The sequence below is a fragment of the Leptodactylus fuscus genome, chromosome 11 (genome assembly GCF_031893055.1).
Source record: "Leptodactylus fuscus isolate aLepFus1 chromosome 11, aLepFus1.hap2, whole genome shotgun sequence".
Lineage (NCBI taxonomy): Eukaryota > Metazoa > Chordata > Amphibia > Anura > Leptodactylidae > Leptodactylus > Leptodactylus fuscus.
The window spans coordinates 42,375,871-42,520,049 of NC_134275.1; the positions used below are offsets into that span (position 1 = coordinate 42,375,871).

Genomic DNA, 144,179 nt, shown 5'->3' on the forward strand with positions numbered 1-144,179 from the left:
TAGCAAGACAGAGCAAGATGGAATTTGCTCTACAATCCTCCTCCAACATCCCATTTCAGCGTTGTTTGACTTTTGAATCCTGCAACTCTTTTACCAGTAGGAGTTCATGATTCAAAGGGGGGAGTAGATGATGAGATATTTTTAAACTCCCTCTCAGAAGAGGCGGCTTCAGTCATGTTACTGATGCCCCATTGGAGAATCCTGACTATGAGATGTTTGTGGATGGTTCCAGGTACCTAACAGAAAAAGGCAAATTTGTTACAGGGTATGCTGTAGTCACTATACATGACACCATAGTACAAGAAGCCCTTCCACCACACATGTCAGCACAAGAGGCTGAATTATAGAAGCCTGCAAAGTAGCTAAGGATAGCACAGCAAACATTTACACTGACTCCAGGTATGCGTATGGCATTGCACATAGTTATGGTCCAATATGGAGGTCCAGGAACTTCCTGACGGCACAGGGTAAGCCAATTAAGAATGGAAGCTTAGTAAGTCAGTTGATGGAGGCCATATTGCTCCCTAAGCAGTTGGCAATTGTGAAAGTTAGAGCTCACACGAAGGGAAGAGACCCTGAAAGTATTGGAAATGAGAAGGCTGATCGAGCAGCCAGAGCAGCGGCACTACTGCCATGGAAGGGTCTCAACCAGGTGAGTAAAATAGACATTGACCTAGCAGATCCTAAGGGGCTGTACTCTAAGGTGACTGGTGCCAGAGAATGTGAAGGAATGTGGCAAATGGGGGATAGATTGTGTCTGCCCGCAGCAGTATACCCCCAAATGGCTGGTTTGGCCCACGATACGGTCCACGCCTCTCAAAATGCCATGGAGTCACTAGTGGGTAAACTAAGGTTTGCCCTAGGTTTTGGAAGGGTTGCAGGTAATCACGTAAATGCATGTCACATATGTGCTCTACACAATCCAGGACAGGTAGTTAAAACACCTACCACATGCACACTAAAACCCCTGTATCCATTTCAGAGAATACAAGTAGATTACATACAGTTGCCTAAGTCTGGAATGTACGAGTACGTATTGGTTTGTGTGGTTGGGCCGAGGCCTATCCTGTGAGCCGGACAACCGCACAGATAACTGCCAAGAAATTGATGTCTGTAGATTTGGGATACCTGAGGTGATAGAATCTGATAGAGGTACACAATTCACAGGGGAAATAATGAAGGAAATAATGTCTGTATTAGGGATTGAGCAAGCTTTCCACACACCCTACCATCCCAAAGTTCAGGCTAAGTGGAAAGGTTGAATGGCACACTCAAGTTAAAAATCCAGAAAGCCATGGCAGAGACAGGAAGGCCCTGGCCAGAGTGCCTGTCTCTAGCATTATATTCGGTGAGGACCAATCCTAATAGAAAGACGGGTCTGTCACCATTTGAGGTGCTTTTTGGAAGTGTGCCTAGACTAGCGTTGTATTTTCCCCAGACTTTACAACTCAATTATGATAGCACTGCGAGCTATGTCCAGAGCCTGTGTCAAAGATTGAAAGTAACATATAAACAGGTGTTTTCTTCTATTCCAGACTCTTTTGATTTTCCAGGAACACATAGCTTGCAGCCCAGTGATTGGGTGGTCGTGAAAAGACATACCAGGAAGTCTCTTGAACCCAGATATGACGGTCCCTCCAAGTGCTGCTGATAACTGTCACTTCAGTCAAATTGGAGGGAAAATCTACCTGGATACACGCTTCCCATTGTAAAAAGGTTCCTGAACCACGGCAGGAATGAAGAGATGGACATTACTTGCTTTATGCTTTCTCAAGTTAATTTTGATGTGTTTTAATCGATGTTCTGATAAAGCTAGACATAAATGGTAGAAATTATAGGAATATCAGATGGGGAATCCAATGGGCGTGGCATCTACATTATAGGTGAATGTACTCATCTGATAGGAGAATAATGTCAAAAAATGGGGGAATTGTAAGGGTTAAAATAAACTTGCTCTTTTATTAAGAGACAAAGTCAGTTGGACAGCAAAACCACAAGTCTCAGACTGCACGTTAGCAGTTAGACTCATTCTGCTGATCTATAGATAGCTGCATGCCAGTGGTTAGACATAGTCTGTTATCATTCTAAAAAACTGTAGATACGGGAAGTTGTGGTGTAAGTGACCGTTGATGCTCAGTGCTGTGGTATATGTAACATTTTGTGCTTATCTAGGATGTTCTGCTAACTGTCACATAAGTTGGCAGATGTTCAGTTGAAGATATATATATATATATATGTATGTGAAAATATATGCTACGTGCTACCGGATCCATGAGACCATATTTAGATGTTGGGTCATGTGACCTGTATGCATATGTGCTTCCTTTATAAACCTGTGCTGCTGAACAATAAAGTGTGGCACTTGAATAACTGACAGCTGTGTCTGTTGTGTGTGTCACCCGAGCGCTCGTAACTTCCTCTTTTTGCAATGAGAACTACGACAAACATAACCCAGGGGGTCTTGAGCCCCCCCAACACTAAGAAACCACATGGACCCCATAGACTGTAATGGGTTCCGTGTATCACCTACACGAATCATGCAGAGAGAATAGTGCTGTTTGAAGTACTTTTCTCTCTGCATGATTCGTGCAGACACCGCAATGAAAACACACAGACCCCATTATAGTCTATGGGGTCCATGTGGTTTCTTAGCTAGCCACTTTTTAATGCATTCGCATACCTCCCAACCGTCCCGATTTCCGCGGGACAGTCCCGATTTGGGTGACATGTCCCGCAGTCCCGGTTGGAGGGAGGTATGTCCCGATTTCAACTCAGATCTGCGTCCTCTGGTTAAACACATATGCGGCTGAAGGAAGGAGCTGACACAGGTCAGCTCCTCGCTTTGCCGCTGGCCGCCTCTCTCCCTGACACATGCGGCTGAAGCTGCTCGCGTGCTCGCTTCGCCGCTGCGTCTCTCTCTCGCTGACACATGCGGCTGAAGCGAGGAGCTGACCTGTGTCAGCTCCTCGCTTCACTGCTGCCGCCGGCTCCTGGCTTGTAGACGCGATGTACAAGCCAGGAGCCGGCGGCAGCGGCGAAGCGAGGAGCTGACACAGGTCAGCTCCTCGCTTCAGCCGCATGTGTCAGCGAGAGAGAGACGCAGCGGCGAAGCGAGCACGCGAGCAGCTTCAGCCGCATGTGTCAGGGAGAGAGGCGGGCAGCGGCGAAGCGAGGAGCTGACCTGTGTCAGCTCCTTCCTTCAGCCGCATGTGTCAGCGAGAGAGGCGGGCAGAGAGCGGCGAGGGAGCGGAGGAGAAGGTAAGTTTAATGTGGAGGTGGAACGTGAATCTGGGGGCAGATGAAGGAGAGGACAGCATGACACTGGGGGCAGAGATGGAGAGGACGGCATGACACTGGGGGCAGAGATGGAGGGGACATGAATCTGGGGGCAGAGATGGGGGACATGAATCTGGGGGCAGAGATGGAGGGACAGGAATCTGGGGGCAGAGATGTGGGGACATGAATCTGGGGGCAGATATGGAGGGACATGAATCTGGGGGCAGAGATGGAGTGGACATGAAACTGGGGGCAGAGATGTGGGGACATGAATCTGGGGGCAGAGATGGAGGGACATGAATCTGGGGGCAGAGATGGAGTGGACATGAAACTGGGGGCAGAGATGGGGGACATGAATCTGGGGGCAGAGATGGAGAGGACATGAATTTGGGGGCAGAGATGGAGGGACATGAATCTGGGGCAGAGATGTGGGACATGAATCTGGGGGCAGAGATGGAGGGACATGAATCTGGGGGCAGAGATTGGGGGACATGAATTTGGGGGCAGAGATGGAGGGACAGGAATCTGGGGGCAGAGATGTGGGGACATGAATCTGGGGACAGATATGGAGGGACATGAATCTGGGGGCAGAGATGTGGGGACATAAATCTGGGGACAGATATGGAGGGACATGAATCTGGGGGCAGAGATGGAGTGGACATGAAACTGGGGGCAGAGATGGAGGGACATGAATCTGGGGGCAGAGATGGCGGACATGAATCTGGGGACAGAGATGTGGGGACATGAATCTGGGGGCAGAGATGGAGAGGACATGAATCTGAGGGCAGAGATGGGGGACATGAATCTGGGGGCAGAGATGTGGGACATGAATCTGGGGCAGAGATGGAGGGACATGAATCTGGGGGCAGAGATGGAGAGGACATGAATCTGGGGGCAGAGATGGAGGGACATGAATCTGGGGGCAGAGATGGAAGAGGGACATGAAACTGGGGGCAGATGAAGGGTGTATATGAAACTGGGGGAGAGATAGAAGGGGGACATATAATTTACGGGTGACTGTAGGAGGATTATACTGTGTGCGGGCACATGAAAAATTAACGAGTGGGTGGAGTCAACACAAAAGTGGGCGGGGCTAAGTTTGCCGCTACGCGCGCCGCACATTTTGTCCCTCTTTCGGTTCTTCAAAAGTTGGGAGGTATGCATTCAGGGGGGCCCAGAGCCGACTCCCCAAACAGACTATCAATTGCAGATGTGAACCAGGCCTGAGCTAAAAACTAAACAAAGCAAGCCACATTGTCAATATACAAGGAACAACAAATGGCAGCCATTCACACTGGAGTCTTAACAATATTGGCAAGGAACTACTCAGGACTGAGCACTTGCCAACCTTTTATAGGCCTTTAATGGACTCCAGCTCCCACCTGTGCTTGAAGGCCCTTCCCTAGTAGGAGACAAACTTGTTAATAGAAAAAGTTTTCTCACAGCTGAGATTTTGTTACAGTTAGGCCCCATTCACATCTGCGTTTGGGGAGTTCGCTTGGGGTCCACCTCCAAATGGAAACCTATACACATTAAAAAGCAGTTACCTGGGAAACCCATAGCTTCCATAGACTATAATGGGGTCCGTGTGGTTTCCGCTCATTTGACATTTGCTTAAAAAAATGGCCTGGTCGCATGCGCAGTAGCCGTATTAGAAGCAGCATGCTACTACACATGCGCCCAGGCCATTTTTTTAAGCAAATGTCAGTTCTCGAGCACCGAAGGAAGACGGGACCTGAGGACATCGGAGGAAGAGGAGGAGTGGATGAAGAAGAAGGCGCACCCTGAATGCCCGCCCCCCGTGCACATTTGGTAAGTTTATCATATTCTGTTTTAGGGTTTTATTTTAAAACGGGGGGGTAGTTTAATATAACATTTACGGTGCCTGAATAGCCTTTTTAAAGGCTATTCACGCATATGTGGGGCTCTATCAGCATGATTTTGCTGACAGAGCCCCTTTAATGTGTATAGGTTTCCATTTGGGGAGGGGTCCTCAAGCGAACTCCCCAAACACAGATGTGAATGAGGCCTTATCTGAATTGTAACCTCAATTACTACACATAACTGAGGGAGACATAGCGACCGTCCAGAATCTTACCTGTCACCTTTTCATGGAGTATTACCCCCAGCAACAGACAAGTGATGTAATAACATGGAGGGTATGTTGAGGAACTGTTATATTTCAAGGAAAACTAAAGCCTAAACTTGCCTCGTCTACATCTACTATTACTCTCTATCATCCACGGTTGTTCCTTTTTGCATAGAACATGTTTTTTTGCCTTTCGTCGACTTTACGCAATTCTGATCTTCATCTCGGAGACTTTGTAGGAGTAGTTATACCCTCTGCCAGATTTCCAGTTGATGCCTAAGGCTGTGTTGTTGTGCGGCCCCAGATAGTAGTGTCCATTCAGGTTTGCAGTATGGCAGTCTTTGTACCACCACCCTCCGTTGCATATCTGGGCGCAGTTACCACCATGCTTGTCGTTGTCTTGATCTTTTGTGGTGAACAATCCGTTGTTTTGATAACTTAAGGAGTCGCCTGAAAAAGGAATATATTGTAAATGGAGTCTGATAGGTGAGGTCTGATATATCTACAGTTGGGACAACCTTGTGCGATTGGACGGATATTCAGCGCCATTCCCAATATTATAATGTGCTTACAAACTGACTCCAATTTGGCTGCCATAACAGCTTCCACAGCTTCCCAACTTACCCAGGCGCCTGAAAGGCACATATATTTTATTAACACATTCAGTATGTACACATTCCCATATCAGTAGATTTATATATAATTACATTAGACAATCAGGACCCAAGAAAAGCTGGGTAACCAGAAAGCTTATGGGATCGGTAATGGTGGGCATTCTGGTTGTCATCCAGCTTTACCTGAATCTGATATAATTAGCATACAATTGAACAATTCATTTTTAATGAGTCAACAGCTCACCTATATTTCCACCAGTATATTTCCCCAGTATCAGCTTATACTTTTCTGCTTCTTCGAGGATTTTGAAGGATGAATATGTGGCCGAATATTTTGTTATCTCAAAGTCGTGCAGATCTATTCGCAGCTCCCAAATACCTGTGGGGATAGTGAGTTATGTTCCATATCTTTCAAACTCTGATTAGGATTCTTGGAGCAGTGCAGAGTATTTCAGGAGGGACATGTGTTGCTGTGGGATGCAGTTAGCTGTTCACTCACATGAGTAGTTTATCAGGCGCTAGGCCAGGTAAAAAAAAAAACATGGTGTACTCACAGCAGGTTATTTGCTGCAATTTTGGTGACTAACCCGGTGTGATGTATATTGCAAAGTAGTTGATGGTATTTAAATAAACCTCATTAACAGACTGCAGAAAAAAAAGAAAAACACAGTGATGCGGCTGTTAAACCCACAGCATGTCACTTATGCTGCTGGATCATTCATGGTTTCATTGCATTGTTATGTCAGCTACTCAGAGATCGCAGCCACTTAGGGCTGTTTTTGTGCTGCGGTCCCAGTCACGTGTGTGAAGTGTTTGGCCCTACCTCTAAAATAAATACTTCACCTGTGGCTGTCAACTTGTGAAGATTGTCATTTCCCAGCCAAAATTCTGTCAGCCGGCTGCCGAATCCCTCCTTGTAGGACTTCCAGTCTTGGTTGAAATCCACTGAACCGTCCCAACGTCTCTGGAAAACCTACAGAAGGGTTTTTGTCATCTGTGGGGTACAGTTTAGTATACTTGCAAGCAACAGTGATACCTGGCTACCTACATGATCTTGCTTGTTGTAAAGCCCCATGGAATCGGCCAGATATAGTTCAGGACTCCTGTATATAGTACTGGACAGTAGAACTGTCATAGATTGTAAGCTCTTGCGAGCAGGGCCCTCAGTCCCATTGTGTGAAATGATGTTCTTTTTATGTATCTGTCTGTATTTGAACCCTACAAATTGTACAGTGCTGCGGAATATGTTGGCGCTATATAAATAAAATGTATTATTATTATTTATTGACTGTAAGGCGAAGTGGACTCCTAGAATTATAGATTCCTAGGTGCAAGGAGTCTGGTTTTCCTGACTGGGCTCAGGCCCATGTATGGACCAGATTTTCTATCCTGTATTTTCCCCGTGTGTATAATAACGCCTTAGATGGAAGCATCTGCATTGTTCTGAATTTGTCCTGCATATACAGCTGAAGATTTGTAACGATATATTCTCTGCAAGCAATCATCAAGTCTATCATTGGGGATTTCGTTTCTTAAGTAAGCATACATTGGATTAGTCTTTAGAAAGGCAATTCTAGTCCTGCCTCTCTTTCTCTCCTCCTTGCAGCCATTTTTGAAATATATCATTCCTTTACGCAGATTAGTTCATCATCTTCACTGCCTCTGTCTTCAGCGGTATCCAAATCCCACGCATGCGCAGTTCACTTCTTTAGGACTATAATAAGGATGGCCGGTGGAGCATGCGCTGTACGTCCGGCCCAAACCCGAAGTGGCTGTGCATACAGCACATGCACAAGATTTGGATCCCGCTAAAGACAGAGGCGGCTTTTAGGTAGTGAAGAGGATGAGCTAATCTGCATAATGGAACGGCCCAGGAGGTGGCTTCAATGGTGTGAGGCTGTGGAGCTCGGGCACAAGCTATGACGCTGTGGAGCTCGGGCACAAGCTATGACGCTGTGGAGCTCGGGCACAAGCTATGATGCTGTGGTGCTCCCTGAGCTTCATTTACATATTTGCCAAAAACTATATATTTCAAAAATGTCTGCAAGGAGGAGAGTAATAGAGGCAGGACTAGAATAGAGTAACAGAGGCAGGACTAGCATTGCCTTTCTAAAAGCTATTCCAACGTGTGCTTACTTAAAAAAACAAAATCCGCAATGATAGACTCCCTTTAAAGAGGACCTTTCACCACTTTTGGGCACAGGCAGTGTTATATACTGCTGGAAAGCTGACAGTGCGCTGATTTCAGCGCACTGTCGGCTTTCCCGATCTGTGCCCGGTGTAAAGAGCTTACGGTGCCGGTACCGTAGTGCTCTATGGTCAGAAGGGCGTTTCTGACCATTAGCCAGAGACGTCCTTCTGCCTCGCGGCGCCTATCGCGCTGTGCTGTGGAGCGGGGAGGAACGCCCCCTCCCCCTCCTGATAATGCTTGTCTATGGACGAGCTGTGTGAGCAGAGGGAGGGGGCGTTCCTCCCCGCTCCACAGCACAGCGCGATAGGCGCCGCGAGGCAGAAGGACGTCTCTGGCTAATGGTCAGAAACGCCCTTCTGACCATAGAAGAGCTATGGTACCGGACCGTAAGCTCTTTACACCGGGCACAGATCGGGAAAGCCGACAGTGCGCTGAATTCAGCGCACTGTCAGCTTTCCAGCAGTATATAACACTGCATGTGCCCAAAAGTGGTGAAAGGTCCTCTTTAAGGGTCATATTGGGGACGCCAAACATCATAATTTCCCCCGGGGTGCATGACGTCACTTAGAACACCGGAATGTGGCAGAATAGGAGAGTATTGGACGTCATTAGGAGGCCCAAAAGAGGTGAGGCAAGGTGAGTAGGACTCCGCCTATTACACTTTGGGGTCTAAACAGACCACAGAGTATAATAATCTCCCTTCCGATTCTATCCGAACAGGTTTGAACTAAAACAAACTGGAGGATCAACTTGTCCGAATTCATAAAAAAACAAATCTTCCGAGGTTTCTCCATCTCTAGTCAGGTACATTATGTACAGGAGCCCGGCGGTGCAGGAGCCCACTCTTCCTTTCGTAGGAACTCCCAGACATATCAGGAATGTTGGTAAATATTAAGTGCACCACGTTTGAGAGATTTGCAAACTGTTGTAAGTATGATATAAAGCAGTGGTGTAACTAGGAGTGGCGGGGCCCCGTGGCAGCTGCCTCTGCGTTAGTTACACCCTGGTATAAAGCCTTATGACCATAATGTCACGTTAGTAAAACTTTTTTTTGTTGCCAATAGCATCCAATCACCAAACAGCTTTCATTTAATTTTTGCTCTTGAAAAATGTAATCTGCGCTGAGATTGGTTGCTATGGGCAACCGAACGTACATCTACCCACTAGGGCCTCATTTATATACATCTAATAGTAAAGCTGTATCCCATAGCAACCAATCAGAGCTCAGCTTTAATTTTTTAAACTGCTCTGGCAAAATGAAAGCTGAGCTCTGAATGGTTGCCATGGGTAGACAATTTTGATTCATGAGACCTTAATATATAAAAAAAAGTTGCAAAATACAGTCACTTAACCCCTTACAATCCAGCCGCCTCCATCCGTGTGCATATCACACAGCACCTTCAGCGGGGTGCTGCCATCGGGGTAGATTGTGTACCGGTCACTCAGGACTTCCCCTTGGTCTCGTAGTTCCTTGCAGTTTCGGGCAGCTGCTGAAAGATAAATAGTTTCAGGCAGAGTCACCCTATAATGTTTGTCACAGAGTCATCCTGGCTTCATAGACCTGCAAAGCCCCTGTTTTCTCCTCCTTTCCCTCCATTATGCCTCCTTACTTATGACCCTGCAGATATTGGGGGAATGGCTGACTTTCTTATAAGTATGGGGCTTCCCCCTCCATCTCAGCACTCAATCCTTTTAATCTCAGGCGAGATAAATCACTAGAAGTATTTTGCAGCAGCTTACACCATTCCAACCACTGATAAGACATGCACTCTCAGCGAAACCGAGCATACATGTGTATGATGGAGTCAGGAGGAGGCATTCAGCCACCAGTTATTGAAGAGGTTCAGCCTACTTTACACTGAATACAATGGACAAAACCATAGAACAGAGTCTTACGATGCTTTATTTCTTCACTCACCATAAGGTATATTCTCCGTAGCCGATTCTCCTTTTTCACCTATATTTAATAAAATTCACAGATTATTAGCAGTTTTTTTTTTTTTACCTCTCATCTCTCCTTGTTTTAGTCAATACTTGTCTTCTATTTGAAATATTTCTTTGTTATAACTCAGCATTATTCCTCTGTTATTCCTCCTAGAAATTGACAGCTGGATGTTACCAGTTGCGGTAGTAGCTCTGTACAGTCTGGCACTGACAGCACTGATTGTACAGTGTAAGATTGTGTATAGAGACACCTCTAACTGGTAACAGCCAGGAGGAATAACAGAGGGACGGCACAACAGAAACCTTTTATTTTATGAGGAATTTCGTTATTTACTAAAACAGTCCGGAGAGGTGACAGGTCCTCTTATATGACACAATATACATGCTGCAGAACTGGAGAATGCAAGAGGAATTAACCCCACTAGATTAGACATTCATGGGTTAATAGGTTACCACCAATACACTATACTAGTAAAAATGAACCAAAATGTAAATAAATCAACAATAATAGACAATAGATTGACACATCCTGCCTGTAGAGCAAAGGGTGGTCATACAGTCCTATGAAAAAGTTTGGGCACCCCTATTAATCTTAATCATTTTTAATTCTAAATATTTTGGTATTTGCAACAGCCATTTCAGTTTGATATATCTAATAACTGATGGACACAGTAATATTTCAGGATTGAAATGAGGTTTATTGTACTAACAGAAAATGTGCAATATGCATTAAACCAAAATTTGACCGGTGCAAAAGTATGGGCACCTCAACAGAAAAGTGACATTAATATTTAGTAGATCCTCCTTTTGCAAAGATAACAGCCTCTAGTTGCTTCCTGTAGCTTTTAATCAGTTCCTGGATCCTGGATAAAGGTATTTTGGACAAACAATTCAAGTTCAGTTAAGTTAGATGGTCGCCGAGCATGGACAGCCCGCTTCAAATCATCCCACAGATGTTCAATGATATTCAGGTCTGGGGACTGGGATGGCCATTCCAGAACATTGTAATTGTTCCTCTGCATGAATGCCTGAGGATTTGGAGCGGTGTTTTGGATCATTGTCTTGCTGAAATATCCATCCCCGGCGTAACTTCAACTTCGTCACTGATTCTTGAACATTATTCTCAAGAATCTGCTGATACTGAGTGGAATCCATGCGACTCTCAACTTTAACAAGATTCCCGATGCCGGCATTGGCCACACAGCCCCAAAGCATGATGGAACCTCCACCAAATTTTACAGTGGGTAGCATGTGTTTTTCTTGGAATGCTGTTTCTTTTTGGACGCCATGCATAACGCCTTTTTTTATAACCAAACAACTCAATTTTTGTTTCCAAAATGAAGCTGCCTTGTCCAAATGTGCTTTTTCATACCTCAGGCAACTCTATTTGTGGCGTACGTGCAGAAATGGCTTCTTTCTCATCACTCTCCCATACAGCTTCTATTTGTGCAAAGTGCGCTGTATAGTTGACCGATGCACAGTGACACCATCTGCAGCAAGATGATGCTGCAGCTCTTTGGAGGTGGTCTGTGGATTGTCCTTGACTGTTCTCACCATTCTTCTTCTCTGCCTTTCTGATATTTTTCTTGGCCTGCCACTTCTGGGCTTAACAAGAACTGTCCCTGTGGTCTTCCATCTCCTTACTATGTTCCTCACAGTGGAAACTGACAGGTTAAATCTCTGAGACAGCTTTTTGTATCCTTCCCCTGAACAACTATGTTGAACAATCTTTGTTTTCAGATCATTTGAGAGCGGGCTGTCCATGTTTGGCGACCATCAAACTTAACTGAACTTGAATTGTTTTGTAGAAAGAAATGGTCCAAAATCCCTTCATCCAGGATCCAGGAACTGATTAACAGCTACAGGAAGCGACTAGAGGCTGTTATCTCTGCAAAAGGAGGATCTACTAAATATTAATGTCACTTTTCTGTTGAGGTGCCCATATTTTTGCACCGGTCAAATTTTGGTTTAATGCATATTGCACATTTTCTGTTAGTACAATAAACCTCATTTCAATCCTGAAATATTACTGTGTCCATCAGTTATTAGATATATCAAACTGAAATGGCTGCTGCAAACACCAAAATATTTAGAACTAAAAATGATTAAGATTAATAGGCGTGCCCAAACTTTTTCATAGGACTGTATGTGGTTTGATCCTGTTTCCTATAGCTACGCGTAAATGGTGTACATGGGTACAGTACGGAGAAACCTCTTCTAGGCTCTACAGTTCTTCATACCCTTTTGACCTGTTGGCCCCATCTTCCCAAAGGCTCCTGAAGGACCACATTCTCCTAAAAAAAAAAAAAAACACTAAAGATATTGTCTGGGATTTGCACCAAATTTACCAATGAACAGGGAATGAGGAAACAAAATATGTGATACCATACTCTCTCCTGTATCAATGACATGACATACATGCTGACATCACTGATGAGTGACTGGAGCGGTATATGCACAATACTTTAGGAATGTAGCAGTGACCAGCAGTAACCACCAGAGCGGCAGCAGTGGAACAACAGGGGACTAAAGTGGTCAATGTAGAATTTTATTCTTAATTTTACACCATTCTCTGTACTTTGGCACTTTTTTTGAAATCCTAGACAATCCCTTTAATATAAGACACTCTGGTATTACTTACAATCACTGAATCAATCTCAAAATCACCTTTTTCTCCAGAATCTCCTTTCTGTCCAGGAGATCCAGGGATTCCAGGACAACCTCTAAGGGTGAACCTAAGAGTCTTCATAGTAAGTGATGGATAGTCCGCCGTGTTCTTGTGTAGACTGATGGTTGGCTATAGTGCATATATGGAGCGTAGGTTTCGGTAAATGGCACAACCACTAGTTATATACTGATCCTCCCGCCCTGCTGTGTATTGTTCTTTATTGGTACTTTCTATTAAGTTCCAGATAACGTGTGAAACAATAAAGTCAGGAAGTTTTTATTACCATGAAGGCCAATATCTTGCAAAACACAAGTGGATTTAGTTACATTCCTTAAAGGCCCACTCCAAGCAAAACTCGTGCACAGCTTAAAGGGGCTCTATCGTTGGAAAAAGTAATTTTTAACTAATCACATCCTTGTATATCCTTTAGAAAGGCTATTTCACACCTACTGTTGTTATTCATATGCTAATTAGGCAGCGCCGCAACTCCCATGAGGCGACCTGAAGTGACCGCTGAAGTGAAGTGATGTCAGGGCCCCAGGGAGGGCGGCATTTTTGATTACCTAAGCCAGTCCAGGACAAGCTGTCCTGGACTGGCTTAGCACCGAGCGGTGGATTGGGGAGGCCGCTGAAGCAGCGCTGCTCCAGCAGCCTCCCCTCACGCTCAGGCAGAGAGCAGGTCCTCTCACTGCCTGCGAACGCTGCTAAGCCCCGCCCCCTTTGCTTCGCCCCGCTCCCTCATGCTCCGTCACTCCCCCTCCGCTCCGCCCCCTCCTCCGAGGGGGCTTTCTGTAGTTCGCCTTGGGCGGCGAAAGGGGCAGGTTCACCCCTGTAATTAGGTGCACAGGAAGTTGTCAGCCAGCTCTCATCTCTATGCTGTGTGCTGTGTATGAGAGCAGGGAGAAGGAGTCAGCAGCAGCCTGTACTGTATACACTGAAGACAGTGCACGAAGAGACTTCTGGGGTGCACTGAGAAGCTAATTAGCATATGAATAAAAACTGAATTATTCAAACACTACTGAGGTGATTTACCTACAAAAGGTAGGTGTGGAATAGGCTTTCTAAGGGCTATGCAAGGATGTGATTAGTTAAAAATGACTTTTTCCAATGATAGAGCCCGTTTAATATCAGAGTGGAGGAGCATGACAAATACAAACAGCATTGTTTGGCATCGCACCGAGCTGCTGAGATGCCGAAACAATTGCAGGCACAGTGCGAAGAACAACTTCAGTGCCAGGTCAATTTGAGAACTGCCGAAACGCCGGAACAGACGGATCATCAACGCCAACACGCTCATTATATGGCATCCCAGTAAGCTGCTGAGGTGCTGGAATAATCATGGGCACAGTGCGAGGAACAAGTTTTGCGGAAGGTCAGCTTGAGAGTTGCCGAAACACTGGAGCATGCGGATCATCAACGCCAACAACACACTCATTATATGGCTTCCCAGCGAGCTGCTGAGATACCAGAACAAACCCGGGCACAGTGCAAGGAACGTGTTCAGCGACAGGCCAGCTTGACAGCTGTCAAAATGCCAGAGCAGGTGGATCATCAACACCAACAACACACTCATTATGTGGTGTCCCAGCGAGTTGCGGAGATGCCGAAACAATCACAGGCACGGTGTGAGTAAAAAGTTCAGCAGCAGGAGAGGTTGACATCAGTGGCGTAACTACCACCATAGCAGCAGAGGCAGCTGCCACAGGGCCCGGGACATCAGGGGCCCGGTGACAGCTGCTACCGCTGCTATCATTATTCTCGGAGGTCTTTCCACCAACAGGGGGCCCCGAAGCTGCAGCAACGGCTGTATATATATATATACATCCACATCCACACATATACATACAGTATATTGATGCCATTAAAAAATTTTGAATAAAAAACTTCATGCTAAAAGCAAAATCTGAAGTACCAGGTCATTTCACTATTAATCATTACTGTTTTTGTTTTGTTCTGTTCGCCAATAAACATTAGGAATAATACACATTCATATTAAAAAAGACATATCAAACTGCAACATTAAGGCAAATGCCTAAAATAGTGCTTATAGGAATTAAATATATGTCTACCAATATGGGTCCTTTAGAAATCCAAAACACCTCAGGTGACCTAAAAACTGAATCCCACCTTGGTGAAACACATTCCCTTTCTTACCTTGGCTGGCAGCCTTCAGAGATTGATATCGATGCGTGTAGACGCTGCCGCGTGTCACGCCATGCTTTAAATAATAGTGGATCCTTCACGGGCAAAAATTGAAGCCTGTGCGCATGCGCACGCGAATGGATCCGGTGTTCAAAACAAGGTCCATTCGGACAACTTCGTAAAATCCTATTGCGCATGCGCGAAGGTACGATTTCATTGTACGATGGCTGCTGAGGCAAAACAGCCTAGGTAATCCTTACACGCATGCGCAATGGACCACAGAACGCCGCGCATGCATTAATAGGTGGAAAGATAAGGTAACAAGTCACTTTTGAGCACAGACCAGGGCACTAGAAAAGCAAATGTGCCTTAATACATTATAGATGATAAAACATGGGCAAATAAATAAACATAGAAACAAATTACTATATGAATACATAAAAAATAAATTAATGATTAAAATGCTCAATCCATATTTCAGTCCCATCAGATAGATATAATTCTCAATAAATAAATAGGGATACAAATAAAAAGAAAGAAAGAAATTTAAACTTAAATATTAATGCTTAGTTATATCCTCTAAAGTTTCATTGAGACCTATAGGGGTCAGGGTGTTCATTTTATAGATCCAAAAAATTTCTCGTCTAACCAGACTCCCAAAGCGATTGGGTGTCGCTTCAGGTATCTGATCAATAGGGGTCACCACAAAATCACTGAATCTACAGGAGTGTTGCTGTGCACCATGTCTAGACACACTATGTTTATAAAAACCATTGGCTACATTTGACCTATGTTTATTAATACGTTCCCTGAGTGACATTGTGGTGCGTGTGGTGCCCACCAATGAGAGGGCTGAGGAGAGCCCAGGAGGCGGGGCTTATCCCTGCCGAGCTCCTGCCGTCCTGCACTCAAGAGGAGAAGAAGGAAAATGAAACAAAAGAAAGAAAACAGGTAACAGGTACATACTGGGGTTACTATACTTATTAATGTCAGGTACACAGGACATACTGGGGTTACTATACTTATTAATGTCATGTACACAGGACATACTTGGGTTACTATACTTATTAATGTCATTTGGGGTGATTACTTTTGTTTTAGTAACTCCATGTGCCTCATATTAATAGCAGTTAACCCTATCATGTCCCTCACATTAACCCCTGTGTGCCTCACCATAAGAGCTACTGATATGTGAGACATATGGGGGTAAAAATAATGAAGATACTTTATTATTACCTCCATGTCTCTCACATATCAGTAACTCTTATGTGAGGTACACAAGGGTTAATGTGAGGGACATGATGAGGTTAACTGCTATTAATATGAGGCACATGGAGTTACTAAATTGTAATGCACATGACCAGATTTTTTATCCACAATTATCCTGGTATAGCGGTCAGCGGGTGACGTGACAGTATTTAGTCCTGCAGGGACCACTATGGGACATAATACTGTGTGCAGGGGCCTCTATGGGGCATAATACTGTGTGCAGGGTCCACTATTGGTCATAAAAGGAATGCGTAGGAGGGACTCGGTTGAGATCTTCGGTGTTGGGGGGGCCCCATGTCAAAAGTTCGCCACAGGGCCCGCCATTCCTAGTTACGCCACTGGTTGACATTATAATGTCCCCTTCCACCTGCCCCACAGTATTATGTCCCTTCCTGGTTCCCCAGTTTAAACTGGCAGAAATTAGGGGGGACATGAAACTGGAGCAGCTGGAGGGGGACATTAACAGTGGGGGTAGTTGGAGGGGGCAGTAAATGAATGGCAGCTGAAGTGGGACATTAAACTTGGGCAGCTAGAAGCAGACATTAAAGGGGTTGTCCCATGAAAAATATACTATCTATACTGCTTTGTGTGGATTTAAGACATTTCCTAAATACATTGCTTTATCAAAACTTATTTGTTTGGCCGCTATCTTAATTTATTCACTTCATTGTTGACACTGCGTTTCTATGGCCACTGGGCTTATCTGCTCATTTCCCAAGTGATGTAGCTGCCTTCTCTCAGGTGGGGGAGGGAGGGGCTGACAAGCTTCTCAGATAGGGGAGGTGGGAGGTGAGAGCTCCAAGATTACTGTGCTATTTTCAGCTTTTCCACTTATCAGTCGGTTTAATTGAATTTGGCTGATAAGAGCTGAGATAAGGAGTCTGTTACCTCTGTATGTAATGCAAGCTGACTCAAATCCAGCTCTGCTACATCAGTTTCCACATCAGCTTTAGACGGTGGTAATGCATTTACAACCAATCCCTCATTACTAATGCAGACATAGCAGATAGCAGAGCAAGTGAAACCCCACCCACCAATGTGCCGAGAAACCCAGGAAGTGAAGAGAGCACAGAGCCTGCAGGCTGCAGAACAAGAGTGATGGGAATACCCCTTTAAACCGTAGGGGTAGCTGGAGGGTGACATTAAACTGGAGGCAACTAGAGGCAAACAGGTCCCCTCCAGCTACCTTCACGGTTTAATGCTCTCTCCAGTTGTCCCCACTTTAATGTCCCTCTGTTTAAGTGCCCCCTTCATCTACCTCCAGTTTTATGTCCCCCCTCCATCTTTGCCCTCTGTTTTATGTCCCTCCTCCATCTGCCCCCAGTTTCATGCTCCCCTCGTCTCTGCCCCCATTTTCATGCCCTACCCTCCATCTCTGTACCCAGTATAATGTTCCCCCTCCATTTATGCCCACAGTTTCATGTACCCCATCCATCTACCCCCAGCTTCATGTACCCCTCAATCTGCCCCCAGTTTCATGCTCCCCCTCATCTCTGTCCCCAGTATAATGTCCCCCTTCCATCTTTGCCCATAGTTTCATGTCCCCCCTCCATCTGTCCCCAATTTCACCTCCATCTGCCCCCAGTTTCATGCCCCCCTCCATCTGCCCCCAGTTTCATATCCCCCATCCATCTGCCCCCAGTTTCATGCTCCCTTTCATCTCTGCCCCCAGTTTCATGTCCTCCCCTCCATCTGCCCCCAGTTTCATGCCCCCCTCCATCTGCCCCCATTTTCATGTCCCCCATCCATCTGGGGGCAGAGATGGAGGGGGAACATTATACAGGGCAGTATAATTACTGACATTGTTCTATATAGAGTAAATAACCAGGATCAGAGCCTAAAATAGCAGTGCTCCTATACCCCCCTATAGCCTTCTATATCCCTCTATATCCCTTGCACTGCCATCCTTCCATTCCCTTCTGCATTGACTTGTCATCTTCACAAAGACCAGCAGGTGGCAGACGTGTACAGGCAAGCACAGCAGCGCACGGGTCAAGAAAACTCAGCGGAAGACAGCTACTACGCATGCGTGTACCAGGAACCAAAAATCGCAGCTGTTGTTTCAGCCCGGAGCGGATTATGTGTTTGCTTCCGGAGTCTCCATGCTTCGTGTTTGCCTGGGAGACATGAAGTTGTAGACTGCATGGGGTCTGACATGTTGTAGGTGAGTAAGTGTGCTGCATGGAGTAAAGGGTCTCTTATCAGTGACTCTCTATGTGTCTTGTCTTAGGGGGTGTCACTCACATCTGCTCTTAATTTTTTGAGGGTTATATTATTTATAAATGGGGGGCTGAGGGGCTCTGTGTATGTGACTTGGGGGTGAGACATATCTTTGTATTTTCGCTTGTGCTAGACGTCTGTGTTGATTCTCCAGCTATAGCACCGCAGGGTGACAGATGTCACATGATGGGGGTCTGTGACTGAAGACCCCTGACTCACACAGTCACTAATACAATGTCGCTGTGGCTCTCCTGTTGGCGCTGTGCCCCTTATATTGATGGGACGGCACATATTTACCTATAAGAGCATCATTGTATACGTCTACAGCGGCTTCACAGCAAAAACCGCAGTGTGTGACTTAATACTTAGACTCTTGACTTGCATTTTAAAAGGGTTTGTCCCATGAACAAGTCTTATTCCCAATCCACAGCACAGGGTATGAGTGGCCGATCACTGGGAATGGGCGGGCTTGTGCAAGGAAGTCTTGGCCTGTCTCGGTGAAGTTGGCCTGCTTAGATCACTTTCCTGGGAGAATGGGTTTCTGTTCTTGCAGTGCTGAAATGAGTTGTAGGAAATTACAGAATGCTTCTGCTCCCCCTCCCCTCAGAACCAGCACCACTCTTGTTCATAGGCTGCATCTGGTATTGCAACTCCTATCAAGCCTAAGTGCAATACCAAACATAGCCCATGGACAATAGTAGCGTTGTTTCTGGGAGACTTTCTATATTGCATACAAAGCCTAGGCTTATAATGAAAGCAAACTTTTCAACTTGTCTTTCCAGACTCATTGATGACGAAACAGAAATGGCAAAGGCTGCAGTAGCAAAGGACAAAGCATCTCCATCTGTGAAGGACAAGAAAATTCTTAATCAGACCAAAAAGAAGAAGAAAAAGGAATTCTGGAAAAAGCATCCCAAGATCGCTGGAAAGAAAGCGAAGAATACAACGGTGACCCCTGTGGTGCTGCCTCCCAAGACCCCCCAGGAGTTTTCATCCAACTGGAAAGCTTTACAGGCAGTAGGTATCTGTGTCTGGGGATAAGGGACTGAAAAATGAGAAAAACCGAACGTGAACCAGGACGTGATTTTGTTTGTCACTTATTCTGGCTCAGATATTGCAATATTTACGAGTTTATACCTGTAGTCATTTGGACCAAACATGTCTGAACTGAAACTGCTATGATTATACTAAGGGTCAGTTCACACGTGAAAACCGCCTAGCTTATTTGTGCGAGGTAAAAAACCTCGAGGAGTTTTTTTGACGCTGTTTTTTGCATTCCACGCGGTTTTTGACGAGGTTTTTGACGCGGTTTTCGCTAGCGGTTTTCGCTAGGGTTTTTTTTCCTATATGTGCTATAGAAACTGCAGGCGAAAACCGCGCGGTTTTTTGCAAAAAACCGCGCGGTTTTGTGTGCAAAAAACCGCGCGGTTTTTTACCGCGCGGTTTTCGCCTCCCATTCACTTCTATGCAATTCTTCAGGCGTTTTCCGCCTGAAGAAAGGTCATGTCGCTTCTTCAGGCGGAAAACGCTAGGAGGAAAAAAAAAGCTAGTGGTCTACATAGACCACCATGTTAAAGGAGAGGTTTTTGAAGCGAATTCCGCTGTCAAAAACCTCCCCTTTGCCCACGTGTGAACTAGCCCTAAGGGTGGCAGACATAAAAAATAATGTTACTCACCTGTTCTGGGCTCTGTCGTGACTCGCTGCTGTCTTTGGAGCTTCTTTTTGACTTCAGGGACCCGAGTGGACTGTGATTGGGTCTCATGACGTAAAATCGCAAGTGTCACAATGCTGCATGACCCAAGTGGTAGCTGAGGCCCAATCGCATCACTCAGAAGCCCCCTCCAGTCATTATACTCTGGGGTCTCTTCGACTCCAGAATATAATAACAATCTCTGTTTGATCGTGTTCTCCAAACAAAACCACCAGGCAAACCTCACAAATCTTGTCCAATACATACTCATACTGTAAAAGGTGCACATCTCACTAATCGCCATTAATTGTAATGGAAATAAAATGCTGAGTAATAGTGATTTCCATTTAGGTCATAATCACCCAACCTTTTCCTAATATATATTGTATACAGACTGACTTGTTCCCCTATCCACTAGGAGCCCCCTATCGCATGGATGAGGGGTCCCAAGTTTGCTGTGTGAATGGAGCAGTAGTGCATGTGCATAGCCACTTAAGTCAGTGATATGGGACTGTTTAGAGTGCTGTACTCCATTATCTCCATCAGTAGAAGTAAATACAGCGGTGTTTTCGTATGCAGGGCCTCTGTCCATTTTAGTGCTGTGTCAATGTGAGTGGAGAAGTGGTCACTGACTATTGCTCAGCTCACACAGAGGACTCGGGACCCCTTATATCCTCAGGTGGCCGCAGTGGTCAGTCCCCAATCGATCAGACACGTATCCCATATCCAGTCACATAGCCTCCCTGTACAGTTTTAATCCTGTAAATGTTGTTTTGCACTTTCAGTTGCTGAAACCAGAGAACAGTAGTCCTGTCCCCACAGTGACCAAACCCCCCAAAAAACAGGACAAGGACTTGAAAAAGGCAGAGAAAGTAAATGGGAAGGAAAAACCTGAGCCCAAATCTAAAAAGTCTGCCCCCAAAATCAATGGTCATCTAAAAAACCCGACAGATAATAAGAAAGCGGTAAAAAAGCCAGAAACAACAGACAGGACAGAAAAAAAGAAGAGAAAACTGCCTGCAGAAAGTCATAAAGCTGTCATGGACCCTAAGAAAAAAAACAGTGAGGAAAACTCAGCAGAACCGCCAAAGTAAGTTCTGTATGTCTTATATGGGGTATACATATGGGGTTTATTACAGTGCTTAAAGGGATTGTCTGGGATAACTGGAAATCCCTACACTAATCAAAACACCCTCCTTACATGGGTAAATGTATATTTACCTATATCCCTGGGGTGGTCACATGACCGCTCCAGGGACATTTTCTGATTATCTGGTTTCGATCTGTTTCCCCATTTCCGGAAATGGATTGTCACTGATACTCCCTTCCATTCTTCTTCCCCATCCACCCCATTATACTTACCCTCCAAGTTTCTTCCGGCAAGATGGCTCTTCCTTCTGTACTGATTCTACAGGGTGCACACTCCAAGCACTGTAAGCAGTGCTGCCGATAATTCACCTTTACTGCACATCCACGCATGCACAGTAGAGGTAGATCAACGCTGGAGGAGAACAGCACGCACAGACAGAATCAGTACTGTAAGAGGTGCTGTCTCACAGGAAGAAGCGTGGAGGGTAAGTGTATATAACATGGGTCGGGGGTTCGGCTGAGTAGGTAGGGAAGGGTGGGATAGCTAGAGAGACAGGCTGGGGTGTATGGTAGGGGGAGTGAGGAAGGAATAAGATGAGGGGTTAGTGAGGAAGTTGCATAGAAGAAAGCAGAAGCAGGTAAACAAATGCAAGAGATGCCAGAAGCTCCTAAAGACACCCAGAAGTCACTCAAAACACGGCTAAAGGTATATGGGTGTTTTTATTAACCCATTAAGAGCACTAACCGACATGTTTTTTTTTTTGTTTTTTTTTAAAAAACAAACATTTTTTGCCTGGAAAAACCCCTTAAAGATTAAGATTTCTCCCTTAAAAGGGTTACCTCATTGCAGACACTTATCCCCTATCCATAGGATAGGACATAAGTGAAACAATGCTGGGGATCTGATTTCCTGGGACTAGAAGCCCCCATAAAACTTCCTAGTGAATAAAGGGCCAGAACACTTGCATGACTGGTACTGTATTCCCTGCTATGGGAGTTTGCAGTGCTGGTAGTACCATAGTAGTAAATGGAGAGGCGCTCTTGCAAATGTACTAGTGCTTCATTCACAAGGAGGCTTTATGGGGATTACCTAATGTACGCTTATTACCCATCCTGTCAAAAGGGATAAGTGTCTCTAATGGCACAACCCCTTTAAATGGAGTGTTGTTTAAGTGTCCAATTCCATGAATACATGGGCACCATTATAACAGTCTAAATGGCACAAATACCTACTTATGTAGTGATTTATTTCACCCCAGCCCCAGAAATACATGGCCTATAGGTTGGTAATAAACATTGATTTTCCAGGATAGACCTCTGGTTTGATGACGTGGATCCAGATGACATTGAGGCTGCTCTGGGTCCAGAGGCTGGAAGTATTGCCCGGCAGATGCAGGGATTGCCAGAAAAAAAGTTGGATGCGGTGGAGAAGGTTCTAGTGAAGGACAGGGCCTTTGAGGGGTAAGTAATAAACTCTATATAGCATATGTACATATAGAGGATTAAGCCTGCCCAGGTACCATAGACAGATGCCTGGCATGCTTGTGGATTTACAGGAAGTGTATTATATCTATATGGTTATGCAACAAATGTCTACTGGGAGAGTTGGTGTCCCTTGACATAGATTTTGTATTTCTGTTCCAGACTCACTAGGATTGTTGCCATGGATTGTGAGATGGTGGGGGTTGGCACTGATGGAGAAGAAAGCATCTTGGCGCGGGTATCCATTGTCAACCAGTTTGGCAAATGTATATACGATAAATTTGTGAAACCCACAGAACGAGTTACGGACTACAGAACGGCAGTGAGCGGGATCAGGCCGCAGGATATTAAGAATGGTGAGGACAGGCTTGTGAATACACTATTATTATGCTCATTAGGGGTGGGGATACTTCTAGGTAGAAAGATCTCCTTATGAGTATTGTCATTTCAGGGGAGGATTTCAAGGTTGTGCAGAAAGAAGTATCTGAGATCCTCAAAGGACGTGTCTTGGTCGGCCACGCTGTACATAATGATCTGAAGGTAGGTAATGAATGGCACATCTACATAATGGAGCTGTCTCAGGATGACGACCCTTGTCCATGTTTCCTGTTAGGGTGTATGGACATTGTAGTAGGGGTACAAACTGTTAGCCAGACTGCAGAGATGCAAAGAATGTCCTGATATTATGGGCTGCTTTTGTTTAAAAGGACAACACATATACCATCAGTACTAAAGATTCAGGAGTGCCAAAATATATCATGAATAATACATGAAGACCAGTGGTGCTCCTACAAGGGCCCCAGTGAGGCTCAGTTGAGATTCGGCTTGTCAGTTCAGCTGAAGCACATTTGGGCTGGTATGACCCATTCTTCTTGGCTTGAAATGGTGTTTAGTCCAGTCTGGCACCAGCTGATCAACAATTCTACACAGTGGATGGTGCTGGAAGTAGATGGCTGTGCAGATTGACTACAGTGTGTAGTGCTTCATTTTCTCTACAAGGGAGCTGCAGGGAAATTGAATGCTGATCACAGCTGGTCACTGGGGGTCCCAGCAGAGGGACATGTTGTGTCCAGCTCATTTGTTGCTTAGAATAGCTTTGTAATAATGAACGTTTCTTTTAGATCATGTTTTTAGATCATCCTAAGAAGGCGACGAGAGATACTCAGAAGTACAAACCATTCAGACAGCAGGTGAAGGTAAGATCACATGTATACAGGAGTCTACTACACTGATCATGTGGGAGGACAGGGCTAATAAAAGAGGAACAGGTAACATTGCCTTATACCTGCCATGTAGATCCAACCACCACAAGGTCACTCTGCCCATGATAATATTCCTTATACTCTTCTGTTTCCCTCTCCCTTCATGGCCTGTCTCAGGCGTCAAGGTTAGTAGGAAAGTAACCCATGTCAGGTTCAGACCAGATGTTATGCAGTCACCAAATAGGAAGTATGGCATATCCATATCGGGCACCTACACTTATCTCTGCAGTATGGATGCCCCCCACCCTGTTCTGCATAGGTATATTGGCCAGAATTATGGAAACAGTCAAGCTGACGACAATACATTACTTCTGTAAGTCCCATAGAAGTGCTCTGTAATATGTGTCTGTAATGAGACAACCCCTTTAAAGGCGTATTCCCATCTGACACTTATCTCCATCTTGTGGATAGGGAAAAAGTGTCACATTGCTGAGGGTCCAACGACTCCTACATCCTCATTGACTGAAGTAGCAGTGCACTTGTGTGACCAGAGCTCCATTCACATTTGTGAGGCTGGGGATAGTGTCTGCAATGGGACAATCTCTTTAAGCAGTAAAATGTTGCTGGAATCCATGACTGTAGAGTGGACTGCCTATCATGTCAAATATATTATTGCAAAAATGCAAAGAAACACACCTAATAATAATTTGTTTCCCTTCATTTCTCATGACTTCTGTACATACATGCCACATATACACTTATCTATGATGTTATGCCCACTCGTTCCTGTGTCATCTCCTTCTAGAGCGGACGTCCATCCCTGAAGCTGCTGTGTGAAAAAATCCTAAATGTGAAAGTACAGACCGGAGAACATAGCTCAGTAAGTGACTATCACAGGAGCCCCAATCCCTGTAACCATTGAAGAGAGCCATTACACTATCAGTCTGACCGTCATGTTATGGCCCATTATCCTTGCAGTGGCCGCCATTACTCTTTCCTGCTTATACCAGTGGTACTGGGAGTTTCAATACCAGAATCCAGGGCAATCTGTTGATCGTCACAGGATCTTCGTGGAACAGGACTGTCTAAATAGAGACATAACATGAACCATCTGCAGACGTTATGTACTGCTCTGTAATAGACATATGGACGTTAGCACCTTTTCTACTCTTTGCAATAGCTTGTGAACCTTCTTAGAAGAGATCCTCTGGGCATAGCTGGGCTGTGCATGTACATCACCGGGTTGCAGACTTTCATCCTAAGGTCTCGTAGGATCTAGTAGGATGCCTGGCTGACAGTCAGGGACCCAGAGAAATAAATCCACTGGTGGTTTATAACTATGTGACCAGTGTCATATACTGCAAGACCTGTTTGTCCATCAATGTTCATAAAAAAAAGTAATGGACACCAACAGACCCTATTTTAGTCTATAAGGTCCCTTGGAATCTGTTACTGTCCATAATTAGACTGTTTTTCCTTTCTTCTGGTCCTGGGATGGACTAGAACTGAGACAGTGCTGCAGATGTTCTTGTAGCCTTTATCTTCACCTGCACAGTACTATGTAGTGAATACAAGCAGTGACAATGCTGCTTCTTTTGGACATGGTGGTTGATGGTCATTAAGGACTAGAGCTGTCTGATCATTACATAAGTAGTGTAACCTTGGAGTGTTATGTTAGTTAACCCTTATGTACTCATGTTACTGCTTGTTACCATTGTAGATCCAGGATGCCCAGGCCGCCATGAGGTTATACACCATGGAGAAAAAGAACTGGGAAGCTGCCATCAAAGCAAAATATACCAGTCCTAAAGATGAACCCCAAAAACAAAAGCTGCCACCAGCGTCATCATGATCATCGCAAACCACTTCCTAATCTGCAGTGGACAGTTTATTATTGTGGTGACTTGTATAAACATACAGTGCCCTGTGCCTTACTGGTCCAGCCCTGCCTCATACTGCTCCTTGACTCAAATTGCTTCACCTGAATATCATAACACATCCTCCAGAGGGCGCTCATCTGCTGATACAACAGCAGAAAGCAGTATAATCTTCCTACTGCAGCATGTTACCTCACATCTGTGACAAGACTGGTGCTTGTATAAATCTGCATTGGAGCTGTGTATGCAAAACTGATATAGTCCTACAATTGGGATGATCAATGTTCCAATCTATGTCTCAGCCCCTCTGCTTTCTAAGAGAGCTTCCATGGCCACAGTATCGATTAGATCTTCCCGATGTGTATTTTGCCCTTGAGAACATACCCCATACCTGACCAGAGCTGTATTTGGAGATCACTATGCCCCCTAGTGGCAGCTGCTGTAAATACAATATATAATAGTAACTGCCATTGTTACCACTCTAGGTTTTGACCGCAATATGGCGATTTCTGTGAGCTTTTAAAACTACTAGAAAATAAACTTTGCTTATTTTTAAGCGACAAATGATATTTTTAATAGGAGACCATGTAAAAAAAATATTTATATCTACTCTAAATCTGCCAGTGAAATGTTTCTGAGCTCTGTTGTGTCCAGTTCGCACTTTCTTCCATACACTGCATTCAGCCCCTTTCATCCATGTGGTTGCTGATCTTGGAATATAAAGCACCATTTATAGGTTATAGTGAATGCTCTGTTCCTTTTAAGGGCCTTTTTCACACTAGTTACATATAAGAGGAATAGCTACCAAATGGAACAATACAGAGGTGGATACAGCGGATGATGCAAAGGTGAAGTCCACAGCAAATCTCCATCCAAATCCACATGTAATATGTTGATTTTGTGGACGATCGGTTGCAGTAAAATCTACTCTTACAACGCAAAATATGTATGTAGAGAGAAAGAGGGTCTACTTAGCAGAAATATACATGAAAATATACTTTTTCATAAATGCCAATTGTTTAAAGGGAATGTATTACCAGCGTTTTTTTGTTTTAAATTAAAATATAGGAAATATGACTTTTTTTTTCTTCTAATATGTTTATCTTTGATACTAGATTTTTTTTTTTATTCCATTTTCTATACAGTATTATAGGGGTGGCCATCTTGCCTGAGCTTCTTATCTGCAGCATTTAGTGGTATGCTTTACAGCAGGGATAGGGAACCTTCGGCTCTCCAGCTGCTGTGAAACTACAACTACCAACATGCTCCATTCACTTCCATGGGAGTTCCAAGAACAGCAGAGCAAGTATGCATGCTGGGAGTTGTAGTTTTGCAACAGCTGGAGAGCCGTACGTTCCCTATCCCTGCTTTACAGCATAGTTATGGTCATATGCAGCAATATACAGAAGCTGACTCATTAAGGTCTATGGGAGAGTTTTTATGGAGGAGTAAATAAGCAGTGACATCATCTATTGTCAGTAGTGGATGTAATAACGACTCAGTGGTGTCATCTTCTATTGTAATGATGTAGGTGGTGTAAATGAGGAGACTGCTGCTGCTGCAAAAAAAAAAAAAAACCTGCAAAAACTATAGAATTGGCAAATTTTTAGGCTCCATGGCCAGAGTGAAAATTGCAGGATTTATTACTTTTTGTACTAAATGTAGATGGTAACATGGGAAAAAAAATGTTTAAAATAAAAACTACATTGAAAACTAGGTAAAGTAACACATTCTCTTTAAATATCCCTATAGGAAAGGCTGTCCTTGTCCTCTCCTGGAATACACAGCCATGGTTACATTATAGAGGTATTCCAATCTTCTAACAATAACACTTTCTAATTGGTGGTGGTCCAGCTGATGAGACCACCAAAGATTCTGAGAGTGGAGGGGCCGCAGCAGTCATTCAGCCTCTTCAGTCTTTCTTTGCACAGCAGCATCCTGGCCTGTCCTGTGCAGGGGACCTACACTACAGCTCTATTTAAGTGAATGTGGTAGGTTTAGACCTCTGCACTTCTGGGTGTCCAGGGCACTGCTGCGAAGGGGCCAGTGGGCTGATCCAGTGCTAAAGGTGGAACCCAGGGCTTGTGTGTCTTTGTTGATGACATCACTGAAGTCCTAGTCCCGGGATACACATCACCTGTATTTTCTTACAGGTCTATTTACTAACAAGTGAAGTCTTTACTCAATGTAAAAAAAAAAAAGAAAACATCTCAGGTTTCCAAATAACACATGAGCCTTTACTTGTAAAAGTCACGCATCTTATCATATTAACCCTTCAGTCTTGATAGTGTAGTGTCTGCCAGTGTCGTGATCTCCTAAAGAAGGAAGCAGATTGTTAATATGTAGAAGGTACAGGACAGTTCTACTGACCTACCTTTACTGCCATGTGTTAATTCTGGCTGTCTGAGGGAGGCCGACCATAGAACCCACTCCATATTTTGCAGATTGTTTGTTGAATCATGCATATGGGGCCATAAAAGTGATGAGTCTGTATACTATCCTAATTACAGATCCATAATTGTGGTCAATATACCAAAAACAACTATAGTCAGGTACATAAGGCCTAAGATAAATGTACGGCCTCTTCATACCTCCAGGGAGTCGTATCGCTCTTTGATTTCACCCATCAGCTGATCCACGTGTTGCAATGACATTTCAGGACGTGCGCTGCCTGCAAAACATGAACCGATGATGGCACATTATATAACATCCATGATTACCTGTGCTTAGCCCTATGTATTTATAGTGGGACCACCCAGACTTCACAAGGTAGTGATCCCTATAAAGCTTAGTTCATGTGAATCGGATGTTAAAATGTGTCTGTAATACTGCATGTCTGAATAAGACCTTAACCTAAGACTGCATACTGCTACTCGAGGATTAGGACGGTCACCTTGAGTCAGAGGCTTCCCATGGGCACTGGGTACAGTTTCCTTAGACCATGTCTAGTTTACTGTGACAGAAATGGCCAGTGTGTAATGTGCAGATCCCTACATAGTGAGCATATCAAGTCATGGCTGATAAGAGAACAAAAGCCTACACTTAGCACAGTAAATAGAGTATTAATATACTGTCTTTCTTAAGGGACACGGGGAAGGTTGAGTAATGTGCACAACCATTGGATATAAAGTTTCAGGGTCGCACCGTATCAAGTGACCTGTTAATCCTGTTATACTTTATCTGCTCACTCCTCCTCACCATAATGAGCCATTTCACTGAGCAGCAGGCAGAGGTTCTCCACGATTTCGGGGTCATCTGCGTGTAATAGGTAAAGCTCTTTAATTACGGAGAGGCCGCTTGTCCCCGCCACAGGCACCAGCACACGATAAGCAGCCAGCTCTGGAAAAGTCAACATTTACTTGATTAATCAAAATGATCCTAGGGATCAGTTCTGGGTTTCAAGGGGGATGCATGAAATTACAGAAACATGGTGGTATTGCAGCTCAGACCCATTAACTGGAATGTAACAGAACTGCAATACCAGACAGAGTCTATAGACAAAGTGGCGCTGTTTCTTAAAATAAGCAGCCATGTTTTTCATATCTCATCCAAACTCTTAAACTGTCGCTGGAGATACCTGAATTTACCACCAAACCAGTCAATGCCAAACAGACATTCTTAGAAAGAACCGACCGATGTGAATGTGCTTGCAGGGCTTCCAGGAGGTGCAATGTTATTGATTCAGTCTGGTCCTCTCTTATGTGGCCTGCAAATTTAGAATACAAGTGTGACTGATGTGTAAAGGGTGTAATGACACTGTCTGTTAATGCATATTAGATGGGGAGAATATCCTCCCAAAAATCTACAATCACTGGCTGGAGTTTTTAACAATCAATAAATGTATTCAGCAGGACTGTAATACAGGTGGCCATATTGGCTGAGAAAGGAGGGGTTAAAAGTGGTTCTTCGCCTAAATAATTAAACGTACAAGTGCTAATGAATGTGACTGTTCTCTTAGTCTGCTCAGTCACATGTGACAGCAGCAACTAGTGCTCCAGAGCTGCTCTTCTCTAGATACTGGAAGCTGCAACCATAGTCAGCCATTTTGGAGTTTACATGAAACAAAAGGGAGCCAGAAAAAGGCCTAGGTCTGGCCCGAAACGCGTCGTGCCTATCTGTTTTTTAACTACACCAATAAAGACCTTGTTGCTGTCCATTTTGGAGTTTATGGATAACTCATTGGTCACTAAACAAGGTGTGACACCGAGCAACAAGCTGAACTGCTGACAGAGCAGGAAGCAGACAGCTCTGTTCTTTATGTAGTGGTCAGAACAGGTACTGCATATGAGTTCCATTCATCTGAATGGCACCTAAACTGCAGTGACTCAGTTCCACCACTACACAGAGAACAGAGCTGTCTGCTTCCTGTTTCATTTTCCGTGTGTCAGCTGCTGACAATAGCTAATGTATGGGGGTCCCCGTACATATTTAGGACATGTAATGGTACAATATATGACAGAGTGTAGCTGGCTCTTATCATCCATGTACCATGTGTTAGGTATTTTCAGGTGCATTGTAATGAATATTGTGATGTTTTTATTTCTGAATTACATCTAAAATGCACTTCCACCTTTCATCCCGAGTGCCCATAGGGAGGTGCAGGCCGATTCCACCAGAGATCCATCATTGTGGTATTTCCTGAGCAGAGAGCAGATTACTGGTACAGCGTTCTTCAGACTCTCCTCATCTGTCTGGTTCTCTGTGATAACGATAAGACAAAGCTTTTATGATGGGGATAGATTAGTAGGGACCACCGCTCAGATCCCAAACTACAACAACTGAGGATCTGCATAGGCAGGACAGTCTTGGAAGAAGAGGAGAGAACCAGGGACCACACATGTAATCCATGATACCCTATAGGAAACAGCTGTGTGGTAAGTATTTTATAGCATCGCCCTGGTCAAATGCAGTATACTGTGTGACATTTCATGTCGGACCTGACGGAGTGGGGGAGGTGCAGACAACAGGATTCTTCCTTAGGCTACATGTACACGACCTTGCACAGTCTATGGGTCAGTAAAACAGCACAAATAACACACAGATTGGTATTAATGTGTTATCCATAGTTATCACTGATCCATACACTGAAATGTATAATAATAATAATAATAATGTAACATATTTAATGTAATACGTAGCTAATCTGTGGCGATTTTCTCTGTGGTTTCCCTGATTCTTGTTCCTCCTGTACTACCTGTCATGTCAGCTTTGTAGTGACTAATGTGTATAATGCTAGTCATTACCTATAATCACACCAAATAGGATCCTGAGGGGTTCCTTGTCCTACGACTGCTCCAGTGTCAGTTTACAGGGTGCAGAGCGGAGATTGCCGACAAATGGTTTGTGCGCCTAACCTCATCATACTAACAAATGACATTATACTGATATTTTCCTTCTCTCTATATGGTTATTAAGCAGTAGTCCTAATCAGCATAGATAATGTTTATGTTACTACCATCTATACTTACCATTCATAGCCAAAGACCATATGAGAGCACAGCAGGACTGACATATATCTCTCTTCTCCAGTGATCTCTCCATGATTCTGACTAGATCTGAGAGGAAACCTGCTCTCTTCAACATCTCTGCTGCTGTATCTATGTAAATAGACCAAAAAACCTCAATAGATGATAGAGAGAGATAGATAATAGGTAGATAGATAACCAGCGGGACTTACCACTTACTGATATCATCATCATCACACTGAGGATTACAGATATTAGTTCGCTGTTCTGCAGATAGATCTTCGCTGCCTCCACCATAGTAATAACTAGATCATCACTGGACAGGATCTCTTCGTGATCTTCTCGCTCCAGTGCTGAAACCAGACAGAGATCAGTCACCTCCTGGGTCGGTAATTCTGCAGCTCCCCTAAGATCCTCAGCCATCTTATACTTCTGACATAATGGGTAGATTCCCCAACGCCCCCAGCAATTATTGTCTATGTCACCCTGCACTTACCATCTATCTTACCATCTAAGTATAAGTATACAGTGTTAATATACTGTATAATGATGCATAGCAATATCTTAGAGCACTAGTATGGTTCACCCTGTGTCAGTATTATGGACTCCCTCTATGGTACATTGCAGTGGTAATATTTAGGTACTATTGAGCAGTATTATTCTCTGTGTCCTCCTTTAATTTACAAGACATGGGACACAAAGACCTAGCCCAGGGAGCCAGATCTCCTTACCTTGTGATATAAGACTATGCAGCACTTGGCTACCCTCCCACTGTACTCTGAAGGAGTCTTTGTGTTTTCTCATAGCCACTGATACAAGTTGTATTATGTCTTCTCTGTCCAAGGGACCTGCAAAGATAAAACCCTATGAGTGCCTTATATTAGTCATTAGTTATATTAGTCATATTGTGGAAGATCTCAAGATAACAGCAAGATATAGAACCACTCAACAGACCAGTGCCCCAGGTGGTCATTGAAAATGGCGTAACTTCAATAGTTAAAGGGGTTATGCCACAAATTATATACTTTGACTATTTTCAGTGATTCCATTGAAGTGAATGGAAACTGGAGTGTATCTGCCGCCACCCTATTCTCAGAATCAACAATATATCTTCTATCCAGTGCATAAGTATTGTCTGTAGCAGAACCTCTTTAACTCTTTATTGTTCTTATTTCTACATAATAGCAAGGATATAGGACACCAAATAGTTCTAAAGTAATGTTTTATACAGAAATACCTCCTGTATGAATGAGGATTACTGTAGATCTATTTGGTGCCTTATATGTTAAACTATGTTGTATTCGAAACACTCTTAACTGCTCCATTTCGGTCCCCCACTAAGAGAGGTCCTAAAGCCTTACCGTCCCTGTTGGAATCATAGCTGTTCAGGAGCTTCAGTGCTGATAGCTGGGCATCCTCAAAGTCAGGGTACTTCTTCATGAGCCCTGTAAACAAAAACACAGACAACCTCCAATTCTGGTGCCAGAAGCCAGTATATATCCTGACTGGATATGTCTCCTGTATGGATGGACTGGTATCTGAACATGTGTGCTGCACTCGATTGTTTTCATCAGACTCTTCATGACCAGGTACAGTGCCATACATCCTATAGTGGCTGAAATTGGGACTACATGTAGCTTTGTTCTAGTCACCTGGATGGGACAGACAGGCAGTAGTACCTAGTACAGCCAAGATGGCATATATGACACAGTGTATGGTAAAAATTGAGGAGACTGTGGTGCTCACCTAATGCCAGCCATACACTTTAGATTTATGATCGCCTTGATCTTGCTGTATAACTGGTGATGGAATCGTTTGTAGAAATGATCGACCAAAAGCGTACAAGCATGCTAAGCACTGGTATTTTTGGCTGATAATTCACCGAAAATATCTAGTAAGACCAATCTGTTTTCAGACTAAGGTCAGCCAGCTGCGAAAGACCATTTGCAGCATCTGCATGTCAGATAGCCGGACATTCATCAGCTGAAATGGCCAAATTGGCCAAAATAAAACTAAATTTGTATGGCCATCTTTAGTGCTATGGCCTCTTCAAACAGCTGATCAGTGGGGTTACTAGGAATCCCCCATCACTGATCCTAAGGACAAGCTAACAATATTAAAGTCCCTGAAAACCCCTTTAACTATATATGACTATATCTATCCTTCTGACCTATTATTTTTTCAATGCTGCCATCTTTAAACTCATCCAGGACACCAGGGGGCAGAGTCTTCTTCAAGCCTGACAGAGGAGAACCAATCAAATCCAAGCACTTAATGACATAAGGAAGACGGAGTAGGTCACTGTGGGGGAGAAGAAATAGTGTATGATATATATATATACATCGTACCCACAGCCCGGCATTTCCGCACTATCTAGACTCACTCAGTAGAAGGCCTCTCATCCGGATGGATTTTTAGCATTTCTGGTAGAAGCTGGTGTAGCTCCTCCGAGTAACCAACCTGAATTTCCTCTAAATTTCTATGTAAACACAATGGGTCCATCTTCATCATCTCTAGAATCTCAATTATCTCAGCTTCCTATGCATAGAAACGTTGGATATCAAATTATTTAAAAAATATATATATATATATATATATATATATATATATATTGACCAAAAGAAATCTCTGACTAACATAACATACCGTCTTCATGGACGTGGTCATCAGATCCAGTAGAATACATCCCAAAGACCAGATATCTGACTTGTCACTATATCGGAATTCTACTAATTCTGGAGCCATGAATATTTTTCTCTCTGTAGGGTTAAATCATACATACATGACTTATGGAGCCCAATCCATATATACCCAAAATCCAGTTGTGCCTCTATTTTATATTCTGTATTCTCTGTGGCCCCGTTGTTCTGTTCACTTATGGAGGTCCCTATGTCCAACCCTTTACTGACCATACATTGATGACCTATCCTAAAACTATTACTGCCCTAAGGGTGAGGGAAGCCATGTTTTTGTAAAACTATTACCTGAATCTACTCTTATCTTCATTTTCATTTCATCTGTTGCCAATGTCTGAGGAATAAAGTCACTTAGCACAAAGAAATCCTCCCGCTTAATAAGGATGTTACTTGGTTTGAGGTTTCTATGAAGAAAGGTAAGGTAAGGTGAATCAACTAATAAGTGGTGTAGAGTTAGATTAGACAGTGTAAAAGTGCATCAGAGACTTTGGACATATTGGTGTGGTAGTGTGCACTGTCTAAGTTAGGCGGCATTATTTTAAGCCGTAGAACTCTTCATTACACAATGGCTATCCTTTATTCACATATAACCTGAAAATACTTTTAAAGGTGCATGAAATAGTTTTTCATCCCATAAAGAAATACCCTGAACAAGAAAATCAGGACATACCTATGGATGACACGTTTCCTGTGAATATATACTAAAGCATTGACCGTATAACCAAGAAATCTCTGAATGACCTGATAAGAGAGAAGATAAAACATGAAAAACCTGTAAACACTGTTCAATTACAGACAGGCTGACCACATAGCTATGCAAGAATATAAAAGCAAGATCCAGAACATAGATGACTGGTGTCTGCTCACTAAGAGTACGACTGTTGTCACTAAGAGAGGTCCCATGTCCCCTCCGCATGATTGGAGAAGTGGTTGAGTATGAACACTGTGGCTCCATTCTTGTCTATGTTACTGCCCATGAGAAGCCCATAGTTGCTGTCCTGAATTTCCAGGGACAGTTCCAAATTTTCAGAAAATGCAGAAAATTCATGCATATCCTGGATACATGGATACCCCAAAGTAGGCAGCTCCACTTGGTCTATGGGGGAACCCATTGTGTTTTTTTTGAGATTACACAGTCAATCAGGAGGCAGAATTAAAAGGGGTTATGCAGGGAAAGAAAAAATTAACCAGTGGCTTTCCTGCAATGTATAAGCTCTATTACTAATATATGTGCAGATCCCCTGATTCCTAGGTTCGCAGATTGCAGCAAAGGGCCAGAAATCTCATTACTCGGCCTCCCCTGCTGACACTGCAAGACTCAGTCATGTGACCCTGCTCTACCCTATGTACAAACAGGAGTAGAATGGAGTGGGTGACGTAATAGAGAGCTGGAGCACCTACAGAAGAGGCTAAGACTTCCAGCTCAGCCTCTCACTGCAAACTAAGAAGTGGGATGACTGCAGACCTGCAAATATATAAATATACAGTATATATGTGTGTATGTACACCACAGGAAATATACTGCTTTATATTTCCTGGTTTTATTCTATTTTTATAACTCCTTTAAACGTGACTGTTAGTGTGGTTATATATGGTCACTGAGTCCATTGTCTAGCCATCCTCAGTCATGTCTCTGATTAAAAACAACCAGGATCTTACTGTCTTATTTCACTTCTCCCTTTACCTTTTCATTTATTACTGTCCCCTTCCGTCTGTGATCTTGCGCCATCTCCTCCAGGTTCCCTCCATCACAGTAATCCATTACCAGGCAAAAAGACAGAGATGAGATCTAAAAGGAGAATCATCCTCATAATCCTCCTCTGTCACTTACATGCTATCAGTCATCATAAGATATAGCACCTAGGCAACAATGGATGTCTATAGACGTACCATGGATACCAACATTATTGAGTATATCATATTCATACCTTAGGATCCCAAACCATGAAAAACTCCTTATAAGCACATATATGGGGGTGCTGAAGCTCCAGCAAAGGCATAGACTGTAAGGATAAAGTCAAATATTAATATATTGTCTACAAGGTCGGATATTTATTGCAATCTTTCTTCTATCAATTCACAATAAGATTGTGTTGCAGCAATACAATCAGCCAAACCACAGGATATACCATAAATGCCAGATAGTTATGAGTCCCACCTCTGGGACTCCAATCTAGTTTGAGAACAAGTGTCACCTTTGCCCTGACTAAAGGTCACAGTGATGGGAGAGATGGCTCTTGTACAGAGGGGATGTGGTCTGTGAAAATATGCAAAAAACGGCAATGCGCTCTTTGTTCTCTTGCAAACCATCGATCCTAAAAGTTGTCAAGTAAGAATATGGGGTGCATAGCCCTCCGTTATAGATTGGAAATAGGGTATTTTATTATGAATTGGGTCCCAGTACAGTGTGATAAATCGACGGGAGGTGTTCACTGATCCCCATATATATTATAAATTAAGGTTAGATATTACAAAAAGCGAGCTATAGGGCCTCTCCAGTAAGATGGTTGTTACAGTACAGGCAGAGACGTAACATGAAGCTCCTGGGCCCCATCTATAATATATTGTTTTCAGTACTGGTCTTATATTGGGAATAGAAACGTCATGTCCCCCCCCCCCCCCTCCAAGGTTCTTAGGCCCAGGTGCAACTGCACCCTCTGCACTCCCTCAAGTCAAGCACCTAAATACAGGGATCAGAAACCTTTTGCACTCCAGCTGTTGGCAAACTACTATTCCCAGCACGCTCACTTGTTTGGCTGTTCTTGAAACTCCCATAGAAGTAGCTGGAGCATGCTGGGAGTTGTAGTTTCCCAACAGCAGGAGTGTCCAGTTTTCTGATCCCCGTATATTAAGTAATGGGTTGTAAATGATGGCGTCCTGTTTGTCCATGTCTGATAATTTTTATATATATATTATATAATTACCTCCTCCAGGGCGAGATTTCCCTCCCGCTCATCGATACACTCCACCTGGAAAATAGTAAAATACAGATCCCATTGACAACTTAGGTGAGACAAATGTAGTATGAAGTGATATTACGATCAATAGCTGTGGCAAAACTACAACTCCCAGCATTCCCTAAAATCCACAGTCTGTTATGACATGCTGGGAACTGTAGTTCTGATGTAGTTTCGAGGAGCCACTGGTAGGAGATCAATGGTATATTATTCCATATATGCTAGCAATATACTGCAGATCCAGATCTCATACCTTCTTCATAGCAAATTTCCTTCCTCCCTCTAACTCCTCCACAAGACAGGTCACCCCAAAAGCTCCAGCACCCCAATACTCCAAGACCTGCAGGCACAGACCACATAATATTATGACAGAACATGATCTATTCACATAGAAAACGTTATTGATCTTTGCCCCATGTAGCTAACGATACAAATAACCATGAAAACGTATTCTGTTACCTTGTATTTATTCATTTTACGTCTTCAATTTGAGCCCTATGAGCTTCCGTCCAAAGAAGCGTCCAAACGTTACCATGGAGAGCTACAAGGGCGCTAAAAGGAAGTAGAAAAACGTAATCCACGCCCTCTCTCAAACTGATTGGATGGCGCGGTATTACTTGAGGGAGAATATGTGTAGGATAGAGCACGCATGCGCGATATACACGAGGGTGGACGCATGCGCAGGAATGCAGTTTAACACAGAAAGGGAAGTGTGGTGTGATCCGGGTTTGTGTAATTTCTTGTGTTACTCCAGGCTGTGATCCATATAGTGTGGGCTAATGGTGCAAAGAGGAATGACATTACACATAAGTCACATGTAGTGATCTATTCTGGTGCAGGTTACATCATGAAGCAGATAGCTAAGAAAATGGTGTCAGGGGAGGGGTTTCACTGTTGGGTCACTATTAAAGGGGTTGTCCATCCATAACAATTTTTCCTAGTGGTCCCACACCAATCTTCCCCCCTAGGGATACATGGCGACTTTATCTGCGACTCCTTTTGTGGGACCAATGATCGCCATTTTGCCCTGCAACATCTGGATCAACACTGTAGGGTTATAGGTTGGACATGATGGACTAATGTCTTTATCCAACCTCATCTACTATGTAACTATGTATTGGTGAAGGAGTCACAAGGCAACAGAGCAATATTTGGTCGCAGCCAAAGCTGGGTGAGACTCGTGTTGGGGCTCTGAGTGGAGGTTGCAGTGGTGAACATCTAGTCCTAGTCACTGGTTTAATATTCTATAGTTACATGTTCTGACCAGTATTGTATTTGTGATCCAGTTATGACCTAATTGCTTTTGGTGGCCATTTATGTACTTGTAATAATGTTGGAATTAACCCCCATCCAAGGACTACTATGATCCTATGGTTATTTGACCCATATATACATTTCATTGGGGTGTCCCTAGACATATATATGATTTCTAACTTATTCTTTGTCCTATTTATGCCCTTTCTCTGATTCCTGGCGTAAAATATACATTGGTCTAATGGTACTTGTATCTGACTGTATATGGCTTTGGTGCTGCTCTGCGACCTCTTCTCTGTTGTATGTGTTTTTAAATGATTTTATAGAATCTTGTTTTCTCCCTTTTGCATATAATAAAATATTTTCTGATAATTTTGTGTGTGAATATTGTCTTAATTGCGTACCAATACCGGATAGGATTTTTGTAGGCTCTAATAGGGGTATTGAGTACGAATTCTGCTCTAATAGTGAGGTATTTGTAGGTTTAACAAAGTCATCGTATTGCCTGAGTCCTAGTCTATGGGACTGACAAAAAGAGCTGAGCACAGCGCTCATGACCTTCATCAGTCCCATAGTCTGGCATACACCACACCAGTGACACGGAGAACACGGACTCCAGTTTTCATGATCAGTGGGGGTCGCCAAGTAACTTGCGGATGTTACAAGTGACGTCCTGGTTCCTTTCCTTAGGCTGAGGATTTTTGTTTTCACCTTCCCAGCCTCCAGCAGCAATCCTAAAATATTCAAGATTGCAGTGTTTTAGTTCACAAGTAATGATAGTGGATGTGGTTGCATTGTGACACACAAATTAACACAATTGGATCAGCTGTTTGAAACTGTAGCTTCCGATTTACAGGCCATTTGATGTTACATTCAACAGTCACATGGCCTGTTTGCAGCTCAGTCCCATTGAAGGGAATGAGATGTTATACCAAGAACAGCCACATACAGCCATAATGTGGGGCCTTAGGGTCCGTGCACACTGAGTTTTTTGGCGCCTCCAAAAAAAGCCTTCCAATAGAGTTCTATTGGGAGGCTTTTATTGGAGTCTGATTATGGGTCAGATGGAAGCTGCAACCTTAAAACTGATGCCAGGGCTTATGGGCCCCATAAGGCTCCTGTGCCTGGGTGCAATTGCACCCTCTGAATCCCCTCAAATTACATCCCTGCATCCACAGCTATAACTCATTTAAGAATTGAATAAGCAAGTATACATTTGGCCACAGGCCACACAGGACATACATGCTGCTGAGTTTCAGGGGTTTATTATAGTGGTTCACCTACTGAAACCACTAAGGGCCATCCACAACTTGTAGTGTTTGGGTGGAGGCCACATGTTGAGCTTATGGCTGTTGTGGAAATACAGTGGAGGAAAAATGCACAACTTTAGCACCCCATCAAAGGGAATGAGATTTCATTTAGGACCCTTTTCACACTAACCATGTCCAAGTGCTGTGAAAGAGATCTATCACGGATTCAGATAGTAAATGGAACCATTCACATATCTGGTTTCTTTCATGGTCCGAGTAACCATGCCGTGAACAATATTTTCTCTACTTATCTTGGTCATGGAAGTGTATGGGTCTGTAAAAAAAAAAAAAAAAAAAAAGGACAACTTGCAGATAGTTGTTATCTTGTTCAAGCCATCTTCATCTTATCCACACATTGCAGGACAAAAATGTAAAAAAAATCCAAAATGTCAGTGTTTTTATGTCATGGAATTCCTTTGACGTATACGGAGTTATTCCACTGCTTTCAACCTTTGCACTGCAAAAGGTGAAATTTGGGATGAAAACCTGTTTCTTAAATTGGCAATGACGATCAGAACCCCCACACATTGGCTGTACATAGTAGCGAGTAACCTGCTGTAAATTGTCCCATGTAGGCCTAATACAGGGGAGGGGGCTGTGGCTACATAGCAAGTATGCCCCAGTGGTAAGCTCTGCTGGACTGGACTATGAAAGGACATAATGAGCACTTCATTGATACAGCAGGGGTCCCTGACCTCTAGTAACGCCCACCTCTCTGCCCAGCCATAGTGGTCTTTTCCCCCCACAATAGTAATGTCCCTTTTTCTCTAACCCTTTTCTGTAGAAATGTCCCATGTGCCAGTCTCTGTACCGCTCTTCTGTAGTACCACTTTGCTCTTGTAGCAATGCCCCCTTATTCACCTCTCTCTAGCATTAATACCCCCTCTGTCTGTTAGTGCCCCTAGTATCTGCTCCCCTCTTTTAGTACTTACAAGTAGTATTGCCCAGGGCTGTGGCCACTTTTGAGGGGAGTTGGAAAAACGTTAGTTCCAGTTCGCACGGGGCTGCTGATTTTATGTCGACTTCTGCCGCCCAAATTTGTGGCAGATACTGTTTCTCATTGTTTTCAATGGGAGGCCAAGATTACCCAGCTCGAGACTCTCAACTGACTAAGTCCATTCATCTGAATCCGCATCAGAAAGACGCGTCAGAATGCAGATACTGTACATTAGGATTCTGCCCTGGGGAGCTGGGGCATGAAGAGGAGTATTTTAGGATCTTTAATGCCTTTGACTGACCATGGTTGTCAGCCATTTATGAAGGTGTGGGAGTCGGGCTGTGGAAGAAGAGGAGTCAGAGTTAGTGCTTTGGTCCACTACCTCCACAGCCCTGGTATTGTTCCCTATATCTACCTCCTTTAGTACTTCTTCCTCTAAATACCTCTCTCATTGTATCACCCCCTGTATCTACCCATCTCCTGCAAATATTTCCCTCTCTATTTGCCCTCTCATGTAGTTTTACATCCTCTATCTGCCCCTTCCTGTAGCGCTGCCCCTCTCCAGCAGTGGTGGGCCATCCACTGTAGTATAGCCCCACTGCCGCCCCATCTCCCTATATCTACCCCCTCCCCTGTAGCATTAGCCCTTGTATCTGCCCCCTCCCCTGCAGCATTAGCTCCTGTATCTGCCCCCTCCCCTGTCGCATTAGCTCCTGTATCTGCCCCCTCCCCTGTCGCATTAGCTCCTGTATCTGCCCCCTCCCCTGTCGCATCAGCTCCTGTATCTGCCCCCTCCCCTGTCGCATCAGCTCCTGTATCTGCCCCCTCCCCTGTAGCATCAGCTCCTGTATCTGTCCCCTCCCCTGTAACATTAGCTTCTGTATCTGCTCCCTCATCTTTAGCATTAGCTCCTGTATCTGCCCCCTCCCCTGTCGCATTAGCTCCTGTATCTGCCCCCTCCCCTGTAGCATTAGCTCCTGTATCTGCCCCTCCCCTGTAGCATTAGCTCCTGTATCTGCCCCCTCCCCTGTAGCATTAGCTTCTGTATCTGCCCCCTCCCCTGTAGCATTAGCTTCTGTATCTGCCCCCTCCCCTGTAGCATTAGCTCCTGTATCTGCCCCCTCCCCTGTAGCATAGCCCCTGTATCTGCCCCCTCCCCTGTAGCATTAGCTCCTGTATCTGCCCCCTCCCCTGTAGCATTAGCTCCTGTATCTGCCCCCTCCCCTGTAGCATTAGCTCCTGTATCTGCCCCCCTCCCCTGTAGCATTAGCTCCTGTATCTGCCCCCCTCCCCTGTAGCATTAGCTCCTGTATCTGCCCCCTCCCCTGTAGCATTAGCCCCTGTATCTGCCCCCTCCCCTGTAGCATTAGCTCCTGTATCTGCTCCCTCCCCTGTAGCATTAGCTCCTGTATCTGCTCCCTCCCCTGTAGCATTAGCTCCTGTATCTGCTCCCTCCCCTGTAGCATTAGCTCCTGTATCTGCCCCCTCCCCTGTAGCATTAGCCCCACTGCCGCCCACTCCTCCTCCTTCTCTTCTCTCCGCCCCTTGTGTTCGGCCCTTTAAGGCTTGGCCTACGTGGCAGGCCGGGGAGTAGCAGCTGCTGTCCGGGGAGGAGGGGCCGAGACTCAGCCCGACACCGGCACTGATCATGGGCAACAACGACATGATGGGCACCGCCGAGGACTTCGCGGATCAGGTGAGACTCATCCGCCTCGTCCTGTCCCTCCCGGGGCCAAACCTTGCTCGTCCCGGAGTCACAACCAGCGCTGCCCGACTGCAGCACATGTAAAGGCCCGGCGATGGGCTGACACATGGAGCGGGGCCCTGGGAGCAGGGTTGGGGGTCCCGCTTAGGTGACACGTTGGCTTAGGGCACTGGCCCCGGGAGCGATCAAAGGGGGCTCACACTGCAGAGCTGAGAGGACACCAGCAACTGGGCCCCTGTGCCAAGGGTCATCCTGGGCATTGCTGCCACATAATAGGTGGTGGGCATTAGGAGGGTGTCCAGTAGAAGATCGGGTGGGTGACCAGGGGCATGTACCAGGGAGCCCAGTACAAGATAAGGTGGGCTACCGAAGGCCATGTACCAGGGTGCTCAGTACAACATGATGGATGGTGGGCATCAGGGAGCTACCATATACCAGTGTACCCAGTAAGAGATCAGGTGTGCTAACAGGGGCTGTGTACCAGGGTGCCCAGTACAAGATAAGGTGGGCTACTGGAGGCCATTTACTAGGGTGCTCAGTACAATATGATGGGTGGTGGACATCAGGTGGCAACCAGGGTCCATGTACCAGCGTGCCTAGTTAAAGATCAGGTGGGTGACCGGGGGCCGTGTACCAGGATTCCCAGTGCAAGATAAGGTGGGCTACCGGAGGCCATGTACCAGGGTGCTCAGTACAACATGATGGGTGGTGGGCATCATGGGGGTGACCAGGGGCCATGTACCACTTGTGGGGGCAGTGCTGCTTATTATGGCAACCAGCTGAATCTGACAGATTGGCACTTACCATACAGATGTGCTTATAGGCAGGCTGCCAGGTAGAAGGGTGATCGGGTAAGGGGCAAGAGACTGACATTACATAGCAATTAAGGTAGAGAGAGGCTGGCATGCAGTGTAGTGACTGGGGATGGCATAGCCAGAATGGCATCCACTCTAGTGACTGGGGAGGGTATAGTTCATTGATGGCGAACCTTTTGGAGATGGAGGGCCCAAGCTACAATTCAAAACCCGCAACACACAGCAATTTAACCGTAATACTGTGCAAATCCACAATTGTGGACAATAATGGACCCGTAAAATACGGTGGTGTGAATGGGGCTTTACAGAGCTTTCAATGATACAAAACAACATTTTGTACTGAAGGTAGACATTTACCTTTGGCATAACTTTGAACAATTAATGTTGACAATTTACTTTACACAGGATCTGTTTTATAGAGACCGTGCAATGGTATTACAGCCTGTACTAATATCACGTCTGGTATAGTACAAATACTGTGTGATATAAATAATGAGGGCCCCCACACAGTATAATCTGTTTCATAGATGGGTGCCCACAGAGAGGCCTCTGAGTGCCACCTCTGGCTCATGTGCCATAGGTTCGCCGCTACGGGTATAGACAGTCCAGCATATACTGTAGTAACTGGGGATGGTATAGAGAGGCTGGGATCTAGTGTAGTGACTGGGGATGGTATAGAGGGGCTGGCATCCAGTGTAGTGACTGGGGATGGTATAGAGAGGTTGGCATCTAGTGTGGAGACTGGATGAGGACATACGGAGTCTTGCATATACTGTAGTGACTGGGTATGATATAGAGAGGCTGGTGGTCTTCTTTCCTACCATTCTAGTGACTGGGCACCTAAGGCTTGGTATATATGGTAACTTTATGGCTGCCACCTTATCCAAAATCTCAATAGCATCTTTGCTGAGTTCCAGCGTTCAATGCTAAGGTTGGTAAAATCTTAGGCATGAATAATAGGCATTGCCAGGTTGGCATTAGATCGTGACAAGATGCTGTATACATGGCATGGGCACTTAGAGGTCACCAGTTCCTCTCAGACCACCGCCATGCTATACTCAGCAGGTGTCAGAGTATCTCCCTGTTCACACTATACAGTGACAGTTGGCAGTGCTTTTGAAGATAATTCCTATTATGACCAGTTTGTTCCTTAATGTATGCCCCCCATTCTGGCTGTGCGCTGGGCGATATTCTATCCAGGTAGTTCATATGTTCCTATTGAGCTATAGAGAAGAAAGCGCTAGCTTATGAGGTGAGTAGCCGGGCAGACTGGCGAGCTGTCGCCCATGGAGCAGATCTCTGTGCCGAGTTTGTGAATTGGTTTTCAGTCTGTATCAGTTTAGCTTGTCATTATGTATTATTGATGATTGATTTGCCTAGTATATTCTGGTTTGGCAGGGCACCAGTGGGGTTCACGTATGTCCCAGGGCACCAGTGGGTTTCACGTGTGTACCAGGGCATTAGTGGGGTTCACGTGTGTCCAAGGGCACCAGCATGGATATAGGGTAGCTACATGTTTATAGTGCAAAGGCCATGCTGGGTATTTATTGGACAGAAGAAAATATAGTATCCAGGGGGTGATGGGTATATGGTATAAGGGCATCATTGGGTATAGCAATAGGACATTGATGTGTTAGTAGGTGGCATATTATGTGAGCAGGACTGGTAGTATGGGGTATGTTGGGTACAGTCTCTGGGCACCAGGTGGGCAGTAGCAAAGGATCATTGGGCGTAATATCTGGTCATTACCAGGTATATCACATGATTCCATCCAGTGGCTCGCTCTATCTATCTATCTATCTATCTATCTATCTGGGTGTTGTGTATGTAGTATTATTGGATTGATTGGTGATAGCATCAGGGCAGCACTCAGTATATAGTATTAGGGCCTTGGTAATAGTATAGGGTCAGACATGAATATATATACATTTGGGTATAGTGTGCTTTATATAGTATTGGAGTATAACTGGTTACAGTATACATGTATAGACTTGTGCATATAGTATTATGATATGATTGGTAATATATGAGCACCAGTTAGGTATATGATCAGACATTTGTCTGTATTTAGCACCGATTGGTAATAGTATATGGCCCTACATGAGTATATTTATCTGGGTATAGTATCAGGACTGTGCTTTATGTAGTTTCGGAGCATAACTAGTTACAGTATATGGGCATGGATATGTATATAGTATGATAGTAGGACTGGCTGTAATATCTGGGCACTGTGTATATAGTATTAGGCCAGTGCTCTGTTTATCGTACCAGGGGCAGGTTAATAAGGTGAGTATATCACCCAGCACCATTCTTCAATCTTGTGTTGAGGTTGTCCTTGATCCCATTTCCCCTAATATTCCTTGTGTGGTCCCACTTATGGGGCTAGTGGTCATCTTCTCATATGGTCTCCTCCCAGTATAGTGATCTACGGGCACCTGAGCTCGCCCATCTCGCCCTATATGTATGCAGGTAGTCTGGATTGCACAATGTGACTCTTGCACCTTCTTCCATTGACATGCTTGGTTAGGGCACACTCTACACAGCTGGCATCCTGTGCCAGGTGATGGGCCGGGCCAGAGCCTGCCGCTTGTCTGTACGTGTCAGGTGTGATGTCTCCCTCGTATTTATCCAGTGTCTTCTTGTGGATTTACTTAATTAACCTTATATAAATGTTTTCAGTAATTGTACGTCTGGGCCCCATCCAGCTCATCATTATCCCTGGCTAACCTGGCAGAGGCACGGATTAGGACACTGGGCGCGAGACGAACCGCGTTTCCTGCAAACCATTGACGTTGCAATATATCTGCACTGTATTCCTCAATATTGGGCATTGCAGCATTAGTAGTGCACCCAATCCAACTAATAGTCAATGCCATCTGGGATTTATTTCATGTTGCCAGTTTGACCATCTTGATGTGTGCGGCCCAGATTGAACCCTGTCCATATGACTCATTAAGGCATATCGATGACCTAGAGTAGGGTCCTCACTCAAGACCCCTCAATATGAGTCACAACAAAAGCCGCCACCCCATGGAGCACCTTCTATTCTGGCGGCCAGGAGTTGTCCATGTATTATATAGCTGGCCACCATGTAATACTCCATTTCTCCACTAGTGGCTGCTGTACTAGAAATACCTGGCCGGCCACAGCTTCCCCTGGGAGATGTCAGCAGCAGGATCTGGGGCAATTAGCTGCCCCTTCTGTACCTCCAGGGGGCTTCAGTCTGAAAGGTGTTCTATCTGATAGGACCCCTCACTGGTAAGAGATGGGGGACCCAGATCTGTCTTGTGACTACATAGCAGACCCCTGCAGATGAATTGGACAGTCACAGAAATTTCTGCAACAAATCTCCATGTGAATACACGGGGAATCTCTCTGGTTATCTCTTCCTGCCAGAGGTGCAACTCCAGGGGTTCAATGCAAAATGTGCGCCTGGCCCCAAACTATAATGTTTTGTATGTGGTCCCCTAATATTGGGACCAGACGCCTTATGGGTCCACTAAGGTTCCGGGCCCAGTTTGAATGCTGGACATGCTGGTTTGTATGGTGCACTTTACAGACGGATCACTTTGAACAACCCCTTTCTTGTTGGATCTCCCTTCTCCCCACTGAGTATTTCTTGCTGCTTGGACCCCAACGGTCAACTGCAAACTGTAAAGGAATGTGGTAACAAGTGCTCAGTTTCCCTGCAGTGCCTCCACAGGGGAAAGGAAGCATTACACAGTGCCTAATGAAATTAACTGTAGATCCTCCAAAGGGAGACACTTACATGTGTACGGAGTCTGGAGGAATAGCTGTCAGCTGAACAAGCATTTGACCCACAGCTATTGCCATCTTGTCACGTGAGGGTCCTAAAAGGAGGACTCTAGAAGTTCAGTGTGTCGTATCTGAAGCCAATCTGTTGTGGGCTGGCAAGGGTTAACTAGTCTGTGACTAAATATTTATCTGTTATCTGCGCTGACGCTCGGCAGATGTTCATCATGGCGGTTTCCTGGAAACCCACTGATTCACTATGTCGTATGCTGCATTAATGAGACTTTCTAGCACTTGCTTGCTCTTTACTTTTTGTGGTGACCGTATGGAGCGGCGTGCGGCAGATTGTATTTACCCGGCTCCTGTCAATAGTAAATCGAGGGATCTGCCATGTAAGTGGGCACCATATGGTGTTATAGAGCCTGCATATGGGGTACTGCTTTCTATATGACCGTTAACTTGGCCATTCAGCTTGAGGCTATGGAGATAAGTGGCTAACTGATGACTGATGCCGCTGATCTCAGAAGAAATAGAATCTCATATCTATGACCATCTTAAGGCAACCCCTTTGGTCGTGACCATTATAGTGCCCATAGGGATCCATGTCCTGCAGTGGTGACTTGTGCATGAACCAGGAGGGCCAGGATGAGCATACCCATCCTTATGAAACAGGGATCTACTTGCATCATGTGTCTATCTGTATTTTGGGGCTGCCTTCTTACACTTTCCTTCTCCCTTCTCTTCCAGGCAGCAGCGGTTAGTGTTAGAAGCCACCACAGTGCTAAGTATTAGAGTGTGCTGCATGCCAAGTGTGACTTGTGTCCTAGACATATTCCGCACAACATGTTGCAGATGAAAATAGACCAAGCCGTGACCTGTCCCCGGCCTTGAAGCGGAGCTGATTGTGCTGCCGTGATAGTGACGTGTACTTTCCTCGCTGTCCGCTAGGGGGCATGGTCACCGGTGTTGTGAATCTTTTAGAATGTTGTTTTGTTTTTGGGTTCACTTGGGGGTAAAGGAATTGGCATTGCATAAACTGCGATTGACTAATATACCGTATACCCAGCCAATACTAGCTATAACTTCATTACAGCCCATTCATACCTCAGAGGCCAAATCCAAAAGTGGGTATTGCACTCACTACGCTGCCCTTTCTGTTTGGTGTAACTGCTTTCTTCTATGCCAGTGTTAGTAAATCTGCTGTAGTATATTTATGTGTCTTAGAAGAAACTGATCCGTACGACCTGGAATGTTCTGACTGCGTAGTGTGAATATCGGCTTTCATGGCATTGCCTGAGTACTGGGAAGCTGAAGCAATCTAACCCTTTGTATCACAGTTTATCTTATAGTGCAGGGGTAGGGAACCTTTGGCTCTCCAGCTGCTGTGAAACTACAACTCCCAGCATGCTCCATTCACATGCATGCTGGGAGTTGTAGTTTTGCAACAGCTGGAGAGCCGTACATTCCCTACCCCTGTTATAGTGGGAGTGAGAATTGTGCATGCCTGAGACATAATCCCTAAACTGCTGCAATTTTTAGTCCAGTGCCCCCCTGTCTGTAGGTGATGCCTGGTATTGCAGCTCGGCTCTATTTGAGTGTTGCTGTGATTTTATTTTTTTTATGTGGAGACTAACCCTTTCTGCCAATTGTAGCAGGGTCAGTTGACCATTTAATGTGTATGGTGCTGTCCTGAATGGCTCTGGTGGCAGATGTCGGGGAGTAAAGGATAGGGCTGTTGGATCCTGGCATTCCCAATCCTTTTGTAAATTGTGGCCATAAGCTGCAATTCTCCTCTTATCATTAAACAAAACCGGAATGCTAGTCCAAGCTGAGCATGCATGTCTGTGTAGGGGTTTGGAGGAATAGCTGTCAGTCAGGTACGTGATCTAATTCATATGGGCAGCCTTACCACCTCTCACAGCTCTGATCCAGACACAACACAGCTAGGTTGTAAAGTGTGAATACTATGATGCATGCCGGTGCTAGATTTGGGGGTTGCTGATATGTTGTGTATGTAAGTTAATAATATGGAAGTGCATTAACTGTATATGACCCTAAAGTGCTGGCCAAGGAGCTTGATTGAAGCCTTGCCCAAAAGCAGAGGGGTTCCCTTCCTCTTTGCATGCCAGGACTTAGGCCCCTTGCACATGACCAAGTGTGGCATACAAGAGGGTGTTCAGATGATTATATATACAGTAGGTCTTATCCTGCTCTGTGTCACCAGAACAAAACGGATTGGAAATCCCCATAGAATTTTACGAAATCCGTCCCTCCCTTGGTCTGTACATTTAATTGTGTATATTAGGCTATTCTTTATAGAAGTGAGCTAGAAAGGGTAAGGGGGTGTTGAATCGGTCTGTAACATGGGCCCATACAATACCCCTTTGTGCCTGGATCACTTTGGGATCGCACATTGGGGAACTGCCCCTTTAAATTGCAAATCAATGATAGAAAAATTGATTGCTTCTTACCACTAAGTTGTAGTGTTGCGGGGTGCTAGACCAGCCTCTGGACCAACGAGGACGTCCACAATGGAGAAAATGTAAGAAGAAATGGCCTGCCACGCTCCGGAACTACAAAATTACTTCTTTATTTAGTCCATTAAAAACAGATCCACATAGAAGACATCAGAAAAAGATAGAAAAGATACACATGGTGCTGTAAAAATCGCTTACGTGTTTCGGGGGTAAAAAGACCCCCTTAATCATAGCAGCTATGATTAAGGGGGTCTTTTTACCCCCGAAACGCGTAAGCGATTTTTACAGCACCATGTGTATCTTTTCTATCTTTTTCTGATGTCTTCTATGTGGATCTGTTTTTAATGGACTAAATAAAGAAGTAATTTTGTAGTTCCGGAGCGTGGCAGGCCATTTCTTCTTACATTTTCTCCTTTAAATTGCCCCCGAATTGTTTGTTTGTGTCTATAGTAGGATTAACCCTTTACATTGTCTCTGCAGTTCCTGCGGGTCACGAAGCAGTACCTACCCCACATCGCTCGCCTCTGTCTTATCAGCACATTCCTGGAAGATGGCATCCGCATGTGGTTCCAGTGGAGTGAGCAGAGAGATTACATAGAAGCCACGTGGAGCTGCGGCTACGTCTTGGCAACCATCTTTGTCCTTATTAACTTGTTAGGGCAGCTGGGTAAGTCTGATCATCTCACAGAGGACTGTATACAAATGACTCTGTGCTAAGACGTGGCTGATCCTAGTCTTGTACAATATCTTAGTGCATATAGAGCATAAGGGATCTGATAGTGGAGCGGGAAAGACCCCCAGGATATCTTGTGTCACCTGCATACACCACAGCCTGGCTGAGATCAGTACTCCGCTGCTTATATGTAATACTCTCGTGTACAAGCTTATGGGTGCAAGATCCAAACATCAGAGGACATCTCTTATGTCGTATATTGACTTTGTGCTGTTAACCCACATCTGTATCTTCCAGGTGGCTGCATATTGGTCCTGAGCCGAAACTTTGTACAATATGCCTGCTTTGGTTTGTTTGGAATCATAGCTATGCAGGTGAGGATATGGTTGTATTCTTAAAGGGGTTCTGCCATAGTGGACACTTATCTCCCATCCACAGGACAGTATCCGATTTCCGGGTCTCCCAGTGATCAAGAGGAGGTGGGACCGAGAATCCCCCTTAGGCCTCATTGTGAATGGACCACCAATGCGCTTATGTGACCAGCGCTCCATTCACTTCTATGTGGTTGTTAGGACTGTAATCTCCTGCAGCCACTTAGCAGTTAAAGGGATCCTATCATTAAAACACATTTTATGTGACGAACACGTAGGAATAGCCTTAAAGTTTATTCTTCTCCTACCTTTAGATGTCTTCTCCGCGCCGCCGTTCAGTATAAATCCTGTTTTTTGTCAGTGCAAATGAGTTCTCTTGCAGCACTGGGTGCGGGCCTCAGCGCTCAAACAGCACTGGGGGTGTTCCCAATGCTGCGAGAGAACTCTCCAGTGCCGCCTCCATCTTCTTCAGGAACGGCCTCTTCACACATCTTCTGGCGGTCAAACTTCTAGGCCTCGGGTACAGCCGACTGCCCATGCCCGCAGCTACAAGAAAAATGGCCGCTTGCACAGTAAGTAAGTGGCCAGTTTCTTGTGGCCTGTGGGCATGCGCGCGCAGTCGGCTTTGCCCGAGGCCTAGAAGTTTGACCGCCAGTGCTGGAAGAAGACGCGTGAAGAGACCATTCCTGAAGAAGATGGAGGCGGCGCTGGAGAGAGTTTTTTGGCAGCATTGGGGACGCCCCCAGTGCTATACTGAGTACTCCGCCCCCAGTGCTGCGAGAGAACTCATTTGTATACCGACGAAAACTGGGATTTATACCGAACGGCGGCGCGGAGAAAACATCTAAAGGTAGGAGAAGAATAGGCTTTCTTAAGGCTATTCCTATGTGTTAGTCACAAAAAATTGTACTTTAATGATAGGATCCCTTTAATGAAGCATCGGTAACACTAGCAGGGTGCTGTTCCCAGTATTTCAAACCCCCCATTCCATCCCCCCCCCCCCCCCCCAGTCATTCACAACATTGAGTGTGTACAGTAATGGCTTCCATATTCTATCTGTTTAATACGTGTGTTCTTCTGTTCAGACTATTGCATACAGTATCCTGTGGGACCTGAAGTTTTTAATGAGGTGAGTACATTGAATCTGTGCCCACGTCACCAGGTATGTCTACCCCTACCTACCACCATACATCCTCCATTTCCATATACAGTATTCTATCCATTTTCCATACATGTGCTTACATAGGTAAATTATTATCACAGCTCATCTTGTTTATCTGTTCCTGGGAAAGCTGGGTGAAAACCAGTATCACCTCTATTGGTTGTTACCCATCTTTCCTAGTGGGTTTCCTGTGTAAGGTTTATAGGTTTGGGGTATATATCACTGTATAGGTTCACCTTTGTTGCATGTTATTTCTAAACACGGTGTCGATCTCCTGTTTTTGCTCAGATTAGGGCCACAGATCTGACCTTTTGTACCTAGTCTGTAAAGATATACTGAAACGTACCCGCAGGTTCCTGGAATGCAAACCTGTATCTGGATACTAAAAAAATAGTTCTGTGTAGTTTAATGGGACATGTTATTCAGCTGTATCTGGGTATAGTAACATGTGAAGGCCTCCTGTATTCTGAGTGAACAGAAAGCTTTCTTAAGTCTGGACCCTTGTCCCACCCCCATTACACAGCACACTGACTTGTGTGTACTCCAAGTCTTGTCCTATGAGGGAGGACTTCAGGGGCCAATCGCTGGGCAGGGGAGACAAAATCTTAAAGATTTGAAAGTTACTGACAATCTTCCACAGTTTCTGACCCCGTTACTTTCCTGTTGTTATGTAGAGTCCTGTTTGTTATAAGCTAATCCAAGGTCATGTTGTTTCTTCTCTAGGAACCTGGCTCTAGGAGGGGGACTCCTACTACTTTTGGCCGAGTCTCGGTCTGAAGGAAAAAGCATGTTTGCCGGAGTGCCCACCATGGGTGAGAGTTCCCCGAAGCAGTACATGCAGCTTGGGGGGCGCGTGCTGCTCGTCCTCATGTTCATGACCCTGCTGCACTTTGACGCAAGCTTCTTCTCGGTAAGTCTAGATTTTTGGTAAAGTGTTTGAAGCCTAAACAGCTCTTGCCTGAATGTCATAGCCCCTTAAAGCAGCTCTTTGGTAGGGGTGCCAGGAGTTGGGCCTCAACTTGTCTAATATTGGTGACCTATCCTAAGGTTAGGCCTTCAGTACCAAAGTACAAAAGAAATCCTTTAAAGTGGTTGTCTGAGATTGAGGCACCCAAAACCTTCACTATTCAGCTGACGGAAGCCATATACAAGGTATACGGTTGATAACTGCTCTGCTACTCTTTAAGTGAATGGGAGCAGAGCTGCAGTGATCCGGTGCCACTACTACAGTGTACAGAGCTATAAGTTGTATACGGAGATGTATATTATAGTGGTGGTGCCAGGAACTGTATCTCTGCTTCCAGTCACTTGAATAGTGCATGGCTACTTCCAGCCTTTTACTTTATATGGCTTCCACCAGCTGATGAGTGCATGGTCCAGGTGTTAGACCCCGCCGATTCAATACTGGTGGCCTATCCTACGTCTGGGTCTAGAACAACCCCTTTAAGTCCAAGCCACTATTGCAACCCCTTCCTATTTCACCTGGTTTCATGATAAATGCCTCTTTCAGTTATGACGTTCCTCTTGCCCCTTTCAGATTCTGCAGAACATCGTGGGCACAGCCCTCATCATCCTAGTGGCTATCGGTTTCAAGACAAAGTTGGCAGCCCTGACTTTGGTGGTTTGGCTCTTTGCCATCAACGTCTACTTCAACGCTTTCTGGAGCATCCCTGCCTACAAACCCATGCACGACTTCCTAAAATACGACTTCTTTCAGACCATGTCTGTCATCGGCGGACTTCTCCTAGTGGTGGCCTTGGGACCTGGTGGGGTCTCTATGGACGAAAAGAAAAAGGAGTGGTAGTTTCTGACCATACCTCATGAGGAATCTTGTAGAATGTCCTGGATAAAGCCGAGTCCTGCTACAACATCTCTCCCCACTTCATATTTTTTATTTGTTTTACTATCCCTTTGTAACCCTCCTGCAGCATGCTGATACTGCAGCATGTGCCGCAGGAACCACCATAGTCCACCGAGCACACCAGCTGGTTGGACCTCAACTTCAGAAAATGTTACAAGGTCCTCTATACCATGCAGTATATTGAAGCGTTTCCTCTGCTTTACGTCTTTCTGATTCTATATTTTATGTGGATTTCAGAGCCAGAAGCCGCTCATCTCCATGCAGGGCTCGGCCTCTGGCTCTGAAGATGTCTGTAGGGATTTCATATGACCCTGCTAAGGGAACTGTGTGCAGTACTGGGATGAGACCGGGCGTACAACCATGTGTTCCTGTCTGGAGTGCAATCCTCTGGTTCATTATTTAATACTGTATCTGCCAGGTCCTGGCACTGTCTCATTTTAAATTTTTTTTTTTTTTTTTTTTTAATTTTCCGCTCATGGACTCTGCATGACCCCCATTTCTGTGCTTCTAAAGGGTCTGGTCAATCAAAACAAGTGTGATGTCACATGTACTTAAAAGGACACTAAATCTAAAGTATACCTTTACTGTGCGGTTTGCTGTTATCAGCCATTTCATACCAGAGAGAAGCCGAAATTGATATTCTTCAAGGGGATAAATGACAGGAAGTCCATAACAATCCTTGCTCCCTTATCTTACATACATGTATAGTATGTATTTTATTTTTTACTTTGGGTTTATTGGGCCTTTAAGGCTGGCTCCACATGGGATTCTCTGCAATGTTTGGTGGCAGCAAAGTGGATGAGATTTAGGCTAGGGCCACGTGGTGATCTTGGACGCAACCAAAGATCGCCATATTGCCCTGCGACTCCTTCACCCATGTGAGAGTTGCAAAAAAGATGGCACACTGCTGGATTTGTTTGTGGCCAGAAGCCACAGCACAGTCACTCACATGGGTGAAGGAGTCGCAGGCGGCTCAGTGATCTTTGCTATCCGCGACTGAAGTCACAGCCCAAGTTGCTGTGTAGCCTTACCCTTAAATCTCATCTACATGCTGTGAATTGTGTGTCTCAAGCTGCATCATGTCAGTTTATGCTGCAGGTTTACCCAGTGACTTTGGCATGTTGTTAGCCGGTGGCATAAACCCTGCAATGAGAAATCAGCGGCATACATGTCCCCTGTGGACCCAGCCTAAAGCTGCAGATCATCTCTCAGTACCAAGCACCTTTAGTGGCCAGACCCCCTATAGAATTAAGCCTGGCCACTTAGCCATTTGTTTCAGTTGCCAAAACCAAATTTCTTGCATAAGTGTCTAGCTCGTTCATTGAATACATGGTTGTCATCTTGTCCCTGTTGTTCTCGACATTTGGCCAAATATGAAACCAGTTTGAATTCTTATGTTTCCTGTTTCGTTCATTGATCCGCAGGTACCGCCCCCTTGTCCGTAGGACCCTTGTCTCATACAGCTTCATGACTGAGCCAATGTCTGGAATTTTTTTTTTATTGTATTCTTGTTAGATATTTAATGCTTAGGGTAAATTTAGAACAGGGGCCTATTACGGGGCCACTTACCCATAGGGTAATATTCCTTAGCAGAAGGTGACATCTATCTCAGCTGCTGTTTACACTGATGGATTACCGGGGAACTGCTTTATATTATGGGGTTCCCTTAGTTATAGAGACACAAGAATGGGATTAAATGACTACTCCCAAACCATGCCTAGAAGAAATGTGAGTTGTGCCTATGATCTAAGCTCCACTGAAAGTAATGTTGCAGTGATCTTGGTTTATGCTCCAGTCACAGTTAAAGCTGCATTCATCATTTTGCCAATTGCTGCTTGGAATCTGTTGCTGCTGTGTTGCGCGACAAAAATTTTAAATGTATCTTTATGGTATTGCATTGTGACTGTCAGCAAAAATCCAAATCTGTTGGACTTTGTTTGCGAGTTGCATGCAACTTTTTTTTGACAGTAGACTTGAATGGAAGTTGCAATTCACCTGCACTATGTCTGACTTGACTTTGTTTTTGCAGCCAAGTCACAGCTCTAAAAGAGTTTCATGATAGGAAGTCGCACAACTGTGTTAGTTGTGAGAAGTGGCACAATATAGGCAACAATCCAGCAGGGGGCAACAGTAATATATAAAATTACCAAACCTGATTGCTTGAAGAAATTGGCCATGTTGTGAATGCAGCTTTGGAAGTAACTGGAGTATAATACATGATGTATAAGTAAAGTTATGCAACATTATCGGTAGGTGATAATGGTCAAATTATCCTTTAAATTGAGAATGAAAGCTAATTCAGACTAGAGCAATGTGATTGTGTCTTGTTTATGGCAGCAATTCCTGATCTCGCCGTAGATCTCATGACCCAATTGTGCACTATTATATGCTATAAGTTCGGTTCATGAGACATGCAGTCAGGGTGGGAGTTGTGGTCATAATGTGACCATATTCCTTTTGTCTGAATTAGCCCTAAGGCTAGTTTCACACATGCATAACCTAAAAGCGGGTTTTATAACCCAAACTAGTCAGTCATTAGACCTGCCATTGGTCTAAGACTTGAGGGTATAATAAGGGTGCAAAAATGTGCCCATATTATGGTCGTGTGGCACTGGCCTTACACTTGGCTGCATTGGCACAGTGATGCCACAATATCCATGTTGGGATATGGGCCTGGTTACCAGCTATGCTCACATATAACAATATGGTCACTCTGATGAGCCCATTCTATATATACCTGTTATGGTGTACGAATACAGTGACATAATGGATAGCTATATGAATGCCCCCTGACATGTATAGGGGGGATATATATGACCCATGGCGGCTGTATCACTGTGTTCATGCAGCTATATAATGCCTACTTTCCTCCTAAATTCTGCCCCTTCCCTCCCCCACTGTCCTTTTTATTACAGAACAGTCCCTGCCTTTATATTTTTTCTAAAAGGTTGTGTGGAGCTAAAAGTGTTCAACATTGTAATATATTTCATTAAAAAAAGAGGCATGTTTAGTGAGACCCGTGGTCCGGCTCTGCTGCTTTTCATCTGTGGTATAGTAACAAACATCGCCAAAGCTGCGCCCGCCGTAAAAAACGTGACCACATTTACAAGAAGCTGAGACATGAGGTGGTGTTTGGAGTAGAATAAAACAAGATGCACCGAAAATGGTATACATGTCCTGTCGCACATTTATTAAAGGTTTTAGACACTCTCTTTTTACTGTGTTCAACATAAGGGCCTGTGGTTAAAGGGAGTTTGTCAGCAGAACCCGCAGATAAGTGGGTTAGGGTTACCAGAACCTGCATATTGTGCCAGCCCTGCAGATCGGGTAGGGCCACCGGAATCAGACACTGTTTGCCTGCATTGCTGAGATATCTCCATTTTTGTCAATATGCAGACGGATTCTTTGGAGCAAGAAAGTTATTGCTCCAAAAGGGGTAAGTAGGAACATCCTTGTTGCTCCAAAGAGCTTGTGTGCATTTTGACATAGTGGCACCTTGGCGACAGTGGCAGCGATTCACAAGGGGAAAACAGCATTTGATTCAAGCAACCCTAATCTGTCTGTGGGGTTGCGGAGGAACACTGGGTTCTGGTGACACACTCCCTTTAAGGTTCTATTCAGATCACAATTTTTTTATTTATTTTTTTTTACATGAGTTTAGTGGATACAAAAACAAAAAAAGGAAGCAAACGGATGGTCATCAATGTAAGAAAAAAAGAAAAGTTTTTCTGTTTTGGGGGGTTCTTTTTGGAAGGATACAAAAGTATGGTATACTATGTTTTTGTGTCCTTTAAAAATACAGATAGAAACGGTCCGTGAGCTCGGATGCAAAACTCATAACGCTGTATTCTAGCCGGGGCTCATTAATGAAATGAATGGGTCCTTGCTCTCATAAACCATACATGCACACGGTCATGTGAATATAGCCTTACTGGACATTTTGGACATCTCCTCTTATTCTTCCTTACATTGCTTCATGGCATGAGTACATGTATGCCAACATTTTACATAAAAAAAAAATGGCACGAGTATTTGGTGAAATTAACCGCACCCCGTTTTCTGTTTTTTAAAAAAATATATTTATATTTTATTTTATTTATTTTTTTTATTCAAGAAAAACAATTGTAGCAGCACCAGCAAATCTGGGTATCATTCCATAAACTGCACAGCAGAAACCCCTCTCCAGGCAAAAGGGTTTGCAATAGAAAAAACAATCTGGTCTGCCAGCAACTTCTGGCCATACAAGTTGCACGCACACACGTTTTCCAGGATTGTCAAGGCAGGTATTCAAGAATGTGTTATACACATAGGGGAATTTATTAATATTGGTGTTTCCTACGCCAGCGTTAATAAAGTTCCGAGAATTATCTCATCACCAAATTTATCAGGCCAAGTGGTCCCTGCCCCAGCCCCCCTTACTATCCTCCCCACTTCAGCCAGAAGTGTCCAGCGAGGCACAGAATGAACAAAGTGCTGCATATTGGGCATCAGAAAGTGCCATGCACCAATGTTACGGCATGATTGCACCTATCTCCGCCACAAAACGGGTGGGTTAATAAATCCCCCCCCCCCCCCCATAGGACTGCTGTACACCTTGATTTATAGTTCTTTGTAGAAGTTATACAGTGTAGGAGCATTTTGGTGTATTTTTTACCATGTCCTGTAAGTTCCCCATGAATACTGCCATGATGGAACATGGGAATGTAATCTAGTATATTGTAAATTACTTAGTGCGCTGTCCTGATAAATGACGCAGTTTGCTTTCAGTCTTAAGGACCGCTAGTGACTGTGCCATATACCTGTATATAGGCCCTATATACATCACCAAGTGTACCTTCCAAAGGGGGTAGGGAGTAAGAATTTGCAGCGGAGTGCAATCACCTGTATGGTGGTGGTGGGGTTCTGATCTGTTCTGGTGACACGGATCAGGATATGACCTGCTCTATGATCATGAGAACCAAATGGAGCATCAGACACTCCTCAGGAGAGGGGACCTGCACCCTCAGCCTTACAGAATATTGCTTTACCTGTGGGTACTGGTGAAGGGGTGCAGTAAAATGGAGACCTTTAGGGTCATGTATAAGAGACTTATTTTTTACCATTGTGGATTAATAAAGACCAAATTTTGTCTCTGTTCACATATGAATACTGGAGCCTGTAGGCTGTGCCGCAGATTCTGTTAACAATGTTGGGCAAAGTAGTGCAGTATAAAACAAAAGACCCTATAACGGAAGACTGACTGCCATTACGATAGGGATCTGGTATTTTTTGCTGTTCTGTTCCTGTGATAAAGTAGAAAATGGAAATTTTTCAATGCAGATGTGAACAGAGCCCAATAGAATATTAATAAGATATAGTGCAAATCTGGACATAGACTTAAAGAGGACCTTTCACCACTTTTGGGCACATGCAGTGTTATATACTGCTGGAAAGCTGACAGTGCGCTGAATTCAGCGCACTGTCGGCTTTCCCGATCTGTGCCCGGTGTACAGAGCTTACGGTGCCGGTACCGTAGTGCTCTATGGTCAGAAGGGCGTTTCTGACCATTAGCCAGGAACGTCCTTCTGCCTCACGGCGCCTATCACGCTGTACTGTGGAGCGGGGAGGAACGCCCCCTCCCTCTGCTCACACAGCTCGTCCATAGACGAGTATTATCAGGAGCGGGAGGGGGGAGTTCCTCCCCGCTCCACAGTACAGCGCGATAGGCGCCGCGAGGCAGAAGGACGTCTCTGGCTAATGGTCAGAAACGCCCTTCTGACAATAGAGCACTACGGTACCGGCACCGTAAGCTCTGTACACCGGGCACAGATCGGGAAAGCCGACAGTGCGCTGAATTCAGCGCACTGTCAGCTTTCCAGCAGTATATAACACTGCATGTGCCCAAAAGTGGTGAAAGGTCCTCTTTAAGTGTTGATTAGATTCAACCATTTCTAGTATTTTCCTTATTTCCACCATAACGTGACACTTCGGATATGACCAAGTGTATATAATATTCCATGCGGTTGGATCCAGATTTCAACTTGTTAAATTCTTATGTCCATGAACATACTGAGGAATATCTGAAGTATGGACTCACTCAATATGAATTGTTTTCTCCAAGTTTACATCCAATTTCTTTTTTGTTGGCCAATTTTGTGTGCAATACTAGGTTTAGCCACACGATGACAGTGTTACACAACCCATGGTTGTATCGGGATACATTTTCTATATGTGATGCTTCTATGTTTTTGGGGACAGTCAGTTTGGGCTCAATTCAGACTTCACTCTTCACTTTGAAGATATACATCAGGATTATTTACCAAAATATTCCATTCTGTATGTATCCAGGGTCAGGGTATTCAGAGCTGTATACTGTATATGGTTTTCCTTACCATACCATCTGTATTCTCTTTTGGTATACACTGGCTGCATGGACCCTATAGATACATAAGCATATGCACCGTGAACTTTCCTGATGCAAAAAAACCCCAAAAAATAATGTGTGAACAGAGACTTGAATATTATTGATAATGGGGCACAGGCACACTAAAGGTTTAGCTTTCATATAGGATATAGATCAGAGATGGTCAACCTGGCATATTCGACCCCATTTTAAGGCAACACCTTACTTGCACCATTACATTCAGTATCCCATGTCTTACAGTTGCTCAGTTGTTTCCTCATCTCCTTTAAGACCCTTTTTCTTTTTGTGGGGGTCCTAACAGCTCTGCTACACCTGGACTTTGACCCCTATTGTATAGATAGATAGATAGATAGATAGATAGATAGATAGATAGATAGATAGATAGATAGAGGTCACCAGCTCTGTTATACCTCCCTACTATCAGAGGACAGAATTTACACATAATAAGCCCCATACAGTATCATGCCCCCTTTTGACTCTACACAGTTTAAAGCCCCTTTTGTTGCCCTCACACAGTATAATGTCCCCTTTGTGGCCCCCACAGTATAATTCAAGGAGGGCCTGGTGGCTCCCATGCTGTATGATGCTCCCTCATCATGGCCTCCACACTATAATCTCCTTTATTGCGGCCTCCACAAAGTATAATGCTCCTTCTTTTAGGCTCCGTTCCCACGGAGTAAAGCGCCGCGCATTCAGACACATATACACGTGTCAGAGTGTGAGCGCTCAAAACAGATCCCATTCACTTCAATGTGTGCCGGTTCACGCGCACTACACATTGAAATCAATGGGTTAAAAAGCCTCCTATTGATTTCAATGTGTAGCGCCCGTAAGCCGGCACACATTGAATTGTATTAAATAATACAATAATAGTGATTTAATTTACTACTATATGGTCTTATGACATTAGCGTGGTGTTTGGCGGAGCAGTGAACCTATGTACCATATTATATCTTGGAAGCCGTGCTTAATCCTGTTGACAAGTTCCTTTTAATAGAGAATGTGGAATTGAGAGAGAAAATGCATCGATGAGGGGAATTTTTCGCTGAGCTGGGCAGAGTCATGAACTCATATCTGTGTATAAAAATTCTGATAAATCAGTATTTAATGCTTCCTGTTTATCAGGACGTCTTTCAATATTACTTATAATTGCAGTGGAAATAACCTCCAAGTCTCCGCTGTGGCTAGTAGTGTGACTGCTGTCTAGAGCCACCATGTGTTATAGTAGGGCATAGGTGGCTTGTCTAGAATGATTAACCCCTTAAGAGGTCACTTGTCTGCAGAGAGACCCGATTGCTTTAGGTTAGGTCTAAAGAGAGCATATAAGTTGTGGATTTTCCAGCACAGAAAATATACAGCTGCAAAAACGGCACCGATTTGTGCAATTTTTGCAGCAGATTTGCCTTGAAAATCACCCTCTTCATTGCAAAGTGTGAAACCTGTGATGGAAATACACAGCATTAATTGAAGGATGGACCTCCCGGGCTCCAGGAATGTTGGCAAATCTCCCGGGCACCACAGAAGTCTTGGCATCATCAGACCCTCGGCATCAAGCCCTGGCGTCCAAATACACAATTCAGGTAACAGCGCCACATCTGTGGTGTGATTTGTGAACAGGGCATTTGTGTGCCAAAAGGTTTGGTGCTATGTTTCTATTCCAACTCCTAGAGGCCATTGTCTGCAAGTTGGTCCATATACCTCAGGGTAGGCCATCAGCATCAGATTGGTAGAGCTTTGACTCCCGACATACCCACCAATTTGCTAGCACAATTCTTTACATATTGTGACACAGCTTAGAGAATGGGACTGAGGGGCATAGGACAGGCCATCAAGATTAAAGGGGCTCTATCAGCAAAATCATGCTGATAGAGCCCCACATATGCCTGAATAGCCTTTAAAAAGGCTATTCAGGAACCATAAAAGTTATATTAAACCTCCCCCCGTTTTAAAATAATACCCTAAAACAGAATGTGATAAACTTACCGAACGTCCACGGTGGGCGGGCATTCAGGGTGCGCCGTCTTCTTCATCCATGCCTCCTCTTTCTGCGATGTCCTCCCGTCTTCCTCCGGTGCTCGCGAACTGACATTGCTTAAAAAAAATGGCCTGGGCGCATGCGCAGTAGCATGCTGCTTCTACTACGGCTTTTAATACCCACTCACGTCTGTAGATACATCACTTAAAAGGCTTCTACATACTTTTGAAGTTATGCCCTATCAATAGAATAAGGTTAACCTCATGATCAGTGGTTGTCCCAGTTGCCAGCCCTCCACTGGTCCCTGAAACAAGGGTCTGGTCCCCCCATCCTGATGCAGTGGCAGATGATGCCGGAGTACATTGTTCAGCTGTCTCTGGCACTCCCATAAAGAATGAATGAAGTTCAGGGCTCATGCTCGGCCTGTTTCTTGTTCAGGACGGGGAACTGGACGCCTGTGCTCAGGATTGGTGAGGGTCTAATTGGTTGAACCCCTAATGATCATGAAGTTATCCCTTTTCCTATTGATAGGGGATAACCTCATTGGTACAACCCCTCACGTAGCACTTCACAGTAGACTTAGGGTATGGCTACATGTAGCTGGTATTATCTTGCAGCAGACCAGCCCATGGCAAGAAGCAGCCAAAAGTGTCTGTATTCTTGCCACGGTTTTTACCTCGGCTGCCGGGCCCGTTTCCGATCTTTAATTGCAAAGGTTCAAAATTGCACCAAAACCTGCAGCAAAAAAATGACTTCCTGTAGGTTTTGGACACTTGGATGGTTTTTCAGTAATACGTTGATTGGATTTTTTTTGTCCCATCTACTACTTTGTTACTGTATATTGCAGTGGATTAGTCACCAGTGATTGTGCCAGTGACTAACCTGCAATGATGCCACATCTGGCTCCCATCTCTGTGTTTATGGCTTTATCCATAGAATATACAATTAACACCTGATGCTTGCGGATCCCACCTGAAAAGAAAGGTGCTATGCATTTGTATGTCTCTCTGTTCACTTGTATGAGAGATACAAGTGGTTATTAGAGTGCCCCCAGTGGACAGACTGGAGATTGTGTGCTTGTGTACGTATACACTGCAATGGTGTTATATAAGGCTAAAGTTACATAGTTACATAGTAGATGAGGTTGAATAAAGACATTAGTCCATCAAGTCCAACCTATAACCCTACAATCCCTGTAGTGTTGATCCAGATGTTGCAGGGCAAAAGGAGTCGCAGTTAAAGTCGCCATGTATCCCTAGGGGGGGGGGGCTTGCACATGACTGAGTATGCCATCCAATCTCTTATGCTCCATTCCTATAATTATAGAGCATGTCCTATCCCGTGATGTCGGAATGGGATCCATGTGATCCATGTACCTTCCGTTAAAAAACTGGCCTACACACTTAGGGGTGTTCACACTTGCGCCCATGTCCGCCCACCAGGTTTCCGTCCTATTCTCCGGGGAAACTGCATAGGGAACGGCTTCCCGGCGCTCAGTTTTAAAACCCATTCATTTGAATGGGTTTTAAAAGCAAACCGCTGACGTCCGTATGCAGCCTCTCTGCGGAGAAACCGTTTTTTTTTGGCCGGACACAAAGTCCTGCATGTCGACTTTGTGTCTGGCCAAAAAAATAGTTTCCTTGCAGAGATGCAGGTGGATGGACACGGGCGCGTGTGAATGCCCCATTAGTCATATGCATGAGGCCTAAGATACACGGCAGCGGTGGGATGTGTCATGCGCCAAAAAATTACACAGAAGTTGTACAAAAACCATTTTAAGGTAAGATGTGACAGTTGCAGATAATCCACACCTGACGGAGTTTGGTCGCATGCAACTTTTTACCATAGACTTCTGTGGAAGTTGCATGTAAGTCGCAGCTGCATGCGACATGTCTGAGACTCGTCTGTGTTTTTTGCTCCATGGTGCAGTATTTCAAGATGAATTCTTTCAGTAAGAGGGAGGATGACTGAAGGGGTTAATCTCCTGCCTTGCTGTTTCAAGGTCCTGGCTAATTGAATCTTGCTGTCTGTAGCTGCTTGGTCTGTGACCATCAATTAATATTAATGGCCGCAGCTGACAGCCCTGCATTATAATGCCATCTCACTGCAAGACATAATAACAAGGAAATTAAAGGGGGGGGGGTTCCTCCCAATCTCATCCTCTGATGTGGCATAGAGACAAGTCAGTATCTGACCCACAGACTCCCAAAACAAAGGGGCTGAGGCACTCTGGAGATTTCTGTGCTGCACAGTGTCATATATTGTGATGGAAAGGTCCATCAGGGGAAATGTAAGATGAACACTAATGGGGTCACAGGCTAATGGCATCACAATGTTGTCATATAACTATATGGTGAAGATTGTGGAGCTCTACTTTAAGGCTGAGGCCCTACATTGCGGAAATGCAGCTTTTTTTGATACTTTTTTTGAGCCAAAGCCAAAAAAATCTACAAAATGAATGGGGACTGTATAGACAGTTCTCATACTTTTACCTTCTTCTTATTCCACTCCTGGCTTTGGCTCAAAAAATGCAACAAAAATAGCTGCGTTTTCACAATGTGAGGTCTCAGCCTTAGGCGGGGCCCACCCCAAAGTGGAAATGCTGTGAGAAAAATCGCTCCAATTTACAGTGAGGGCAAAGTGGGTGGGATTCTAGCGAACCCCATGCCCACTTTGCAGTAAAAAAAAAAAAGCCCTACGGACACGCTGCAATTTCCAAAACCAGCATGGTTTTGGAAATTGCAGCATATCAATTATACCTACGGAAACGCCAGCGGTTTCCCCATAGGTATAATTGAAACAGTCCGCTGAGGAAAAACTCTGTGAACTTTCTGTCTAAAGCGCTGCGGGAAGAATCACGATGTGTTACTGCCGTGGTTTTTCCCACAGTGCTTTTCTGCTGTGGGGCTTTAGCCTTAAGGTGTTTCCTGGTCTAAAAATCCCTTTTGGTTAGAAGACACTGCCAAAAATAAGCTGATCACAAAGTATCCTGCTGCCAGGAGCCTCAGGATTAGTTGTAACTGTTAGAAGAACCTGGCATCAAGTGGTTGATATCCTCGCAGCGCCTCCGCAGGAAAAAAGAAGCATTACATAGTTCTGATTGAAAGCAATGGGTTGGTCATGTGACACAATGGGGGGAATTTATTAGGCACGCCTGAATTATGAAGAGGTTCCGCCTCTCAATAGATCAGGTGCGCTCCTGTACTCCAAAATAAATATCTGGGCCAGTCAGGAGCTGGCGTAATTTGCATGTATAACTCGTGCCAGTATGACAGTTTTCTGGCGCAAGTTATAATAAATGTTTCCAGCCAAAACGTCACCACCCCCGCAAAAAAGGTGCAGAACGAACAACGTGAAACATCTTTGGTGCAAGAAAGGGCAGTCTTAGAAGTTTTCTGGTGTATCAGGCATAAAAAGTACAATTTTTTCCAACAAATAAGATTTTTGGACAAAAAATGGCATTTTTTTTTTTCGTTTCTGTGCCACAATCGCTGCTTTCATGAAAAGGGGCATGTGAGTGTATGAAGAGGTATTAACCCCGCCAAATTTATTGCCATTTATACCAAATATCTGGTATAAATAATGTGGGAATGTACACAAGCTCACGTCCATTTCCCTCCAGGCGCACAGTTATTGGCAGTCTCCCTAAATCTGTACCCTAGGGTCAAATTCATCAATTACTCTACACTTGTGTAGAGGGATGGCATTAAGGTCGGGCCCCACGGGATGGAAATGCGGTAAAAAAAAAAGTCAGTCAGTCAGAGCAAAGTGTATGGAATTCTAGCGAACCCCATGCCCATTCTGCAGTAAAAACTGCGATTTCCAAAACCGGAAATCGCAGCATGTCAATTATACCTATGGAAACATGGTGGCTTCCCCATAGGTATAACACTTGCCAATGACTGTAAAACACAACTGTGCCAGGGAAAAATACGGGGGAAAGGGAGGGAAAATATTTACAGCCCACTTTGACAGAGAAATACCGTGATAATGGAGAAAAAAACAGCTTTAGTAACACTCACGTTCCTGTATGTAAACAGCGGTGCACGGAATGAGCCCCTCGGTCCGGGGCGCTCCTGGGCAAGACAGTCCTTTAGAAAGTGAATCCAGCAACCAGCCACTTATTTAAAAATATTTCATTTTATTGGCATACTTCCATTAAAATTGCATAATGCTTAACATCTAGGTGACACTCCTTCGATGAACAGAAAGACAGCTAACGCGTTTCGGAAAGTATTTCCTTATTCGTAGCTGACTGTAAAACGCCACAGTTTTTTTCTGCGGCGTTTACGCCACGTGGGGTCCTGACCTTACAATGGAAACCTACACCACTTCCTACCTGGCGTAGATTTTCCATTCTGGCACCTGGACTGATGACATACTTATGAGGAGACCTCTCTCTTGTACAGCGCTGCGGAATATGTTGGCGCTATATAAATAAAATTTATTATTATTATTATTATTATTATGTATGGCAGCTGTCAATCATTCTTACATCATTAGGTATGCTATTCTTCAGTCACCCTCATATCTGACGTCATGCCTCTGATATAACACATCAGTCTTGTCTCACAGTGACATCATACATGACGCGTCAGTCAGTGATCGCAGCTGTCAATCAGGCCAGGACGTTCTGCAGCAGCTGCTCCCTGCTCCGGACCTGAACATTTCCTCTCCGTCCTCTCCGGGCGGGGTCTCCTCTGCCTCCCTCCCCCAGCCCAGCAGCGTGTCCCAGCAGAGCCGAGCACTATGTCCTGGGATGAGGAGTAACTGGAAGATCATCTCTGCGAGAGCCTCGGATCAATCACTGGATCTCCCCCGGATCTCCGGGATCCTTTGTGTGTGAGCTGAAGCTCCAAACCCAGGTCGGATCCTCACTGCTGACTATAGGGGGTGGGGGCTGCACCTAGGAGACGTGAACAATGGGGGGAAGGAACCAGATATCGGGGACTACTTGTCTGTAGACCTCTTGTTATCTGGTGCTGTACTTATAGTACAAGTATCTGGTGCTGTAGTTATAGTACAAGTATCTGGTGCTATAGTTATAGTACAGGTATGTGATGTTGTAGTTATAGTACAGTTATCTGGTGTTGCTGTACTTATAGTACAGATATGTCATGTTGTAGTTATAGTACCGTTATCTGGTGCTGTAGTTATAGAACAAGTATCTGGTGCTGTAGTTGTAGTACAGGTATGTGGAGCTGTAGTTTTAGTACAGTTATCTGGTGCTGTAGATATAGTACAGTTATCTGGTGCTGTAGTTATAGTACAGTTATCTGGCGCTGTAGTAATAGTGCAGGTATGTGATGTAGTTATAGTACAGTTATCTGGTGCTGTAGTTATAGTAGAGATATGTGGAGTTGTAGTTATAGTACAGTTATCTGGTGCTGTAGTAGATATAGTACAGGTATGTGATATAGGTATAGTATAGGTATGTGGCGCTGTAGTTATAGTACAGGTATGTGGCACTGCAGTTATAGTACAGTTATCTGGTGCTGTAGTTATAGTAGAGATATGTGGAGTTGTAGTTATAGTACAGTTATCTGGTGCTGTAGTAGATATACTACAGGTATGTGATGTAGTTATAGTATAGGTATGTGGCGCTGTAGTTATAGTACATGTATGTGGCGCTGTAGTTATAGTACAGGTATGTGGTGCTGTAGTTATAGTACAGGTATGTGGTGCTGTAGTTATAGTACAGGTATGTGGTGCTGTAGTAGTTATAGTACAGTTATCTGGTGCTGTAGGTATAGTGCAGGTATGTGATGTAGTTATAGTGCATGTATGTGGCGCTGTAGTTATAGTACATTTATGTGGCGCTGTAGTTATAGTACAGGTATGTGGCGCTGTAGTTATAGTACAGTTATCTGGTGCTGTAGTAGTTATAGTACAGTTATCTGGTGCTGTAGGTATAGTGCAGGTATGTGGCGCTGTAGTTATAGTACATTTATGTGGCGCTGTAGTTATAGTACAGGTATGTGGCGCTGTAGTTATAGTACAGGTATGTGGCGCTGTAGTTATAGTACAGTTATCTGGTGCTGTAGTAGTTATAGTACAGTTATCTGGTGTTGTAGGTATAGTGCATGTATGTGGCGCTGTAGTTATAGTACATGTATGTGGCGCTGTAGTTATAGTACATTTATGTGGCGCTGTAGTTATAGTACAGGTATGTGGCGCTGTAGTTATAGTACAGGTATGTGGCGCTGTAGTTATAGTACAGTTATCTGGTGCTGTAGTAGTTATAGTACAGTTATCTGGTGCTGTAGGTATAGTGCAGGTATGCAATGTTGATGTTTTAGTACCATTTTCTGGTGCTGACGTCTGGTAGTCATTTTTGTGGCAGAGTGTTTTTCCTGGAGGAGCGCAGTTGCTGCTGTCACTGGCAGGGCAGAGTCTTCTGGGAATATTCTGTGGTGTGTTATTCTAGGACTGCGGGGATGACTTCAGTGTACGGACAGTGTCTTGGACTTTCCCATTTACTTCTGTCCAAGATATACAAAGCAAAGGATTTGATGTCTGCCGGGGCATGCTGGGGCTTGTAGTTGCCAAGGTCTTGGTCCTGAGTCCTGAGCGATACATTCTTAGCGGATTATTTTTAGACTGTATGATGACCGCATTTACTATAAGAGTGTTGTCTGTTTTGTTTGTACACATAAAGTTAATCCAAGTATTTATTTTCAGCTAAATCTTTGGCTCACCTTTCATGGCTGAAGCGGCCATATATGTAGATGTTGTTGGTATAGAAATAATCTCTATTCAATTGTTTCCTCCTCCAGAGTTTTGACATTGCACTGAAATTTGACACATTGTGCATCCCTATCTGACCACAGACAAGGTTTGTTTGTAGTCTGTTTCCTTGGAAGCGCATAACTTAGTGATTTTGCCATCCATATGCCTCTATCTCATGTTAACTGACTAAAGAAATGTTATAAGACATCAAGGACGGATTAAAAGGAAGAAAAGTGCAGGCACTGACTACACACGGTTTGTCTGTAGTCTTTTACCTTGGACACACATAGTCACAAACTAGTAGGAAGAGCTATTTGCTTATTTTTTCCTATTTTTGGACATTGAAGAAGCAATAAAAAGCTTTCAGGATGGATTTTCTAAATCTTTTTGCATTTTCTGTTCCCCAACCCACGGCCCAGAGAGTTACAGCGTCTTTTACGTGTCTTGGCCTTGAAATAGAAGCAACACAAAAATCTACTTAGACAGTGAGTGAAGGACAATGATAAGCAGCCAGCTGTTCTCCGATACCGTCATCCAGTAATATAGTAGCTGTGTTTTGTGCTTTAGGTTTATCTTTTTAGGTACATTTATTATAAAATATAGAAATATGAGGATAATTATTAGAGATTTCTTAGTTTAGACAACCTTGAAGAAAAACTGATCCCACAGCATAGCTGATAAATGTGTAGTGCTCACATTCCCACCACTGGGATCCCAAACATGACTAGAATGGGGGTCCTATGATTCCCGCCCCCCCCTCCAATCTGTTTTACTTTGAATGGACAGCATGGAACCACTGCTGTATTCACACTCCAGCTGTTTGTGCATTAGAGTTTGGGTAAAAGTCCCACCAGAGGGTCCCTGAGTGACAGGCTTTTATCACCTGTCCATAAATGGATGCTAAATATCTATAGCGAGAAAATGCACCCATAGGCATAGAAGAGTCTTCACGACCGGCCGACTATCTTATACATACGGGGACTTCCCACCTTTCACTCTTTATCTCTTGGAGATCTGTTATGGACTTGGGGCTCCTTTACACCGGTCAATAATCTACACATTAAAGTTGATCAAAGTGGACATCTTCATTTAAATCTGTGTGTAAAGTTTTTGTCCGATACACATGTACTCTTACTGGGGGTTACATCCATCTAAACATGTAAGACCAGTTTGGATGACTGTAACCCCAGCAGGGACTGAAATGTGTATGGCTGCCTTGGCGTACTTTCACGCGTTCAGTGGTTTTCTTACCTTCAACCTCCAGTTCTCCTATTTAATGTCAACAATCAAATTGTTGGGGTACAATTTCCAGCACCCGCACCATTATTTATTTATTATGCTTACTTGTATAGCGCCATCATATTCTTCAGCGCTTTACAGACATTGACACTCACTGTCCCATATAGGGCTCACAATCTACAGTCCCTATCAGTATGTCTTTGGCGTGTGGGAGGAAACCCACGCAAACACGAGGAGAACATACAAACTCCTTGCAGATGTTGTCCTTGGCAGGAATCGAATCCAGGACTCCAGCGTTGCAAGGCTGCAGTGCTAACCACTGAGCCACCATGCACCAGTTGACAGCAGACATCGAAAGTACACTGTAGAGGGACTCCATTGTTTCTTACATTGGCCTTTTTAGGATCTTGACATATGGGTGTACTAAGTTCAGACTCCTAGTCATCTTTATACTAGGCCAGGACAATAAATCCCAGGCAGCCATTGTGCTTTTATATAGTGTGGGCCTCTAAAAATGTTAAAATAGTTGTCAGACTGGTTACAAAGGCTGTGTTCACATTGGAGGCTCCATTAGACTCTCCATAGTCAATGGGATCCATTGGGTGCTGTTGGTAAACATAGCCAGACCTCTTAGTTATTAATATTTCCTAATGCCCGAAGAGGCTCAGGTTGTATCTATGCAAAAAGTGCTGGAATCTATTCCCAGACGCTCTTCAGTATTTCCATGTGTGGGTGCCGCACCTCTTGGAACTGGTCTTTATCACGTTTACTACTGTCTTAAATTCATCCAAGCTTCCCAAGAAATCCATAAAATGTTGTATCTGCAGATCCTCCTTTTTATTTTCTTGTGGCTGTTTAAGTGGTGAAATTACAAATAAACCGTAACTCACCTCTTCATCCCCATACTGCTACAGCGCCATCAGTCCTATGGTCCATCTATATTTACATGACATTTTAATGTGGCAGTCAGTCATTGGCAAAGACCAGCAGTACATGTCACCAGATTTGGGACCCCTTAATCCTCATGATATTATGCTGCTGGAGTTTAGAGCCTCAAATCTAGTAAATTTAGTCCCATTCATCACTGTTTTTGTTACTGTTCGCTGGGGATAAGTCCTGGACTCTTCTTCAGTGTTGGAGGACAGTACAACATTCTTCACTACGCATGTAATTCATAGTAATAAAGCTCACATAACTAAAAGATTAATGGAACTGGGCCTACCAGATTTGGGACCCTAAGTATTCAGCGATAGAGCATGTTGCTGTATTAAACCAAGTTCACATCTGCATTCAGGGAGTCCACTTGGGGACCCACCTGAAACGAAAACCTATACACATAGAAAAGTGGTTACTTGGGAAATCTGCAGACCTCATAGACTATAATGTAACGTTTCCACACGAAACATGTCGAGAGAAGTCCTGCAAGCAGCACTTTTCTCTCTGCGTGTTTCATGTGGAAGTCACACAGACCGCATTATAGTCTAGGGCCGTGATGGCGAACCCATGGCATAGGTGCCAGAGGTGGCACTCAAAGCCCTCTCTTTGGGCACCCATCCATGGAACAGATTATACTGTGTGGGGGCCACTGTGGAGCAAATTGTACTGTGTGGGGGCCACTGTGCATCAGATTATACTGTGTTGGGGCCACTGTGGTGCAGATTATACTGTGTGGGGGCCACTGTGGAGCAGATTGTATTGTGTGGGGGTTACTGTGAAGCAGATTGGACTGTGTGGGGGCCACTGTGCAGCAGATTATACTGTGTGGGGGCCACTGTGCAGCAGATTATACTGTGTGGGGGCCACTGTGCAGCAGATTATACTGTGTGGGGGCCACTGTGCAGCAGATTATACTGTGTGGGGGCCACTGTGGAGCAGATTGATTGTATTGTGTGAGGGTTACTGTGAAGCAGATTGGACTGTGTGGGGGTCACTGTGGAGCAGATTATATTATGTGGGGGCCACTGTGGAGCAGATTGTATTGTGTGGGAGTTACTGTGAAGCAGATTAGACTGTGTGGGGGTCACTGTGGAGCAGAAAACTCTATAAAGCCCCATTCATATGACCATATTTTGCAATTCTGTAATTGTGTAAAATTGTGGATCCGCACATTAAAGAGGACCTTTCATGGTTTGGGGCACAGGCAGTTCTATATACTGCTGGAAAGTGATGACTAACCTTTTAGAGAGCGAGTTGCCCAAACTGCAACCCAAAACCCACTAATTTATTACAAAGTACCAACACGGCAATTTAACCTTAAAGAGGACCTTTCATGGTTTGGGGCACAGGCAGTTCTATATACTGCTGGAAAGCCAACAGTGCGCTGAATTCAGCGCACTGTCGGCTTTCCCGATCTGTGCCCCGGGTAAAGAGCTTTTGGTCCCGGTACCGTAGCTCTTTACAGTCAGAAGGGCGTTCCTGACAGTCTGTCAAGAACATCCTTCTTCACAGCAGAGCCTTTCGCGCTGTACAGTGTGAGCGGGGAGGAACGCCCCCTCCCTCTGCTCACAGTGCTCGTCCATAGGCGAGTATTATCAGGGTGCTGCAAACAGCTAGTGGACAGGGAGCCTGCGGTGCACCGCTACTATTCACTGGAACCAACACTACACAGTGGACACGGCTGCTTAAATAGGAGCCGTGCTGCATGTGCCGCTGTCCACTACCAGCTATTGGTCCCCTCAGGCTGCTAAAACAGATGATCCATACGCGATCTGGTTGTCAGATCCCGACAGCTCACATCCTGATGACCTGCCCTGTGGATAGGTCATCACTATGAAAATTTAATTTGGGACCAGAAAACCCCTTTTAGACAGAAGATTCAGGGGCCCCTATTATTGTGAGTACTGATCAGACACTTTTCCCCTGTCTTGTAGGTAGATGGCAAATATTCATCAGACAACCCCTTTAAGAAACCAAATTGTGGGTTACCGTCATCTTGTGTGCTTCAGTACAATTTAACCCACATGGGCCTCAAATACTGAAAACAGCCCAGACCATACTGGAGTAGTCGCCTAGAGCAGCCTATCGGAAGTCTAGTTTCATTTTCTAATCTGAATACAATCTATATATTCTGTGCTGCAGAGGTCGTTGCCTCGAGGTCCTGGAATTACAAGATATTATCGCAGACATTCACATCTGTCAGGTCTGGCCTGTTGCTTCTCTTTCGTGCTAGCAGCGTTGTCAGTATCTGCCTGACCGGTGTTGTCAGGGTTTATCATCTGAGCCTCATTGTGCAACAGTGCTATGTCTGAACTCATTCTTGTGGCTTATTGTAAAACAGAAAATCATTATTTTCTCCAGAATTTTGTCAGGAAGTGGAGGGAGGGGACCCGATGCTTGTATTAAAGAGAAAGATGAGTCACTTTTCTATGCTTCGCTGTGCCTTGTGGTTCACAGATGCTTTATTCTGTCCAACAGTTATCACATTAATGTGGTCGTTGTGGTCCGGAAAGCATCTGTAGATTTCCTACTAAATGGGAGCTGGTCACAGGAGGGGAAACTCTACCGGATGACCTCGGAATGTAGCAATTCAGTTTCACTTGTTAGATTTCAGGTTATAGAATCTTGCCAGGACTGGTGCCCGGTATCCTGCCGCTGCTCTGTGCCCGATATCCTGCTGGGTCCTCTGCTGACCAATGGTCTCTTAAAGGGTAAGCACTCCAACACACTCTCTCCAGCCAATGTTAGTCTTTTGAGCCATGTTAAGTACCAGTGCCTGAGCAATAATATTAATTTGGTTCCTGTCCTGTAATATGCTTTGCCCCACCTATTGTCTGCTGCTTGTCCTTTCCGCTGTTTGTCTCCCACTATCAAATGAACTCTGCCTGCCCTGATCTGTGCCTGTCTGACTACAATCTCTGTCTGTTGCCTTAGTAGTATGAATTGGGGGTCTTCAGCCAATCTCTGTGGAAACAGCCCTGGGGGTACCTTTGTGAGCATTTGTTGTGTGAAAGTCTATTCCTTTTTGCAGGGGTTAAAGGGAGTTTGTCACCAGAGCCCAACATATCAGATCAACCAAATCAGGGTCAACCAAATCACATGGTGTTTTTCCATTGTGAATTAGTGTCTGTGTTGTGAAGATATTGCATGTTTTTTTGTTTGGTTGTTTTTTCAATATGCAAATGAGCTATTTGGAGCAATGAGAGTGTTGCAGTTGCTCCTGAAAGATCTCATTTGCACCATGAGCACAATGGCAGTATATCGGCAACAGAGGTAGAAGTTCACAAGGGAAAATCTCCATGTGATTCAGGTGACCCCCAACCTATCTTTCTTTAGAGCTGGGTTTATATGCTGTGTTCGTGTGACAATCTCTAGATTCTGCTCCCCGATTTAAATCCACCCCAAACCCAGTGGGTCCATATTCTCTCCTAAGGGCGTAACATGAGGGAGTGCAGAAGGTGCGGTCGCATCTAGCCCCAAGATTGGATCCTTAGAGTGCCTATAAGGTTTATATTCCAAATATGAGAAGACTACTACCATAATCAATACTCGGAGGCCTGGTTTTGGATTGAGGCCTAGGAGCTTAACGTTACGCCGCTGTTCTCTCCAGTAGGCTTTGTGTCATCAGACCTGTAGCCTAACAGCTTACTGTGAAATCTCTAGTGTATGGCCTGCTTTACAGGCATCTGGGATCGACTTCCCATTCTGGATGACACCACCATATGTTAATGCAATACATTGCTGACAATTGGCAGGTTTCAGGCTTGATCTGTAACCTCGGGTGGGTGTCTATTAGTTGGGTCGGACGCTGTGCTGTGTGGTGCACATCTGTTATCTGGTACAAACCACTTTCTAAGTATGCTACAAAATGCACTTGGCAGCAAGAGGATAAATCCAGTGAAGCAGCTGTCTGTCATGAAAGGGCGACAATAGTCAGAAAATGGTATTTATCGGTCTATAACGTATGGCCAGTGCATCTTTGCAATACATCTCTATTGTGGCTTCCGATTATCTACTATATCCATCAACCTCTATAGGGAATTCATATTTTCTATCTCTCCCAGAATGCCCCCTCTTATTTATAGAGCCTCCTGACAAATCTCCCTTAGTCCCATGTTCATGTCACAAAAATATGCAGCATCCCCCCAAATGGGTGAGGCTTTGTAAGGCCATACAACTCGATGGCTGCTAATATATGTTGGCAAATATGGGTTTATTAAAACGTATGAGGGGGCCCATGGGGATTATGGTGTCTTGATGGTAAGAACAATGAGACATGCTGCACTTTTCTTGCCATCAAATAGAAGTTGCCGAAGTTGGCAGCACCTAAGAAGGTCACCAGTGGCAGTGTGAACGTTGCCTTAACAGTAGTGACTCTCAGTCTAGCAGGTGTTTAAGTCTAGTACGACGTTTTCCTTGTAATGTCCGCTGCGGGAGAAATTATAAAGCCAATGGCATCTTCCCTCAACTTTAGGAGCTCTTATATTAAAAGGGTTGTCTGTGATGAGATGATCTCTTTAATTGTTATCTGTGCCCTCAATACATTGCTCTCTGGTACCAGGAAACCAACATATTTCTGAATTTAACCTTAGATGTTCAAGGGGTTTTTACAGACCCAAGTTAAATTTTCATTCTGATGCTCTATTCACAGGGTGGGTAGGTCAACAATATATGATCTGTTGGGGTCCTACACCAAGACCCACACAAATGGGTAGCTCATCAATATGTGATCTGTGGGAGTTTGACACCCGGACCCTTCATAAATCAGCTGTTGCAGCAGCCTCCAGTCTCCAGAAGCTGCGAAAGGATGGGGAGCGACTGCTCCTGTTCAAGCAGTGACGCTCCTGTTATTTGGATCAGAGTGTTTCTGTATGTACTCCCCATCCAGTAGCAGCTTCTGGCACCCAGAGACTTTCGTACCAGCCGATTTGTGCAGGGTCCAGGTGTCAGACCTATCCTATGGATAGGACATCATTATGAAAACTCCTTTAAAAGTAAACCAAACATCTAAAGTGCTATAAAGTACAAAAGGCAGATTTACATAAAAATGTCAGTATATTTATGTCTATAAAAAATAGTAAATCTATAGTACATAAAGTCTGTAAATACATAAATCTACAGTACATAAAATGACAATAAATTTGTAAATCTACATAAACATGTCAGTAAATATGTAAATCTACAGTACATAAAATGTCAGTAAATCTACATAAAAACCTCAGTAAATTAGTAAATCTACACTACATAAAATGTCAGTAAATTATTAAATCTACAGCACACAAAAATGTCAGTAAATGTGTAAATAATTGTCAGATTCTGTTCAAGAGTGGAATCCCTGGAATCGTGATCTGTTCACCAATATCCAGCACGTTTGTGAATCTTAACAGGATGTGATACCTGTTGGAAAACTATGTGTCTGTCCCAGGTATGTCATGCAGAGACTTGCATGGTTCTCCCACACCAGCGGCTGAGGATCAAAACACTCCATCTTTATGGCAGAAGCAATAAAAATACAGATGTGCACATCCTGAAAAAATCAATGGCCACTTACGTGTTTCGATTCCTCCCTTCCGATTTTCCAATGCGATGTCTTGGCTTTCCACATGGCAATCCACAATGAAAAAGAACCCACAGTGGATCAGTAACTCATAACTGGCCATTGCGTTTTTTTGGGATGTGCCAGTTTGTGTTTTCTACAATAAAGATAGAGTTTTTAGCCGGAGAACAGCGTTTTTGTGTACAAGCCTCAAAAATGGAAAGCTTTTTGGCCCTATGTATAGAAAAGCGTATCTCAAGAAAGGGAAACAGAGGATAATCTCACGGCTAGAGGACCATTGTAAAGTATTATCCTGTGACTCCAACTTACGTTTCCTGAATATGTAGATAGCAAATAATATTTAGTGAAAAGGAAGCAGAAAGTTATTGTCGCGAGGATATATTATAAACAACAGTTTTTTTGGCAAATCCTGTATAACTGGAAAAATGACTGTCCAAGCCAAATTTCCGTAGGAGTCAGGCAATCCTTCATTTAGAACGTGAAGTGGACCCTGTGAAAAGGTGTGTTCTCGCAGACATGGCCCATAATAGGGTCTATGGGCATTATAAAGGGGGTCATCTACTCCAGACCCTCCTCTGTTAGGGCCATTTCACGTGGGCATTTTCAGATCACGAACACTGATCCTTGTATTGATTTAATGGCCTGAACACATCTAGTTTTGGCTAGGGATATCTGTTCACTTCAACCTAGCCACATAAGACTGGTAAAGCCGGCCAACGTGCCTTATGTAGTAATGAAAGGGCCACCCTCCATTAGGTAGAGAGAAGGGGTCTGCCGACTTTCTCTGGGATAGGAGTGGCCCAACTTTACCGCTCTCATCTTCACTTCCTACTACATGTATGGACACATGGTGCTCCTTAAATGTATAGGCTCCTATGAGGTGTAGGCAACACCACCTGTGTCTATGAAACCAGCGTATGACTGTTAGTATGAAATAACACTCCTGTATCCATGCAACTACCCCATGACTGTTAGTATTATGCACTACTCTTATGTCCTCGTAGCTACCCCATGACTGTTAGTATTAGGCACCTCCACATACCTGCTCCATGACTGGTAGTATTAGGCACCACCCCTGTGTCCACGTCAGACCAGCCAGGTTAGGGTTAGGCACCACCCCTGAGTCCACAGGTCATCCCATGACTGTTAATATTAGGAACCAGCTCCTGTATCCAAATCAAACTGGGTAAGTTAGGGTTAGACTTGCATTTAGAAGAACTATAGTATGACGTACAACACGCTGCAACACATGCCAATATGGAAGGTGTGATAGCGGCTCATACATTTTAGGAACGATCATGCAAACAGCGACAGCGAATGAGTCGGATGGTATGTTCAAGAACGCTTAGTGGCCATAGGGAGTGGGTTGTGGGATGCGACCATGTAAACATTGCATCCCGTTCAGAGTATGCATGAAATTAGAATGTTCACTTGTAACAGCTTTTCTATTCTCCGGAGTTCAGAAGCTTCCTAGTTATTTAGTACTTGTGAGCGTAGACTCCGCAGGGACCTTTTGCCAAGTTCATAACACAGTCCAGAGATGACTTCTAGTGTCGAGCTGTCATTGTGTTTTATTTTTTCACATACTTCAATGTTACTGCCCTATAAAGCAGAGGAGCAACAGGCGAGGAAATTTACAAGATGTTACAGGAAGACAGATAACACGTACTTATATACAACATGGTGTAATGCTATGACATTGACAGTAAGGCTTCTAATAGTCCAGAATGTCTGATAGCCCTGCATGATCTGTATCCAGACCCCTCACCTACCAAGTGCAATCTATATTACTTTTGTGTGATAAAGGGCCCCTGCAAGATATGGGGGACCAGGTTCAGTTGTTACATCTGCACCCCCATAACTATGCCCATGTCTGTTTACAACTCAGAGCTTTAAAGTGGGTTCCTTTGGCCACTAGCTATTTCTCCTACCCCCCCTCCCCCGCCTTCCCAAATACATACACACTCAACTTAGTGAAGCTTGCATGTGTTTGTTCACCCCCATATTGAATCACTTGCATGCTCATGTCACCTCCACTTCAAAAACATCTCCAGAATACGCCCTTTCCTTGCCAGAGATACATTGAAGACACTTATTGTCTCTCTGATTCATTCTTGCCTTGACTACTGTAACTCTTTACTAATCGGTCTTCCCCTCACTAAATTCTCTCCTCTACAATCTATTCTGAATGCAGCGGCCAGGCTCATCTATCAGGCTAGATGCTACAGCAATGCCTCTGGTCTGTGCCAGTCGCTACATTGGCTGTTATCACCCTCATCCACAAGGCTCTCCATAATGCTGCACCTCCCTACATTTCCTCCCTCATCTCTGTCTACCGCCCAACCCGTGCTCTCCGCTCACTCAATGACCTAACACTTACATCCTCTATTATCAGAACCTCCTACTCTCGTATACAAGACTTCTCCCGAGCTGCACCACTTCTCTGGAATACTCTACCCCGGACAATCAGACTAACTCCCACTTTCTACAGCTTCAAATGCAAACTAAAGACACAACTTTTCAGACAGGCCTATCACAATTCCTAATGTAAACCCTTCCGTACCATAATGAGACTCCCCAAAATTTAACCCTCCTCTGTCCCCGCTCCCACATTTCCCCACATGATATGATGCCATTTCAGGCTAACTTTATATGTCCAAGCTCCATCCACATGTTAAAGGACACGACTGGTGACGGCTCATAAAGTTTTATGTTTGTGTAATGACAGTAACCTCTATTACAAAATTGTCTGACCACTGTATAAGCAATGCTACCTCCGATGCCGCCCCTGCTACCTCTTGTGTCACCCCCTCTGCCTCATAGATTGTAAGCTCTTGCGAGCAAGGCCCTCAGTCCCATTGGGTGAAATGACTATTTATTTTTAATGTATCTTTCTGTCTGTATTTGAACCCTACAAATTGTACAGCGCTGCGGAATATGTTGGCGCTATATAAATAAAATGTATTATTATATTATGTGTTCTCAAGGGAGCTGCTGCCATACACCTCTGGCAGGGACAGCAGGGGTCAGCAACCTTTGGCAATCCAGATGCTGTGAAACTTTAGCTCACACTTCTGTTCTTGGCTTTTCCATAGAAGTGAATGGAGCATGCTGGGAGTTACAGTTTCACAACAGCTGGAATACCAGAGCTGCGGACCACTGACTTACGGTGTCTTAGTGGAAAGCAAAAGGATAGGATATGTTCAAATCCAACAACCTGATCACCCATTTATACATTAGAAGGTCGGGGCTGGTCCTTACTCCAACTACCAAAATTGGGTACCCTGTTATGATAAGGAGTTTTAATTTGGCAAGACATGCTAACACCTTGTACTATGCATTGCAGTTTGACTCCATCAGGAGGTCTCTAGGCTGGTAGTCATGTGGCTGGCGGCAACGCTTTTTGTGTAGTGTTGATTTTTTTTTTTTTTTGTTTATAGATTTCCTGTTGACCTTCACGGCTTTGTTCCCTGTTCCCAGTCTATAATGATTTGTGACTTATCCATCGGCCAGATCTGTGTCACGCCACATTAACCTCAGCACAGTCACATTACTATGTTGTTTATGTGACTAGTGGTAATTGTACACAGTCTATGCTCATACTACATGCCTCACTGCCAAATACTACATGCCTAACGTACCTATCTAACTCAACGTTACACCTCGCTGCCAAATACTACATACCTAACACACCTACCTACCTAACCTAAAGTGATACCTCACCGCCAAATACTACATCACTAAGCCCTCGTTCACATCTGCGTTGGGATTCTGTTCGGGGAAGTCCGCATGAGGACCCCCCAAACAGAATACCAAACGCAATTGCAAGCGCTGGTGCAGTAAAAGCACACGGACCCCATAGACTATAATGGGGTCCGTATGCTTGCCGCGCGCTGCCCGCACGAATCATGCGGACAGGAAAGTGCCGGCAGCAGGCGACAAGCACACGGACCCCATTATAGTCTGTCGTCCATGTGCTTTTACAGCACAGCGCTTTCAGTTGCGTTTAGTATTCCATTCAGGGGGGACCACATGCGGACTCCCCCGGACGGAATACCAATGCAGATGTGAACAGGGCATAACACACCTACCTAACCCAAAATAATACCTCACTGCCAAATACTACATGCCTAACACACCTACCTAACCCAAAGTTACACTTCACCGCCAAATACTACATCACTAACTCACCTACCTAACCCAAAGTTACTCCTCCCCGCCAAATACTACATGCCCAAAACACCTCCCTAACCCAAAGTTACTCCTCACCGCCAAATACTACATGCCTAACCCAAAGTAATACCTCACTACCAGATCCTCTCTAAAGGAATGTCCTTGTTGTTCCCGCCATCTGATCTTATGATTCCAATTTTGTGAAATTTTACATATATTTTACAGTCCAGATTATCAAAATAAAAAACAATCATTGCTGCCAGTGGTGGTGAACAGGGATTATATAAAGGTGGCCTATGTGTCTGTTTTACATATACACTGGGAGCTTTTCTGGATCATATAGTAAGTGGACCCTGCAGATGGAATGTAAAATAAATGTCAAGATAAGTTTACACAGCGGACTCTGTGATGGGACCTGCCATACAAAATCCTACAAGAAATTTTCCTGCAGCAAGTTTACCTCCTCCCATTTACTTCAGTGGGAGGTCCAGGCAAAATCTGTCCAAAAATCAGACAGGGTGCTTATTTTCTCTGCTAGGTGATTTTTTTTTTTTTTTTTTTCCCCAAGCTTGTGGAAAATCATATCTGTAAAAGTATCTGCCTCCCACTGAAATGAATGGGAGGAGGAATTTTGTGGCAAATTCCACTGTGTGAACTCTTTTAATGTAATTTAATTTTTTACTGAATTTTTTATTAAAGATTTTTTCCATGAATTATGTAAGGCAGGATTCACACTACTGTTGGCTTCTGTTATAAAGGTGTCAGTTAAAAAGAACAACAAAAAATAACCCCCCAAAAAATGGACACCTATCATAACAGACATTAATGGACACTCACTGATGATAAGCTAACCGTTTTTTAACTGATCCATTTAATGGATCAATTTAAATAAATCGGACACACTAGCGATAGTTAGTGTAGTTTTTTTTTTTTTATACTGTTTTTTTTTTCTGCTTTCTAAGCATGCGCAGAAAAAAACGAACACAAATTAACGGACAGTAATTGATGGCTATTAGAGATGAGCGAACACTAAAATGTTCGAGGTTCGAAATTCGATTCGAACAGCCGCTCACTGTTCGAGTGTTCGAACGGGTTTCGAACCCCATTATAGTCTATGGGGAACATATACTCGTTAAGGGGGAAACCCAAATCCGTGTCTGGAGGGTCACCAAGTCCACTATGACACCCCAGGAAATGATACCAACACCCTGGAATGACACTGAGACAGCAGGGGAAGCATGTCTGGGGGCATAAAAGTCACTTTATTTCATGGAAATCCCTGTCAGCTTGCGATTTTCGCAAGCTAACTTTTCCCCATAGGAATGCATTGGCCAGCGCTGATTGGCCAGAGTACGGAATTCGACCAATCAGCGCTGGCTCTGCTGGAGGAGGCGGAGTCTAAGATCGCTCCACACCAGTCTCCATTCAGGTCCGACCTTAGACTCCGCCTCCACCGGCAGAGCCAGCGCTGATTGGCTGAAGGCTGGCCAATGCATTCCTATGGGAATGCAGAGACTTAGCAGTGCTGAGCCAGTTCTGCTCAACTACACCGTGTACCGGTCAGCCCATCTGATATAGCAGAGCCGAGTGTGCCGATCAGCCCATCTGATATAGCAGAGCCGAGTGTGCACACTCGGCTCTGCTACATCAGATGTAGCAGAGCCGAGTGTGCACACTCGGCTCTGCTATATCAGATGGGCTGACCGGCACATCAGATGTAGCAGAGCCGAGTGTGGATATAGGAATCCATAGGAATGCATTGGCCAGCGCTGATTGGCCAGAGTACAGAATTCGACCAATCAGCGCTGGCTCTGCTGGAGGAGGCGGAGTCTAAGATCGCTCCACACCAGTCTCCATTCAGGTCCGACCTTAGACTCCGCCTCCATCGGCAGAGCCAGCGCTGATTGGCGGAAGGCTGGCCACTGCATTCCTATGGGAATGCAGAGACTTAGCAGTGCTGAGCCAGTTCTGCTCAACTACACCGTGTGCCGGTCAGCCCATCTGATATAGCAGAGCCGAGTGTGCACACTCGGCTCTGCTACATCTGATGTAGCAGAGCCGAGTGTGCATAAGGGTTCTAGTGCACCCTCGGCTCTGCTACATCTGATGTAGCAGAGCCGAGTGTGCACACTCGGCTCTGCTATATCAGATGGGCTGACCGACACACGGTGTAGTTGAGCAGAACTGGCTCAGCACTGCTAAGTCTCTGCATTCCCATAGGAATGCATTGGCCAGCCTTCGGCCAATCAGCGCTGGCTCTGCCGGAGGAGGCGGAGTCTAAGGTCGGACCTAAATGGAGACTGGTGTGGAGCAATCTTAGACTCCACCTCCTCCAGCAGAGCCAGCGCTGATTGGTCGAATTCCGTACTCTGGCCAATCAGCACTGTCCAATGCATTCCTATGGGAAAAAGTTTATGTCACAAAAATCACAATTACATACCCGATAGAGCCCCAAAAAGTTATTTTTAATAACATTCCTACCTAAATAAAGGTTATCCCTAGCTATCCCTGCCTGTACAGCTATCCCTGTCTCTTAGTCACAAAGTTCACATTCTCATATGACCCGGATTTGAAATCCACTATTCGTCTAAAATGGAGGTCACCTGATTTCGGCAGCCAATGACTTTTTCCGATTTTTTTCGATGCCTCCGGTGTCGTAGTTCCTGTCCCACCTCCCCTGCGCTGTTATTGGTGCAAAAAAAGCGCCAGGGAAGGTGGGAGGGGAATCAAATTTTTTTGGAGTTTGCCACGTGATGTTCGATTCGAATCGAACACATCGAACAGCCTGATATCCGATCGAACATGTGTTCGATAGAACACTGTTCGCTCATCTCTAATGGCTATCAATTACTGTCCATTATAAGTCCGTTGCCCATAGACTTCAATGTTAAAAAAAAAAATAAAAAAAATAACGTCAACTTGCCGTCCATCAAGAATCCATTTTTTCAAGCAAACACAAAAGTCCTGCATGTAGAATTTTTTTGTCCACTGAGAAAACCACCATATAGGTGTGTGGAGACTTATTAAGCCTTTAGCACTCTACTTTGCAAGGGACCATGGGAAGAATATGCAAATCTGTCTTCCATGATGTAATTAGGAATTCAGGTGCCTCAGTGTTGCAAACCTCTTACCTAAATGCCTGGGGGGCAGGTTAAGTAGATAGCTCATAGGATCTAATGGAACTCCCTGAATAAAGAGGGCATTGGTTAGGAGTTCCACTTCCGTCCAGAAAGGGCGGAGGACAGAACACTCCCAAAAAACATGATATACCGTACCCAGCGAGGACTAACACCGCCAGCACAAAGAGGGATTGGAAGGATTAAGGGTGTGAAGCATGGCTGGCGTGTGATACCAGTGCATAAGGATCTTATATTGGGTTTCCCTAAATGTGACTCCTGACGAGGATTTAGCTGCTTGGGACCAAATAATCTGCCACTATCCGGGTGAGATCTGCCTATTCAAAGCTTCGGCCCACTTAGCCATGTATTTGTGGGGTGAGGGAGATTGCTCCTCAGGGGAGGACAAAAGCCCATATATGCTGGAGGAGAGTCCCTTTGCAGAGGTGTCAGCTCAACATAGTCTCTCAAAAGCTGCGGGGAGTGGACCCAAGCTGGGTACGGACAAAGTGGGTTATTTGTTGGTACTGTAGCCATTCAGTGGCCAGCAAGTGTAAAAATACTCAAAGGGCCTGATCTCTAAGGTCCAGGGGTTGACCAGGTCTGCAATGTGGAACAGGCTGAGCTTTCTCCGGGGGCGCACCATAGCAGAAGTTAGTCCCTCTGGGGTGAACTTACTCTTAAGATGCTATATTCTTAGTCCTGTTTAGGAAGCATCCATATGACCCTGTGCGAGCCTGTACACAGGCTGTGCTTCCATGGCCCCATTCATGGGGGGCTAGTGAGCAAAACCGCAAAACTGGATAGGAATAGGACCTGTCCTGAGTTTTGCAGCATGGACTGTTGGCCCGCACATGGATCCGTGCAAACCTCGGTCGTGTGCATGGCCAAAAGAAATGAATGGGTCGGTGTGCTATCTGTGAAAAACCCAGGTAGTACACTGAACTAGCACACGGTCGTGAGCATGGGCCCTTACACTGACGGTTGGGTTTCCTTCATAGTCTCTGTTGGCAGTTTCATCACATTTGACCACGAGAACTCCACAGACTACAGCGTCATTTTTACAGTTGAAGCGAAGGAACCTTAACAGACTCTATTACTAAAGTCATGCTTGCATCATGGCTGCCAATATGAATAATAAGTCATGATACACAAGTGAACAGAGCCTAGGGTCATGTATAAAACAATGAGAGTAAATGAGTTTATTCACGTCTTTTTTTTTTTTTTTTTTTTATGGATGTCTAAAATGGTCCATCAAAACAAAAATGGTCATGTTCTGTCTTTCCAAAAATGTGAATTTGCCCTCGTTTTAGAATGGTTGTGTGATTGCTGTTCAAAAAACAGCCGTCATTAGAATAAGGGCAAAAATGGAGCAATACTCTCAGGCAAGGTTGTATGGATAGGCACTTAACCTTTTACAAGCTGATCTTATATGACCATTATTGTGTATTGACATAGTAGTCAGGATCCCTCACAATACTTGGATAGTGGGAAGAAATCCAACTGGGCCATGTTCACATTGATTACTTTCTGGGAACCTGCCCTCCTGCAGTACAAAAACATATTGATTGATAAATGAATTGGCCGGCTATGACTGTAGTGGAGTACTTAGATTTCCAGCTCCATTCTTGAGCTCATGTGATGGAATACATTATAGCTTAATTATACTACATCCGCTTCCTGGAAAGTTGGATGACAAACAGTATTGCATCTCCCATAGGCTCCTAACCCAGACAATAAGGATACATTCACACGTTCAGGATATGACACTGGTAGATCTTTTGTATATTTGCTAGAGGATTTGTACCAGAAATCGGAAGTTATCATCTGGATTTGCAGAAGACTCATGGTCCTTCAATTTTCCATATGGAATTTGTAAGAATGGACGTGGTTGGATTTCTCCTGGGTGATTTTTTTTTTTTTTTTTTTTTGTCTTGCGTATGTGAATGGGAAAACATTCTTAGTGTCTTTGCCCCAACATATTCCACAGCACTCAGAGGGGACATTAGCCGACCGTATTAGGCATTACAACGTTGCAAAGGATTAACCTATAAAACAATAGGAGTGAGGGCCCTGCTTACAATCTATGAGGATATAGGGGAATACAAGACATCCAAGGGCTTGTTTGGTACAATGGTCCAGCCATTTTATATTTGATTCAGGTTTTTTTTATATTCAATTCAGTTTGGTCCAGCCATGTTTTAATAAATAAGGTCATGTAACTGAAGCTGTAGGAGATGTCACCATCCGGTATTTGTGAATACTGTATATGGATACTAAGTGCAAGGATTGCTGGGTAACTTCTAGATGGAAGGGTCAGGAACAGAGGAGGAAGGATAGCTTAGGATAAAAAATGTTAACTTATGTAGAACAATGTGATCAGATCATGTAATAAGCCGCCTAAACAGATGTGATTTGGGCATGTTTGAAGCTACTGTAGTTGGGTATTAATCTGATTGTCTGGGTGAAGCAATCCAGAGCACTAGTGCAGCTCGAGAAAAGTCTTGGAGACAGGAGTGGGGTGTTCAGATAACAGAGGATACAAGTCTAAGGTCATTGGTAGAACAGTTAGAGTGATAGACAGTGAGGAGGGAGGAGATGTAGGGAGGTCAGTGCCTACATGCATCACACACACACACACTCATACACTCATGCATTTGTGGATGAGTGTGATAATTTTATATTGTATTCTGCAGTGGACGGGCAACCAATGCAACGACTGACACAAGGCAGATGCATCTGTGTACCAATTTGACTCAGATCTTGCGGCTGCAGCCAGGAAAGATTGTAGAGGGAGAGTTTAATAAGAGGAAGATTGATTTGAAGAGAATTGCAGTAGTCAAGATAAGGGGACAACTGGACAGGGGACGGCTTGCCGACAATCAGCTTTAAAACCCATTCATTCTGGAGATGTTTTCGAAGTTCACATGACAAGAGTGTACAGGTGTTTGAATATGTGGGGTGAAGATGAGATCCAAGTCAAATACAACCCCCAGATATCGGGCATACTGCCTTAGTGTAATAGTAAGACCGCAGACAGAAATGGAGGTATCAGGGTTAGGTTGGTTAGTAGACACACAAGAATTAAATTTTTGAGAGATTCAGCTTCAGGTAAAGATATGATGTTAGAGACCGCTGACACTAGGTTCACACCTTCACTTGGGTTTCTGTTCTTCAGGTCTGCTTGGGGAACCCATAAATGGAAACCCAATCCACTTAAAGTGGTTACTCGTGGATCCCATAAACTATAATGGCATCTGCTGGGTTTACGCTTTGTTTCCACCCGAAAAATGCGGGTGCAAATACAATCCAGTCTGTGAAATATGGCCGATAGATGGACTGTATGATTTGGACTGTAAATTCTCATGTGCAGCTAGCCTTAAATCATACCTTCCAACTTTTGAACAACAGAAAGAGGGACAAAATTTGCGGCGCGAGCAAATTTAGCCCTGCCCACTTTTGTGTTGACTCCACCCATTCTCATTCATTTTTCATGTCCCCCGACACAGTATAATTCTCCTACAGTCACCCGAACATTATATGTCTCCACATTGTAATGTCCCCCTTCCAACTGCCCCACAGTATTAAGTCCCTCTCTTGGTGCCCCAGTTTAAACATGAAACTGGATCAACTGGAGGGGGACATTAGCAATGGGGGTAGTTGGAGGGGGCAATAAATAAATGGCAGATGAAGTGGGACATTAAAGGGTGGGCAACTAGAAGCAGACATTAAACCATAGGAGTAGCTGGAGGGTGACATTAAACTGAGGGCAACTAGAGGCAGACAGGTCCCCCTCCAGCTCCTCCCACAGTTTAATGCCCTCTCCAGTTGTCCCCCAGTTTAAGTGCCCCCTTTATCTGCTCCATTTCATGTCCCCTCTGCCATCTCTGCCCCCGGTTTCATCTCCCCAACTCCATTTCTCCCTCAGTTTCATGTCCCCCTCCATCTCTGCCCCCAGTATAATGACAGACGCAGACAGACACACACACTCTCTCTCTCTCCATCCTGAATCTCAGATCCCCCTTTCCCCTGCCTTCTCAGTACCTTACACGGATCTCTTCTCTCTTCACTGCATGGGACACTGACGCCCACCTAGTCACGTGACCGTGTCATGTCACACAAGGTCCTTGAACCATGGTAAAGCGTTCCTCCGATCACTGCAGGAGGAATGATTGATCAGTAAATCATTAAAGGGACATAGCAGGACATGTAGGGAGCTGCGCGGGACAGGGGCAGGAAAGTGTGAGTGTCCAGCGGAAATCAGGAAGGTTGGGCGGTATGCTTAAAGCGGTTTTCCAGGAATTATATGGATGCTGTATCCTTACCAGCGTATAGCAGTGTCCTAGAAACCCCTTTAAAGGGATTCTACCATTAAAAAACTCCTGTGCTGGGGGACGCCCCCATTGCTGCGAGAGAACTAATTAGCATACAGGTACAAACCGGTATTTCAAACGAACGGCGCGGCGGAGATCACTTCCAAAGATAGGAGACAAATAGCCTTTCTAAAGGCTATTCCGACGTGTTACCTAGAAAAAAAAGTTTTTTAATGGTAGAATCCCTTTAATTGACCTATCCTACAGCTTAGTTAACAGGATCAGTGTACCCAAAAAGAGATAAACTGTACACAGGTGCCTAACCTTCTTTGACACTTCCTGTTGCCTGAGGGGTTAATCCCTGCCCCTCTCATTGTCTGGTATGTGTGAGATTTAGGGGGTGGATAGTCGGGTGCTCTTTGCCTGAAGCAATGTTCCTTCTTCTTCTTCTTCAAGTGAGATCTTTTTTTCCTTCTAACCTACGTCTGAGGTTGTGTTGTTGAAGTTATGTTTTTTGGTGGTTTTGCCAGGAAAAAGAGTGCACAGCCCACACCATTCTGGAATAGAATTATTTTTCACAGAGCAAGAAAACTAGATTTTGTTATGAAAGGGATAGCTGTACACGTTTGTACGGAGAGGGAAGTAGGGTTATGGGTGGTACTTTTGACCATCTTAAAGAAGATCTGTCACCCGTCCTCTCCTTGTCTGAATTGGTAAATAGTTGTACTCCACATGAAATGGAGCGCGCGTTTATAGAACTCTCCGTTGTGCCTTCCTTCTGTTATTTCTCTAAGAATTGTGTGAACAATTTGACAAATGGATCTTACATTGTCCAGTCAGTGACTATAGTCCAAGACAGTGTAGGGATATACCCTACTAGGAATGGTATCACCCAGTTATCCGTATAGATTTCCATGAGGAACAACAGAGGAATGGCATAATATACAGCTCTGTAAAAATATTTTCCAGAATTATTCCATAGAAAATGTAGACAGGAATATTGATATGTCTTCTTTTAAGAGGACCTTTCACCACCACTACCAACTTCAGTACCTTGCATCCTTCAATCAGCACCGCTCCACTGAATCTGATATAGTTGGAATTTTTTTCTCTAGCCTCTACCATTCCTGAGCAATTGGTGCTATAATTTTCAACACCCAATACGCGAAGTGGGCTCCCTACTCTGAGGTGGGTGGCACTGGACTGGAGCAGATAGACAGGGACCGCTCACCTCATAGTAAGGAGCCCACTTAGCATATTGGGTTCTGAAATAACAGCACCAATTGCTCAGGAATGGTAGGAGCTAGATGAAAAATTTTAACTGTGTTGGAATCAGTGGAGCGGGGGCGCTGTAGAGAAAATAAACACTTGGTAACATCTTCGTTCACAGATCATATCAAGACATCTGATACTCTTTGATCAACTTATAAATGTGCCCATTCATTTATACAAGTACAACATATAACATGGCACACCGCTAACTAGAATCTTCACCTAACTTTATTGACATGGAGAATAACACTGCATGACAGCTACCAGGCTATTGTTCCCATCTCATTGCCAATTCCGTCCCCCTTTAAGATGAGTAGCAGGGTCAGATTGGATGCTACGGATACTTAGTCCATAACTACAGTCTTATAAATGACAAGCAATGTCTCCTTCACAACCAGGCTGTCTCAGATCACTCAGCTCAAGGCTGGACTACACTAGCGGTAAAGAGTGTGGGATGACCTAAAACATGGCTGCTGCCGTAATAGGTTGTTATATGGAATATATTTTAACCCTTTAAATACAACACATTTGTGACTGTGTCCTGGTCTGGGTTGGCAAATGCTGGAACCTGCCTAGCTTGGACCTGGTTCAGAAATGGGGAAAAGGCAAAAAGGACAGAGGGAAAGCGGCCAGGACCGGCTCCTGTGCTATTGTCATCCCATTTTATCTGCCTTGTGTGAATAAAAGCCCTGAACTTTCCAGAAAGCCGTGTTGATAAGTGAGCAGAGCCCCTCTCAGCAGCCGCTCCCCGATCCAAAGCCCTTGAAATAATAAATCTCTACGGATTAATTATCTGCTGATAATATTTTTGTTAAAGGGATTGTCTGCATCGCTTACATGGGGTGATGACAAAATATTGTGTGACAGACAAAAACACAAAAATAACTTTTTGATGAGCTTTTATTGGTGGTTAAAGGCAGTCTTCAGTTTTAGACTTTTATGTCCCGTTAGTCAGACACCTTAACAGTCTGAACGGTGGACATACAGCTGCTGGGACACCCACTGATCCCAAGAAGGTGGGGATTTTCATTTTCCATAATCTCCATTCAATGGCCATCCCTGCACCAGGGAATAGCACCCTCACAGCTCCATATGTCTCCATGTGTCCCTACCCTCATGGCTCCATATGTCTCCATGTCTCCCCAACCTCATGGCTCCATATGTCCCCAGGTCCAGAGTGATTTATTAGCCGATGTGGACTTATGTCAAGATGGTGAGAATGGACCCTCTTCCCCAACCTCCCTTCCCTGTAAAAGGAATTTATTAAGATTGGTGATTCCAATGATGGTCTTGAATCCCCTGACAGAATTACTGAGGCTCTGGCCTCTTATACTTGGTGCACTCTAGCATTGACTATCCGTTGTTCTGCTCTATTGGGGAACTGGCACAACAGACAGGAAGATTGCAATATTAGCAATTACATATGGAGCGCGGCACACACCATTGACTTTTTTTAGATGCAGGAATTTTCAGTCTGACGATTTCAGACGGACTGTGCAACAGAATGTGGTGCGCTTGATCTCCCATCTACACCAGACAGGAACTAGCGTAGATATGTGACTTAGCTCATGTTAAGTTTTCTGTTAAGAGTTATAGTAAATCTGATAGATAGGGGCTGCCTTGGCCAACCTAGTTTCCTGTTCCCCAAAAAGTGGCAACCATTGGCTGAGATGTGCCACAGTTTGCAAAAGATAAGGCACGTTTTTGGCCCCTTTGGGGGAGCATCAGGATTTAGTAAATGTGGTTCATTGTTGAAACATCAGCCTGGCTTCAGAAACCCACTACACTGGTAGCCCAATCCTTTGTCTATCTATGAGGGTCTAAGAGATGTACTGTATCTCCTTGTGGAGAACACCACTTGGTAAATAGATCATGGGAAAAAGGATATGCAAATGAGGTCTCATGCAGACGGAAGCTTTCAGGTCATATTCATTTTGGTAACTGACATCTGAATACCAGATACTGGAAAAACTAACGGCAAGTCCTCATAGACTAGAAAAAAAATATTCTGCAGATTTTGATGTGAATTCAACACAACAGTCAAAATCGCAACAGAAATGTGGATTTTATAATGTGAATTTCCATGTAGAAAAAAAAATCTCCATATAGATAAGATGTAAAGTATCATCCCTTCTGCTGGTGGTGTATGTATACTGGCCCAGAGCTCTTAGGGGCGTGTCTGACAACAAGCTTGTTGTCTGTTTCCAGTGACAACCAGCAGAATTGTAAATACAGCTCTGAATTATAATACAAGCTTTCTAAGCACTTGTCAATCCATTATGATGCTGGATTAGACATTGGGTTCATGAATATATCGGTTCTGTGAAGTCTATGGTATATGTCCACACTTTTATTTTATGAGATGTAGAAGTACCGTAAATGTTTGATATACTTTGCGGTTTTCACATCCTCTTTTTTGTGATTCGATGTGTTGTTTTTTTTATGCCCAGCAGGTGTTACTTTCATTCTGAACGTTTTTTTCACAGGATGTTGCTTACTAACCAAGAGATAAGAAATGGGTTGTCGTTAATAAGGGGCGTAATAATAGGAGACATATAGTGACAGATTATATGGGGACAGTACGTAGACCTGGCACAACATCTCTTCTCACCGGCTAGGGACTTTCTCCGAAGGTGAGGGAGTGATGATTTATAAAATTTCTGCATTGGGGTTCTCTTTTATGGGGCTTTTGGGCTCTCAGTGGGGATTGGTTGCAAAGGAAGCTCCTTCATCAGTCTGTATTGATGTCTATGTATGTAAAGATCACAGTTTATTTAGGTAGATGAGGAAATCTTCTGTCTAGGAACTTTAGTAAAGTGTAGGTGCCCTTGAAGAGTCTGCCTGGAGTTTTGACTTACTTGAATTTCTGACAGCACTATATAGAGGACGGGTCATAGTCGTGCAGGTTACATGACTGAGAAATCCACTTTTTATTGCCCCGGTGCAGTATTTACAGGTGCCCTTGAGATGGTCCCTACACATATAGTGCCCAAACCTCTTTGCACTGTAGGCTCTCCCCTGTCTTCTGAAAGATCCCTCTAAAGTCACCTGATCGTAAACCAGTCTTTGGGCCCATGCACATGGCTGTGTGTAGTATACAGAACATATGGAACACGGATTGGTATCGCTGTACTGTTTGTGATATTCATAGTATAGGATGAGCTCTGTGTGTCCGGTTCTACGGCACGAACACACAGCCACAAAAACTATGGCGTATGGGCCAAAAGAAAATGATGAGAATAATTTATTATCCACTATATTGATGTTAAGCCATGTTATTAAACCCTATGTGTAACACATAGTAAAGGTCTACCAAAACAGAAATACTACCCTTTTGTGTCTCCCACACTTTCATAGTTCTCTCTATGTGTGACATACAGTAATAGTGCCCCTACACAGTATAATATCCCATAGTGTCTACCCACATAGTATGATGTCCCCGTAGTGTCTTTCCCCACGTTGTGATGTGCCTGTAGTGTCTACCTACACAAGGTGATGTCCCTGTAGAGCTTCCCCACAATGTGTGATGTCCCCGTAGTGTCTTTCCACACAATATGATTTGCCTGTAGTGTCTACCTACACAATGTGATGTCCCTGTAGTGCCTCCCCACACTACATGATGTCTCCGTAGTGTCTCCCCACACAGCGTGATGTCCTGTTGTGCCTCCCCACAATGTGTGATGTCCCGAAGTGCCTCCTCACACAGCGTGATGTCCCGTTGTGCCTCCCCACAGTTTAATATAATAGACTAATGCCCCCTCCTCCCCAGAAAGAAATCGTGGCCCTAGAAATAAAACAAGGAATTGTAATTGAGGAATGACTTTGCTCTGGTCTGTGCTGTCTGCAGTACAGCGCAGCAGGTACCACGTCACCGTCTACCTGTATCAGTCAGTTCCACACTGCAGGGTTGAGTTTAATTGTATCTGGGTCCTGAGAAAGCAGGTACAGCTGAAATTGGTGCGTCCAGAATGTGGAACTGGCCTGCTGGATTAAGGACGGTTGGGAGAAATGATTGGGCTGCTTTTTAGCTTAGCCTATTAGCAGCCCTTACCTACAGTGAGTCTGAGACCCCCCCCCCCCCCCCCGCCTCATCATTGGTACAGGCAGCAGCAGAGTAGTGATGAAATGGGGGCGTGACTCTGACTACCTCAGACTAGTCATTGGAGCTAAACCATAGTGACATATCACAGCTCTGGCTTAAAAGAACTAAGCTAAAAAGATCTAATCAAAATAAATAGCAGGTAACATTCGCTGGATGGAAGAGACTTATACAGTGCCTACAAGTAGTATTCAACCCCCTGCAGATTTAGCAGGTTTGATAAGATGCAAATAAGTTAGAGCCTTCAAACTTCAAACAAGAGCAGGATTTATTAACAGATGCATAAATCTTACAAACCAAAAAGTTATGTTGCTCAGTTAAATTTTAATAAATTTTAAACATAAAAGTGTGGGTCAATTATTATTCAACCCCTAGGTTTAATATCTTGTGGAATAATCCTTGTTTGCAATTACAGCTAATAATCGTCTTTTATAAGACCTGATCAGGCCGGCACAGGTCTCTGGAGTTATCTTGGCCCACTCCTCCATGCAGATCTTCTCCAAGTTATCTAGGTTCTTTGGGTGTCTCATGTGGACTTTAATCTTGAGCTCCTTCCACAAGTTTTCAATTGGGTTAAGGTCAGGAGACTGACTAGGCCACTGCAACACCTTGATTTTTTCCCTCTTGAACCAGGCCTTGGTTTTCTTGGCTGTGTGCTTTGTGTCGTTGTCTTGTTGGAAGATGAAATGACGACCCATCTTAAGATCCTTGATGGAGGAGTGGAGGTTCTTGGCCAAAATCTCCAGGTAGGCCGTGCTATCCATCTTCCCATGGATGCGGACGACATGGCCAGGCCCCTTGGCTGAGAAGCAGCCTCACAGCATGATGCTGCCACCACCATGTTTGACTGTAGGGATGGTATTCTTGGGGTCGTATGCAGTGCCATCCAGTCTCCAAACGTCACGTGTGTGGTTGGCACCAAAGATCTCGATCTTGGTCTCATCAGACCAGAGAACCTTGAACCAGTCTGTCTCAGAGTCCTCCAAGTGATCATGAGCAAACTGTAGACGAGCCTTGACATGACGCTTTGAAAGTAAAGGTACCTTACGGGCTCGTCTGGAACGGAGACCATTGCGGTGGAGTACGTTACTTATGGTATTGACTGAAACCAATGTCCCCACTGCCATGAGATCTTCCCGGAGCTCCTTCCTTGTTGTCCTTGGGTTAGCCTTGACTCCTCGGACAAGCCTGGCCTCGGCACGGGAGGAAACTTTCAAAGGCTGTCCAGGCCGTGGAAGGCTAACAGTAGTTCCATAAGCCTTCCACTTCCGGATGATGCATCCAACAGTGGAGACAGGTAGGCCCAACTCCTTGGAAAGGGTTTTGTACCCCTTGCCAGCCTTGTGACCCTCCACGATCTTGTCTCTGATGGCCTTGGAAAGCTCCTTTGTCTTTCCCATGTTGACCATGTACAGTTAGGGCCAGAAATATTTGGACAGTGACACAAGTTTTGTTATTTTAGCTGTTTACTAAAACATGTTCAGAAATACAATTCATCCAGGATCCAGGAACTGATTAAAAGCTACAGGAAGCAACTAGAGGCTGTTATCTTTGCAAAAGGAGGATGTACTAAATATTAATGTCACTTTTCTGTTGAGGTGCCCATATTTTTGCACCGGTCAAATTTTGGTTTAATGCATATTGCGCATTTTCTGTTAGTACAATAAACCTCATTTCAATCCTGAAATATTACTGTGTCCATCAGTTATTAGATATATCAAACTGAAATGGCTGTTGCAAACACCAAAATATTTAGAACTAAAAATGATTAAGATTAATAGGGGTGCCCAAACTTTTTCATAGGACTGTATATGCTATGTATGAACTGTGTAGACCGAATAGAGATGAATACCCTGTGAGTCAGTCCTCCAGCCTCGGCTGTGTACATACTCAGTGACCTTTAGCTCAGCGACTGCTGTTTTTCCACCAGTAAGTGAGATGTTTCTGTGTCCGCTCCGTGCTGAAATTAGATTAATACATTGGCAGAAAATCCAGAGCCATCATCCAAGTGAAACCTATTTTATTATACTACAAGGAGCGGAACAACATGTTAAATACATTTAGGACAGAATATTAACATCAGGTATTCCCAGATGCCAGTCATGTATTGTGCTGCACAATGCCAGTACATAGTTGAACACCTTACAAGTATACAGATCGCTTCTCCTCGGTACATTCTTGTAACCTAAGGGCTAAGCAACTCTTGGTCCAGCCAGGATTCTTAAAGTGATTGTCTAGTCTTGAACACAATTGGCCTATATTTATAGAAAAGTGTCTAAAATTCTGGGCAATATGTTTTCTAATGATCAGAGCTCTTTTATGTTTCTAGAGCTCCAAATAATCCACATAGACATTGGGTTATATTATGTTCTCTCTGCGTCCAGCCACCACTAGGGGGAGTATAGGGCATATAGTATGCAGTAAGTTCCACTGCTCCCCCTTGTGGAGGCTGTAGATATCCAAAATTGTATTATTTAACTCTGTCTATGCTGGAGAAAGGAAGCTCATTATAAATAAAAGGGGTTGCCACTGCTATTATGGTAAATGAATTAATTGATGAATACAGAATTTTTCTCCTTAAATTTCCATATTTTATATCATTTTGCAATTATTTTAACTTAATTTATGTCCAACTTGCACCTAATATGTAGAAGAATAAACAAAATATGGGCTTCTCCCTAGGACATGTAGTGATGAAGGGCTCTATAGCGAAAGTAAGACCATGTCCCCTCTTCCTGCTGCTCTGCTAGGTGACCCCCCTCCACTGCTCACAGTCATACCCACTTTTCCCTTGTTTATTCTTACCATACAACATAACTACGAGGGTAGCTGACATAATGGGGCTTATGTTTACACAACAGTTGTGTTATTATGTTTACACAATAGTTGTGTTATTATGAAGTCGCTGTGTGCATTATTTCTCTACTGTGCATCATTGTGCATATTATCCCTGTACTGTGACATCACTGTGTGTATTATCCCTGTACTGTGACATCACTGTGTGTATTATCTTTGTACTATGGCATCACTATGTATATTATCCCTGTACTGTGACATCACTGTGTGTATTATCCCTGTACTGTGACATCACTGTGTGTATTATCTTTGTACTATGGCATCACTATGTATATTATCCCTGTACTGTGACAGCACTGTGTGTATTATCCCTGTACTGTGACATCACTGTGTGTATCATGCCTGTACTGTGACATCACTGTGTATATTATCTCTGTAGTGTGACATCACTGTGTGCATTATCCCTGTACTGTGACATCACTGTGTGTACTATGCCTGTCCTATGACATCACTCAGTAGATTATGCATCACTGTCTGCAGTGGCGTAACTAGGAATGGCGGGGCCTTAAGGCAAATATTTGACATATTTTATGTGTTCACCACTTTGTACATTACAGAAGACACATGGCACACAATAGAGACAGAAATATTCATAAACTTTGTTCTGCGATTGCTGTTGTCGGTCATAGTGAAGCGGGGCCACCATAGCTATGTTCTACATTGTTGGTTATTCCCAAAGTAGCACTGATAGCAGAATCTAGAATTGGAGAAGATAGGATTTTGGCAGTTTCCAGCCTGCTGCCTTCTTAGGAAATCGTTGTTTGTGTTTTGTCATCCTTCGTTTATACAAAAAATGTAATATTGTGAAATATTAAGATTACAGTTTAATTTGTGTAAACCTAGTTTAAAGGGGAAGTCCACTATAAATCATTCCCTGACATCATATGCACATAATCAGTATGGATTGCAGGGAAGGGATCCTTTTATGTCCTCTATTGTTAGGAGATCTCTAGGGGTTCTGGCAATCGGAGGTACAGTGATATCATTGTCTGACATGTCCATATATTTCACATTAATGTTTTGAATTATTAGGCTAGGGCTATACAACAGCTTTGCCTATAAGCCCTGTTGCACAACCAAAGATCACCATGTCACCATGCGACTCCCATGGAGTCCTATTGCGACCTTGATGACGCTGTGACTTCTAGTTGCAATGTAGCTCCATTCACTTACAATACAGTAATTTATGCGACAGGATTCCCAGGCAAAGTCACCGCTTAGCCCTAACTTAACCCCATATGAACACTGAATACAGGAGTATTACTGTACAGTATTTTTGGCAGTAACAGTCAACCACATAATGTGTATTGGGGTCTCCAGACTCTCCCCTGACAGATGATGTCAGTGTGATAAGCTGCTGCGAGAACTGTATGGCGGCACTCTATCCCCCCATCTCCCCACTATAGGGCTTGTCCAGGAATTTTTGTTTTATGGCCTATCCTGATCAGAGGTGCCACTGATCTGTGTATTATACAGTGCATGGAGCTGGTTGGTATTGCAGCTCTGCTCCCATTGCGGTGTCAGCCCCCAGCCACTATACAGAGTACAGAGCCAGCTACTTCCAGGCTCTGTATCTGTATAGTACGAGACTGGGTGGACGCTCAAACAGCTGATCTATGCAGGAGCAGACTGTCAGCTCCACCAGTCATATATTTATGGTCTATTCTAAGGTCAGAACATAAAACAATAATTGCTGGACAACCCCTTTAAAAACACATGGAGCCCTGGTCGAACCCACCGTGTGTATGTATGAAGGGGTTGGGAGGAAAGGTTATTTAAGCTGTATGTGTACCCTAAACTGTGTGCAATATCCTCAGAGATATAATGTGACTTTTTACTATGTCCCAATAGGGCCGGGAAGCCAGATTGCAATAGTTATAGTCAATGTTGATGTAGCTAAGTGAGTCGGCCATGTAGGGTGCTGTCTAGAACAGCCCTAATTTTTTTCTAAGACAACATTGGTCTTGCTTGGAAATCCACAAAAGGATTAGGTACATTGTCCTTCAGTGGGGCTAATCCTCTGCCTTACTGTATGGAATTCGCCCAACTTCCTCATTGGCGTCAAAAATCCTTGCAGAAACATTCCATTACATGTGAATTGGGTCACACAAACCCCATTCATGTGCATGGGATGGAGATTATTGTTGATTTTGACCTGGATTTTGACAACACATGTGAACATAGCCTTACCATTCAGTATGGAGGAAATTTATTAAGATTGGCCTTTACCTTGGATGTGCAAGGTCAGTGAGGCGCCACTGGGGTTTTTTTTCTTTCCCTGTACAGTTTTGCCAGTAGATACCGTTACTGTTTTCATGACTGTTATTTGCAGATATCTACATAAGGAAGATTTTCTTTATCAGTCCTTTACATATATACACTTTCACCATCTGCCGCCTTATAAACAGAATACATTCCCGTGTGCTGGCACTGGCTGGTATTACACATACACACATGTAGTTATATCCAAAGGGCATGTAACAAGAAAAATGATCATTATGCTGTTTGTTTACTGTGTTGAATCGCCCAACTGGCTGCATGTCAAAGAGCCACTATCCATGGGGGGGCGCTCTCCATTATCATAATACCTTGATAAGGAGTTCTATGGGATAACAGACTGGGGGGGCGCTCTCCAGTATCATAATACCCTGATAGGGAGTTCTAGGGGATGACAGAATGGGGGGCACTCTCCATTACCATAATAACCCACTTTGCTAGTAGACCCTAATATGCATCAACACTAACAGGGCTTGTATATTTGGAATAGCTTAATGGATTTGGATAAACTAAACATCAGAATGCTCAGGGTGACCGCGCCGATCATTGGACTTTGCAGGCCTGGTGACAGGTCCTCTTTAATGCTTTTTTTTTGGGGGGGGAAGGGGGGGGGGCGCTAGTCATAAGCTTATTGGCGGATGCTGTTATAGAAACAATAATAGCTAGGAAACACATTCATTGGATGTGCTCCCCCTCCCCTTTCCCCACATGAGAAACCACAAAGTCTCTACTATACTTAACGATATATATTATCAGCCTATCCTCATGGCCATATGAACAGTAGACTTGACCCCATTGACTGGAGTTCAATATCACAGTCCCAGATAACCCCTTCAAGTACATACGGTCTGGAGTTATCTACTTGAATCCCCCCACACCTATATTATTTTTGATATCTAGAGGACCCCTTTTATTGCACGACACTTCTGTTTTAAAGGGCCCTGTATACAAATGCAGAGATTATCATTACAGATGGGCTTTGTCTTACATGTCAGGTATTTGCATTTCTGCCAGTCTGACAATGGAGCAGATCCTAAACCTTCTGTACCATCTTCTGACAGGAGGAAATAGGGCAGGAAATAGATGTTTAAATTAGATTGAGCAGGAAGCTGCCGCTCTATGAGAGAAGTAAAGCCTAGTCACAGGCCAGCGTGCAATGCAGGAGGGGGCGGCTGAGGGTAATTTCAGCTCTTAGTATGCAAATAAGAACCTACATAAGAAACATTTGCTATTGGGTTAAATAGGAGAAGTCATCTGCTGCAAACCACAGAGTTATTGTGCAGTATTGTTTCAGCAGTGGTTATCAGTGTTGTGTTAGGGAAATGCTACTTTTGAAAATTTCCTGTACTGCATAATAGTGGAGGTGCAGGGAATCTGCTGTGTTGTGAACTTGTGATTGGTGGGGGTCCAACACTTGGGAACCACATTCATCAAGAGTCCCTTAAATGGTCTGCAGTGCTGACCACCACAACATGTATGCGCTACAGAGTCTGGATAACATTGAATGTGTCCTATCGTTCAGTTCTGCATCCCCTTGTCTGCTGATGGCTGACAATCTCCACCCCACCTACTGTACATTCTAACAATAGGTCATCAATGGGTAGTCCTCGAAAACGTGTCTGTTCTAGACTGTTCTGTCTGCAGTCACCACTAGGGGTGCTCCGGAACTTACTGTTACTATATTGAATGGAGAAGCATGATCTTTAATTCCTCTATTGGACATTTATGGCATTTCCACAGGATATGCCATGAATGTCTGATAAATGTGGTTCCTGCCTCTCAGACTCTGCATATCTCCCTCACCTCCTTACACAGAGCATGCCTAGAAAACTCTCCCATAGACCTTAAGGGCTAGTTCACATGGGGGCAAGGAGGTGGATTTTGACAGCGGATTTCGCCTCAAAATCCACCTCCATACAATGGTGGTCTATGGAGACCACTAGTGTTCTTTTTTCTGTTATCGGCATGTTGCCGATAGCGGAAAAGAGAAGCGAACTGCCCTTTCTTCAGGCGGCAGCAACCTTCGGTGTCGGCCCATTCATTTGAGGAGGGGGAAGCCTCGAGGGGGAAGCCGCAACCACGACGGACGTGGCAGGCGGGTTTTGACCCGAGAGTGACGCGTCACTCCCGGTGCAAAAATTCGCCCCACCTGCCCCCGTGTGATCTAGCCCTAAAGGGGCTGTCCAGGCTAATTTTTTTTTTTTTTTAATTTTATTAGGCTGGGGGAGGTAAAAAAAAAGACACAAAACATACTCTCCTGTTCTTGGTGCTCTGATGCCTTCCAGCGCGGTTTTGTCTGTTTTTTTGTTTTAACTTGTAATTTATTATTATTATTATTATTATTATTATTATTATATTATTTTTTATTTTTTTTTTGGTTAAAGGGATTCTAGGGCCTTCCGGCCGGCGGAACTTCCTGTCGCTAGGGGGAGTTCCCGGCGGGCGGATTAAGCGGCGCACTCGGCCGGGCCGCCGCGCATGCGCAGAGGTTCCTCACGCCGCGGCCCGGCCTTTGGTTAAGTAGAGCCGGCGTGTTCGGCTCTATTATGGGTTTAGGAGGGGGAGTCTCCCCCCTCCTTCTAGAGAGGCCCCTATCTTCCCCCTGTTTAGGGGTTTTGGGGCAGTTTCGGCATTCTTTGAGGGGGGGTGGGACTTGTAGTAGTGTCCGCCCCTTCCCCCTCCTGTCCCTCCTCCTTTCTTCCCTCCTGCCTTTAAAAGCCCCTTTGTCCTGCTGCTGAGTGCTTGACTGCTCGCACTCAAGCTGGAACACGCTGTATCTTGTGTAGGATACTAGGAGTCAGTTCCCTACTACTTTAAGGTCTGGGGCAGGCAGGGGGGGGGAGGGAGGGAGAGTTTCCAGCACAGGTTTTAACTCTGTCTTTTGCCTTGCTAGATGTCTTCTTCCTCCTCAACCCGGGATATCCTGCCAAGAAAGTCCACCGCGAAGCGCCGGCAGCTGGCATGCTTAAAATGCAGTATTCCGCTGCCCGATGGGTATGCCTATCAGTGCTGCCGTGGGTGCAGAGGCTCCCCCTCAGAGGAGACCTCACTGCGTGATGTCGTAGGATGGGTGAAGGAGTTTGTCGGAGAGTCTATGAAGAAACTGGAGACCTCCATTTCCCAGTTAGGCAAGAGACCACGACTGGAATCTCCGCAGCTATCCCTTCCGTCCTTGGAGGGCTTGCAGATAGTGGATCAGGTATCCTCTGGAGAGGACCCGGAAGAACCAATAAAAGCCTCTTTCCCACTGGAGAAGGTTCCCAAGCTCCTGAAAGTGGTCAGGGCCAAGGACCCAGATGCTGAATCGGGCGAGGGCCCTTCTGGATCTCTTAGATCCTTCAAGGCGTCTCCGGAGGTGATAAAGAGGATGGAGGCTGAATGGAGGAAGCCTGAGAGGGCATTCAATGCCTCCAGGAGATTTAGAGGCCTATTTCCCATTGCTGAAGACCAGCTGAGCTCTTGGGGACCTCCACCTAAGGTAGACATGGCGGTCGCCAAATTGTCTAAACGTACGGTTCTCCCTGCGGAAGACGGGTCTAATCTCCAGGACCCCATGGACCGGAGGACGGAGGGATCCCTGAGGAGAATCTATGCCGCCTCTTCGGCACAGGCCTCCGTGAGCATCGCGGCAGGAGAAGTGGTGACCAAGCTCCAGTCCGATTTGGCTAACCTGCAAAGGGAGACAGATGCAGGAACCCACAGGGACGAGCTGCTGGAGTCCATAGCGGACATCAATCTTATGGTGGATTATCTTGCCGAGGCCGTCTTCTATCAGTCTAAATTGGCCTCCAGAGCCATGGCCTTATCTACGGCCGCGAGACGGCCTTTATGGCTCAAACCATGGCGGGCGGACAATGCCTCTAAGTTTACCCTCTGCAGTCTCCCCTTTGAGGCCGGAAGATTGTTTGGGAGAGAGCTGGACAGAATAATGGAGGGGTTGGCAGACTCCAAGGGCAAGTGCCTCCCCCAGTCTGGTGGAAGGGGCCAGCGTTCCTTTCGGACCTACCGCCCTTCAAGGGGAACATCGAGAGGTCGCTTTCAAAGGCGCTCAGGAGGTCAACCCAGAGGAGGAGGTCGGGGCGCCTCCCAGGAGGCGAAGAGAGGCATATGACTATTTCGGCCCTCCCCACCGCGCTCCCGCGACAGTAGGGGGTCGCCTTTCCGCTTTCACCTCAGAGTGGTCCCGACATATCAGGGACCCATGGGTCCTCGACATTATACACAGCGGCTACAAGATCAGCTTCGCTTCTCCACCTCCAGACAAGTACGTCAGGACCCGCCCTCTTCAGGGCACCAAACAACTTCATGTGGAGGAGTCCATACAAGAGTATGTGGACAAGGCTGCATTGGAACCGGTACCTATGGAAGAACGGGGGCTGGGAGTCTACTCCCCAGTGTTTCTAGTCCCAAAAGCGTCCGGAGGTTGGCGCATGATCATAGATCTCAGATACCTAAATCGGTATATCTGCAGAGTGCGGTTCCGCATGGAGACCATCAAGTCGGTCCTTCCCTTTCTGCAGCCAGGAGATTTTTTCGTCACCCTAGATCTAAGGGACGCTTATCTCCATGTACCTATATTTGCCCCACACAGAAGGTACCTAAGGATTGCCGTCCGCCTAGGCGGGAAACTCTGTCATTTCCAATTCAAAGCTCTCCCATTCGGTATATCATCGGCCCCCCACACCTTCACCAAGGTGGTGGCCCCGGTCGTAGCCGCCCTGCGTCTCCAAGGGATATTCATGGTCCCTTTTCTGGACGACTGGCTCCTGAAAGCCCAGTCAAAGGAGACTCTCGCCACACAGTTGAGTATCACCGTGGCTTTCCTAACCGAGCTGGGCTGGCTGGTGAACTGGCAGAAGTCAGTTCTGGTTCCTTCCACCCGGGTGCAATTCCTGGGTTTCAGTCTGGATTCTCTCAGTATGATGATCTCCCTGCCCTCTCCGCGCAAGGAGAAGATTGGTCTGGCGGTACTACACCTTTCCCGCACCCGGAAGGTTACGATAAGGACAGCAATGAAGGTCCTGGGGCTAATGTCCGCGACCATCGAGGCAGTTCCCTGGGCGTTATGGCATATGCGCCCTCTTCAAGCCGAGATCCTGAGAGAATGGAACCACAGTCCCAGAGGACTGCAAAAGCCTATCCAGTTAACCATCAGGGCCCGTCGATCACTAAGATGGTGGTCCCAGCTCAAAGACGGGAGGTCCACGGCCCAGTCTTCCTGGACCCTGTTGACCACAGATGCCTCCTCTTGGGCTGGGGAGCGCATCTGGGGGAGACCCTAGCCCAAGGTACCTGGAGCCAACTGGAGAAGACCCGCTCCTCCAACTGGCGCGAGCTGATGGCAATATACCGCGCCCTCCTGGCCTTTTCCCCTTATCTAAAGGGAGCAGCGGTGAGAGTAAGATCAGACAACCTGACAGCGGTTCATTATGTCAACAAACAAGGGGGAACCAGATCCCCCTCACTTATGGAGGTGACAGACCGCATCTTCACCTGGGCAGAAGACAACATATCCCAATTGTCGGCGGTACACATCAGAGGACAACTCAACGTCCTAGCGGATCAGCTGAGCAGAGGCATAGCGACGAGAGGCGAATGGTTGCTGGATCCAGGCGTATTTCATCATCTTACACGGAGATGGGGTCTCCCCGAGGTGGACCTGATGGCCACCCAATACAATGCCAAGGTAGAGATATTCTGTTCCCTCTACCGGGAGGACAATCCCTTGGCAATAGATGCCCTGTCAATACCATGGAGGTTCAAACTAGTTTACATTTTTCCTCCAATTCCAATGATTCCGAAGGTATTGGTGAAGCTCAGGCAGGACCAGACATCGGCAATAGTGATCATGCCATTCTGGCCAAAAAGGGCATGGTTTACCCACCTCATGTCAATGAGTCTAGGGACCTACTGGAGGCTTCCACGAGTCCACAACCTGGTAACTCTGAATGGTCAGCTCTGCCAGGACCTGGACAGGTTCAACCTCACTGCCTGGAGGTTAACCGCACCGTTTGTGGAGACAGAGGATTATCCCAGGCCGTCCTGAGGACACTGGCCAGTTCAAGAGCAGACTCTACTAACCGCAGCTACCAGAGAATTTCACGGATCTATCAGGAATGGTGCACAGAGAATCAGGCCGACAGGTCGGCTGTTGAAACAATCCTGGAATTTCTGCAAGGTGGCCTGGACAAAGGATTAACTCCGGCCACCCTAAAGGTGCATGTTTCGGCACTGTCTGCTCACTTAGGGGCTCGGTTGTCTCAAAATCCTCTGGTCAAACAGTTTTTGAAAGGGGCCTCTAGGCTCCGCCCTCCAGTGCAACCTCCAGTCCTGCAGTGGGACTTAGCTTCGGTGCTTCAAGGACTGTGTGAACCACCCTTTGAACCCTTGTCTGAGGTAGACTTAAGATACCTCACACTTAAGGTAACATTTTTATTGGCTATAACATCCGCCAAAAGGGTTGGAGAGTTACAGGCTCTATCAGCTTCTGAGCCTTATATTCAATTTTTTTCTGACAGGGTGCAACTGCGGTTTGTCCGTGGGTTTCTACCCAAGGTTCCCACTCCTGAGAACATCAACCAGGTGATATCTCTACCCTCCTTCTTTCCTTCCCCTACTTCAGAACAGGTAGCTTGGACCTGGTGAGGGCCTTGCGTATATACTTGGAGCGGACAAGCCCCTTTCGTAAATCAGAGAATTTACTCATAAACGTATTTGGTCACAATAAGGGTAACAAGGCCTCCAAAGTCACCCTGTCAAAGTGGATAAAGGAAGCCATTATTGGGTCTTTACAAACCCAAGACCTGCCCGTTCCAGAGTGTCTGCAGGCCCACACTACCAGGGCCATATCTGCCTCCTGTGCAGAAAGGCAGTCCCTCTCGGTGGACCAAATATGTAATGCAGCTTCCTGGAGCTCGCACCTGACGTTTGCTAAGCATTATAGGCTTGACTGGCGCACCTCCAATGCAGTGGCCTTTGGCCGTACCATTTTGGCTTCAGCCTCTCAGAGTTTCCCTCCCTAATGGGATATTTTCTTGCTAGATCCCCATGTTGTGCCGCTGTTTGGCGTAGGGGGAACGAAAGATTATGAAGATAATCTGTTTTCCCTTAGCCCAAACAGCGGCACAAGTCTCCCTCCCTTTATGCAGATTTACTGTCTGTAAGGAAGATGAATTATTCTTGTGACTAACACGGGGGGGGGGGGAGAGGTCTCTCTGACCTAATATAGGGGAGGGGGAGGTTGTTTGTTAGTTAAGTAAACTTATTCCACCTGTCCTAAACAGTACACAGGGGCAGGAAAACCTCATGTTGTGCCGCTGTTTGGGCTAAGGGAAAACAGATTATCTTCATAATCTTTCGATATCAGGCTTGTGGGTCTTGACTAGGTGCCCATATGTCATGACACCCCGTGATTGCATCATGTGATGGAACATTCTCTGTGGAATGGCTCACATGCACTATAAGGCACTCTGAAACCCCTAGTGAAGGATACAGCCAGCTACCTACAGGATACTACAGACCTATTAAACAAACTATCCACTATAGGTCCCCTTCCAGATGGAACCATCCTAGCCACCATGGATGTAGAATCCCTGTACTCCAACATCCCACACCAGGACGGTATAAATGCCTGCCAGTTTTTCATGGAAAAGCGAGGTATGAACGCTGAATCGGTGGTGAAACTGACAAAATTCATCCTCACTCACAATTACTTCTCCTTTGGTGACTGCATCTATTTACAACGGACCGGCACCGCAATGGGGAGCAAAATGGCGCCACAGTACGCTAATCTCTTCATGGCCAAGCTTGAGAGTGACTTCCTATCCACCTGCACCATTAGGCCTCGGGCCTACTATCGCTTCATTGATGATATCCTAATCATTTGGACCGGGTCTGAGGAACAGCTGAAAACCTTCCATGAACAGTTCAACCAGTTCCATCCCACCATCAACCTGACGCTCAATCACTCCTTCTCCGAAATAAACTTCCTGGATGCAGTCATCAAGATACAGGACAACAAAATTGAGACATCGCTGTATCGGAAACCAATTGACCGCCCTACGTACCTAAGATGGGATAGTTTTCATCCTAAACACATAAAGAACTCCATTGTATACAGCCAGGCCATCAGATACCATCGCATATGTTCAAACCCTGCAGATAGGGACGAACACCTTGGGGGCCTCAAAAACACATTCTTGAGGCAGGGTTACCATCCAAGAACAGTTGATAACCAAATCACCAGAGCCACCAGGATACCAAGATCGGAGTTATTAAAATTATTAAAATACAATACCAAACAGGAGAACACTCGGGTACCCCTGGTTGTCACATACAACCCCCACCTGGAGACGCTGAGAGGAATCACACGCAAATTACATCCACTACTGCAAAAAGACAATCGTCTAAAATCCATATTTTCTGACCCCCCTCTCCTATGCTACAGACAGCCACCAAACCTCAGGAATATGATTATTAGCAGCTCACTGTCACCAACTAACAAAGGAACATTTCCATGTGGACAGAAGAGGTGCAAAACCTGCCCGCACATACTGACCACTGACAAGATAGAGATACCAAACTCTAACAGGGAATATCAAATCCCAGGTACGTTCACCTGTAACACACCTAATGTGGTGTATTTGATCATTTGCACCAAATGTTCCACTGAAAATCTGTATGTTGGAGAGACTGGTCAGAAACTCAGAATGAGAATTAATTCACATCGCCATACAATCAAACAACAGAGAACTGATCTTCCCGTGCCAAGTCATTTTTGCCAGGAAGATCATAATATCACCAATGACATGAAAATCTTGATCTTAAAAGGGAACTTTAAATCAAGGAAACAGCGACTGATTTATGAGTACAAGGCCATGACCCTATTCCAGACGTTGGACAATGGGATGAACATCTCACGTGGGTTTATGTCTTTTTATACACATCATTAAGACAGCCATTAAGATAAGAACTGAGGGATCTGGCAATTGATTGTTTGTTGTTATAAGTATATAGTAATAAGCCTCTTCCCCCCTCCCTCCTGTAATTCTAGCCCTGTGTCCTGTTGTACATAAATATGCAGCCTCTAGAAAGTGGTTTTTAGTTATATCTGAAGAAGAAGCTCAGAGGAAAGCTTCGAAACGTCATATTCTGTCATCATTATGAGTTAGCCATTAAAAAAGGTATCACCTACTGAAGACTTGCAAAGTTTTTTTTGTTTTTTATATTTTATAACCACTGGCTAACACGGTACCAAAACAAACATTTTCCTTTTATGCACTATAAGCTAATTCACCGCAGCAGCCAAGGCTTTAAATGGCTGAGAACAGGGTTTCCTCTGACCCAGGACACTGAAAGCAGTGTCAGTTGTATAATACAGTTCCTGAGGCTGCACCATATTTTCCCTATGCATAACTAGCACTAAAAGAGTAGCAATACAGTATTAGAATACATGACTGCTTTCTTCCAAAAGAACAGCTCCACACCTATCCATAGGTTGGCGGTAGTATTGCAGGTCATCTACAGTAGGCGATACATTGTGTATTGCCATTCCTGGCAGCCATGTATTTCTATTCCAGGACAACTTTTTTTAATATATGTATAATTTGTATTGGCCTTTTTGCATTATAATAAAATCCTTTAATATTTAATTGAAGACTTTGCCCTTGTTGTAGAAATAGGACAATCTGCAACGTGGAATCAGAATAGGCTAACTGTTTGATTTGGCACGTGATATGGTCCAGGCCATTGTCCACCAGATCTCCTGAAGCCTAGGTGTTGTACTTGTATGAAGTTATTTCATCACCCAACCTGGTCTTGCACTCTCAGTTCGTCCATGTTGGTGCAACATGACAAGGACTGCCCGACCGCACAGTGTAGTATGAGCTTAATCTGTATCTCAGCTGCTGTAAAAGGTGCGTAGAAATCCAAAATTAAGAAACTTTACATTTATAAATGCCTACAGTTTTGTAAGTAGCAAATGACTGCAAAATCAGACTACATATTGGATTTAGTTGTAGTCTGTAACCATGACAACGCAATCTGCATGGGAATATGTATACACAATTGTATTTTTATTCAATATTATTTTAATTTCTTTACTAAGACCTGTAGAAAATATCTGCTGCTTCCAAGGAATCTGTCATCAATCTGCTGCTGAAAGATATTACTAGAAGAAAGTGTTGTCCAGCATCTTATTTTAGGGCACAGAATGAGTTGAAAAGTCAAAAATAGCAACACGCACCTTCTCAGTCCCCAAAAATACCTGCACATATGCTGCCAGTGTCCCTTGCCATGGGCAACATAGGAATGGGAGCTTTGACTGATTGGTGAAGCAAGTATGGCTACTTTTCCTATTTTTTCTACCGTGTAAGAACTTTTTCAAAAATTGCATCTCCCCCCTTCCCTTCCACCACTGGGCAATCTCTTTAATTTTTTTTTTCTCTATTGTATCTAGGCTTTTTGTGTTTTCTGAATTTATCCTTCAACTCAGCCAACTAAAGAGAAACATAATAGGAACAACAGATCTGTCGACAGCAGAATGCTGCTACTTTCCAGACTGGAAGAAATCCAACATTTTATCAAAACATTTCAAGAATTTTACATTTTCACTTGAACTTTGTTATTCTTAAGATTTAGCCTTAGAATTACTATATGTAATCGCTCCATTTAATAATAGAGCACAATAACAAATACAGGGATATTTCTAGATTTTATACTTCCTATTATTTTAGATTTCCAGAAACTTCTGAAATGGCTAAGACCAATTTGCTTTCTTTGCCCGATGCTGTGGATGGTTCATATTCTGTATCCCTAGTATTTATTTTAGAGTTGGAAGCATTGGGCCCAATCATAACAAAATCATGGCCTAACTCCAAAATCTGAGGGTTTCAAGCTTAAAATAACAACGTTAGAAGGAAAAAAAAAAATCTGATGTGCTCGACTCTTTAAGTCTTATCAAAGCATTTACGCCCTCGGGATACATTCCTTCAGGCACAAGCCCGCTCTGGTCTATTGTGTCAAGTGGAAATAGTTGTCTGAAGACTAAAATACTCAAGTACTAAGATCTACCCCTGAGGCCAGGTTGCTGAGGGAGAAATGTTATGCCAAAAAATATTGCTGCAGGGAGAAAACGGAGTTTGAATGTTAGCTTCTTTATACAATGGTATTTGAGGAGTAGAATTATATAACTTCAAACTAGTTTAATTGTAAAATTAATTTTAGCTGATTGTATTGAGCGCTGACGTGTCAATTGTTTCTTGGAAAGAAACAGAAAGTCTGGTTGACAATAATGGGCGGGCAGCTGCTTCTTTGAAACATTGCTGAAACCAAAAAAACACAATGTCCAGTCCTGTTTTTTTTGGGGAAGGCTGTGTAGTATTTGCTTCAATTCAATGTTTAGTGTTGTGAAACATTAACCAATTCTGGCCAGCTATGGTGGATTTTGACAGTATCATGTCTATAAGAGCCCTTGGAAAATATTTAAGGATCTATCAGGTTGCATTCTGCTTGGCAGATTTTTTTTTAATTTTTTTTTCCTTTTTGATGACTAGTTGTATCTTGTTGATAGGGTAGTTGAGATGAGTTAAAGTTAGATAATGCCTATGGCTAGAGTCCTTAAGAGACTCATTCACCAACTTCTTAAACTCAAGTTCTTGTACTCTTTAATAGGCACCTCTCCACTTATTTTAGCGCAGTAGGAAGTTTGTCTCTAGACCCCATAATTCCTGAGTTAGTTTTGGTGACTGATATGCTAGACTAAACTCTGTGATGTCTAGTGGGTGGTGTCAGGCAGAAGCAGGCGAGGGGAGGATGAGACTCAGAGTTCCAATTAGAGGCAGACTCTGTAAAAGCTCTGATCCACACCCATTGCCTGCTTCTCCCTGACACCACCCACTAGACATCAGCGAGTCTAGTTAGCATATCAGGCACCAAAACTAACTTCCCTGATTACTCAGGAATGATGAGGGTTAAAGAAAAAATTCTAACTGTGCTGCGATCAATAGAGGGATGGCTATTAGACGATAACAAGAGCTTGAGTTGGTGGAGATGGTGAAAGGTCCTTTAAAAGTTACATTAAAGTCTAGCTTGATGTAAGTGAAAATTCTGAAAATAACCTTGATATAGGGTTGAGCTTCAAAGCCAGAGTGTAATTTCTGAGAAATTTGGCCAGTTGTAGAACAATGTGTAATGAAGCAGTGTCACAGTTACAACATCATATGAAATCAGTGTCATGGTTGTATAAACAAAAAAAAAGGCAATGGAGTTGACAATCATTAACTTGTAGATTTGCTCTTCTTCAGCCCTCTATTAGACCACTAGATTTCTGTTTAACTACTGCAATAAAAGCGACTGTCTTCTAGACCTCCACTATTGCATATTGAGATTATGGTAAGGTGGGTCTCCTGAAATGCTCTTGTTCTTACGTAGTAGTGGACAACCGCTGAAATAGTAATTGGAAATTGAGGGTCTAATCCTCAGGACCCTCCAGCCAAAGGATGCCATACATCTCCTTGCACGGGTTGCTGCAGTAAAAACCTAGCATTCAGTACCTGCCATTCCACTAGTGGGAGCTACTCTGAAAGGAAATGTATCACCAGAATCTGTGAGTGTGGTTCAGTTGGACAGTAGAGAGGCACTTGGGCTGAAATGCATTGTTTAGTGGTGCCACTATCTGTTGTGGGAAATGTGTCCAACAAAGGGACTGTGTCAATGGCCATCATTATATGCTGTTATGTGTATGCCTCTTATCTATGATATTAGATAGTGATATATGAATTTTAGCACTTACCCATGTGTCATTTATTTTTGTAGGCTAAAACTCTTCAATGGCAGAAGATAAGAAGAAAATATAAAGTGTTGTATCTTGGTCATCTATCAGGAATGAAGCCATGTGCGTCCTTCAAGAAACTCTGCAAAGTCTTTTCTCTCATTTTTGCTATCTTCACCTTGGTTTACATGGTATACATTATCCTGTTTGTAAATTTTGCTTTGCCTGGGGGTTCTTTGGCCTTTAGCCTCCTCAAATCAATCGTATCAGAAGAGCCAGTATGTAAATGCAATGCAACCAAAGATAACATCATCAAAGTCAACAATAGTAGGACCTTCCTGGTATCAGCCTACTTGGACTTTCGAAGTAGTAGAATTGTCCGGATTTTGGGTATAACCTATCGAAGTGATCCAGATTCTTTGCTGTGTGAATTTTGTCCATGTAACTATAATAACTCAGTAACTTTTGCGGTACATCAGGTCCACCCTGACCACTTTAATTTCCCTTACGGAACAACAGATCTTCTATGCAACATTGAAGATGACAGAGATCCAGAATACGTATCTCTCCACCTAAAGGATGACTCTGCGCCCATATTCCTAAAAATTCAACAAAATAATGAACAGATTAATGCACTAGAGCCTAAATTCCAGTATAACTTCCTTATTTGCATTTCGGCAATGTTTGGGGCCTACAACAATGTCCTCCAGTTTATTCAGTCAATGGAGATGTACCGCGTGTTGGGTGCCGAGAAGGTCGTCATTTACCATACTGATTCTAGCCCATCTATGCAGAAAATTCTGTCCTATTACATGGCCTTAAAATTTGTAGAACTTGTTTCTTGGCCCATTACTTCGTTCATAAATGTTTCCAAGGGCTGGCACTACCCAGAACATCCAGGAGATCTCCACTACTTTGGTCAGACTGCGGCTCTGAATGATTGCATTTATCGCAACATGTACAGGAGTAAATACATAGCCCTCAATGACATTGATGAGCTGATCATCCCAATAATTCACAAAGACTGGCCAGAAATGATTGAATATCTTCTTAATACAGACCCAAGCTTGAATGCTTTCATCTTCGAAAACCATGTCTTTCCAACCACTCTCCAAGATAAGACTAACCCTATGACTCCTAAAGAATGGATCGATGTCCCCGGGGTTAACATCCTCCACCATGAATACCGGGAACCCAACCTGCCCAATGAAATCAACCCTACGAAGATGATCATAAACCCCAGGAGCGTTGAGACCGTATCGGTCCATGTTCCTCTTGTGTTTACAAAGAATCCGTACCAAGATTCTTACAAAGTTCCGATTAACATTGCCAAACTTTGTCATTACAGAGAACCCAAACAAAAAGACCTAGACAGGAGTTTCCTGATAAAAGACAACTGCTTGTCGAGGTATGAAACTATTTTGGTAAATAGAGTCAACAAGGTATTAGCGGAGGTCAACTACATAAAGGAAAAACCTTCCGTTGGGTGTGAAAATTCTGTCACCTGCGGAGAAGCAAAACTTTTTGCATAGGTTGCAATCATTTATCAGCTTGTGTTATTTGTCATGACAGTGGCTGAATAGGCTTGACAACTATTTTTCTAATCCGGAAATGTGCACAGCACAGTTGTCACTGCCTCTGAAAAGGAAGAAAAGGAAATCTAGGCTTTTTCCGAAGGAATGATGGGAAAGATATCCAAAAAATAGGTTGTCTCAGGACAGATATTGAGGGCTTATCACTGTGATGTGCCATCAAGGTGCATGGGAATTGACTGATGTCACCTCTACTGATCGCTAAAATAAAAGCGCTTTGTCACTTTTGTCTTTTTTGGATTTTGTTCTACTTTCTTCAGAGGCTAAATGGCTGGTTATTTATAATGGGCCAACCATGGGGTACTCTGGGAAAGCTGAGGCTATGGAGGAAGTTTATCCTTTTTTTTTTTTTTCCTGCTCCTTTGCACTAATAAGATAGGATTGTGTCCTACGCTCTGTGCTCAGCAAGGATGGACTTTGGATATCGATTATTTAACAAGCCCTATTTCACAAGGGAAAAAAAAACCTCTTGCATTTGCTAAGTGCTGCCTAAGCGAACACAGACAATATTCATGACAGAAGTTCACCAGCTCTTCCAGTGATCGTGTAGAATCTACCCAAGACTTTATTGATCCTGGGTCAGGTTGTTTTATGTTCGTCTGATTTTTTTTTTATTTTTTTTATTTTAATTTTTAAGTCGCTCAAAACCAAAAATCTCTATTTTCTAACCAAAGATTCCATGAATGAAGGAGTTAATATATCTATTACAGTATATTTTGCGACAAGAATTATATGATCTAACAATGGGAACTTGAAGGAAAATTCTCCAGAGACTTTTCAGCTTTATCTACATTTGCATGAAATGTCTGCGGTTTCGGAAAGTTATTCTCGACGGCAAAATGATAAATAGAACAATAAATTGCATTCTTTCTGTGTTACCAAAGGCTGAAATGTTAGGAGGTCTGTTGGGGTCCCTATGATAACACTTCTCACATCCGTGTATTGGTAGCTCATTGTTATCGCAGGGGTATTGATCCCTCGAAACAACTAGTCAGATTTCAGTTTATTTTCTAGACGGCAAGGAAATGTAACTCTGCGTTGCTGTGTCACTTTGCCTAAGCACAGGGATAGGAAGTGTTGTCATGGGTATACAAGCATAGAACTTCTTCTGTTAGAAGATCTGTAACCCAAAACTCAACCAATATTGACACAGATATAATTTTATATATCGAGTTGTTTCCATCTTGTAACCTTGAATCCTATATCTGTGATCCCCTGGGAATGAAGGGGGCTCTATGCTGGTTTCAGTGTTTTCCCCTGTACAGCAGTGCCCACAGCCATACTGTCAGTTGGGACAGTAGTAGTTTTCAGCTCATCTAGGTAGCTGCGGGGTGTGGTGTCCAGAGAAAATTTAGTAGATAACACAACGGGAAACCAGCCCTGCAGCCCCTTCATTCTCAGGAATGGCAGGTGTCCCAGGAATTGAACCTGTCACCATTTAATAAGTGGTAGCATAACCTAGTGATATGCTGTCCGGAATACCACTTGAAGGAGGACCTTTCACTACCTCCATCCACTCCAACTCTTTATCCTTCAATAAATGTCACTCCACTAATTCTGACACAGTTGGAATTTTTTTTTCTGTAGTCCCCACCATTCCTGAGCAATCAGTGCTGTTACTTTCAGTATCTGGTATAACTAATTAGGCTCTCCACTGTCAGGTGGCTAGTCCTGAGCTGAGCAAGTAGTTTTAGACTGCCCACTTGACAGTAGGGAGTATGATTAGCATTTTGGGTGCTGAAAGTAACCTCACCAATTGCTCAGGAATGGTGAGGACTAGAGAAAAAAAATCCAACTTTGCTGGAATCGGTGAAGAGGCGCCTATTAAAGGATGCAAAGAACTGGCATTTTGAGAGTTTTAGAAAAGAACTGTAAATTTTTGGGAATAAATTTGAAATTGTTATATACAAAATGGCAAATGTGGACTCTGAAGTGTGATACACCATGAATCAAGAGTCTGACCATTATAAGGTATCAGGGACTAATCTAGTACATTGAGCTTTAGGCTCAGGTCCTCATGGTCCGCCATCTTGATCTAGCTGAGGTTCCCTGAGGTCCTTATCAATTACTGGACCTCTCAGATCTACCTTGTATAATGAAGATTTATGGATTTTTCTCAGGCTGGACGCAGTTGTAATGCATTGAATAATAAAGCTGATAATATTGAATGTGTCCGTACTTCTTTTTCCCAGGAACTAAAAAGCAAAAACATCGCTTTCACATTTCTGATGAAAACATTGGCAAATTATGCTCAACAATAGACTTGATAATCGCTCATATGGTATCGCCGCTGTCTCTTGGGACCACAACAGAAATAATTAATTATCAGAAAGTCTTCAGGAAGCTAAGTTCTGTGGTCCTGTTTGCTGGAACATCCAATGACTGCTTCAGCTATTCAGTTGTCTATAGGGCTAGCGTGACGAGAACATGGTGGTCGCTGGTGTAACTTGGTCTCTGACTTGAAATAAAACTGAAATTTCTGGGAAATAGGATACAGAGAAGACGTAGAAAGTTAGAGATACAATCAGTTTCCTCTCACTGCAGATAAAAGGCAAATAGGATATTGTAATCACAAGGTTCATTGGATTTAAAGGGGTTGTCCAGGATTTTGTGATTGGTGAGGGGCTGACAGCTAGCTCAGCACAAATCAGCTGTTTGGGGTTGATTTTGTTCCCATGGTGTACAGCACAGGGAGCCACTAAAAAAACTGAACCCCATTAAACTTTGCCCATACCATATGTGTTAAAGGGGTGTTCCTGTTTTATAAAGTGAGAGCACACTGCTAGGATATGCGATTGCCATATGATCCTGGGGTTCGTACTTTGTGACTCCCACCGATTTTGAGAATAAAAGGGGCTGCAGCTAGTTCCAGTTCTTCCATGCACGGCAGCCCCCCAACTTTCCCAGAATGGGTCACAGCAGTGGCGTAACGATCATGGTCGCAGGGAGTGCGGTCTTGACTGGGGCCAGAGGGGTATGTGGCCCGCGGCCAGCTGGAAATGACCACGGCTCTGGACCATAGTGGTTGGAGAAAGCCTTGTTCCCCGACAACTATACATATTGTTAATTGAAAGAAGCCTGACTCTACTCTTTCCATTAAATGCCAGCCCAGGGGAGGTGTATAAAAATAAAAAAAAAATACTTATACTCCCCCAGTGGCGTAACTAAAGTCATGTGGGCCTGGGTGCAAAATCTTGTTCGGGGCCCCCTACCCCCTTCCTCGAGCGAATTCTTGATAGTGGCGGTTATGGGCGCTAAATCGACATCTCAGATACTTGAGAGGAGTACTGCTGTAGTACCCACAACTGCAGTTATCAAGAATACGGTGAGTAAGCAGTAGCACGCCCAGCATGTAAACAATACTGGGACAGATTATATGCTCCACAGTGAACCCCCACAGTATTATGTGCTTCACAATGGCCCCCAAACAGTATTACGTGCTCCATAGTGACCCCCAAACAGGAGTACATACTCCATAGTGGCCCCCAAACAATATTACATGCGCCACATTGGTCCCCAAACAGTATTACGTGCTCCACTGTGGCTCCCAGACATTTTATGTTCCACAGTGGCCCACACACAGTATTATGTGCTCACCAGTGCCCCCACACAGTATTATATGCTCACAGTGGCCCCACACAGTATTATATGCTTTACAGTTGCCCTCACACAGTATTATGTGTTCACCAGTGGCTCCCACACAGTATTATGTTCTAACAATGCCCATCCCCCACTAGAGCTTGAACCTCCCATTCCCTGTCTTGCTCCCACACAGCTTACACCCCCATATACCTCTCTTGCCCGCACACAGCCTGCACCTCCATTCCCCCTCTTGCTCACATATAGCATTATTACAACCCCCAGAATTTTTGAGAATAAAGGGTCAGCAGCGATTTCGATTCTTTCCCCGTACAGCGGCGCCCCAGTATGTGACCTGCAGCACAGCTCAGTTTAGGTGAATAGGTTTGGTTGCATTTCCGTGGTGATCACAACTGCTTTTATTGTTGTTTGGAGGGTCTTGAAAGACAGTCTCGTACCGATTATAAAGTAACCATCTATTTTTGTGGTGTGAATGCCTCTTTAAGACAGTTAATGTAGTAAATAGTTAATACTTGACCTTTGTGCACTTGGAGTTACTGGATAGCCTGCGGTTTATAATGAATACCTCAGTGCTGAGAATTTAATGGAAACCATTAAGACCAGTGTGTCACCAGGGCTGTGCTACAAAGCAGGACGTCTGTAAGGTTTCTGAATAGAGCAGAACCAGTATGTGCTATTGCATTTAGCAAACTGGGAGCTGAACCCCCAAAATGCACATTCCTTGGGGCCTGGCCAAATAACAGGGACCTCTGTGCTGCCTCATAATTGATTCAAACTATACTATAATGTTATTCATCTTCCAGCTAGTAGTAAGCGCAAGATTCAAAATCTTGGGGAGTGAACACTCACTAGTGGGGGCTGCAGGCAGGGCATAATGTGAATTGTAGTTTTGTGACTATGGACTTCCAACTCTGCCCCTACAGGCGATGTCCAGCTGAGCCAAGTGTGCATGCGTATGCGGAATTCTGGAGGCATAGCTGCAAGGAGAGACGTAAGTTTCTTGCTTCCAAGGCAATATCTGTACCAGGTCCCCAACTATAATATATTGCCTATAGTAATGGTCTCATCATATTGGGAATACTGGTGGATACTGGTGCGAATGCACCCCTTCAAGTTACACCCCTGGCTGTCGGATGAACAAGATTTCTTTTGACAGCTATTGGAAGAATATGAGCAGATTTAGCACGTAGCACTAACTCCTATAGCTCCAATTTCTCTTTCCCTATTAGTCACCAGTTGTAGAATTAATGGTTAATAGCGTCCTCTTGTGGATATTCAATGAAAAATTTTAGCTTTATTTATTTATTTATTTTTGGTACCCGTTGCTTTACCAAACTTCTGACATGTCACTAGAATGTGTCGAAAGTGGTGTCGAACAATAGTGCCTTTCATGTATGGGTGTTTACTGACTGGGGCTGAACCGCAGCACCAAATAGTGATGGGGCCTGTATGTGGTTGCCCAGGGTCTGATGCCTCAGGGGGCCGAACAGTAATTAATTGCCCATTTTCTCTCATTATAATTAGAGATGAGCGAACACTAAAATGTTCGAGGTTCGAAATTCGATTCGAACAGCCGCTCAATGTTCGTGTGTTCGAACGGGTTTCGAACCCCATTATAGTCTATGGGGAACAGATACTCGTTAAGGGGGAAACCCAAATCCGTGTCTGGAGGGTCACCAAGTCCACTATGACACCCCAGGAAATGATGCCAACACCTCTGGAATGACACTGGGACAGCAGGGGAAGCATGTCTGGGGGCATCTAACACACCAAAGACCCTCTATTACCCCAACATCACAGCCTAACAACTACACACTTTACACACTCAATACCACCTCTCTGACAGTAGGAAAACACCTTGAAACATGTGTATTTGGCACTTGCAGTGAGGAGAGCTTGTCACCAGCAGTGAATTTGGCCCTTGTAGTAAGTTGAGGTTGGCACCAACATTTGTTTTGAAAATCAGGGTGGATTGAGCCTCTAACCAGCAGAGTTTGGGCAAATTCATGGTGGAGGGAGCCTCTAAACACCCCAGTTTGGGCAAATTCATGGTGGAGGGAGCCTCTAAAAACCCCAGTTTGGACCAATTCATGGTGGAGGGAGCCTCTAACCAGCCCAGTTTGGGCAAATTCATGGTGGAGGGAGCCTCTAAAAAACCCAGTTTGGACCAATTCATGGTGGAGGGAGCCTCTAACCAGCCCAGTTTGGGCAAATTCATGGTGGAGGGAGCCTCTAACCAGCCCAGTTTGGACCAATTAATGGTGGAGGGAGCCTCTAACCAGCCCAGTTTGGACCAATTAATGGTGGAGGGAGCCTCTAACCAGCCCAGTTTGGACCAATTCATGGTGGAGGGAGCCTCTAAACAGCCCAGTTTGGGCAAATTCATGGTGGAGGGAGCCTCTAAAAAACCCAGTTTGGACCAATTCATGGTGGAGGGAGCCTCTAACCAGCCCAGTTTGGACCAATTAATGGTGGAGGGAGCCTCTAACCAGCCCAGTTTGGACCAATTCATGGTGGAGGGAGCCTCTAAACAGCCAAGTTTTGGGAAATTCATGGTGGAGGGAGCCTCTAACCAGCCCAGTTTGGACCAATTCATGGTGGAGGGAGCCTCTAAAAAACCCAGTTTGGACCAATTCATGGTGGAGGGAGCCTCTAAACAGCCCAGTTTGGGCAAATTCATGGTGGAGGGAGCCTCTAACCAGCCCAGTTTGGACCAATTAATGGTGGAGGGAGCCTCTAAACAGCCCAGTTTGGGCAAATTCATGGTGGAGGGAGCCTCTAACCAGCCCAGTTTGGACCAATTCATGGTGGAGGGAGCCTCTAACCAGCCCAGTTTGGACCAATTAATGGTGGAGGGAGCCTCTAAAAAACCCAGTTTGGACCAATTCATGGTGGAGGGAGCCTCTAAACAGCCCAGTTTGGGCAAATTCATGGTGGAGGGAGCCTCTAACCAGCCCAGTTTGGACCAATTAATGGTGGAGGGAGCCTCTAACCAGCCCAGTTTGGACCAATTCATGGTGGAGGGAGCCTCTAACCAGCCCAGTTTGGACCAATTCATGGTGGAGGGAGCCTCTAAAAAACCCAGTTTGGACCAATTCATGGTGGAGGGAGCCTCTAAACAGCCCAGTTTGGGCAAATTCATGGTGGAGGGAGCCTCTAAACAGCCCAGTTTGGGCAAATTCATGGTGGAGGGAGCCTCTAAAAAACCCAGTTTGGACCAATTCATGGTGGAGGGAGCCTCTAACCAGCCCAGTTTGGACCAATTAATGGTGGAGGGAGCCTCTAACCAGCCCAGTTTGGACCAATTCATGGTGGAGGGAGCCTCTAACCAGCCCAGTTTGGACCAATTCATGGTGGAGGGAGCCTCTAAACAGCCCAGTTTGGGCAAATTCATGGTGGAGGGAGCCTCTAAAAAACCCAGTTTGGACCAATTCATGGTGGAGGGAGCCTCTAAACAGCCCAGTTTGGGCAAATTCATGGTGGAGGAAGCCTCTAACCAGCCCAGTTTGGACCAATTAATGGTGGAGGGAGCCTCTAAACAGCCCAGTTTGGGCAAATTCATGGTGGAGGGAGCCTCTAACCAGCCCAGTTTGGACCAATTCATGGTGGAGGGAGCCTCTAACCAGCCCAGTTTGGGCAAATTCATGGTGGAGGGAGCCTCTAAAAAACCCAGCTTGGACCAATTCATGGTGGAGGGAGCCTCTAACCAGCCCAGTTTGGGCAAATTCATGGTGGAGGGAGCCTCTAAAAAACCCAGCTTGGACCAATTCATGGTGGAGGGAGCCTCTAACCAGCCCAGTTTGGGCAAATTCATGGTGGAGGGAGCCTCTAAAAAACCCAGTTTGGACCAATTCATGGTGGAGGGAGCCTCTAAACAGCCCAGTTTGGGCAAATTCATGGTGGAGGGAGCCTCTAACCAGCCCAGTTTGGACCAATTCATGGTGGAGGGAGCCTCTAAACAGCCCAGTTTGGACCAATTAATGGTGGAGGGAGCCTCTAACCAGCCCAGTTTGGACCAATTAATGGTGGAGGGAGCCTCTAACCAGCCCAGTTTGGACCAATTAATGGTGGAGGGAGCCTCTAACCACCCCAGTTTGGACCAATTAATGGTGGAGGGAGCCTCTAACCACCCCAGTTTGGACCAATTAATGGTGGAGGGAGCCTCTAACCAGCCCAGTTTGGACCAATTCATGGTGGAGGGAGCCTCTAAAAAACCCAGTTTGGACCAATTCATGGTGGAGGGAGCCTCTAAACAGCCCAGTTTGGGCAAATTCATGGTGGAGGGAGCCTCTAAACAGCCCAGTTTGGGCAAATTCATGGTGGAGGGAGCCTCTAACCAGCCCAGTTTGGACCAATTAATGGTGGAGGGAGCCTCTAACCAGCCCAGTTTGGACCAATTCATGGTGGAGGGAGCCTCTAAACAGCCAAGTTTGGACCAATTCATGGTGGAGGGAGCCTCTAAAAAACCCAGTTTGGACCAATTCATGGTGGAGGGAGCCTCTAACCAGCCCAGTTTGGACCAATTAATGGTGGAGGGAGCCTCTAACCAGCCCAGTTTGGACCAATTCATGGTGGAGGGAGCCTCTAACCAGCCCAGTTTGGACCAATTCATGGTGGAGGGAGCCTCTAAAAAACCCAGTTTGGACCAATTCATGGTGGAGGGAGCCTCTAAACAGCCCAGTTTGGGCAAATTCATGGTGGAGGGAGCCTCTAAACAGCCCAGTTTGGGCAAATTCATGGTGGAGGGAGCCTCTAACCAGCAGAGTTGGTGGAAATCAGGGTGGAGGGAGCCTCTAACCAGCAGAGTTGGGGGAAATCAGGGTGGAGGGAGCCTAGTATTAGCAGAATTGTGCAACGCTTATGGTGGATGAGTATGAGGATGCGGAGGAATTGGAGAGGTTGAGTACAGACATGGAGTTTCATGTTGGGGTGCTTTACACAGGTGGGCACAAAAATGACGGCTCTACCCAGTGGTGGTTCATTTTTATCAAAGTGAGCCGGTCGGCACTCTCAGCTGACAGACGGGTGCGCTTGTCAGTGATGATGCCACCGGCTGCACTGAACACCCTCTCAGATAGGACGCTGGCGGCAGGACAGGACAGCACCTCCAAGGCATATAGGGCAAGTTCAAGCCACAGGTCCAACTTCGACACCCAATACGTGTAGGGCGCAGAGGGGTCGGAGAGGACAGGGCTGTGGTCGGAAAGGTATTCCCGCAACATGCGCCTATACTTCTCACGCCTGGTGACACTAGGACCCTCCGTGGCGGCACTTTGGCGAGGGGGTGCCATCAAGGTGTCCCAGACCTTAGACAGTGTGCCCCTCGTTTGTGTGGACCGGTGAGAACTTGGTCGCCTACTGGAGGAACTGCCCTCCCTGCCGCCAACGTCACATGCTGGAAACATCTCCATCATATTCTGCACCAATTGCCTGTGGCAAGCATTGATGCGATTGGCCCTCCCCTCTACCGGAATAAAAGACGAGATGTTGTTTTTATACCGGGGGTCAAGGATAGCAAAGATCCAGTACTGGTTGTCCTCCATGATTTTGACAATACGCTTGTCGGTTGTAAAGCACCCCAACATGAACTCAGCCATGTCTGCCACAGTGTTAGTTGGCATGACTCCTCTGGCCCCACCGGAAAGTTCAATCTCCATTTCCTCCTCATCCTCCATGTCTACCCATCCGCGCTGCAACAATGGGACGATTCGAAGTTGCCCGGAAGCCTCCTGTATCACCATCACATCATCGGACAACTCTTCTTCCTCCTCCTCCTCCTCCTCCTCCTCCTCCATTAAACGCAGTGAAGCGGACAGATGTGTAGACCTACTCTCCAGCTGTGACGGATCGGATGCTATCCCTAACTCCTCTGTGTGATCTGAGTTATCCCTGATGTCAATCAGGGATTCTCTCAGAACACACAAGAGCGGGATTGTAAGGCTCACCATCGCATCCTCAGAGCTCACCCTCCTTGTGGACTCCTCAAAGACCCGTAGGATGTCACAAAGGTCTCTCATCCATGGCCACTCATGGATGTGAAACTGAGGCAGCTGACTTTGTGGCACCCTAGGGTTTTGTAGCTGGTATTCCATCAAAGGTCTCTGCTGCTCAACCACTCTATTCAACATCTGAAACGTTGAGTTCCAGCGTGTGGGGACGTCGCACAAAAGCCGGTGTTGTGGCACATGCAGGCGTTGCTGGAGAGATTTTAAGCTAGCAGCGGCTACTGTCGACTTGCGAAAGTGGGCGCACATGCGCCGCACTTTCACCAGTAGCTCTGGAACATTGGGGTAGCTCTTTAGGAAACGTTGCACCACTAGGTTGAAGACGTGGGCCAGGCATGGAACATGTTGGAGTCCGGCAAGCTCCAGAGCTGCTACCAGGTTCCGGCCGTTATCACAAACGACCATGCCTGGGCCCAGGTGCAGCGGCTCAAACCATATTGCCGTCTCATCGAGGAGGGCATCCCTCACCTCGGAGGCAGTGTGCTGTCTGTCCCCCAAGCTGATCAGCTTCAGCACAGCCTGCTGACGTCTACCAACGCCAGTGCTGCAACGTTTCCAACTCGTAGCTGGGGTCAATCTAACAGCGGAGGAGGAGGCGGTGGCGGAGGAGGAGGCGGTGGCGGAGGAGGAGGCGGTAGAGGAGGAGGAGGAGGGGGGTGTTCTTCTCGTGTCCCTGCCAGGAATGTTAGGCGGGGAGACGAGGTACACCGGGCCAGTTTGGGAAGCAGTCCCAGCCTCAACTACATTCACCCAGTGTGCCGTCAGTGAAATGTAGCGTCCCTGTCCGCATGCACTTGTCCACGCGTCGGTGGTCAAGTGGACCTTTGTGCAAAGCGCGGAACTAAGGGCCCGCCTGATGTTGAGTGACACGTGCTGGTGCAAGGCGGGGACGGCACACCGGGAGAAGTAGTGACGGCTAGGGACGGCATAGCGAGGTGCCGCAGTTGCCATCAGGTCCAGGAAGGCGGGAGTTTCAACAAGCCGGAACGCCAACATCTCCTGGGCCAGCAGTTTAGCGATGTTGGCGTTCAAGGCTTGCGCGTGTGGGTGGTTAGCAGTGTATTTCTGCCGCCGCTCCAATGTCTGAGAGATGGTGGGTTGTTGTAAAGAAACGCCTGATGGTGCCTTTGATGGTGCAGGAGAAGGAGATAAGACAGGACCAGGGGAGGATGAGGTAGAAGTCAACAAAGTGGCGGAGGCAGATGAAGTGGTGTCCTGGCTCGTCCTCTGGAGTGCATCGCCAGCACAGTCAGCAGTGGCAGTGGCAGAGGCAGTGGCAGAGGCAGTGGCAGTGGCGTGAACGGCAGGCGGCCTTTGTCCTGCCGTTGCTGCCTGCCACTGATTCCAGTGCTTGGATTCCAAATGACGGCGCATTGAAGTGGTGGACAGGTTGCTCTTCTCAGAGCCCCTAATCAATTTCGAGAGGCAAATTGTGCAGACAACACTATATCTGTCCTCGGCGCATTCCTTGAAAAAACTCCACACCTTCGAGAAACGTGCCCTCGAGGTGGGAGTTTTTCGGGGCTGGGTACGAACTGGAACATCTTGGGAGATTCCGGGTGTGGCCTGGCTTCGCCTAAGCTGCTGACCTCTGCCTCTGCCTCTAGCTACCCTTTTTGGTGCTGCACCTGCCTCAACATCCACACTACTTTCCCCGCTTGACATCCCCCCTGTCCAGGTCGGGTCAGTGTCCTCATCATCCACCACTTCCTCTTCCAACTCCTGTCTCATCTCCTCCTCCCGCACAATGCGCCGGTCAACTGGATGCCCTGACGGCAACTGCGTCACATCATCGTCGATGAGGGTGGGTTGCTGGTCATCCACCACCAAATCGAACGGAGATGGAGGAGACTCTAGTGTTTGAGCATCTGGACACAGATGCTCCTCTGTTAGGTTCGTGGAATCGTGACGTGGAGAGGCAGGTTGAGGGACAATGAAAGGAGCGGAGAACAGCTCTGGGGAGCAGGGACAGTTTGGGTTATTGTTCTGTAAAGCTTCGGAATTTTGGGAGGAAGGAAGACAAGACTGTTGGGTAATAGGAGGAGAGGAGGCAGAGTCTGACTGGCTGCTGGACAATGTGCTGTAAGCGTTCTCTGACAGCCATTGCAAGACCTGTTCCTGGTTCTCGGGCCTACTAAGGTTTGTACCCTGCAGTTTAGTTAATGTGGCAAGCAACCCTGGCACTGTGGAGTGGCGCAATGCTTGCTGCCCCACAGGAGTAGGCACGGGACGCCCTGTGGCTTCACTGCTACCTTGCTCCCCAGAACCATTCCCCCGACCTCGCCCACGGCCTCGTCCACGTCCCTTTCCGGGAGCCTTGCGCATTTTGAATTCCTAGTTAGAAATTGGCACTGTATACCAGTAGTAAAAATTGTGGGTGCACGTAACCCCAATATATTCTTTGAATTCCCAGTCAGACACTGGCACTATATGGCAGTAGCAAGAAATGAGGGTATTTGTATTCCCAATATACTCTTTGAATTCCCAGTCAGACAATGGCACTGTATACCAGTAGTAAAAATTGTGGGTGCACGTAACCCCAATATATTCTTTGAATTCCCAGTCAGAAACTGGCACTATATGGCAGTAGCAAGAAATGAGGGTATTTGTATTCCCAATATACTCTTTGAATTCCCAGTCAGACAATGGCACTGTATACCAGTAGTAAAAATTGTGGGTGCACGTAACCCCAATATATTCTTTGAATTCCCAGTCAGAAACTGGCACTATATGGCAGTAGCAAGAAATGAGGGTATTTGTATTCCCAATATACTCTTTGAATTCCCAGTCAGACAATGGCACTGTATACCAGTAGTAAAAATTGTGGGTGCACGTAACCCCAATATATTCTTTGAATTACCAGTCAGAAACTGGCACTATATGGCAGTAGCAAGAAATGAGGGTATTTATAACCCCAATATATTCTTTGAATTCCCAGTCAGACAATGGCACTGTATACCAGTAGTAAAAATTGTGGGTGCACGTAACCCCAATATATTCTTTGAATTCCCAGTCAGACAATGGCACTGTATACCAGTAGTAAAAATTGTGGGTGCACGTAACCCCAATATATTCTTTGAATTACCAGTCAGAAACTGGCACTATATGGCAGTAGCAAGAAATGAGGGTATTTATAACCCCAATATATTCTTTGAATTCCCAGTCAGACAATGGCACTGTATACCAGTAGTAAAAATTGTGGGTGCACGTAACCCCAATATATTCTTTGAATTACCAGTCAGAAACTGGCACTATATGGCAGTAGCAAGAAATGAGGGTATTTGTATTCCCAATATACTCTTTGAATTCCCAGTCAGACAATGGCACTGTATACCAGTAGTAAAAATTGTGGGTGCACGTAACCCCAATATATTCTTTGAATTACCAGTCAGACACTGGCACTATATGGCAGTAGCAAGAAATGAGGGTATTTGTATTCCCAATATACTCTTTGAATTCCCAGTCAGACAATGGCACTGTATACCAGTAGTAAAAATTGTGGGTGCACGTAACCCCAATATATTCTTTGAATTCCCAGTCAGACAATGGCACTATATGGCAGTAGCAAGAAATGAGGGTATTTATAACCCCAATATATTCTTTGAATTCCCAGTCAGACAATGGCACTGTATACCAGTAGTAAAAATTGTGGGTGCACGTAACCCCAATATATTCTTTGAATTCCCAGTCAGACAATGGCACTGTATACCAGTAGTAAAAATTGTGGGTGCACGTAACCCCAATATATTCTTTGAATTCCCAGTCAGAAACTGGCACTATATGGCAGTAGCAAGAAATGAGGGTATTTGTATTCCCAATATACTCTTTGAATTCCCAGTCAGACAATGGCACTGTATACCAGTAGTAAAAATTGTGGGTGCACGTAACCCCAATATATTCTTTGAATTCCCAGTCAGAAACTGGCACTATATGGCAGTAGCAAGAAATGAGGGTATTTGTATTCCCAATATACTCTTTGAATTCCCAGTCAGACAATGGCACTGTATACCAGTAGTAAAAATTGTGGGTGCACGTAACCCCAATATATTCTTTGAATTACCAGTCAGAAACTGGCACTATATGGCAGTAGCAAGAAATGAGGGTATTTATAACCCCAATATATTCTTTGAATTCCCAGTCAGACAATGGCACTGTATACCAGTAGTAAAAATTGTGGGTGCACGTAACCCCAATATATTCTTTGAATTACCAGTCAGAAACTGGCACTATATGGCAGTAGCAAGAAATGAGGGTATTTATAACCCCAATATATTCTTTGAATTCCCAGTCAGACAATGGCACTGTATACCAGTAGTAAAAATTGTGGGTGCACGTAACCCCAATATATTCTTTGAATTACCAGTCAGACACTGGCACTATATGGCAGTAGCAAGAAATGAGGGTATTTGTATTCCCAATATACTCTTTGAATTCCCAGTCAGACAATGGCACTGTATACCAGTAGTAAAAATTGTGGGTGCACGTAACCCCAATATATTCTTTGAATTCCCAGTCAGACAATGGCACTGTATACCAGTAGTAAAAATTGTGGGTGCACGTAACCCCAATATATTCTTTGAATTCCCAGTCAGAAACTGGCACTATATGGCAGTAGCAAGAAATGAGGGTATTTGTATTCCCAATATACTCTTTGAATTCCCAGTCAGACAATGGCACTGTATACCAGTAGTAAAAATTGTGGGTGCACGTAACCCCAATATATTCTTTGAATTCCCAGTCAGAAACTGGCACTATATGGCAGTAGCAAGAAATGAGGGTATTTGTATTCCCAATATACTCTTTGAATTCCCAGTCAGACAATGGCACTGTATACCAGTAGTAAAAATTGTGGGTGCACGTAACCCCAATATATTCTTTGAATTACCAGTCAGAAACTGGCACTATATGGCAGTAGCAAGAAATGAGGGTATTTATAACCCCAATATATTCTTTGAATTCCCAGTCAGACAATGGCACTGTATACCAGTAGTAAAAATTGTGGGTGCACGTAACCCCAATATATTCTTTGAATTCCCAGTCAGACAATGGCACTGTATACCAGTAGTAAAAATTGTGGGTGCACGTAACCCCAATATATTCTTTGAATTACCAGTCAGAAACTGGCACTATATGGCAGTAGCAAGAAATGAGGGTATTTATAACCCCAATATATTCTTTGAATTCCCAGTCAGACAATGGCACTGTATACCAGTAGTAAAAATTGTGGGTGCACGTAACCCCAATATATTCTTTGAATTACCAGTCAGAAACTGGCACTATATGGCAGTAGCAAGAAATGAGGGTATTTGTATTCCCAATATACTCTTTGAATTCCCAGTCAGACAATGGCACTGTATACCAGTAGTAAAAATTGTGGGTGCACGTAACCCCAATATATTCTTTGAATTACCAGTCAGACACTGGCACTATATGGCAGTAGCAAGAAATGAGGGTATTTGTATTCCCAATATACTCTTTGAATTCCCAGTCAGACAATGGCACTGTATACCAGTAGTAAAAATTGTGGGTGCACGTAACCCCAATATATTCTTTGAATTCCCAGTCAGACAATGGCACTATATGGCAGTAGCAAGAAATGAGGGTATTTATAACCCCAATATATTCTTTGAATTCCCAGTCAGACAATGGCACTGTATACCAGTAGTAAAAATTGTGGGTGCACGTAACCCCAATATATTCTTTGAATTCCCAGTCAGACAATGGCACTGTATACCAGTAGTAAAAATTGTGGGTGCACGTAACCCCAATATATTCTTTGAATTCCCAGTCAGAAACTGGCACTATATGGCAGTAGCAAGAAATGAGGGTATTTGTATTCCCAATATACTCTTTGAATTCCCAGTCAGACAATGGCACTGTATACCAGTAGTAAAAATTGTGGGTGCACGTAACCCCAATATATTCTTTGAATTCCCAGTCAGAAACTGGCACTATATGGCAGTAGCAAGAAATGAGGGTATTTGTATTCCCAATATACTCTTTGAATTCCCAGTCAGACAATGGCACTGTATACCAGTAGTAAAAATTGTGGGTGCACGTAACCCCAATATATTCTTTGAATTACCAGTCAGAAACTGGCACTATATGGCAGTAGCAAGAAATGAGGGTATTTATAACCCCAATATATTCTTTGAATTCCCAGTCAGACAATGGCACTGTATACCAGTAGTAAAAATTGTGGGTGCACGTAACCCCAATATATTCTTTGAATTACCAGTCAGAAACTGGCACTATATGGCAGTAGCAAGAAATGAGGGTATTTATAACCCCAATATATTCTTTGAATTCCCAGTCAGACAATGGCACTGTATACCAGTAGTAAAAATTGTGGGTGCACGTAACCCCAATATATTCTTTGAATTACCAGTCAGACACTGGCACTATATGGCAGTAGCAAGAAATGAGGGTATTTGTATTCCCAATATACTCTTTGAATTCCCAGTCAGACAATGGCACTGTATACCAGTAGTAAAAATTGTGGGTGCACGTAACCCCAATATATTCTTTGAATTCCCAGTCAGACAATGGCACTGTATACCAGTAGTAAAAATTGTGGGTGCACGTAACCCCAATATATTCTTTGAATTCCCAGTCAGAAACTGGCACTATATGGCAGTAGCAAGAAATGAGGGTATTTGTATTCCCAATATACTCTTTGAATTCCCAGTCAGACAATGGCACTGTATACCAGTAGTAAAAATTGTGGGTGCACGTAACCCCAATATATTCTTTGAATTCCCAGTCAGAAACTGGCACTATATGGCAGTAGCAAGAAATGAGGGTATTTGTATTCCCAATATACTCTTTGAATTCCCAGTCAGACAATGGCACTGTATACCAGTAGTAAAAATTGTGGGTGCACGTAACCCCAATATATTCTTTGAATTACCAGTCAGAAACTGGCACTATATGGCAGTAGCAAGAAATGAGGGTATTTATAACCCCAATATATTCTTTGAATTCCCAGTCAGACAATGGCACTGTATACCAGTAGTAAAAATTGTGGGTGCACGTAACCCCAATATATTCTTTGAATTACCAGTCAGAAACTGGCACTATATGGCAGTAGCAAGAAATGAGGGTATTTGTATTCCCAATATACTCTTTGAATTCCCAGTCAGACAATGGCACTGTATACCAGTAGTAAAAATTGTGGGTGCACGTAACCCCAATATATTCTTTGAATTACCAGTCAGACACTGGCACTATATGGCAGTAGCAAGAAATGAGGGTATTTGTATTCCCAATATACTCTTTGAATTCCCAGTCAGACAATGGCACTGTATACCAGTAGTAAAAATTGTGGGTGCACGTAACCCCAATATATTCTTTGAATTCCCAGTCAGACAATGGCACTATATGGCAGTAGCAAGAAATGAGGGTATTTATAACCCCAATATATTCTTTGAATTCCCAGTCAGACAATGGCACTGTATACCAGTAGTAAAAATTGTGGGTGCACGTAACCCCAATATATTCTTTGAATTACCAGTCAGAAACTGGCACTATATGGCAGTAGCAAGAAATGAGGGTATTTATAACCCCAATATATTCTTTGAATTCCCAGTCAGACAATGGCACTGTATACCAGTAGTAAAAATTGTGGGTGCACGTAACCCCAATATATTCTTTGAATTACCAGTCAGAAACTGGCACTATATGGCAGTAGCAAGAAATGAGGGTATTTATAACCCCAATATATTCTTTGAATTCCCAGTCAGACAATGGCACTGTATACCAGTAGTAAAAATTGTGGGTGCACGTAACCCCAATATATTCTTTGAATTCCCAGTCAGACACTGGCACTATATGGCAGTAGCAAGAAATGAGGGTATTTGTATTCCCAATATATTCTTTGAATTCCCAGTCAGACAATGGCACTGTATACCAGTAGTAAAAATTGTGGGTGCACGTAACCCCAATATATTCTTTGAATTCCCAGTCAGACACTGGCACTATATGGCAGTAGCAAGAAATGAGGGTATTTGTATTCCCAATATATTCTTTGAATTCCCAGTCAGACAATGGCACTGTATACCAGTAGTAAAAATTGTGGGTGTATATAGCCCCAATTCTATTGCTAGGGGACTTGCAGGGTATTTCTGGGGTGAAGGTGGGGGGGCACACCGTTGGAACGGGTATCGGGGTATATATCGGGTATACGGGAATACACTGACAGTGTATTCCATTCAGGATCCTGGGAAAGCTGGGTTGCGGCGATTGAGCCCGTCAGTGCCACGTTACACTGACAAGCTTCTCCCTGGAATTTAGCTCTTATAAGAGCTGTTGGTTGTCTTCTCCTTCCTATCCTAGCCTGTCCCTGCCTACCCAGAATCTAAGCCCTAGCTAGCTGGACGGAAACCTCCGTCCTCGGTGAATTGCAAGCTCAGAATGACGCGAAGCTGGGCGTCGCTGTTCTTTTAAATTAGAGGTCACATGTTTTCGGCAGCCAATGGGTTTTGCCTACTTTTTTCAACGTCACCGGTGTCGTAGTTCCTGTCCCACCTACCCTGCGCTGTTATTGGAGCAAAAAAGGCGCCAGGGAAGGTGGGAGGGGAATCGAGTAATGGCGCACTTTACCACGCGGTGTTCGATTCGATTCGAACATGCCGAACAGCCTAATATCCGATCGAACATGAGTTCGATAGAACACTGTTCGCTCATCTCTAATTATAATCCAATCTTCTGTGCCCTTGAGTACAGCTGTGGAGCACGGGAGTCTACAGGAGATATTTGTTGAGCAAACCTTGCAATATTCATCTTGTGAATATTCGTGTGGTTCGATTGGCGGTTTTATTTGGACCTAATGTCCAAACCGAATCTGCTACTATTATTATATACTGGGGTCTTTTACAGTGCAGGTGGCCATTCTCTTCCAAACTCTTCTGGTCTCCTGAATGACGTCAGGGACTGCTGAGACCTCTTATTACACTCTGCAGTTTGTGGGTAGTGAACCTCCAAAACTTTGTGTTTGGTCAATCCTGCAATTTTTGGAAAATTTGTATTGAGAAACTATTTAGTTATCCCTAAGTAGTTGCTTTTTTTTCATTATATAAGAGTAGGGGCCGTTCTGGGACATTCTACTGGGTGGTGGGGTATATATGACATTACACGGTGTGGAGGAGCCGCTATGGGACATTATACTGGGTGGAGCGGCCGCTATGGGACATTATACTATGTGGAGGGGCTACTAAGGGACATTATACTGGGTGGAGGGGCCACTCTGGAGTTTGCACTGAGTGGAGGTGTCCATTGTAGACTTAGTCTGTCCCTGTAAATAGTACAGGTTAAGCTCCTGGGCCCGAGCCATACTGCCCCAGTGCACTTCTGCTGTACATGTATGGTGGATGTCGCTACGATGTCAAGACTGTAAACTAAGGTCACTAAAGAAAGTGTACAAAGTCACTCATCTTTAAAGTCTGTGGGATCAGTTGCCAATGGACCATTAATGCATGACCTTTCTATGGTTTGGGACTTGTCAGAAACCCAGCCATGATGTCCTTATTGTGGTGGGTTATCTTCTTGTACATGTAGTGTTCCTGCCCACAATAAGGACATCATGGTGAGAGTACAGTGTACTATTCTTCTAAGCATTCTTATTGCAGAGCCTTTTTCCCACACCCGCCCAAAACTTTTGCACAGTAGCTAGCAAGAAGCAAACAGTAAGCAGCATGTCAGGTGACAGCCTCTCGGGAGGGGGAGGCACTAGATAGAATACTAGGAAGGATGTGGCTTCATTTGGCAGAGTCGCTCACCTTCCTGTTGTTGGATCTTACACAGATCAGTAACCTGTCAGAGCACACAGTTATGTGTCCAGGGCTATTTCACTTTATGTTTTTAGTACCGTTTGGGCCCCCTGTCCCCCACAGTGTAAGTTTATTACCAGCAGTGGCACCCCCAGGTTTTTCAGAAGCTCTCTCATCTTCTGTAGTAGTGACAGGCAAACAGCGCCCCCCCCCTCCCCCCCATACGGGAGGCAGTTAGGGTATGTTCACACACAGTTTTTTGGCAGGCTGGAAAAAATCTGCTTCAGGATTTAGGAAATGTTTTTTGTCACGGTTTTTCTCGTGGTATATATCTGGAAACTTCAATTTTAATAAACACTAGCAGTGTTTGAAAAAAACGCAATAACAATCACGTCACATTGTGTTTTTTTCCACTTCCCTTCGATTACAATGTTTTTTCTTTTCAAGGTGGAATCTGCCTGAAGTTTAGTCATGTTGCATTTTTTTTTTTCAGATATAGGAATATTACTGGTACTGACTCCCATAGAAGTGAATGGGGAGGCTTTTTTCTAGGCAGATTCCGGAATAGACAGAAGGTTATACAGTCCAGAATAGGATACAGTTCACACAATATAGACGTAGACAAGTACTATTGCATTACCTCTCAATTTTCAAAAGATAGAAAGAGGAATGTTCAGTGCAGGATGCAAATTTAGCTTCATCCACTTCTAAGTTGACTCTGCCCATTCTCGTCCATTTTCCTATGTGCCACCACACAGTATAATCCTCTTACTGTCACCCTAACATTATATGACCCCACATTATAATGTTCCCCTCCAATTGCCCCACAGTATTAAGAAACTAGAGGGGGACATTAAACTCTGGGCAACCAGAGGCAGGCATGTCCCCCTCCAGCTACCCCATGGTAATGTCCTCCTGCAGTTGCTCCCAGTTTAATGCTCCCCCTTCATCTGTCTCCAGTTTAATGTCCCTCCTTCATCTCCCCCAATTTAATGTTCCCCCTCATCTGCCTCTAGTTTAATGTCATCCCTTCATCTGCCTCCAGTTTAATTTAATAAAACACTGTCCTTTCCTTGCTTTCCTGCTGATCTGTGCAGTCTCATCATAGAGATGAATGGGCCAGTGTGCTGTCTGGGAAAAATCCAGGTAGTATACTGAACCCAGGTAGTATACTGAACTCGCCACGGCTGTCTGCAAGGGGCCTAACACTGAGTTAATCTTTAAAGGGATCCTATCATTGGATACCGTAACACGTAGGAATAGCCTTAAGAAAGGCTATTCTTCTCCTACCTTTAGATGTCTTCTCCGTGACACCATTCAGAAGAAATCCGGGTTTTCTTCGGTATGCAAACAAGTTCTCGTGCAGCACTAGGGGCGGTCCCCAGCGCTCAAACAGCACTGGGGGCGCCCTAATGCTGTGAGAGAACTCTCCAGCGATGCCTCCATCTTCTTCTGGAACGCCCTCTCCCTGCGTCTTCTTCCGTCCTGGGTTTCAATCTTCTAGGCATGCGCAGTCAGCTCTGCCATTGGGCCTCGGGCAGAGCCGACAGCGCATGCCCGCAGCCACAATAAAATGGCCGCTTACACAGTAAGCTATGTAAGCTGCCATTTTCTTGTGGCCGTAGGCATGCGCAGTTGGCTCTGCCCGATAGGATCCCTTTAATAGTATCTATTTTGTGTTTAACTACTGTACATGTCAATGTATATTATATGGCTATTAGACAGATACATGCAATAGATTATCTAATAGCCAGTAGATTATCTAAATAATATATAATAGATAGATATGGGAGGGATAATATATCTACTCTGTCTAATATACAGTGTGTGTGTATATATATATATATATATATATATATAGGTTGTCACGGGATGGTTAGAGTCTATACTATAGGCAATGTGTAATATATATTTCATGTGGAATGTATTCTCTAACCTGTTGTAAACATCAGTGTGTAGTTGGCTGATTCGGGTCTAGTGTGTTAGCACATTGTATGCAAATCCCTCTAACTAGTGAGGACCAGTGAGGACAATGGGTGGAGATAATCTGATCAGTGTCTCCAAGAAGATGTTGGATGGTGCATTGTCCATAGTAGACAGGGAGTCTGCTCTCCTTGGCATAGGTGAGGGGGGAAGGATCTGTGGCTCAGCCCTTCCCACCCCCAGGTATAGGTGTAACAGTTTAGTATATAGTATATAGCTAGCAGTTAGTATGTGTTAGCCGGCCTGTGCACAGCTCTGCAGAGAGCCAGAATTTAGTTACAGGACCAAGGAACCAAAGTTATCATTGGATTGTGACTTCTGTGGACTTATTGTTGTTACGGTTGATGTGACCGCCGCCGGCTACTAACTTTGTGGATTACAATAAATTGCTGTTGTCTCCTGACCTCTTGCGTCCGTGTTGATTCAAAAGACCATCCGGAGGAAGACGTATACTTTTGCTCCGTGACAACTGGTGGCAGCAGTGGGATCAACAGTGGACAGCGAGATGGACTACAGCAGCTCAGCGATTAATGGAGCCACAACCTCAGAATACAGGAACTGGACTATGGCAAGTCTACAAGTAAGGGCCCGGGAACTAAACCTGAGTTACCAGGGAAGAACGAAAGAGCAACTGATCGAGGCACTGGAGGAGATGACCCTGCAAAGCGACCATGAGGAGGGCTGCCCCCAGGAGACAGTAGAGATACAGGAGTGGCAGGTACAGACCCAAAAGAGCAGATGGGTTGTTTTGTATGAGGAGGAATTGGCAGTGCTGGGGCTAGGAGCAACTGCAGAGCAAAGGAGTAGAGCATTACAGAGGGCTCAGGAAACGGAGAAGGAGGAACAGAGAATGGCGCATGAAAAGGAAAGAATGGCGCATGAAATGCGAATGGCTGAGATAACTATGAGGAATTATAATCAAACGTCGACCCCCAGCCCAACAGTGAGAGAACCACCATATGTCTCCCATAAACACTTCAAGACCTTTGAGGAAGCGGCTGGGGATGTTGATGGATATTTTCAGGATTTCGAACACCAGTGCCACCTGATGGAAGTCCCAGAGAAGGATTGGGTCCGGTATCTGGTGGGGCACCTACGAGATGGGGCTGCGGAAGCTCTCAGAGCCATGGACCCTAGTGATCAGCGGGACTATGAGGCCATTAAAAGAGCGGTGCAGAAGTATTATGCAGTCACTCCAGAGACCTACCGAGTTCAGTTCCGCTCTTTGTCTTACAATGGGGGAAGCTCCTTCCACATGTTCGCCCACAAGTTGAAGCAAGCATGCAAGCGCTGGCTAGAAGGAGAGGAGGCTGTCACAGTCGATAAGATCCTCCAAGTCATACTTAAGGAACAGTTCTTTTCCCAGTGCCCCGCTGAGATCCGTGAGTGGGTGCTGGAACGGAACCCAGCCACAGTTGAGCAAGCTGCTTCTCTTGCAGATGAGGGCCTGACCATCAAGCCGCAGTGGAAGAGGTTGTTTGCAGAGGAGCGGAAAACTACCACAGTCCGCCAGACACCCTTCAGCCAGCCAACCACCTTTCGTGCCCGGCCTCAGGATTACAATTCCCCCTCTACCCCTGCCCCAGCCCATCGGCCTCCAGCTATGAACAACCCTGTCCCTAGACAACGACCTACTGGAAGAATGCTAGAGCGCAGATGTTTTGGGTGCGGGCGGCCTGGACATTTGCAAGCTAGTTGCCCTGTTAACATGGGGGCACGGGCCACCGTGGCATCCCGGCCTATTCACTACCTGGGAACCACTCCTAGGACAGAAAGTTTGGCCCCATTTCCAGATGACTCCATGAATGACACATCTGTTCCACCTCCAGGGGTCTATGGGATTCAGCCTTCCGCCACACATCCCGCAAACCTTCAGAGGAAGCACTTGCAGGAGGTCCTACTGGATGGCCGAACAGTTGTTGGATTCCGGGACTCGGGAGCTTTCCTAACGGTAGCGGACCCCCGAGTTGTGCGACCCGAGGCCCTAGAGGAGGGTCCTGGCATTTCTATCAAGTTGGCAGGGGGTACTCAAAGACGTATTCCTAAAGCTACCGTGGAACTCGACTATGGTTATGGACCAAAACGATGCACAATTGGTGTGATGAGCGGGCTGCCGGCCGATGTTCTGTTAGGCAACGATGTTGGAAATCTACAGTGCCACTTTGTGGGAGCAGTGACCCGAAGCCAAGCTCAGGGAGAAGCCAACATGGATCCACCGGATTTTCTGACAGATGCCAGCCCTTCAACCCTACAACTTTACCATTCAGTACCGCCGAGGGAACCAACACCAGAACGCGGATGGGTTATCCCGGCAGGAGGACATATGAGCTATAGAGACTGATGTGCATTCCCCAATTTACCTGTGTAGGCCAATTGTGTCATGCACATGTTTTGAGAGGGGGAGGGGTTGTCACGGGATGGTTAGAGTCTATACTATAGGCAATGTGTAATATATATTTCATGTGGAATGTATTCTCTAACCTGTTGTAAACATCAGTGTGTAGTTGGCTGATTCGGGTCTAGTGTGTTAGCACATTGTATGCAAATCCCTCTAACTAGTGAGGACCAGTGAGGACAATGGGTGGAGATAATCTGATCAGTGTCTCCAAGAAGATGTTGGATGGTGCATTGTCCATAGTAGACAGGGAGTCTGCTCTCCTTGGCATAGGTGAGGGGGGAAGGATCTGTGGCTCAGCCCTTCCCACCCCCAGGTATAGGTGTAACAGTTTAGTATATAGTATATAGCTAGCAGTTAGTATGTGTTAGCCGGCCTGTGCACAGCTCTGCAGAGAGCCAGAATTTAGTTACAGGACCAAGGAACCAAAGTTATCATTGGATTGTGACTTCTGTGGACTTATTGTTGTTACGGTTGATGTGACCGCCGCCGGCTACTAACTTTGTGGATTACAATAAATTGCTGTTGTCTCCTGACCTCTTGCGTCCGTGTTGATTCAAAAGACCATCCGGAGGAAGACGTATACTTTTGCTCCGTGACATATATATATATATATATATATATATATATATATATATATATTATATACAATCTCGGCACTACAAGTTGGGGTGTGATGAGCTGCTCTAGCAGAGGAACCTGCAGGCACTGGAGGGGCGTGGTCAGGCAGGTGGCAGGAGAGAGGGGGCGGGGCTGGAGCAGACGACCCGAGGTAAAGAAGAGAGAGCCGACATGTCAGGAGAGAAGAGTCACATAACTGAGGTAATTCTGTGGTAAAAAGTTGTCAGAAAATGTGAGCAGTAGATAAGTTACCTCATGAGGAGACCCCAATATCAACAATTACCAATAAAACCTATAGAAATACAACCCCCGGCCCCGGCAGCCATTATACCAGCTCTTACCAATAGGAGAAAGACAGAGACTTCTCTACTTGTGTGACACCTGGTAATGGTCTAGGTGGCCATTGTGTGGTATCCTGGTTTCCTCAAGGTAAGCAAACAACCACTAATGGCATCCATTGCATTGTCCATAGGAGTTATGTGAGTGAGAACTCTCCTCTTATATAATATGATGCTGTTTTATCTCATGTAATAATAAATGAAAATTTTCAGTGTTTTTAGCCTATATTTTTTAATGTACTGACTGGTATAAATACATTAATAAATCTTCCATCCATACAGTAGCCCTGAGTGATAAAACTTACTCCCTGTATCCGCCACCAGGGGGAGCTCTGTGTATAGTAATGAATGCAGCTGCCATTCAACTGAAATGTTGTTGTTTTTTTTTTTTTTTTTTTTATAAATATTATTAAAGGGAATGTCTGGTGCAGGTGTAACATTAAAAAAAACCATACGCACCTGTCCCTGGCACTCCATTGTCAACCGCTGCAGTCCATCCAGTCATATGCTGTGCCTCAATCCCAAAAGCTCTGCGTCCTATGTGGCTGCTGAGACAAGTCATATTCCTACTCCGGCAATCACTGGAGAGGGGTCAGTGACATCACCGGCCCCCAACAGCGTCCAACGAGGAAATTGATTGGACATTTGAATGGATTGCTGTGGCAGACAGCAGAATGCCAGAGTCAGGCAATTATGTTTTGTTTTTTTTTCAAATTTTTTTTTTTCTGTTCTGGGTCCGTCTTTAGTTTAACCAATTCCTGAACAACCCCTTTAAGTTAGGTCTGGTATCAGGTGTTAAAAAGTCACCTCTATAACAACACTATTTGTGACAATAATTCAGACATCTGGCGCTTTTGCAGCTCTTGTGTCTTCTTTGTGTATGTGACAGTGATATGAGAGTTGCATTACATTTAATACAAATGACGCCAGTTTATTGGTGCAAATAATCACTGAGATCTACGCCAGATTGGCATGTATGAGGAGGTGAACGTCTTGTCATAATGATGCGGCTCTTCTGCCGGAACATGAAGACTGGCTGGATTAATATTCCAGTCTTCATAAATATTCCCCAATATAACCTGTAAAAATCTGTTTACACAGTGCTCCACCTAGTGGTGTTTGCAGGAAAAGGCAGTAACTTTATATATACAAATGTTTGTTTTGGTACCGTGTTAGCCAGTGGTTATAAAATATAAAAAACAAAAAAAACTTTGCAAGTCTTCAGTAGGTGATACCTTTTTTAATGGCTAACTCATAATGATGACAGAATATGACGTTTCGAAGCTTTCCTCTGAGCTTCTTCTTCAGATATAACTTTATATCTGAAGAAGAAGCTCAGAGGAAAGCTTCGAAACGTCATATTCTGTCATCATTATGAGTTAGCCATTAAAAAAGGTATCACCTACTGAAGACTTGCAAAGTTTTTTTTGTTTTTTATATTTTATATATACAGAAACAGAATTTCAGCACCTGGTCTGTTCCCCCTATGGGCCATATAGCAGTTCCTTGATCTGTTAACACATGACACTGGTCTGCAAACCAACAAGTCCATATAAGAACCCTGGTATGCATGTCTATGTGCTACGGTAAACTAATCCAGCAAACTTTTGATGATGGACCTGGGGGGTCCGGCATGGTTGGATTCCAGGGTCACAGCGCCCAACCCTCTAGTCACCCTAACCCTTCCCTGCTCACCTTATGGAAGCTAGATGACTATAGTAAAGCCAGCCCCCTAAATAAAAAAAAAACCAAAAAACATACACATCTATCCCTGTTGCTTCGTTGTCCACAGCCCATTCAGTCACATGTAAGAACGTGGGGGTCGGGGGATGGTTCTGACCCAGGCTGGAACTCCAAGATCCATCATCAAGGATCCGCCGGTTTAATTAAGGTAATTTTAACTCCCTAGATAACCCCTTTAACTGTATATTACATGATGAATAATATAATGCAAATATGTGACTCACAGATAGTACTGGGTGAGGTTCCCTGTATTCCACCCAATCCTATACAAACCTCCCTAATAGGTGATATATCAGTAATTACATGTATATATGCTAAATGCATACTGCAATCATGAGGAGTGAGAGTTTGAATAGAAAACCAAGATGGACCTCAGTCAAGGCAACAGGTGGAAGATGGCTGAAAGTTGTTATATATATATATATATATATATATATATACCCAAAGGAGTTAGTATACCACATTGAGATGGCAGTCATGTACGAATCAGTCAGCTTCATATTGGATGACTTATCTCACCTTTTGGTGCTACCGCCCTCTAGTGTTTATTGAATGGTATAGAATTTTAAATCTAGCTGGTTGGATACTGATAATGCGTATACACAGGGTCGGACTGGGGTGCCTAGGGCTCACCAGTGGGATTATTTCCAGGGGCCCACCCTACTGCCATATTAAATATCGCCCGTCCAGTTTTTGCCATTATGCACGTTTAAAGTGCATTTTCACACACAATACAGGAAGCCCAGAACCCGTCCCAGGCTTGATTGGCAGATAAGCTTTCAAACACAACGCAAACACCCCTTAGGGTGCATTCACACGGTGGAAAATGGCTGAATTTGGTGTGGAATCCGTGACAGATTCAGCGCTGAAAAAAAAGCCTCCCATTGACTTCACTGGGTTCCTTTTTCTGCAAAGCAACCCATTGAAGTCAATGGGAGGCTTTTTTTAGCGCTGAATCTAATGCAGATTCCACACCAAATTCACCGGTATTTTCCTCTGTGTGAATGCACTCTAACAATAACAATACAATGACAAGAGACCGGGAGCAGGTAATCATAAGCAGACCGGCCTCCTGCACTGTACAATGCAGCAAGAGAATGGTGCAGGAGTTCGAACGGGTGAGGACGTAACATGAGTATAATTTTTCTTTATAAGGGGTCATTCACATGGAGTAACGCCTCATGTGTATCAGAGGCGTACACGCCGGCGTTACGGCAGGGCATTCACTTCAATGGGAGCGCTCGTAGCACCGCCGTTACAGCGGCGTTATGAGTGCTCCCATTGAAGTGAATGGGAAGTGCTCAGCAGCCTTCTGTAACGCCGGCGTGTACGCCTCTGATACACACGAGGCGTTACTCCATGTGAATGGCCCCTTATGCTGTGTTTTTTTTCTCTTTCAGGTTACGATAATCCATTGGATTATGTTGGATTCCATCGATGATCATCATTTTTGTTTTATTTTTTTTTTAATTCTTTAATAAAATGTTCAACGATTTGTCTATTTCAATAAAAACACATTTCTTTCATGTCTCGAGTTTTTATAAATACTTTCTTACCCCTTAGTAATGGCGACTGATAGTCAGCATCCATTACTAAGGTGTGGCTTAGCGTTAGTGGTGAATATTCTAGCACTAACCCTACAATTATTACCCCGATACCTAATGCTGAGGAGAATTGGTTATCATCCAATACCCGGCTGTTTAATAGAGACTGCTGAGGATTGGGGCATTCGCAGGCTGGAATTATTAGGGTCAGTGCACACTGAATTTTTTGGTGCTTATTGTGACGCTAAATCCACCTCAAAATCAGCCTCCAAAAAAAGCCTCCCTATAGAACTCAAAATAAGCACCAAAAAACTCAGTGTGCACTGACCCTTAGGCTGGAAAAGGCCGAAAACAACAGGCTGGTATTATGGCTGAGAAGGGCCAAAAACCATGCCATTTCCACCCTTGTAATGTCAGGATACTGCTTGTTGTATCTGACTGGCTCATAAATATTGGGGGGACCCTATGTTGCTTTATAATTAGAAAAAAAATGACATAGGGTCCCCCCAATTTTTAATAACCAGCCAGATATAACAAGCAGCAGCAGCCTGACATTACAAGGGTGGCAAGAGCCATGGTTTTTGGCCCTTCCCAGCCTTATAATACCAGCCTGCGACCACCCCAATCCCCAGCAGTCTCTTTAGACAGCTGGGTGTTGGACGATACCCAGCTCTTCCCGGCACCCCTGATGGTGTTGGGTACCGGGGTAATAATTGGAGGGTTAGTGCTAGAATATTCACCAGCTAACACTAAGCCACACCTTAGTAATGGATGCCGTCTATCAGACAGTCGCCATTACTAAGGGGGTAAGAAATATTTTTTTAAAAAATAAATCAAGAGACATGAGAGAAATTTTTTTTACTGAAATAAAAACTCCCTCAGACAACCCTCGTTGACCATTTTATTAAAAAAAAAAAAAAAAAAGATGATCATCGATGGAGTCCAACGAATCCGATGTAATCCAAGCGATCCATCATAACCTGAAAGATAAAAAAAAACCTGTATGGCGGAGAGCTTGCCGCTGTTGTGAACGTAACATAAGGCTATGGCTACACTACTACTTCCGTCATGCAACCAAAGTTAACAGTGTCACTTTGGGACACTTTCACATTAGTGAATGGAGTCGCATTGGGTCCCTCAGGTTGCAATGTGACTCCATTCACTAACATAAGGGAAAGAATCACAGGGCGACACATCTTTGGTTGTATGACAGAAGTTATAGAGCAGCTAGAGCCTAATGCTAGGTGCACAACAGCGGCAAGCTCTCCGTCATACAGGTCCACCATGGGACCAGAATGACGGAGAGGTGGGCTGCCAAAATGGCGGTTACACACAGACAGTGGCAGACCTCATTAACATAATGAGGTCCACCAGGTGTCAGCCATTTTCAAAGTGACGGGCAGATAAGTCCTGAGTGGTTTCTGCAATTTGGATACTGTTATGCTGGAGCCCTAGAAAAGGACACCAGCATAACAATAGTGTGGGACATTATCTATAGGGTGGGTGCACTACAACTCCCAGCAGCTCCAGATGAGGGTTTTCAATTGCGGACCATTTGCGAGCACATTATATTCAATGTGGCCTCTTACACCACCGGATATTTTATCCGTGGTGTGGCCGGGCTGCAACCGTGGTCCGCAATTTATAGGACATGTCCGTAATGGCTGTGAATTGCGGCACTGCACGGACTCGCTCATAGAACTCTATATATTTATTATTTATTATATATATTTATTATATATATCTATATATTATTTATTATATATATATTTATTTCTATTTTATTTTAAACTTATTTAAACTTTTTTATTTTTACTTTTTTCCAACTTTTTTTTCCTGTCCCCATGGGGAATTGAAGCAGTGATCGGCTGATCACCGCTTCACTACATATACACTGCAATACACGTGTTACACGTGTATTGCATTGTATGGGAAGCTGTCAGCCTGTGTGGACGCACAGGCTGACAGCTTCCTTTACGGCAGGATCAACCAGGTACGTGAAGGGGGTAAGTGATGGGGCAGACCCGGGGTCACTGATCAGACCCCGGGCTGCCCCCTACAAACACCGGCACCCCCCGAAACTGGCGCGGGGGGTGCTGATCACCACCATTTTAGAACGAAACCCCGGAGGTGCTGGCGGTCATGTTGACCGCCGTCATATCAGGGGTTAACACCCGCGATCGGACCTGGTTCCGACCACGGGTGTTACGGAGCATTGTCAGCTGTGTATTACGGCTGACACCCGCAGTGCATGGTGCGCACACAGTTTCTGTGTGCGCACCATGCATCCGCAGTAATAGTACGGCGGTTTGCGGGAAGCCCTTCCCGGCAGCGCCGTACTATTACGGCGAATGTCGGGAAGGGGTTAATGGTTCTTATGTTGTTTATGCACCCAGCTTTTCGGTGACGTCAGTGGAACTTGCTGCTACTCTCACCTGTGCTTGGCCAGATTATATTGTCGTGACATCATAACAACAACAAAAGGTGTAAGGCCAAGTGGTCTTACATTTTCCAACTGAATTGCAATTCATTTATTCACTATTCACCTTTTATACGGCTCTACACTATTGCGTAACTCAGTGTTTCTCTCTTTTTTTTTTTGCCAGTGCCGCCATTTTTCTGGGGATCTCCGGCACCTGGAGCAAGCTCCGGGGCCGGCATCCCGTTACAATGACAGGCCTGTCTGTAATTTCTTTCTATTGCAGCCTGCTCTATGCAGCCAGCAATAGAAGTGCTGGTAATTTGCAATGTATTAGCATTGTAATGCATTGCATAAGTGATCAGACACCCTAGGGTTCAAGACTGTTTCACCTCTGATAAATCCAAAACAACATAATAAAAATGACAAATTGATATTTACCAAAAGTTATAAATTCCAAAAGAACAATTGGCTATAAGACATAACTTTTAATAAACATGCCAATAAAACATATCAATTATAAACATTGAAAGATATAGAAGTCCCACAGATATAAGGGCACATGAGCCTCAAAAAGCCCTCAAGTGTTGACTCCCTAACAGGTCAAACAAACATGATGAAACATGGTGGTCCCCTAAAACCAAAACCAAGTAATTTACTATGGTTGAGTCACCTAACAGAGGGACAATTCACAGGCAGAGGCTCACGAACGTTAGAAAGGCCACAAGGTAGTAAGAAAACACAAAGTATTGCAATACAGGGGAGAAAAAAATCTATCCCTAAAAGCAAAAGCAGGACCGGGGCTACAGTGTCCCTATGGACCTATCTCATGGTCACTGCCCTAAATAGCGTATTCCCTGACCGGAATCCATCCCTAAATATGGAGTACCCTAAATGGCCCTCCATCAAATGTTATATGATAAATATGCAAATATGTATCAGATGTATTTTTGTAATTTACTTCTTTTTGTGTATTTTATTTTGTGTCAGTTTTATGTCCGTTTTCTGTTTTTGTTTTTCTGTTCTAAATTGTTATCCTTGTTTTATTGTAATTGACCTGTTTAAATAGTTTATTGCACTTTTGGTATTAATTTACATTTTTTTGTTCAAAGCAATTGCAAAATACTTTTTATGCCTTGTATGTCAGTATACTGTGGTACTATAGGGTGCAGTGTCTGTTTATAGAATAAGAGAAGTGGCACTGTGCAGTGGCCATATACAGGATAGGAGAAGTGGTCCTGAGCAGTGACTTACCACAGATGGGTAAA

At 44.6% G+C, this 144,179-nt stretch overlaps 5 protein-coding genes across 5 annotated transcripts; 3 read left to right on the forward strand and 2 right to left on the reverse strand.

Moving 5' to 3' along the window:
- Positions 1-5,567: 5,567 nt before the first annotated feature.
- LOC142185446 (ficolin-2-like) lies at positions 5,568-12,863 on the reverse strand. The gene is made up of 7 exons (XM_075260876.1): positions 12,782-12,863; positions 12,355-12,408; positions 10,089-10,127; positions 9,530-9,657; positions 6,823-6,952; positions 6,224-6,358; positions 5,568-5,815 (listed from the first exon to the last, which is right to left on the reverse strand). The coding sequence occupies exons 1-7, from the start codon at positions 12,861-12,863 to the stop codon at positions 5,568-5,570; spliced, it is 816 nt and encodes a 271-aa protein (XP_075116977.1).
- A 5,406-nt stretch (positions 12,864-18,269) lies between these two features.
- Positions 18,270-26,831, forward strand: REXO4 (REX4 homolog, 3'-5' exonuclease). Its single transcript, XM_075259961.1, has 9 exons — positions 18,270-18,357; positions 19,196-19,430; positions 20,890-21,194; positions 22,502-22,654; positions 22,838-23,031; positions 23,127-23,215; positions 23,797-23,871; positions 24,683-24,757; positions 25,598-26,831. Exons 2-9 carry the CDS (start codon positions 19,218-19,220, stop codon positions 25,727-25,729), a joined length of 1,236 nt encoding a protein of 411 aa, XP_075116062.1. The 5' UTR covers positions 18,270-18,357; positions 19,196-19,217; the 3' UTR covers positions 25,730-26,831.
- A 1,190-nt stretch (positions 26,832-28,021) lies between these two features.
- STKLD1 (serine/threonine kinase like domain containing 1) lies at positions 28,022-37,346 on the reverse strand. The gene is made up of 19 exons (XM_075260877.1): positions 37,332-37,346; positions 37,126-37,212; positions 36,840-36,884; positions 35,844-35,918; positions 35,600-35,704; positions 34,586-34,656; positions 34,204-34,319; positions 33,866-33,978; positions 33,603-33,757; positions 33,390-33,520; positions 32,581-32,664; positions 31,951-32,067; positions 31,432-31,572; positions 31,223-31,351; positions 30,325-30,453; positions 29,332-29,460; positions 28,953-29,093; positions 28,346-28,425; positions 28,022-28,069 (listed from the first exon to the last, which is right to left on the reverse strand). Exons 1-19 carry the CDS (start codon positions 37,344-37,346, stop codon positions 28,022-28,024), a joined length of 1,911 nt encoding a protein of 636 aa, XP_075116978.1.
- A 4,581-nt stretch (positions 37,347-41,927) lies between these two features.
- SURF4 (surfeit 4) lies at positions 41,928-56,206 on the forward strand. The gene is made up of 6 exons (XM_075259969.1): positions 41,928-42,069; positions 49,604-49,790; positions 50,094-50,170; positions 51,253-51,296; positions 52,053-52,239; positions 52,867-56,206. Exons 1-6 carry the CDS (start codon positions 42,022-42,024, stop codon positions 53,131-53,133), a joined length of 810 nt encoding a protein of 269 aa, XP_075116070.1. The 5' UTR covers positions 41,928-42,021; the 3' UTR covers positions 53,134-56,206.
- Positions 56,207-66,271: 10,065 nt separating this feature from the next.
- Positions 66,272-114,647, forward strand: LOC142184851 (beta-1,4-galactosyltransferase galt-1-like). The gene is made up of 2 exons (XM_075259960.1): positions 66,272-66,433; positions 110,949-114,647. The coding sequence occupies exon 2, from the start codon at positions 111,018-111,020 to the stop codon at positions 112,434-112,436; it is 1,419 nt and encodes a 472-aa protein (XP_075116061.1). The 5' UTR covers positions 66,272-66,433; positions 110,949-111,017; the 3' UTR covers positions 112,437-114,647.
- Positions 114,648-144,179: the final 29,532 nt, after the last annotated feature.

Bases quoted from the DNA above. Each gene is read 5' to 3' on its own strand.
- SURF4 (XM_075259969.1), top strand. From the start codon at position 42,022: ATGGGCAACAACGACATGATGGGCACCGCCGAGGACTTCGCGGATCAG. The intron at 49,791-50,093 runs GTAAGTCTGATC...TGTATCTTCCAG, and splicing joins TAACTTGTTAGGGCAGCTGG to GTGGCTGCATATTGGTCCTG. The intron at 51,297-52,052 runs GTGAGTACATTG...TTTCTTCTCTAG, and splicing joins GACCTGAAGTTTTTAATGAG to GAACCTGGCTCTAGGAGGGG.
- REXO4 (XM_075259961.1), top strand. From the start codon at position 19,218: ATGGCAAAGGCTGCAGTAGCAAAGGACAAAGCATCTCCATCTGTGAAG. The intron at 23,032-23,126 runs GTGAGGACAGGC...TTGTCATTTCAG, and splicing joins GCCGCAGGATATTAAGAATG to GGGAGGATTTCAAGGTTGTG. The intron at 24,758-25,597 runs GTAAGTGACTAT...TTACCATTGTAG, and splicing joins AGACCGGAGAACATAGCTCA to ATCCAGGATGCCCAGGCCGC.
- STKLD1 (XM_075260877.1), bottom strand. The intron at 35,919-36,839 runs GTAATTATATAA...TTATCCTTACAG, and splicing joins GAAATCTCGCCCTGGAGGAG to TCTATGCCTTTGCTGGAGCT. The intron at 34,657-35,599 runs GTAAAGGGAGAA...CTCTCTTATCAG, and splicing joins GGACAGTAATAAATGAAAAG to GTCATTCAGAGATTTCTTGG.
- LOC142184851 (XM_075259960.1), top strand. From the start codon at position 111,018: ATGAAGCCATGTGCGTCCTTCAAGAAACTCTGCAAAGTCTTTTCTCTC.
- LOC142185446 (XM_075260876.1), bottom strand. From the start codon at position 12,863: ATGAAGACTCTTAGGTTCACCCTTAGAGGTTGTCCTGGAATCCCTGGA. The intron at 12,409-12,781 runs GTGATTTTGAGA...TTTTTTTTTTAG, and splicing joins AGGAGATTCTGGAGAAAAAG to GAGAATGTGGTCCTTCAGGA. The intron at 9,658-10,088 runs GTGAGTGAAGAA...ATCTTTCAGCAG, and splicing joins TACGGAGAATATACCTTATG to CTGCCCGAAACTGCAAGGAA.